Source organism: Mytilus californianus, unplaced genomic scaffold (genome assembly GCF_021869535.1).
Source record: "Mytilus californianus isolate M0D057914Y unplaced genomic scaffold, xbMytCali1.0.p SCAF_9, whole genome shotgun sequence".
Taxonomy (NCBI): Eukaryota; Metazoa; Mollusca; class Bivalvia; order Mytilida; family Mytilidae; genus Mytilus; species Mytilus californianus.
In genome coordinates this window covers 29,909,309-30,023,654 of record NW_026262745.1, presented here as the reverse complement: position 1 = coordinate 30,023,654, position 114,346 = coordinate 29,909,309, and the positions used below count along the sequence as shown (strand labels likewise).

Genomic DNA, 114,346 nt, shown 5'->3' with positions numbered 1-114,346 from the left:
TTCCATATGAGAGTTATTTCCCCTTATGCATTTGATATAAGTGATATGCATTTCTATCTTGTAAACCATAAGTGATAGAGACCTAGGATCTTTTGATTTGAGGTCCTTGATCCAAAAATAAGAAAATTAGGTCAAGGTCAGAGGTCAAGGTCATATTTTAAATTTTGATTTTGGCTTATTTTCAATTCTTTTCAAAAACCGTATAAGATATCGACAACATATTTTTACTAAATTGTAAGTTGCGACATGTCGTAACACATAAATTTTGGTTAAAAGGGTAACATTAAATTGGAGTTTTCTCCCCTCGTTTATTAAAAGTTAAACATATAGTGATATAACTCATTAACCATATATAATTAAGACCTATAGTCTTTTGATTTGAAGCCCTTGGTTTATGACCTTGAAATTGAGCTCAAGGTCATAGGTAAAATTGACATTCTAGATTTTGACCTTTGCTGTTACCTCATATGTATACATGATAAAGCCATGGGACTTTTTGCATTACGTGGCAAGCCACTTGACTATGGAAAAGCCAACCGGAAGTGACCTGGTGTAAACCGGAAGTAGCTATTTTTTGTACTTATTTAATGTAAAAGTATATTGAACCATATATTTTTGGAATCAGTATCAAGTAAACTATCAAATAAAACCGGAAGTAACATTTTTCAAACCGGAAGTAACAATTTATCTCCCTTATTTAGAAAAAAATGTATAGAAACCATATATTTTTGGAATCAGTGTACAATAAGCTATCATTTGACGCTGGATATGATATTTCAAACTGAATTTTCATAGTTCTATATCAAAATTGATCTTTATGGGTGGAAAGACCTTCAATTGTTCTCTGAACAATTGGTTTTTAATTATTATTATTTTCTTCCGCCAAATTTTATTCTTGCGTAACATTTTTGTTTCGCAATATGTCGCTAAGATATTTCTTATATAGTATCATACAGTTTATGCGCTTTTTATTTTCACCCATTCTATGCCGAACAATTTTCTTTGTAAGAGTTATATCCCCAAACACTGTTTTCCTTGTGACTACATCTACTCCGTAACGGCAAAAAAAAGCGACAAATTTATTTCATAAAATTGCTCCTTATATCCTTCGCATGATTTGTCCTATTTTAACCGAAGCCATACGAACACTCCATATGAGAGTTATTTCCCCTTATGCATTTGATATAAGTGATATGCATTTCTATCTTGTAAACCATAAGTGATAGAGACCTAGGATCTTTTGATTTGAGGTCCTTGGTCCAAAAAAAAGAAAATAAGGTCAAGGTCAGAGGTCAAGGTCATATTTTAAATTAAGATTTTGGCTTATTTTCAATTCTTTTCAAAAACCGTATAAGATATCGACAACATATTTTTACTAAATTGTAAGTTGCGACATGTCGTAACACATAAATTTTGGTTGAAAGGGTACGCTAACATTAAATTGGAGTTTTCTCCCCTCTTATATTAAAAATTAGGCATATAGTGATATAACTCATTAACCATATATAATTTAGACCTATGGTCTTTTGATTTGAAGCCCTTGGTTTATGATCTTGAAATTGAGCTGAAGGTCATAGGTAAATTTGACGTTCTAGATATTGACCTTTGCTTTTACCTCATATGTATACATGATAAAGCCATGGGACTTTTTGCATTACGTTGCAAGCCACTTGACCATGGAAAAGCCAACCGGAAGTGACCATGTGTAAACCGGAAGTAGCTATTTTTTTGTACTTATTTAATGTAAAAGTATATTAAACCATATATTTTTGGAATCAGTATCAAGTAAACTATAAAAAAACCCAGAAGTGACATTGTTCAAACCAGAAGTAACAATTTATCTCCCTTATTTAGAAAAAAAATGTATAGAAACCATATATTTCTGGAATCAGTGTACAATAAGCTATCATTTGACGCTGGATATGATATTTTAAACCAAATTTTAATAGTTCTATATCAAAATAGATCTTAATGGGTGGAAAGACCTTCAATTGTTCTCTGAACAATTGGTTTTTAAATAGGTCTTTCCACTTTTCTGTGGAAAGACCTATTGTATTTGTTCTGATTATTATTATTATTATTATTATTATTATTTTTTTCTTCCGCCTAATTTTGTTCTCGCGTAAAATTTTTGTTTCGCAAGATGTCGCTTAGATAATTCTTATATAGTATCATACAGTTTATGCGCTTTTTATTTTCACCCATTCTAAGCCGAACAATTTTCTTTGTAGGACTTATCTCCCTGAACACTGTTTTCCTTGTTATTGCATCTCCTTCGTAACAAATAAAGATATCAACAAAATTCTTTTTCTAAATTATTTGTTACATCCTCAGGAATTTTTGCCTAATTTGGATCGAAGCGATCCAGTGAGATCTTAAAGGAGTTATCTGCCTTTACCAAATTAATTTGTCGTTATGTTTTTGTAACACGTAAACCGTAAGCCGTATAAAAAAAATTTGACCAAAATGTTAGTCGCGACATGATATAACTGGAAAGTTTTTGTCAAAATGGTACGCGTCATTGTTTTAGGGGTTCCATGCCACTGAAATAGCAAAATGAACAAAATGAACTTATTATAGCCTCAAACTTTGCAGCTATCATGATGTATACATGCATCTTATCTTAATTTATCAACCAAGGTCCACCATCCTCCATCTCATCCCCCCCCCCCCCCCATTTTTTTTTTCTTCTACTTTGAGGAATCCCATTTCGCCTTGAAGTTCAGTCCTGTACATTTTACTGTAAAAATGCAATCCTTCTGATGTACAAACTTCTTAAATAGAAAGTAATTCCTGCAAAAAATCGGCTCCAATTCATGTTCCCGTTAGACGCGGTCCGCTTGTTTGAGAAATAAAATTCAATGACGTAGAAAAATCCTAAATATTGCTGAAATCCTACAATCAAATTTTTTAATCATGCATTAAAATACAAAACTGTGCTCCCGTAAACATGTGAACGTAAGATGCATGCATGATCCGTCATCAATGACCTGTAAATAATAAAACCAATAGTGGTCATGTTTGTCCGATCAGTACACATGTGCTCTGTTCAACGGTCTCCCCTGAAAAGAAATTAATATTCTAACTCCAGACATATATATTCGAGCGTCACGTGACTTCAAAACATCATCACGCGCGCGGACCTAAAATTAGAATAAAACATTCGAGATCCATATCCAAATATGGAAAGTGAAACTTCCAAGACAAAATGTTACTCAATTTTTTTCTTCCTACAAGTTGAAACAAAATGTACACACACCACATAAAAGAAACCATGAAGTATTAGTTCTCGTAGTAAATAGAGAAAATTAGAAAAAAAAGAAGATATTAGGATTTTTATTTATTAGGAAATCCTGAAGCTGTCCGTTTGGGAGTGCGGGATATACAAATACGCAGCCTCGTCAGAATATGAACGTCAAGTCCGATGCCTCGCATAGAGAGAGTGTCATGCAAACTTTCAATCGATGAATCAATCAATCAATCAATCAATCGACCAACCAACCAACCAACCAACCAACCAATCATGTTTCGGAGGGGAAAGACCGTTTAACAATTGATTTATATTTATTATTATTTTTTTCTTCCGCCTAATTTTGTTCTCACGTAAAATTTTTGTTTTGCAAGATGTCGCTTAGATATTTCTTATATAATATCATACAGTTTATGCGCTTTTTATTTTCACCCATTCTAAGCCGAACAATTTTCTTTGTAGGAGTTATCTCCCAGAACACTGTTTTCCTTGTGACTGCATCTCCTCCATAACCGTAAAAGAAAGCGACAAATTTATTTTACAAAATTACTCGTTATATCCTCAGGATGTTTTGTCCAATTTTGACCGAAGCGATACGTAAACTCCATATGAGAGTTATTTCCCCTTCTGTATTTGACATAAGGGATATATATAGATTCTACCACTGCATCGAGTGTGATACGATATTTATCCACTCGAGACAGTTAAATTTTCAAATTTAAAACGCGAGGCTCGCCGAGCGTTTTAAATATTTAAAATTTAACTGTCGAGAGTGGATAAATATCGTATTACACAAGATTTGGTGGTGGAATCTGTTTCTCTAATGATTTTCAAACAATACGCAGGCAAATTTATTCCTTCTTTTCGAATGATCTGCAAAAAGATGTGTTCTTTCTATGTGACGTCATCAGGCATGGTCGCCTTTTTTCATGCCGTCACAATAGGAAATTCAGAGGAAAGCAAGAAAATTCGACGTCATAATCGGATTTTAACCAATGAAGAACTGAGATCAAACGAACCACACGTTGATTAATTTTTTTTATACAATGGGTGCAGAAAGGGATAAATTGACGAAGAATTAGAGAAATAAATATATAGCATGAATGGTAAGTGATAGAGACCTAAGGTATATTGGTTTGAGTTCCTTGGTTCATTTAAATGAAATTGAGGCCAAGGTCAAAGGTCAAGGTCATATTCTAAATTTTGACTTGTCCTTGTTATTTGATCTCCTCTGTCACTTTTAAAGATACAAATTAAAGAACAAGTGCAAAATGTTTGCCTAATTGTGATTAAGATATGATACATTTGATCTGAAACAATCCAATGACATCTAATAGGAGTTATTGTCCCTGAAATGATTCAATTTAAGGTTAATTGATTATTACTCCAACTTGGTGTATGATAAAGCCATAGGGTCTTTTGCAAACTGTTGGTTGACATATGACCTTGAAAAATGTCAACCGGAAGTGACCTTGAGTGAACCGGAAGTGGTATTTTTTGCACTTATTTCATGGAAAAGTACCTAGAACCATATATTTTTTGAATGATCATAGGTTTAACTATCTTTTGAGACTGGAAGTGACATTTTATAAACCGGAAGTAGCATATTATCTTCCTTATTTCAGGCATAAGTATATACAAACTATATATTTGGGAATCAGTGTGAATAAAGCTATCATATGAGACCGGAAGTGACATTTTCTAAACCGGAAGTTGGCAATTATCTCCCTTATTTCAGGCAAAAGTATATAGAAACCATTTATTTATTAAATCAGTATGAAGAAATCTATACTTTGACGCTATTAATTACTTTGAGTAAACCAGAAGTAGCTTCCTATCAATTATTTAGAAAATTGATGAGGAAAGACCTTCAATTGTTCTTTGAACAATTGGTTTTTAATTTTACTTATTTTCATTAAATCACAAAGTGCTTACAATTTTTTCTGCATATCATTTTGTTTTTTGTGAATTATTTTGTACATAAATCAGGCTGTTAGTTTTCTTGTTTGAATTGACTACATTTGTAAGTGTGTGGCCGTTAAAAGCTTACTATGTTTTGCTCATAGTTGAAGACTACAGGACCTATAGTTGCTAACTTTTTGGTCTCTGGTGGAGAGTTATCTCATTGGCAATCTTATTTTAATAAAGCTGTAAAATGTACCTCTAAATGTTGATTTATAATGGATTACCATTGGACTAACATATAGCCACGAATGTACAAGTAATGACAGACCTATAACCAAAGGAAAATTTGTGGTCAATATTAGTAAAACAAAACAAATTTACATATTGGATTTTTATATATTCTTGGAAAACTACTGATGTACAACATATTTTTTCTGCATTTTTAAGGCAAAACTTTCCAAACCATGTAAATATCTTTACAATCCTTAATTTTCATGTCCTGCATGAATAGCTCAGTCTTTTCAGGTAGTGGTTCTTCTAACTCTATAATAATTGATTTCATCTTGGTTGTGTCCCTTGACCAAGAAACTTTCTGTTTAGATCACCCAATATAAAGCTGAATTGTTTTAATCTTTCCTGTGGCATATCTGCATACATATCTATCTCCTCTTCTGAAATTAAATATATAGTTTATAATTTGTTTCAATGAGATATTTGCAATGTTTCTATGTTTAGTATGTAAGATTTTGCAATGGCAAAGGTTTAATGGAAACAGACTATAACAGCTTAACATGTGTAAAAATACAAAAGATATTTATGATGAAATATTTTAATAAATCTTAAACACAGAGATCAAATCAACAATTAATCTGAAAATTGATCAGTTCAAACTGACGAATATGTTTTCTTTTGTTGCCAGCTAACAAACAGTTTTAACACAAGACATTGAAGAAAATCACATTTGTGTTCACTGAATGAATTAAGAGTTACCTCCACTTAGAAGTCATGAAATAGAAATAACTAAAATCTTTAGCATCAAGTTGTAACTATAAGTGTTATAGCAGTTGTTTTTTTACTTGCATATGATTTTAGCATTGAATTCATATGTGACATTATTGTTTTTATAAAAAAAAAATGAACGAAGACTTTTTTGTGTCATTATTAACTATTTGTAAATGTATTTTCATCACTAGAAGTAAAACATATGTTCATCTAAATTAAGCAATGAATGATTGGCTTTTCAAGGAGACATTTATAGTTCCCATTGAATAAACTCCACAATAGCTATTGTATTTATTCCATGGGAAAGTTCAATTTGCAAACAATTAAATAGACTGGCAAAGACCAAGTGGTTTTGGGGAAAGATTTTATTTCTTTCACAATAATGTTGAAAAATGTTTTATATTCCAATCCATGTGCATGGTAAATATGAAAAAAAAAATGAATACATTTAATAAAAATGTGATGGAGAAAATTTTAATTGTTTTACAAATGAATTGAGATAGTATTAAATGAGGAAACTTATTTTTATGTTCAAAATAAACGTTATTTGAAAATTTAACTCAGTATTTTGCACTTTGTTTTTTATTTTCATTTCAAATTTTCTTTTCTTTATACAATAGGGTTAAATTATGTTTATTTTTCTTTGAGGAGACTTCAAAGTATACTTTTGGCTTCAACATGGTCGAATTTGACCAACAATGTTGAAAGGTTTGGCAGGCGACCTGACATCTCATTTACATGAACCTGTGACCTTTAAAAATATCAAAAACCGAGAATCAGATCAGTTTAGAAATGCATAGTTTGCTTTGACCTGGTGACCTGAGGCAATTTTTAAACATGCCATTGTGACCTAAGGTGATCTACTGGAGTTAATCTTGATATTGAATCAATAAGGTTCAACTCATCAGAGTTAAAAATACACTGAACAACAAGAATGCTACTGGAACTGACCTTAGTTTTTGACATTACCAAGTTTGACTTTCATTTATCTTACCTTCTTCATTTTCAATTTTATCCTCTTCATCTTCTGATTCTTCTTTTATCAATTTATTTGTATCTAATAATTGACTTCTTGGTTTATTTGGGGCACCTTTGGGTCGTCCACGTTTCTTTTTAGGGGGTTCATCAGAAGGGGGTTGTTCTTCTGTCTTCACTGGTGTAGTAGTTGAAGGCTGTGACTGTAATTATAGCAATTAATAGTTTGTCATATTTCTGTAATAGTCTACAAGTTGTTCATTGTTGAAGGCCAGACAGTGACCTATAGTTGTTACCTTCTATGTCATTTGGTATCTGGTGGTCTCATTGGCAATCATACCACATCTTATTTTTTATACAAGAACCTGTTGGTATAATTCAAAATGATGCTCATGTCTGATAATTAGACTGATGCTAAGAGTTTGGTTTCTGTTATTTGGCATTTAAAAATATGTAGTAATGTTATAATCATGGCATTCAATTTTGTGCTTAAGTTGCAAATGTGCCAAAACAAACTTTTCCATATATCTTTGAGGGGTGTGAAGGTGACCTTTTGCATGGCAAAAATTCTGTTCTGAAAACAAACATAATATTTTCTGACAGTGCCAAATTTCCTGCCCATAATTTTGGTCAATTCACTTCCCAGAACCTATGCAACCAAATGAACATGTTTGTTTTCAAATTAATGTATTTATAAAAATACTACTGAACAAATTTGTAAGGGGTTCCACGGAACCTTGTGTCTCGCCTATGATTGCTGTTGTCAGTGAAAAAGTTTAATGTTGACTTAAAAAGTGAGTCCAAATTCAAACGCTTAAATGCTAATTCTTGGTCTTGAAGATTAGCTTCTGTCCAAGTTTCATAACAATCCATGAAGGCTTACAAATGTATCATGTCAAAAAAATTTAATCCTGGACGGCTGTAAATGTTAGCTAAAAAACTAAGTCCATCTATCAGAAAAATTCTGAAAATGAAAAAAATATATTTTCAAAAGTTTTCTTCAGACATTATCTCTTAATCATAAAAAAGCTTCTGCCAAAGTTTAATAAAATTCTATAACGTTTGACAAAGTAATTGATGTAAAACAAACTGTAACTCCAGGCTGTATCTACTTGTTTAATATTGAAAAAAAACTAAGTCCATTTATCAGTTAAATACGAAAAAATAAAATTAATATATTTTCAAAATTTTGCACTGAATACTGTATTCTGGTCATAACTAAGGTACTGTCCTAATTTCCAAAATTTCTATGCAGGTTTGACAAAGTTATTGATGACTGAATAACTTTAACCTCGAGACTACTTGTCTACTTGTTAACTGTAAAAAAAAACTAAGTCCATTTATCAGTAAAATACGGAAAAATGAAAAATCAATATTTTCAAAATTTTGCTTTTGATATTGTCTTTTGATCATATACAAGCTTCTGTCCAAATTTCCTAAAATTCTATGTAGATTTGACAAAGTTATATAAATGACTGAAAAACCTTTAACCTCAGACTATATCTGAATGTTAACTGTCAAAAAAAGTCCATTTATCAGTAAAATACGGGAAAATGAAAATGAATATTAACGAAATTTTGCTCTGGATACTGTATTTTGGTCATAAACAAGCTTCTGTCAAAAATTTCCTAAAATTCCATGAAGGTTTGACAAAGTTATTGATCATTAAAAAAAACTTTAAGCACAGACTGAACCTAAATGTTGACAACACTGATGCCAATGCCAGAATCTAGGATCAGAGGCTCAACAAAGAGCAGGAATTATATGCATTTAAAATCATTACCTTCTTCCTAGGTCTTTTAACAGAATTTTCTAGTAAAAGGGGATTGAAATAATCTGGTCTTTCTCTTCTTGTTCTCTCTGTTCTTCTGATCTTTACACTACTACTATCTTCATCTGAATAAATATATTATACAATTGTTGCTAAGTACATGTAACATATAGATACAGAAAGATCTGTCCTTCTGATCTTTACACTACTACCATCTTCATCTGAATACAGGTGCTAAAATATAGTGTTTCTGTATATACCCTGGTATAGATATGATAGATACTAGATTAGTTGTATTGGCCCCGAGGTTCAAAGAGTTGAGTGCCAATACAGCTGATCAAGAATCTATACCAGAGCCAACACAAAAGTACCTAGTTCATAACACTTTTATCAATTAATTCTAATTTTTGATTAAACAAATAAACTTACTGTAAAGCAGTTACATGTACAAACAAGAATGTGTCCATAGTACACGGATGCACCACTCGCACTATCATTTTCTATGTTCAGTGGACTGTGAAATTTGGGTCAAAACTCTAATTTGGCAAAAAATTAGAAAGATCATATCATAGAGAACATGTGTACTAAGTTTCAAGTTGATTGGACTTTAACTTCATCAAAAACTAAACTTGACTAAAAACTTTAACCTGAAGAGGGACAGACAGATGGAACCCAGTGTCTCGCCTTCTTTTGCTGTTAATCGCAGGCTCAACAAAAATGAGGAAAAAAATTAATAAAAATATTCCTCTCTATACTATCTTTTGATTGTAAGTAGCTTCTGTCCAAGTTTGGTAAAAATCCAGGATAGTTTTATGAATCTAATAAATGTTTTAAAAACTTAAACTGCAGACTGTATGTAATGTTAACTGGAAGAAAAACTAAGTCCATTTATAAGTAAAATACTGAAAAAAATGGAACAAAATTTTAACAAAATTTCCTTCTAGATACTAGCTTTTAATCATAAACAAGCTTCTTTCCAAGTTTGGTAGAAATCCAGGATAGTTTAAGAAAGTTATTAAAATTTCAAAAACTTTAACCACAGAGTGAATGTAATGTTAACTGGCAGAAAAACTAAGTCCATTTATAAGTAAAATACGGAAAAAATTGAATTTTTTTTTTACAAAATTTACTTCTGGATACTATCTTATGATCATAAACAATCTTCTTTCCAAGTTTGGTAGAAATCCAGGATAGTTTAAGAAAGTTATTAAAATTTCAAAAACTTTAACCACAGAGTGAATATTTGTGGACGCCACCGACGACGACAACAATGACGACGGAATGTAGGATCGCTATGTCTCGCTTTTTCGACAAAAGTTGAATGCTCGACAAAAATCATATTTGAACTTATCTCTTTCATATCATGATGCATTTTTTTGTCAATATTGATGTTATTTCTGATTTCTCGTCCAAGTTCTTAATCTATTTATAATATTGTTATAATTTTTTATTTTTCTTCGAAAGTTCCTACTAAATATTTCTTTTGAATGTATAATGAGGGCTATTCCATTAAAATGTATGTGGGAGGGTAGGAAGGGAAGTCTAATTATTGAATGTGGGTCATGGGTCTTTTTTTAGTATACATTTATTACCATTATGCAAAATTATCTAATAATGGTTCTTGGTTGTAGGGATATTTTGAAAGTCCGTTCCTACCCTCCCACATATATTTTAATGGAATAGCCCTCAGACTACAACTATTATGGTTGAAGTGGTAAGTTTTATTTCAGATGTACTGGTTTATCCCACATTACAAACCTAAAAAAATCAATTGCAAGACAAAACATTTCCGTTGTTTTGGTTTTTTTTTTATTTGTTTGTGTAAGTATATTTTGTATTCCTTGAGTTATATATGATACCTTCAGTTTTGACACTTGGTGTTGAGTTTGCTCTGCTTTTAGTTATGAACTTATGACCACAACCACATGTTTTACATGCCACAGGAATCTACAATACAAACACATTCAAATATATAAAAGTTTATAATTTTATTGAAGCATCAATGCAAGATAAAAACTTTATAATTTTATTGAAGAATCCAGATGCAAACAATGATATTTTCTAATTTTTAATGTAGAGCAAACATAGCCTTTGTAGATCTCACCAATAAGAACTTCCCAGTTTAATGTGTGTTTCAAAAGATATTGTAAACAGAAAAAGTTATCCTAGGGCTACTTTTTAGTCAAAGATTCCCTTGCAGTAGAAAATCAACAATTGTGAGTCAATTAACTGTATCCTGAAACTAATTTAAGATTGGAAGCTTGAAAAACAAAATACATGAAGAAATAACCAATGTATATATAAAAACACTGTAATTACACTTATTCTGTGGTTATTAACTTGTGTCAATCCATAAATTAATATCGGCCAAATTCGATACATGCATCTCAAAGATTATATGTATATTTTTAAAGACAATTCATGAATGCTAGTCTTTCGTAACCTGGTCGATTCATAACTAGGTCTATTCGTAACTGAGACGTTTCGTACCTGGTGTAATTATATATGGTTATAAAGTGTGTCTCTATTAGTTTTGTCTTAATCAAACAGTTAGACAATATATAAAATTAATTCACTAGTTTTGTCTCTGGAAGTGTATATCTCTTAGAAATGTCTATATATTGAAGCCAGAATAAATTTCTTGTGTTTTGTTCATATAATACAGGAAATAATATAAATAAAGTCATTTATTTATGATGGTTCTGCATACTTAATATATTTTTTATTTAAAAATGATCAAAGTGTGCATCAAATAATAACAATATTGTAAATACTAATAATTTTAAACTTTAAATTATTTAATTCTTGGCTAATTGGTGATTACGCCAGGTGTTGAACTTTAATGGTTTTATGCCAGCTATTGACAGGTGATTATAAGTAATTAGGTGTCTTGAAAGTGATTAAGTAGAGGATTAAAAATAACACACAACTTGAAAAAAATAATTATTTTCTACTTTTTTTTTCACTTTGACATGCAATTGCATAACCCTCCTCCTTTTTAGGGCTTGGGACTGGCATTGGTGGAGTTAATTTTTCTTTTGTAAATCGTCTTCCTTTAGAACATTACCTTACTCAATTTTTTTCTTTCTTTCAGATACATCACTATGTTGTCCTTTGTTATATATATATCAATAAGTCTTTTTATAGTTTTTAATCGAAATATTTAAATTATTCAACATTTCTTCCATAACCTACAACTCATATCATGATATATTGTTACAAGGTTACAAAACGTCTCAGTTACAAAACTTCCTAGTTAGTTACGAATCGACTAGGTACGAAATGACCAGATTACGAAACGAACTGCACCCCAATTCATAAAACAGTCGGGATGGGATATTGGACACTTTTGAAGTGGAGGATTATGTGAGTTTGAATTCGTATGACTTGCAGTGGTATATTTTGTGTACAAGTTGACAATGATACAAATTTAGTGGTACAAGTTGACATGGTACCCGTTTACAATGGTATGAGTTCACTTGCTTCCACAAAAAGAACTTGAAGTTGGTCTATCCCAATTAGAAGATTATCACTGAGACTACTATTATAAGTTATATGGTTTGCTTCTGACCACCTACGGATCCAGAGGGTTAGTAAAATTCATAGGGGTAGAAGTCGAAGGCCAAATCTATGGATTTTACTAACCTACATTTGATCCATAGGGGTCAGTAGTGAACCGTATATCGAAATTTGTCTTTTCCTGCTAAGTTATGTATAAAAATCTATGAAAAACAATCATATTAATCAACGAAGTCACCATTATTAGAAGATGTGATGTCATGATACCCATATGAAATCTACTGACCCCCTACTGATCTTTAAGGGGTCACCACGTGACAGCGTTAAACCAGTTATGTCACTAATTTACCGGAGGTGTGATAAAAAATGATTATATCCAGCTCTACATACAAAACAACGTTATTCTATCACAACTGACATCACCACAAGTCACAGGTACGATGCGAAATCGTGAGTGACCAATTTCTGTGATATACATATAGTATACATGTAGTAGAGGCCATTAGTCTTCTCGTTTGAATTGTTTTACATTTATGATTTCGGGGCTTTTTATAGCTGACTATGCGGTATGGGCTTTGCTCATTGTTGAAGGCCGTACAGTGACCTGTAGCTGTTAATTTCTGTGTCATTAGGTCTCTTGTGGAGAGTTGTCTCATTGGCAATCATACCACATCTTCTTTTTTTTAATATTAGATTAGGATTAGTATCTTCTTTTTCTTTATTTACTGAAAAATATCAACTGGTTGATGATTACTTTCTGGCACATGCTTGGTTTATCAGGATAGTTAATTACAAATTTATTTTTCTAATTTCATATTAATTTTTCAATTTTTATATTTGTAAGTATCCCACAATTATTTATGGTTTTAGACTGCTTGTTCGTTGTTGGATGTTGAAAAAAAAAGTAGAAAATGTAAGTGTTTTCAAAAATTTAAAGAATTTTGATATTCCACCTGTTTTTCACAAATGGGACATGTTTTTACAATAGCTTGTCTGTCTAAACTTTTCCTTCTAAAATTTCCTCGAACCATTGTTTTGACCGGAAGACACGGAAGATCAACAAAATTATTCTGTATCGGAACGGAAGTGTAATATATCTCGGAATTACTAGTCTTCCATATACTGCCCACATTCAACATGATGAATATTCTGGCAAGTTGCGCATGATTAAAATCAGGTTAGAAACAAATTGTTCTGTTGATTTAGTTTGAGGTTTTGGTCACTTTAGACTTGAATATCTCAAGAGATTTTGCTGTGGCGATATCAGGTGGTAGTTTAATGAGGGTGGTAAGAGTTATTTTCGTGCAACGTGATCGCCGTTTTTTATTTCACGTTCAACGTGTGTTTGGTTTTTTATTTGACGTTCAGTCGTGCAAGACAGGTGCCTCGTTCAACGTGTTCTGCTTATTTAATTTTACGTGCATCGTGATTTTCAAATGCTTATTTTGCGTGCTCGGTATTTTTCAAATAAAATTCAAACACTTGGCAGGGATCGTCAAGAAACTGTTGAAAATGGATTCAATTTTGTTTTTTTTAATAAAGCGGGAAGGCCTTTGGTGTCGTTCCTTATCGATTTTGGAGCTTCTAAGATATATGAACTGGTTTGGCCTAACTTATTGTTCATTAAGTATCAAGAGAGGCTAACAGTAAGGATTGAGAATTTCATGGAAAGTATTTTTTTTCGATTTTCCTAAAAACCTGTGTATATCATGTGTTTGAGTAAAGAAACAATTCTCTGTGTTTGAAAATTTGAAGAAAAAAAATAATTTTATAAAAAAATACATATCATTGTTGCCATGGAAATGGCTTGGATTGAATCTGCAAAAATCAAATATATATGGTTATTTCAATGCATAATATAACTAAAAAAAAGTCAGTGGTGTGTAGACATGAACATTAATTCCTTGTACCATATAAGTTCTTGTACAAGTAACATAAAAAAAGTCAACAAAAAAAAGTTTGGTTACCATGGCAACACCATAATACCGTATATACTTGACAAATTGTCATTTTTGGTAGAAATTGGTCTTTTTAAAAACTGTATTGCAAAAGTAACTACATCACACTGACATTTTTGACAAATTTGTAACGGGCCATACATATTTATTTTTGTCGTATTCTTTCGATTTGATTCAGTTTGCGATAAGTTCAAAATCGTTGTACCATATGCTACTATAGTCCTCTGGTATGAATATGTTGATGGATTGTTGTATTGCCATATATGTCTCTAGTTCAAGATTGTTATGTTAGAAAACATAAAAAAATAAAAAGGACTAATGAGACCTGCATGGTATGAATTACTAGGGAAAGCTGTAGGATTAGGGATATATTACAATCAACTTGTGCTTCTGTTCGTCAATCCAACAAATATTTCCGTTAGATTTTTCTAAGAAACAACTTTACATAATGACTTCATATTAAGTTCAAATCTGATATGTTTTAACTTGTGAACACTTTTCAGATTTCCTAGATACATGCTTCCTCAGTGCCGATTCTTTGAATTTTTTGGTAAAATGAAAAGAATGACTTTAAATAGGATGACATCTTAACAGTGACGAGCTTTAACGTGTTTGCACTTTCCATCATCTGTCAGTTCAAACTTTCTATTTCTGATACTTTAAACCACGAGTCGTGGTAGGCATGGATAACATGACAACGTGTTTATTCTTGTTAAGAAAGACAATGAAATAGATCAAGAATACACCGTTTCGTGTCTGCGGGATATTTACATTTTAAAAGTTAAGAAGATCGTTATATACTTTTTTAAAAGCCGTAAACCATTTATATTAGAAATGTGTATACTAAATCGGGAATATCAAGTAAAACAGAAAGTTTATATATACAAGAAGACAGTGACTAAGTCACAAAAGGTTCACATCAAAGTCTTTATTTTTCGTGCAACGTTCATGACAGAAATTATTTCACGTTCAACGTGAAATTATGTCTTATTTCACGTTTTTTCCGTGCAAGCACCCCCCTTTACCACCCTCTTTAATTGTTCCAATCCTTGACGGTGTTTACGAAGAAGGACCATTTCCTACAGTCTTTGGTGGCTGGCTGTAATAGGTAAGTATGGTGTCCTGTCCAGTTAGAGCTTCTTGTTGGTTTTTGCAGATATTTACTCTTGTGTATGGCTACAAGGTCGTTTGTTATTTTGTTACACATGATGAGTCGAGCCTTCTTTTCGTCTTGTTTGTAAGCATTAATTCCATCCTAATTCAGTTATCATGTTGCTGACACTTGATCTATTTCTATGTCTGCTGGTTACATATCTTGCAGCTCGTCTTTGTACCTTTTTAATTTTAACTATGTGGTTTTGCTTGTGTGGGTCCCATACTGTCGTGGCGTATTCCATTTGCGGTCTTTCTGATATTTTATAGGCATGCTCTTTGATGGATTTGAAATAATGTGGAGGTTTCGATGTAAAAAACCAAGGCTTTGGGTGGCTTTTCTTGTGATGTTGCTAATGTGTTCTCCCAAATCTAGATCATTTGCAATGGTGCAGCCTAGGTATTTAGTTGATGTTTCATGCTCCAGAGTATGGCCGTGGAGTTTGTAGTCCCACTTGATTGGCTTTTTCTTTTAATTGTGACCGTGAGGACGCTGCATTTTTCAGGATGGAACTCAATTTTCCAAAGTTTTTCCCATTTTGCCAGTTTGTCCAGGTCTTCTTGGAGTTTATGGCAGTCGGTGTCTGAGGAAATGGTCAATTATACCAAAGTATCGTCCGCAAACAGTCTCACTGTGGAGTGTAGGCCTTCTGGTAGGTCGTTAATGTAAAAAAGAAAGAGACTGGGTCCTAATACTGATCCTTGTTGTACTCCAGATTCTACTTTGTATTCACCTTGTCAGATGTTTAGCCTTCAACAACTACTACTTGGGTTCTGTTGGTGAGAAATTCCTTTATCCATTTGTATGTTTTACTTCGAATGCCATAATGGTGTGGTTTATGGAGGAGTAAACTGTGGGACACCTAGTTTGTGATTTATGCAAATTATTGGCTAGAAAACAGGCTCTATGTTGAATCTAAAAATATCAATGTAACAAAAAAAAATTTAAATGAAACTGACTGAATATTCTACAAATAATAAATGTTTAGGAATTTTATAATTCGTTAAAATCGGACAAAAGATCTGAGTTCTCTAATCAGTAGTCTAGATTGAGGAATTTACAGTACAAAAACAACGGCAGCCAGGTTTCAAAACTTATATAACTATGTTTATGTGTTCTGGGTTAATTTTCGAACAACATAATTTTCCTTTCATACGGTCTAAACGGATGAATACCACAACTGATTATTAAACTTTGATTTAACCAGTTAATTGTTTTTTTTTAACTGGATACGCTATATCCCTCACATGTATTTGTTGCAAACTTTTAGAACACTTGATAGTTAAACACATAATGAAACATGCATGCAGATAATCTCAAGGCAACATCTTATATCCCCTACAGCATTGAGTTCGCAGAGGTCGATCCTGTGAAACACAACTACTTGAATTTATAGATGATGTCTCACTTAACATGGAAAACGGTAAACAAACAGATATTTTGGTCATGGATTTCTCAAAAGCATTTGATAAATTTTCTCATTAACAAACTTCACCATTACGGGATACAGGGGAATTCATTTTTCTGGATACAAAATTTCTTTAGCAATCGCAAGTAGGCAGTAGTTTTAGAGGGGGAAATCTGAGTATGTAACAGTCGAGTCAGGGGTTCCACAGGAGTCAGTTCTTGGACCAAATCTTTTCCTGTACTACATAAACGATATTCCAACTGGTCTAACATCTACAGTGCGTTTATTTACAGATGACACCATAGTTTATTTGGCAATAAAATCAATTTCTGATCCATCCACATTTACAAAAAGATCTTGACAAATTGGCATCATGGGAAATTACATGGAAAATGGCATTCCACCCAGATAAGTGCAATGTTATTTCAGTCACCAGAAATTAAAAAAAAACAATTACATTTAACTACACATTACCTTAGCCGTATTTGACACAACTTTTTTGGAATTTTGGATCCTCAATGCACTTCAATGAGCGTCACTGATGAGTCTTATGTAGACGAAACGCGCGTATGGCGTACTAAATTATAATCCTGGTACCTTTGATAACTATTTACACAATCACTCTCTAGAACATGTAACAATAGCAAAATATCTGGGGGTAACCATCAGCTCAAACCTTAAATGGGATGTACACATTAACAATATATGCAAGAAAGCTATTAGCACCCTAGGCTTTCTAAGGAGGAACCTGAATATTAGCTCAACATCCATTAAAGAGCAAGCATACACGTCCCTAGTAAGACCATCACTAGAGTATGCTTGCACTGTTTGGGATCCAAATGTACAACAAGACATAGATAGCATTGAAAAAATTCAAAGGAGGACTGCCCGTTTTGTAATAAGCAAATACAGAAACACCTCAAGCGTTGGTAAAATGTTACAACAACTTGAATGGCGCAGCCTCTCTGTCAGAAAATGTTTACGATTGGAAATAAAATTTGTTTCATTCCATTGCAATCTGGTTAAAAGTCTAAGCTTTACTTACATGACAAAGCTATAAGCTAAGTTAAAAGTCTAAGCTTTACTTACATGACAAAGCTATAAGCTAAGTTAAAAGTCTAAGCTTTATTTACATGACAAAACTATAAGCTAAGTTAAAAGTCTAAGCTTTACTTACATAACAAAGCTATAAGCTAAGTTAAAAGTCTAAGCTTTACTTACAAGACAAAGCTATAAGCTAAGTTAAAAGTCTAAGCTTTACTTACATGACAAAGCTATAAGCTAAGTTAAAAGTCTAAGCTTAATTACATGACAAAGCTATAAGCTAAGCTTGCACTAACACACATGATCTGTATTTTAATCAGAGTGATTGCACTGTGATATAATTGATGCTTTTCATCTTTTCGCTTATGCCTCATGTTATATTTGGAAATCAATTTTTTAAGAACCATGAAAAAAAAGTACTAGATGATTCATATCCCCGCCGCCTGATTTAACAGATTAGGTGTTGTCCTTATTTTGTATTAGGATTCCCGTGAAAAAATAATCATAAAGACATATGATAAGAGGTGCAAAATGCCGCTCTGTAAGATTATTTCCGTTGAAATCAAATTTCCTTTGGAGGAGTTGGTAAATTGCGTAACCCTGGTGTGGTTTAAGGTGGTACCCAACACCTTGACTACTATTAATTTGGCTCGTTTAAATTTCATAAAATTTCGACAAAATGTTTTCTTTGACCCTTTGACAAAAATATAAAAATTTCAAAAAATTTGAACCAACCACTTTATCAGAAAAATTTCATTGGTTATATAGCAGTTTGACAAACACTAATTTTGATCATTGAGAAGCTTAATATTTCCATTATAATACAACGTTATTAAAACGTTTAGCTGATTTTTACAGAGTTATCTCCCTGTAGTGTTAGGTACCACCTTAAGGAAGAAATACGAAACTAAAACAAACATTTAGAGTTTAAATAAAAAGTACGCAATGAAAGATTAATTTGTGAAAGTTCTATTGAAATCCAATCATTGTTTTAAGGGAGCTACTTACTCAAAATGTCTACCTATTGTGGTTAAAGTACGATTTGCTGGAATTTCAAAAATTAATCAAATCAAAACTTAAAATACTAAGCTCTCAGTGACATAATGCAAGAAATATTCATATTGAAAAGCAGTCATTAATCAGTTGTGACTTTTATCGATAAATGACATGCCGATGACTGTGCATATATGACTTATATATTTAATAACAAACTGCATGTCAATAAGATACAATACTATATAATTAGGCAGTTAATGATCACTAATAGTGAAACAAACTAAAGAGGATGCTGAAAAGGAGTGTTAACTGAAATGCAATGTTTTTGTTTTAGTTAAATAAACCCAATTTCTTTCAATTTCAAATGTTGCTTTGCATGAAAGAAGCGGCACATATATTGACGTGTGGTAAGGATATTTTTCTTTTCTTGAGTCTATTGGTATCTTTTTAGTTTTTATAGTGTTGTTGGGTTGGTGTTACTGTCTACCCGATATTCCATTTTATTGTATCATTTAAGTTAAGATCCATCAAATGCACAAATTCGTTACATCAAATTTAGATTTGTGCTTCAGATTCGAATTTAATCCGTATAGTATGATAAATCAAAAAGTCATACTTAAAATTTACAAATTAAAAATGTGAACAAGTATGTATTTCATAAGTACTAAATTGGAAAAAGGAAGAAAACACAAAACGTACATGTTAGGCTTATAATGTACATAAGAAGCTATTTAACTCAAAATATGAAATAACATTAAACATATTGACTGTCAAAGGTCGTCTTTTCCTGAGGGAGTTGCAACCTTAGTTTTCTAGTAAAAATTCATATATACTGTATATTTATTTGCTTAAAGAGAGGAGAAGGATACCAAAGGGACATTCAAACTCATAAGTCGAAAATAAACTGACAACGCCATGGCTAAAAAAGAAACAGACAAACAGATAAACAATAGTACACAAAATAACATAGAAAACCAAAGACTGAGCAACATGAACCCCACCAAAAACTGGGGGCGATCTCAGATGCCTCGGAAGGGTAAGCAGATCATGCTCCACATGTGGCACCCGTCGTGATACTCATGCAAGTACAAACCCGGTGATATGTCTTATTCGGTAGGTCACATTCGGGGGAAGGGGACGAGATTGTAGTTAGGACAGTTGGAACATATCCGTCGTCATCTGTGAAACAGATATTCCAACTATCAACTAACAAAACTGTGCGTAATGAATTAAAACTAGATAAACATATTTAGTGCTAGGAATTTGTACTGTCGGAGACTAACAGGGCACTAGCAGTTTGCCAAGAGGTAGTTAATAAAATCAGAACGTATATATAGCGTTTTGTTAAAATATACTTTTTCACTTTTTTGGTCTTTTGGAAAATGTTGTTTGTGCTGTATTTAGACCCCTCTACCAAGAAATTTGTTTTGCATGCACATGTATAAAAATTGCGGTTTTTATCCAACGCAATCATAGGTTTGAACGTTGTTTTCAATTTAGACTTGTTTATATTTTTTCGTTTGGGCTTGTATTATATTTGCCTTCGGGTTTATATGATCCGTTCATCCTATTTCGACTCTTTCAAAATTCAAGAGTCTATCCTAAATTGAGGTAAATTATATGGCCTTCCAAATACCGTTTCGATTCCTAACATCACTGAAGAGACATTAATTGTCGAAATCCGGATATGGTGTACAAATTTTTGCACCTCATATTTGCGATATACCATCTTTTCCGCAAGTTTATTGTTTTCTGTTTGGTAATAAATTATTATAAGATCCATTTTGTTACATCTGGTGATCCGTTTATTTGGCAATCGCCAATGGCAGTCAGCAGGGTTAAAGAACATCAGTTGTTCAACCTGCTAGTCAAAGCGTTTTGTTAAAATATACTTTTTCACTTTTTTGGTCTTTTGGAAAATGTTGTTTGTGCTGTATTTAGACCCCTCTACCAAGAAATTTGTTTTGCATGCACACGTATAAAAATTGCGGTTTTTATCCAACGCAATCATAGGTTTGAACGTTGTTTTCAATTTAGACTTGTTTGTATTATATATATATATATATATATCAGAGGCGGAGTTTAGGGTGGGGAACATGCGGGGGCGCTCCCCTTATGGAGCTACATATTTGATTAATGCAAAACATTTTTAAAAACCAACTCTCACTCATAAAGTTGTTCTGTTGGTGCCCGAAAACAAATCCTGGATCCGCATCTGTATTCCGCAAACTTGCAGATTAAACATTGTTGTGCTGATATTTAGAGTAGTCATGAATACAATATGTGTTTTCAGCCATGTATCACCTTCACTGGTGATCCAGTACATGGATCTATCGTAAAGTTGTCACACGTCTAAACAAGTGACAACTCTATGGAAAATCCATCTATTGGATCACCAGTGAAGGTGATACACGGCTGAAAACACATATTATATTCATAATGACTCTAAATAACACTACAACAATGTTATATCCGCAAATTTGCAGAAGCAATTTTTTGTTCTTCCCTCGCCGGGATTCGAACTCATGCTATTGAGATATCGAGACAACACCGCCTGCACTGTGTCCAGCGCTCTAGACCACTCGGCCACCTAGACTGAACTATATATTTATATATATATTTACGCTGCGCTGAGGGAAGAACAAAAATTTGCTAACACAAATTTGAAGATCTAACATCGTTGGGTTAAATTTGAGACGAATAATACATATATTTATAGATATATCTTTTGCTGAGTTCGATGCATATCAGTATATTAGCCCAGTGAGTTACCAAGAGACAAAACTACAAACTTCAACTTTGTAAAAGAAATAATCACGTACCGGGTCTATTTTCACAAAAGCTTTTAACCATTACTTACATTCACAGTATCGCAGCATCATGTTTCAAACATCGATTTGGTCAGCCTCCTAACTGCAATTTTGACAGCAGGTTTTGGCATTTTTTATATATTTAAAAAAAAAATGAATAAATAGAACATTCCAAACTACATCCAAAATTTTGTTGGCAGTATAACACTCGAGAAAATTTTCGAGCAGAAACTTATCACTTTTAGATACAATTGAAACTAGTTGATCTAATCATTGGTTCCGGAAGTTCTTCCATACAAAATTTCTGTTGAAAAACATATAATTGCAAGAATTTGCTAAAATTATCTTTAACGCAAATGTACAACACAAGATCACTCTTTATGCAAAATTGTTTAAAAATCGCAAAAGTAAATCAGTTAGACTCTTCAATAACACTAGTACTCTGACCTTGACCTTCTGAATGAATCAAATACAAGAGAAATGTGTTGTATACCTACTTGAGTTCAGCCTATATCACAATGTAGGTAATACATCGTGGTTTTTCTGTAAACATTTATTACTAAGCGGGTGATATATACTGTAGACCCGACAGTTCCACAGCAGCAGTAGTAATTTTAAACGAGTACAGAATTAACTTGACCAGGAATGATCAAAGCCGCTTTACGGCGATTTACATATGTTTCCATCGAAGGGGAGTTTAAAAAGTGATCCAAAAGAAATATTTATATATTCATATATCACCTATATCCACATTCCTAAACATTTTAATAAATATATCATCATAAGAAATTAATGATTAATGTTCGTCATTGTCTATTTTAATATGTACAAACAGTTGATGAACATATATATTTTATATTTATTGTATTCAAGTTAAGGCAAAATACAATATCATATCATATTTATCAAATAACTTTCTTTTCACAATTTCGTTTATGTATTGTTTGCATAAGTCACGAGTAATTCAAAAATAGTATTTAAGTTCAATGCGCACGACCACGCATGATTAAAAGGAAAGAAATGACTTTCCACCATAACACCTGTAAAGACCTTAAGCTGTCTTAAGAAAATATTAATTACTTATCCCCGCCCAAAAGTTGAGGCATTCAACTAGGTTACTCACGTCTTATCTATGTACTTAAAGTATTATTACTATTATAAAAACGAAATTTCGCCCATGATTAACATAATCGTAAGGCTACCTCTGATCTTCATTAATATCCAAATCGATCAAATATTTCCTTTTCCAAATCCATTCACTTTTTTTCCGATTGTAAACACGAACGTATCGTATTACCATATAACCACAATAAAACTACCTGTGAAAAGTTGAAAATAATATACGATATATACGATATTGATAAAACGAAGGACAGTGGTGAAGTTTGAACAGAGTTATCGAATACTAAAATAGTATTATATATATGTTGACTAAAGATTAGAAAAGTGGGTCTGAAGAGGACATATCCGTGAAGTCGTTATAATCACAACGATGCCTAGCTTTCAGTACACAGTATATGTAAAGACTGGGGACAAAAAATTCGCTGGCACCGATGCTAATGTATATATCATTCTCTATGACAGTGGAGGGAATAAGACACAAGAGTTCCATCTGGATAAATTCTTCCGTGATGATTTTGAAAGAGGTCAATTAGATGATTTTCCTCTGGAAGATAACGTGGACTTGAATAATATTTCAGAGTTAGAACTGTGGCGAGACGATTATGGTTTTGGTGACGAATGGTATGTGGATTATATTCAAGTGCATAAAAATGAAGACATCTACTCGTTTCCAATGTTCAAATGGATAAAAGCTCACCATCACTATTTGATACCACATTTAGACACATCATTACCACAGTTTCATGCACACCAAGAACAAAGAGAGTTAGAACTTCTAGAGAAACAAACTTACTATCAGCTATGTCAGAAAGTGTCTGGCTGTTCAATGCAGGTAAGAAAACATTTCTTCCTTCAACACTTTATTTTTTTCTTTATTTTTTCTTTCTTTCTAACTAGCGTACTTATTTTATATGTTTTAGTATGTTAACTGGGACATATCAAAATACATTCTTATAATTAATATCATTGTTACGCTTTTCATGTTTGATTTGTCGCTACGTTAAATCAAATGTGCCCATAGAATATTAAATACATGTCATATGCATTCCAAATTACAATCATATTGTAATATGTATTACCTGTAATACGACTTCCTAAAAAGAATTCAAAGCAATTCTATGGTGTTTTTAAATGTGAAAGATATACATCTGAATGAATAATAAAATATACGTAAAACTAAAATGGAACTCAGTATATTACTATTCAAAATAAAGTTATTTTTTCTGTTAGATTTAATGCCCCTGAACTTGTCAACGAAAATATCCATTTACCTTTTTGTATTTATAGATAAGCCACGCATATAAGGGTACGTTAAACGATAGTCAGTGGGAACAATAAGTAAACACTAGCTGGTTGGATTATAAACCCTTTGTCCTTTATTAGTATTAAGTTACCAGTTTGCAAATAATCGTAGATACAGTTAAAGATTTACGATATAAACCCAGGTCAATTAAAGGATTATTAAGTTGTGAGACAAGGCAATGAATACAATGATCGTCCAGCCAAAATGTAAATCGATACGTATACATACTATACATACTTGGAAATAAGAATGCACTCTACAACATATGTGCTTTCAAGTTGAAAAAAATTAGTATCGGGTATCTCTAGGTTTTATAAATACTATAGTATCCAAGGACCCAGTATGAACGAGAAGCCTGTCTTGCAATGTTTTGCTGTTCAAGGCTGTCTTCTGTTAGTTTATTTGTTATTTTCCCTTCAGTTGACATATTTAATGCGTTCCGATATAATTACAATGACGGCCTTAAAACACAATTTAACATTTCTGTATCTCCTTCAAGCCCGAAGTAAAGCATTAAACTGTAAACTTAAACAATGTACACAAATGAAGTAAAACGCTACAATTATCAATTGAAAGTATATCAATCAATTTATGTTAAATTATTCATAACCTGTGCTAAGAATACCGGAAACTTGGGAAAGGAAAACAATTAACCATCTTTCTATACTATCCTCTCGTTTAGTACTGTAAATGTATTTAGGTCAATAGTTAATATCCGCATATAGGGTTAACAATGAAAATAAAGCTTGTTTTCCCACAGAAATCACAATTTTCTACAGAAGCAAAAATGTTTGCTTTTCCTTGAATGTATCACGTAAAACTATTGGTATTTCCTGTGTTAAATTAGTGGTATAGTAAAGCCAAGTTACTCACAACGAATTTCCTGCGTCTGAAGTGCTCTCCTGGATTACAATAAAATCATAAAAGGGATATATTTATGTTAAAATAAATGAAGAAGAAAAAAAATCACTTTACGCTTTTCTGGATTTTCCTTCGTCAGGCCAAAGCCAATGATTTGAAAGCCAAAGATGTATAGAAACACGTGAAGAGTTATATGGCCAAAAGGGACTAAAATAGGAGCCAAGTCAAACTAAGGTCAACTTTACCAGACGGAGTTGAGGATTTCAAAAAGCATAACACAAAAAGCTGTAGTTCAAAAACTGCAGAATGTGAACGTTTCGTGCATCCTAGAGAACTCTTTCAAACCATGGATGTATTATAGATAAAAAATACTTTCATGCTAAAACATTTCACTGACACTTGTTCTGTTTATCCTTTTAAACACACACAATGGCGGATATGACACGATATACAGTCGCTTTGGCAGCAAACTATGGGCGATTTAAACCACTTTACTATTCGTTCCAGGCAGGGGCTGTTCTAAAACAAAGTTTATGTTTTTTTTCTGATTTCATATGACTCGACAGTCCTGTTACATGTACTTAATTTTGATTTCAAATTGCTGCATGCTTTAACTGAAAATTGCATGATTAGTTTGGTTTTTGTTGTTTTGATAGACACACTGGGCATTAAGTGGAAAGTTATGATCATTCTGTTTTCTTATACTTGTTTTGTTGCCATTCATTTTTAAATCTTGTTACGAACAAAATAATCACTGTGGTCATTTTTTTACCTTCTCAATTAATTATTGACTATATACATGCATTTTTCTAGTCGTACGTACAAATTTTGTATCGCCCACTCTCGTCTACTGACAGGTAGAGAGGCGTGTTAATACGATAAGATATCTTATTCTTTTATTTAAAGTTTAAATCAATTACAATGAAGGACGAGTTTTAAAGATATTTGAAAATTAATTACAGTGTCAAGTAATGAATGATTCATAGATCATTCCATAAAGTATGTGTACGAAACATTAGTTAAATCTTGCTGTATAAAGTTGTTTCGTGTTTAGGCGATTGGCTTTTCTCCATACAAGGTCGCCAACGATGACAATATTTACTATGTTTACCTATAGAAGTTATAAGTTATAATATGAATAACAGCATTTGCTTTGGGTTTTGTCAAGAGCATGTATAGGTTTTACATCATGAATTAATACACCCTTCTTTTCCATTTCTTCCAGTCATTGTTTTCTTCAAAATTTAGTTATATTTTCTTTCCTATGCTGTTTTGATCTACTTTATGTATATCGTTATATTTTGTGGATATGACATCACTGCTGAATGTATGCAGAAATCAATTGTTATCAACTTATTACTTGTTCGTTATTTATTTGTCATCATTCACACATTTCATTTCATTGACAAATGCATAACTGTACCTGTGTCACAGATTACTATATATACGTGCATATATATAATCCGCCTGTCTTAGTCACATCATAACCTCATTTTCTTATATGTTACGCGCTTTTCCTTTCGGAGCACACGTGTTCACCCGCAATTTTTGTAGGGGGTGAGCTGTCCAATATTGTTCTGTGGGTTGCTGTTTCTCTGTTTTTGTAGGCGGGGGGAGGGGAGGGGGGGGGGGGGTCGGTTAGCTGTCCAATATTGTTCTGTAGGCTGCTGTTTCTCTATTTTTGTAGGGGAGTGAGCTATCCAATATTGTTCTGTGGGTTGCTTTTTCTGTTTTTGTAAGGGAGTGAGCTGTCAAATATTGTTCCGTGGGCTGCTATTTCTCTGTTTTTGTAGGGGAGTGAACTGTCCGAAATTGTTCTGTGGGTTTCTGTTTCTCTGTTTTTGTAGGGAGTGAGCTGTCCAATATTGTTCTGTTGGTTGCTGTTTCTCTGTTTTTGTAGGCGGGGGGGGGGGGGGGGGGGGGGGGGGGGGTCGGTTAGCTGTCCAATATTGTTCTGTAGGCTGCTGTTTCTCTATTTTTGTAGTGGTGAGCTATCCAATATTGTTCTGTGGGTTGCTTTTTCTGTTTTTGTAAGGGAGTGAGCTGTCAAATATTGTTCCGTGGGCTGCTATTTCTCTATTTTTGTAGGGGAGTGAACTGTCCGAAATTGTTCTGTGGGTTTCTGTTTCTCTGTTTTTGTAGGGAGTGAGCTGTCCAATATTGTTCTGTTGGTTGCTGTTTCTCTGTTTTTGTAGGGAGTGAGCTGTCCGACATTGTTCTGTGGGTTGCTGTTTCTCTATTTTAGTACGGAAGTTAGCTGTCCAATATTGTTCTGCGAGTTGCTGTTTCTCTGTTTTTGTAGGGGAATGAGCTGTCCGACATTGTTCTGTCAGTTGCTGTTTCTCTATTTTAGTACGGAAGTGAGCTGTCCAATATTGTTCTGTGAGTTGCTGTTTCTCTGTTTTTGTAGGGAGTGAGCTGTCCAATATTGTTCTGTTGGTTGCTGTTTCTCTGTTTTTGTAGGGAGTGAGCTGTCCAATATTGTTCTGTTGGTTGCTGTTTCTCTGTTTTTGTAGGGAATGAGCTGTCCAATATTGTTCTGTGAGTTTCTGTTTCTCTGTTTTTGTAGGGAGTGGGCTGTCCAATATTGTTCTGTGAGTTGCTGTTTCTCTATTTTAGTACGGAAGTGAGCTGTCCAATATTGTTCTGTGAGTTGCTGTTTCTCTGTTTTTGTAGGGAGTTAGCTGTCCAATATTGTTCTGTGGGTTGCTGTTTCTCTGTTTTTGTAGGGGAATGAGCTGTCCAATATTGTTCTGTTGATTGCTTTTTCTCTGTTCGTCTGTTTTGTTTTTACTGGGACTATTAGATTGTAAAAGTCCCAGGTGTTTATTATGGGGATGTCTTGCTTTCAACATCTAATGGTGTTTGATTGCACCTCAAATAACCAAGCCTTCTAATTTAGAATTACAGATTTGTTAAAATGTCGACAGGTTAAGTTTGCCTATTCTTCCCGAGAGATTAGTAGAGAGCATGTTCTAAGGTGATGTTTTCATTGTTTTTATCATGCGGTCATTCTCCCAAATTATTCCCTGAACTTTCTCTACTTATTCTACTCATTGGTGATATATTTCACCTTTCCTATAGTACTTAATATGCTCTCATATTTACCACTGAATTTTAACTTATTAACACCGTACCAAGTGTACTTGAATGGCAACAAATAAAAATGTATAGTATGCATCAATAAAACGATCACCCAACGGTACAAAAACCAGAAGACATTGAGAAGAAAAAAACAAGACGGCCTTCAAAAATAGACAGCTATGTATACAATATGCCAAGCTTTAAATAACCAAACCCAAATGCTAACAAATAACAACAGTAAACCATTCAGAGATGAAAAAAGATAACCACTGCCGAGGTTCCTGGCTTCGGTCATGCATATTAACATGGTAGGGCTTCATTTGCTTTTGACAACCATCCTCCCCTTTTCAACTTCTTCTTCTACCATGATCACCTTTAAACATCACAGGAGGATTACTTACAACAAGACATAGGCATAGTCTTGGTTTGTGGATCGAACAATACGATTCAAATACGTAATGACAATTAAAACAGAATAAAATTATTGACTCTACAATAAAGTTACACTATAGATAACGAAATACCATTCAGAATACAATAATAAACAATTATACTGTATCAAGGGATAGTACTCGTAGCTATACAGAAATCGCTCAAAATACTTAACTTCAGGATCTATAATAGCTTACTATACGGTATTGGTTTTTCGAATTGTTGTACGGTTACCTACATGCAGTTGCTTAAATATACGTACGTCATTCGGTCTCTGTTGTCTCTGGTAATTCTACCACATATCATATTTCAACCATACCCTCAAATGTAAGAATTTATGACGGAATTTACTTCGTCTCTGATATTCAATTTGATCATTGGAGCATTTTGTTTAAGGGAACAACTTAAATTGACTAATTTATTGTTTGTATTACAGAATGTTTCTGTTGTGTACGCCATGATTCAGAAAAGAACAATGATAATTATGTATTAGTTAGTACCGTAATTATACGAAATTACGTTAGACTTAAATTAGCTAAACAGTTACCCCTTTGTCAAAATATATACTTCATTTACTTCCGTATGAAGTAAATTCTAAGTGTATTCGGATGTTTTGTACGTTACAAGGCCATCGTTATATCATCCACGTTAAATAATAACAAGTTCTTCTTTTGCATATTCCCAGAATTTGTTTATAAGTCAGCTTGAAAATACCCCTTTTCAGAAGCTGGAGAGGATTTTAGATTGTCGTTTAGGATTAAGTTTTTAACACTACCACTAGATGTTTCCAATGTAAATCTATGTTGATGATATCTTTATATGTAAACTCAAGGGCGTACTTGTTACTTATAAACTGGTTTCTGTTTCTGGTAGATATAATAAATATCAATAAGAAGATGTGGTACGAGTGCCAATGAGACAACTCTCCATCCAAGTCACAATGTATAAAAAGTTAACAATTGTATGTCAAAGTATGGCCTTCAAAACAACCTATATTTGTTTTTCCAAACTGGTAACTTATTGGAAACCGAAACTGGTTTTACATTTGTTTCTTGAAAAATGAAACCAGTTCTACGGGCTAAACTTACCAGGTCTCCTCGTATGATTTTAACAGTTTAACAAACCTTTATCAAAACGTAGACTGAATATTCTTTGAAGATCTAGTTTGTTTTATCATAAAAACAGTTTAAGGTTATTTCAAGTTCAAGCGATATTACTCCTCGGTTTTGTTCATAGTAATAAAGGCCGCTTATCATTTGTTACTTCGTCGGTACTCCTAGCTGTAGAAAAAGTATTTTAAAAAATGGAAATTTGTAACATATAAAAATCATAAATCTAACTTTCAAACGATATCTTGCACAACATTACACAAACAAAAAAATACGATTTCAATTATTAGGGTCCAGTCATTTATTTTAACTTATAAATACTATAGTTTTTCGTGATTTTCATTGCAACCCTACCGCCGATTATGTAAGTTGATTTGATTGCATCGTCTAACCGTTTTACCCGACGTTGACTGCTTTTCTACGGAATAGATTTTTTTGTTTACTTAACGTGTTCATTGCCATACTATGACAATCTTATAGTAGAAACTCTGTCGACATTTCCACAAGTCTATTGCAAGTTGATAAACAAATGGAAAACTTTGAGTAACCAAACTGAAGGACACATAATATCTTTTAGTCTTTAACCTGATAGGTTATTGGAAAAAAAATAATGTTCGGGTTTATTATTTCTATGTAAGCTGTTATACACATTCTGTTACTATGATACACATTCTGTTACTATGATACATATTCTGTTACTATGATACATATTCTGTTACAATGATACATATTCTGTTAATGTGAGTATGCAGAAACTCGCATATTTTGTATCTTGCTCATCCTTTGATGCGTTTGTATCTAATTTCTTTCATTAGATACGCACCACGAAAGTTTTCTTGGATTATGTCATTTGCTTCCAAGTATCAATTTGGTTTTTATTTTAAAATAATTTCACATTGTTATTACAGGTCTTTGAATGATATCAATGCGGTTTTGGTTTGCTCATTGCTGAAGGCTGTTTGGTGACCTGCAGTTGTTCACACCGCTCTCGCTTGATCTTTGGTTGTTAGATGTCTCTTTCATGTCAGCATTTCTCATGTCCTTATTCTGTATTTTCATGGTTTTGGAATCCTTTCCTAGTTGACAAAATGTCTCATTAATCAATTTAAACTTGAACGAACAGAAAAATAATACCGGTAAATAACTTAAGACTCAATTTTAACGGAAAATTTAAAATGTGAAATGTCATTTTAAGTGCGTCCTGAAGTTCTTATAAGAGAATCATCCGTTTAGATACTTTAATCTGAAGAAGTTTTGAAGTGGATGAGGACGTTCCGTACATTTATATCATATCCGCGATAATATTATAGTTCACAAGTTTGGTACGCATATATCTACATGTACAGATGATATTTATATGAAACTTTTGAAAAGAAAAGTAAAAAAAGCATATATTATATCTCGAACATCTTTTTTTCAACATAGCAAGATCTATATACATTTTCGTTTAATGAAGTGGACATTGCTACAGTTATTACATACAATATAGCCAACACGACATCTCCAGTTGTCTTTTAATTATCAAACAAAAATTATGTTCCTCCTCGTCTGTAATTTAAGTTTGATTCAATAATCTAATTGGATATTTCTCGGGGATATACATCATGCGTTTTGCAGGAATTGTTACAGACCTTCTGTAATTCAATCTGCCCCTTTTCTATTCGTTCATTGTGTATAGTGCATCGTTCCGTGTATTTCCGTGCAACGTTCGCTTATCGTGCGTTCATCCTTAGCAATCATTTAGTGAATGTGCATTCTAGATTCTGTTCCAAAAGACTATAGTCTTTAAGAGTCTATTGCAACCTCTTACTATAGGAAAGACTATCTATTATCTACTATCTGTTATTCCTAGTCTCACTTCTGATAATATTAATGATTTTAAATTTATCCTAACTGGATTCAACTGGCACAAAATAAGGTGGAAGAATTTTTAATTTTTTTATAATCAGACGGAATAGTTGAGAAACTGCTTTGAAATTGTAGTTCCAACAGCCCGACTTGTGTTTCAAGTTAGAAATCTTTCCCATCTATTGTAAAGAGTTGTTTTATATGTGACCATTACCACATCAGTTAAAGTTTTTCAGTGTTCCAGTGACTGATAAGTGCATAGTTGGAAGGTTGTCGCTATCCTCATAGTATTATTCATGAAGCAATTCTGCAATTTTCAATAGATTCATGAAGCAAAATATGTTTAGATAACCGGGATTCTTTGTGGTCAAAAGGGATATAAAGGGATACTAATTACTTGCCAATTTCCTCTTTATTTGTTTCAACATCTATATTTTGTCAAATCCTAATTAGTTAAACAGATTTTATTTGAAAGAATAGCAAAAGGGATTGAACACAAGTTATGACAATTACTGGAATTTAGAAATTTGATACAAAATTGCAAACTTTAATACATTTTTTGTAAAATTTTACATAAAGGACGTCTCAAACCAAAAATGAATTAAATTGTATCCGAGAGACAATGTACAACTTACTAAACTTCTAATAGCATTTTTTTAGGTTTTCCTTAAAAGTTGTCGGTGCCATATAGTTTTAACCTTGTCCGTCATTCCGTCATTCCGCAACAAACCATTATACGGACTTTTTTTTTAAACTCCTTCAGATGTTGGGTATCGTTCCGACACATCTAGTTTTTTTTTTTTTTAAAGTTTCAGTTATATATGTAAACAAGTCTGTGGGAAAACATGTTTTTCTGTTCTATTAAACTTTTGTGTTGCATATAATGTTAAGGATAATTGAATTATTTAGATTTTTCTAATTGCATAAAATTCATAAAATTGCAACTTTTATTAAATGAAACAAACAATATTTCAAGAGAAGCAACTTTCCTACTGACATGTTTTTATTGTAGATTTTTCATGGTCACATTTATTAAATTAATATAAAAATAATATTTAAAGAGAAAAAAATCCCTTATTACATGTTGTTTAAATTGTTAAAAAAAACACAGAGGTTTAATTTGTTTATTTAACATTTTTATTTAAATTCACATTTCGACTTAGTTCAATTCCCATCTCGCCTTAGTATTTTTTTTACCTTTTTTACCTGGAATTCACAGCTAAGACGAAATGGGAACACACCGTTTATAATTATGTGATGTATTGTTGACATATAGAGCTGTAGTAAAATTAATATTGAAAGACTATTTGAAAACGGCCCTCGTGTGAAATAAATCAGGAGAAATTTACCCTGGCACTTGTTTTTTTAACCTCTTTAATATGCGATAAATCTTTTCTCTGCTGAAAGATATCTTATTGGTGACCTGGAAAGACTGCTATACAATGTCACACGACAGGCAATGAAATCAATTCAAAAATATTTTGTCGAAAAATGAAGCATAAATTCCATTTCAATTTAAGCAAATAACAATTATGTACTTATAACAACTTGATGAAAAATAAACCGACTAAGGACGGACAAATATCAAAAATAAAGAAATTGAATGAATAATCAGACAGCAAGTGTACAAACAAACACTATATAGTAGGTCATGAAAGGGGAGACAACACTTTAAAAGCCAAATTTGCCCTATATATGTAAACAGGAAAACATATTTTCATAGATAGTAAATGAGTAAGCAGGTAAATTTTATTTAAAGTCGGTATAAATGAAAACACGAATTTGGCTCTGATGAGCCCTTTAACCGACTATTAGTGATATTATTAACTAGACAATATAATAAAGATTGATCAAAATTTGACTAATATATTCTATGTCAGACAACATACTTTTCTGTGTCAATAGCGTGTCGATCATGTAATTCTATCTGTTTTATGTTTTCTTTAAATTCTAACAGTGTACGAGATATTTTTATACATCGTGCCTCAGTTGTCAATGGCGAAATACTATATAGATATTCTTTAATCCTATTAGACATTTGCGGAAACTGTTATACACCTACGATTATGATTACAATTACACTTTCAGGTAGCATTTAAATTTTGAGTCGTTTCAAAATGTAAATATAAACCGTCGGTTCAAAACAAAGACTAACTCCTATGATGTTTTTCTATAGTTGAACAACGGGATTTCAACGAAATATCGGTAAAAAATGGCTTCTTAGCAGCCTGAGGTGAAATCTCGGGCCAATTTAAAGATAACCCGGACCACTTTTAAAGACAGCTCGGACCAGTTTGAAATACAACTCAGACCAGTTTAAAACACTTGTCATGCCAGTGGCTCTTCGTGGTTTTTACGTTTAATATGATTTTTGTTTGTTTTTGTCTAGATTTTTTTCTTCTCAGTTTCCCCTATCTGACCATCTTAGCTTGCTGTGACAACTTGTCAGTTTGATGCATTCCAATAAGTTCTGTTACTATAAATTGTTTTATGACGGTCTAACGAGATCAATTAGAAATGTAAAAAAACAAATATCTTACAATGCAATGAAAATATAAAGCAGATATATATTCGTCTTTACATATACGGGCCCGTGTTGCAATATGTGATCCTAGAAATCTTTCAAGATGGTTGAAATGCCATTTACCGTCAGTCGCCAAATGGCAATTTTCGACTATCGTTAGCGTCAACTTGATTCAGTTTATATTGTGGTTTGTCACATTATCCTCATTTGTCAGAGTTCACAAGAATTTCGTTTAAATATTCTTAAAGCATTCAAGTTGTCTTTTAAAGTACACGGATGTCTATGAACCCAATTTTAGATTTTTGCAAGTCAAACAATTTTTTTAAACGATCATTTTTTCTTATATTTCTTTAGAAATAAAATAGTTATATGTTATAAAATAAAATTGTATTACATAATTCTTAACTTACATGCTCTTTGCTTGTATAGATATTTGAATGCACACGAATATCAATTGGATCCGAATCTTAATCAAACACATGACACATCATTTATAACGAGATATTTTCATATTTCATTAGGAATAAATTATAAGCTGATACTAAAAACAATCGCCAACGTGATATTTACTACATGTATCGTTAACGTTAAAAACAGTAGAAAAATATCGTGTATATTATTTTGCAAGATTTAAACGTTATTTTAAAAAAATCACACACTATTTAAGTTGTTTAGGGAGCAGTGGCGAATACAAAATTGTAATCGTATAAAAGACGAACGACTCCCAATTACAATATACCACCCACTTTTGTAAAGCGAGTGGAACTATTAATAGGGAAAATGAATAAATCAAAAGTGTATTTCGTGCAATTATTCTATTTCCCCCGTTATGAAGAACCCAGATTAACCATCATGGTAGCTTTACCTGCCCTGATGCAGACTCCACCAGATGTTATGGTTCCGTGACATTTCATTCGTCGTCTGATTCTAACCCTGGAAGTCCTATTTGACCACCGACGGCCAATCTGTTACAATCAGGGAAATATTATAGGTAATGATGTACACTTTTGGAATGGGAGAGATGTGTTCACTTGTTTTGCAAGCAAATGATATTCCTTTTACAGGTGAAACTCCTGAAACGTTACTTCAAATTGTAGCCGATGTTAATGATCTCTTCAGACAGAGAACCGGTCGGGATCATAAGCTTTGCCCGGGCAAAATAATTCTTCTTTTATGTTATGGTTACAATCGAACCCGTATTCTGAAATAGTTGACGTTAGTGTTTCGACTACCAAAGACGAAACAAATACATGTATACCTATTTCAAGAAACATATAACCGTCTTATTTATTGGCCTTCTTTGGATGATTGGCAGAACTTGTAAGGTGAGTGGCCAAAACTTCCGTTTGCAGTAGGGCTATCGACTGAAAGTTTGTGGCCGATAACGGAACCACAGGAACAGTATTTCTCAGGACACAGACATTGTCACTGCGTTCACGCTCAAGTTCTAATATTGAACGAAGATAGGATATGGTATATTGAGTGCGGATTCCTTTGGCATCAGCAATATATGTTGATGAGAAATATAGGACAAGAATTACCTTTCCTGGCTGAGCTGTTTTTGCTAGGCGACAAAATATATCCAACAGATATCCAGTATTGACACCTTACATAAGACAAACCTAGAATATGCAGAAGAAGTGTAGAAAATTAAATAGACATATTACACACTATAGAGTAGAAGTTGACCACGCCATCGGAGAATTAAAAAAAAACCACAAAGTTATGGAGACTTTGTGCCGATTCACATCTGTTGTGACCATGAGTTTCTGCATTTGTGTGTCGTCGAAAAGACTTTTTTACATGATAAAACAAAATATCATTTCATTTTACTATGTATCTCATTGGGTTTATTTTTTATTATTTTGAGAGGACCCCTTGTTTTTCGTCAACCGTAATCGTAAGTCTAAATGTAATCCTAGGTATAGACCTAGTTTCCGCAAATATCTATTATTAAATAATGATCGTCTACAATCTATACATTAGTTTTCCAATTTTCTTTTCTGTTGTTGAACGTAGCAATAATGAGAATGAGCAAACCCTAACTCACTGAAGAAATTCTTCTCCATGATTTTAATCCGTTGACATATACAAAAGGACGGAAGGACCTTTTCCGGGACGTCGGGATTGGGCCTTTACTTTCGCGGAAATTCGGGGTCTACACTTAACAGAATTCGGAAATTAATAATTAGACTTTTGGGATTCAGTGTTTATTTTCCCGATAAATTAGGATCACACTCCCTCCTATCCCCTTCTATATACACTCATAGCACAATGCAATATATCCATACCAATATTCATATATATGAAATATATATAAGAATATGCTAAAATATTCATTTTATACCCAAAAAAAAGAGATGCTTTAAAATCTGTTTATTTATAAAATAAAAAAGCTTCTTCGTCTTTAACTTTTGTTGTATAAGTAACATTTATTGACTAATAAACTCCACCATAAGGGGAAGCATGACTTAAATCAGTCTTTCGTTAATGGACATTAATCAAACACGGAAAAGTATGGTAAAAGTTAAAAATCGCTTGTTTAGTTGTACTTTGAGTTCTTTAAAGAGCTTATGTCAGATTTAAAAAATATATAAATATTATATGCACAACACCCTTAACTATATATAAAATGTCAAGTAGGTTGACCGTATTACCAGTCGAGGATATTACGTGCATTTTTACATGTTATTTGACAAATACACATATGTTGTCTGACCTATGACCATGTAAAATAAATGTAGAAAAATGATAAAAATTAATGCCAAATTTGAATATATGTACCAAGTTAGCCCTGAAAATGGTATACTGTCATAAGTTCAACAATAATTTATATAGAAAGATAGAAAATCCTTGGTTTCAGTTTCTTTTAAATTTTGTTTCTTTTTTTAATATGCTCTAATAAAATATTTTACATGTATAACCTTTAAAACAAAATCAAAACCCTCCGCAGTCATGTGTATGTGCCTGTTCTAAGTCAGGAACCTCGTTTATGAGTGGCTGTCTTCGAATGGGTACCTACGGAAGCCCATTTAGGACCTCCTAAAAATATATATTTGAATTCGAAATCACGAATTTAAATCGTTATCACGAATTGAAGAATTCGTTGTAACAGATTAAATTCGTGATAACGAATTTTCAGAATTAGTTATAACAGTTTTTGTAATTCGTAATTACGAATTAAATTCGATATCACATTTTTTTGTAATTCGAGATAACGGATTAAAATCGTAATAACGAGTTTATAAATATTGATAACGAATTGTATTAATGGTTATAACGGATTAAATTCGTTATCACGAATTCGTAGACATAGTTATCACAGTTTTTTTTTTGTAATTCGTGATAACGGATTAAAATCGTAATAATGAATTTTATAAATAGTTATAACGGATGAAATTCGTTATCACGAATTCGTAGAAATAGTTATAACGAATTTAATCTGTTATCACGAATTATACAATTTGTTATAACGATTTGAAACCGTTAACACGAACTACAAATATCTGTGATGATGAATTTAATCAGTAATCACGAATTAAAAAAAGACTGTGATAACAAATTACACAAATTCGTGAGAACGAATTTAATACGTTATAACTAATTATAAAATTCGTTATCACTTTTTTAATCCGTTATCACGAATTACAAAAACTGTTATAACTAATTTCATAAATTCGTGATAACGAATTTAATCTGTGATAACGAATTCTACAATTCGTGATATCGAATTCAAATTATATTTTTGGGAGGTCCTAAATGGGCTTCCGTAGGTACCAGTGTATTTGGTTTTGTTCATTGGCATTTAATTCAGAGTTAGCTGTAGCTGGAAAAAAATGAGGAAAGGCCAATTCTATATGAATCTATTTCTAAAAAGGAAAAAAATATAGGTTCTCTTTAAATTTTTCAGTGTGATGTGTACTTTGATGTTGTAATACCATTGGCAATACGTTGTATTTCAAAACAACTTACCAAAATATAAGTGCTTTACGGTAGCTCAAAACTGCATGCAATTTTAAAACTAGATTTTACCTTTCAAGTATCATACCACAAAATGAAAAAAAGAAGTACACTCTTAACCTAAAAACCTAAATCAAAATGTTATCGGAAGTAAGTGTATTTCACATATTTTGAATGTAAAAACTTGTCAAATTTGAATATTGTCAGGTATCACTTAAAATTTTATCCAACAGCAATGTAAAGCACTGCATTACATTTTATTTTTATGGATATATGCAAAATTGTATCATATCTATATATATGAGTCAAAGAAGGTGTGGGATACATCATATCATAAACTAACGTATATTATTAATCTAGGTGTGCTCAGGTGTCTACTGACAATACCTCTATATCATGATTCCAGAAAAATGTGCAGGTTGCCTCGACATTGCACTGCACTCTTATGATATCATATTTAGCTTTCATTTTAGTTTAAATTTGATATTAATGTTCTATGCACGGTTTGCAGGATTGTAAAATATGAATACAACGATATTTCCTCCTCTTATCTACATACTAATTTATTCGTTGTTTCATGGCTTCTTTTCCGACTGATACTAGTTTTAATGAAGATGATTCATTTCCTCTATGGTTATATGGAATCAAAAGCTTTTCTGTATTAACAAAATAACTTTACGTTGTTGCATCGCTCATTTGTTTCTACAGATAAATGTGATTATCTATTTGATTTCCTCCTTGGTTTTTTCAAACCGAGGCTTTGAGTACCTTACGTCATAGTATGTAATAGTAGAATAAAATAATACTACTTACATTAAAAAAATATAGCCCTTTCCTTATGTGAATGTATGGCAATGGATATCGTCTTAATCAAATGCATCAGGGACAGGGAGTCTTTTGGAGACTTAATATAAAATAAGAAGATGTGGTATGATTATCGATGAGACAACCCTCCGCCAGAGACCAAATGACGACGAAGTTAGCAAAGTCTATAAATCACATTACTATTTTCATCAATGAGCAAAACCCATACCGCTTAAACCATGCATGCTTATCTCACGCAAGCAAAGGGATCATATGCAGGGATTTTCTTAACTCGAATATTGTCAATTGCATTTGATACACAGTACTTTCAAATGTATAATTAACTGGCTTTCCCAGTTCTCCGGTAATATTTATTGCTGCTTCTCAGATGACATGCATATCTAAACTTCTCTTAATATGATAAAAATAAACTAATCATAGATACCAGGATTAAAATTTTGTACGCCAGACGCGTGTTTCGTCTTCAAAAGACTCATCAGTGACGCTCGAATCAATAAAGTTTAAAAGCCAAAAAGATGTTTGGATATGAAGAAAAAACTCAAATGTCTGCATACCTCTTTTAACATGTTTTAATCATCAATATTACAATTTAACTACAGGAAGTAGTACTTAACTATTTAAATCATATTTGCAACGTGTAATGTGGTTGTTAAATATTATGTCTTTTCTTGAATAAAATCACAATCACTTGAGCAGACAAATTTCAAAGTTTACAATGTAAAGCAAATATCACACCTGTAATATAAAATCTATACACTTTTAAATAAGCATTAAATCACCGATAATTTAAATTTATGAAATACATTTCTTTGGACCATCTTAGGTATTGGATTGAATTATTCTTTTCGTATTTTGAGGTAAAACGAAACGAATCAATTTATTTTCTCATGCAAATAAATTGTAATTTCGAATTTTCAATACTTTTAAAAAGGCATAATTTTAGAAAAGGAAATAACAGAGACTATTGAAAATCGACCACCAACATCGTATTCTTGAAATGGCAAAGAAAAGGGGACTTCTAGGATAAATACGTCTTCTGCCTACGTTTCCTTTCCGACTTCTGATCGGCATATAAACACGGGGAGGAGTTAAACTAGTTTGTGCCTTCAAGCTCAACGACCCCTTTTATTAATCTCGACAGTGTAACTACAAAAAGGTACACGGAAAAACGAGCAGTTAAGAAATTATTTAACACCGGTATTAAATGAATAAATACACACAGTTATAGAAAGTATACGTAATTGGACGAAACATCAGATTTCGATGAAATGCTGTATGCATTTAAAACTCGTTGAACTGCATCTGAATAATGAAAGAATGATATGTATAGTATTTATAATTGCAGAGATACAATCAATTCAAATTTGAAATCAACGCTTTATAAATTTTATGTGTTCCAAGTGCTTTTCTGTTAACTTTTAATATTATTTGATACACTATTTTTACGATTGTTGTACATGTAAGTGTGGAGAAATCACATCTTCTTTAATCAAAAAGACGATTATCAAATGTTTATACTTGAGTTTTCTTTCATGAAATACAATACTTAAGACACTAAGCACAACAACGTATTTCTTCTCTTTTTAGATGCATAAAAATATACACTGTACGAATATTGGTTTTGTCCTGTAATTTAAAACTTACGCTTGCGTCCCTATCGTTGGATTTATTTTTGAATAAAATTGACATGACTTACTGAAACGCAGACCAATTAAACTGTGACGTTAACAGCAATTATTAAAGAATTGAATGCTTCTTTTTGTAAATTCTAAAAATGTGCGCACGGTCAACGCTTTTACAACCCTATAAAATTACTAAATAAAAAGAAGCATTCAATACTTATAATTACATTTTTTGCTAGGATCATGAAAACACGATTTCTATCAAGTTTTTCTTTTATTTACCTGTGCATTTTATTGTGGAAGCTCGTGTCATCATGAATGTTACATTTCATTTTGAATTGAAGGTTAATTTCAGAATGACGCGAGATTACTGTTAACCAATCAAAATAACGTATCATAATGAAACATACATGTAATGTAATTATTGTATTATAACCATTCGCTCGAAACAGAAGCTTATACTAAACATTTATCGCTTCGTAATATCTGTACACCAGTATTTGTATAGTGGAATAGTCGATTGCAGGATAAATGTTCATATTCCATAAAACTCCAGTTGAAACTTTTGATAACTTAAAATTGCCTGTTTTGTTTTATTCATACGGACATAAAGCTTTGAAAATATGGAAGAACAGTTTCTTGTTAATTAATAAGGTTTAGGGGATTTGTTCGAGTACACAGAAAAAACATGGACTGTTCAGAAAATGGGAAGCATTCGTTATAAATACAAATCACAAGGATAAATTATGGGAAGAAATAAATAAGAAGCCCCAAAACATTATTTGGTATTGTATTGACCTTTCTATAAGATGTGACCTTTTTACTTGTAGAAAAGTTCTTTCAAAATTGATCCGTTGATATATTGATTTTCCAAGTATCTCGCATTCATCAAAGTTCTTTGTAAAAATAATGAGATGAGGTATGATTGCCAATGAGACACATATCCACCAAATTTGTTTGCCTATACCATCTCCCCTTGCTGTAGAGGTCTAGATTTTTATTGAACAGCAGTAAACGGGTTACTATGAAATAGTAGTATAACAACTGCAAAGAAAATTTATGTTTGTTTAATAATTGATGTGTTTTTGTTATTGGTGTTACAAAATTAATGTAAAAAAACAACACTGATTTATCAATCCCTTTCCAACCGACTTTAACAGTTTATTCTTATGTTGTGTGTGTTACATCACTGCCCTAGTCATCAGGTAAAGTGGAGAATTGAACGCTCGTAAACATGTTTAACCCCATCACGTTCCATGTTTGCGCCTGTCCCAAGTCAAGAGCCTGTAACACATTGTTTTTTGGTTGCTCTCTGTCATATTAGTTTCACACTTTTTCATGTCGGAGCCATTTATATCTTACCATACTGTGTGGATTTTGCTCATTGTTGAAGGCCTTACGATGACTTGTAATTGTTTACATTCTCGTCCGTTGGTCTTCGATGTATAATTGTCACATTGGCAATCATACCACACACTCTACTGTCGTACAGACGATTGGCGGGTTCTGAGTTTGTCATGACCAACGAAGGTATATAGTCGGGCTTAATGGATGGAGAACCAATATGAAAGTATTTAAATAAAAAAGAAAAACGTCATGTTTTCCTCCATTTGTAGCAAAAAATGTTACAACAGAATTAGTGTATCACATTCTAAAACAAACATCCAAAGTATCCACTCTATTTTTTTGAACTACAAAAAACGGTCGGATCTACCGTAAAAAAAAACAAAAGGTAAAGCTATGTTCCATTATGTCTTTCCCCCAACTTTATTCATCACTATTTTAACAAATGTTTGTTTCTACTTTTCCACAAAATGACCGTCTTGAAAGCCTTTATAATAAGCCTTGAATTGCATGTTTCAAGATTTTGTATAAGTCTAGCTATTAGAATCGAAGTGAATATTATCCATGCAAGCATCGAGTCTTTTATATTTCATCATAAGTAGGGCTGACGGCCAGATTTGTTTTAAAGCAAATTATGGTACCGATGAGAAAATACGCAATATATAAATATATGACTGCTCTGAATATTTTCTTGAATATAACCAGAGTGTTTGCGCAAAGCGTCTTTACTATCAAAGCGGTTATTACTAGAGACGATGAATCTTTGCATCCAACAATTGAACAAATTAATTCAATAAAATACAAAGACACTTTTCTGTCGTTTAATTAAGACGAGAAGACCCAAACTAACTAACAAGATGCTAGTTACCCTCCAGCTCTTCCAACACTTTACAGCAATTTTCCATCAGCAATGTTTGCTCTGTGTTTGTTGTCTCCCTTTTCATATATATCTTTTAATAAGTTTTGGTTTTTGGTTATACACCAATCAATCAAAAATATCATAATCAATTACAACGGGTAATCCAATCCGAAAACGCGGAGGGACTCGAATTCCGAGGAGTAATTAATAAACAATGTTTAACGGTGGTTAAGTAAAATATAGATCCGATTCCCACATAGGAATTATGCTCCGTGGGAGTTGGATCCAGATTTTACTGTGCTCCGTGGGAAATGGATCCATTTTTACTATGCTCCGTGGGAATCGGATCCAGATTTTACTAAATAACCATCGTAACACATTATTCATTTATAATTGCTCCTCGTGATTTGGAACCCTCCGCGGATTTCGGATCTTGATACCCGGTGTGCATTTGTATAATTGTAGTTGTTCATATTATTGTTATTCTTTTGGGTGTCGTAATGTCGTAATTGTATTGTCATTTGTTGAGAAGAAGACATAGTTAGATAGCAAATGTCAATAGTAATATTTAGAAATTTGATATCTGCATTCTTCGTTGTTCACATTATATAATAGAGTTTTTTTTACACTCTTTCGTGAGCTATGTATTCGGTTGGTGATAAGCTTAACCATACAGGTATACATGTCGAAAATGGATATGTTTGTATAGAGAAATTATAGATTTATTGCAAGGGTAGTTATATTTAAATACAAGCACTTACTATTTAGATTCATAAAGCTATTACAACAAGTTTACCTGGATAAAGTAAGAAATTCCCGTGGATACATTTTTGTCCTAAGATAGAGAATTTGAAGTGACAATGGAACTGTCTAAAAGTTATAATTATAAAATTCAAGTCAAAACCGGTGATAAGAAAGGAGCAGGTACTGATGCAAATGTGCGAATAATTTTCCATGGAAAGGACGGATACAAATCGGAACCCAAAACTCTGGATGAGTTCTTTAGGAACGATTTTGAAGCAGGAAATATCGATTCATTTATAGTTAGCCTGGAGCAAAATTTCGATAAAATTGATGCTATAGAACTGTGGCAGGATGGTACTGGTCTTTTTGCTGCATGGTATGTTGACTGGATTGAGGTTACCATTGAGGAAACTGGAGATATTTTTATTTTCCCCGTATTTCGTTGGATAAAAGAAAACTATCATTATAGGATTCGACATCTGGATACTTGTCTTCCAAAAAATGATCCTTATCACAAGCAGAGGGAAATGGAACTTGAGGAAAAGAGGGAGATGTACAAACTGGTTGTAAAAGTCCAAGGTGCTCCGATCCAGGTAGAAAAAAATAAGTTAAATATAGAGTATCTCTTTATCTTTGTATTAAGTGAACTCCCATAGGCATATAAAATTAAATAATGATCAAATCGAAGAATTTTCTAGAATCCAGGGGCAACAATTTCATCAGAACCTAATTTTCTGCTTCGTTCTACGCTATTTTCAAGTGGTTCGATGTTTTACTAATATACGTACAATATATGATATCTTGTATCACGGGTTTTAAAGATCACAGAAAGTATGCCCACTTGGATTACACTTTTTCTTATTTGGTTTTAGCTAACTTTGTTTCAACACGCAATAGAGAATATATCATATAATAATTTAACACATTGGTATCTTATTTTTATTCCTTTATTTATTTTGACCCGTTTCGTTATCATTTAAAAGCATTTTTTTCCCAATTTACCAAGTTTCGCTCGCCCACTGTTAGCCCGGTGTTTTAGCATCGGTATAGTTTGAATGATATATTTTGACAAATTTCTAGCTCATTAATCATCTAATTGTACCATGTTATCTTACATAAGACGGGTTTGTCTGTTATCTTTTTTAACGTCTTAAATTATTCCGGAAGCACACGTGTATCGCACATTGAAATCGTTATCACAGGTCTGTACAGTCATAAGATATGATAATAAAATTTGAAACAAGACTTATGGTATACCTTTGTAACAAATTCTGTTTTAATGTCAAACCTTATTGTTTCTGTTAAAAATCTTTATAGACTCGGTACCATATGACGTATACCCAAATTCTCCTTTTATTCATATACATCAATCTGCATATTGTACCTGTACCAAGTCGGGCGATCTGGACCGTGTGTTGAACCATTGTATGTCATATTGTACCTGTACCAAGTCAGGCGATCTGGACCGTGTGTTAAACCGTTGACTGTCATATTGTACCTGTACCAATTCAGGCGATCTGGACCGCGTGTTAAACCGTTGTATGTCATATTGTACCTGTACCAAGTCAGGCGATCTGGACCGTGTATTAAACCGTTGTATGTCATATTGTACCTGTACCAAGTCAGGCGATCTGGACCGCGTGTTAAACCGTTGTATGTCATATTGTACCTGTACCAAGTCAGGCGATCTGGATCGCGTGTTAAACCGTTGTATGTCATATTGTACCTGAACCAAGTCAGGCGATCTGGACCGTGTGTTAAACCGTTGTATGTCATATTGTACCTGTACCAAGTCAGGCGATCTGAACCGTGTATTGAACCGTTGTATGCCATATTGTACCTGTACCAAATCAGGTGATCTGGACCGTCTGTTAAACCGTTGTGTCATATTTTACCTGTACCAAGTCAGGCGATCTGGACCGCGTGTTAAACCGTTGTATGTCATATTGTACCTGAACTAAGTCAGGCGATCTGAACCGTGTGTTAAACCGTTGTATGTCATATTGTACCTGTACCAAGTCAGGCGATCTGAACCGTGTATTGAACCGTTGTATGTCAAATTGTACCTGTACCAAATCAGGTGATCTGGACTGTGTGGTATACCGTTGGTGATTGTCTTTGTTTGTATGAGTCATATTTCGGAGGAGTTGATTGGTTGGTGTGGTCTGTTGTATTATAGTTTTGGCATGCGCAGTTCCTGTAATCCCATTTATTGTATTAGTTAAATAGGAAACGCATACTTTTCCGGAGAAGCCGAATCGACGTATAATTTGGTTGAGGTGTTCTTGTTACAACTGTTTCCGTTTTCTGTGATGCATTTTGCGATATTTTATGTTTTATTCCGTTTAGAATTTTCCCTGGAGTTCGGTATTTTTGTTATTTTACTTTTTAATGGCTATATTGTTTTCGCAGATTATGATATTTATCTCCTGTTTTGAAACACTGTATTTCATTTTAAACTTTCACATTTAGTCATGTTCAATGGATTGATAATTTATATGAGTTAATTTTGTAATGTTTTAGGGTAAACATAAAGAGACATCTTTTAATTCACTATTGTATGCTGCTTTTGGATCGTTTTTAGATATCATATAATTTGAACAAAAGTAACACGACAAATATCACTTGTTTATCAGGCTGGCTCTGTAGTCTCTAACTCAGCACCCAAGTTTATCCTCGGATGTGGTTGAGGTTCTTTCTGATCTTTAGTTTCCTTGTACTGTTGTTTGTCTTCTTATCTATTTCTCTCTGGTCACATTATTCGCCTTTCCTTCGATATATGATTTTGAATTCCTCCTTGATATCTTTTACTTTTTTCGCCCATGATTAACCATAGTATAAAATGTACAGAAACCCTCGAAACAATATGAACACTTGTTTGCACGGTATATAATTCTTCTGTATATAGGGAAAGTATTAACAACCATCTATTGCTTAATAGCTAAGCATCCATATAAAACTCCAAATAAAACATTATTGTTGATGAAGTCCATTTTTAGTACCCGGAGTAGATGATTTTTGTCTATTAAAACATATAGTTGTCTGACGATTGGTGTTTCCAGACTTAAAACATTCATTTTTGTTTCATTCTATAATGTTTCTTCTGTTCGTAGCCTTCTGTCATCCTTCATTTGAACCATTACAAAGTGTTCTGCTGGACACTGTTATTCTGTACATGGGAAGGAACGAGAATGACATCTTCTGTTCGTAGCCTTCTGTCATCCTTCATTTGAACCATTACAACGTGTTCTGCTGGACACTGTTATTCCGTACATGGGAAGGAATGGGAATGGCATCTTCTGTACGTAGTCTTCTGTCATCCTTCATTTGAACCATTACAAAGTGTTCTGCTGGACACTGTTATTCTGTACATGGGAAGGAACGGGAATGACATCTTCTGTTCGTAGTCTTCTGTCATCCTTCATTTGAACCATTACAAAGTGTTCTGCTGGACACTGTTATTCTGTACATGGGAAGGAACGGGAATGGCATCTTCTGTTCGTAGCCTTCTGTCATCCTTCATTTGAACCATTACAAAGTGTTCTGCTGGACACTGTTATTCCGTACATGGGAAGGAACGGGAATGACATCTTCTGTTCGTAGCCTTCTGTCATCCTTCATTTGAACCATTACAACGTGTTCTGCTGGACACTGTTATTCTGTACATGGGAAGGAATGGGAATGACATCTTCTGTTCGTCCTATAGTCAAACCTTGACTGTAATATCATTATGGGGCTATCTAATTTTCGGTTAGATCTATTGCTGTCAGTATTTCACAATTTACTGACCATGCTTGTAGAAAGTATGACTTAGGTAAAAAGCATCTACTTAGTCCCTATAAAATATAAAAAAAAAACACATAGAATTACAATGCACTATTTTGTAAATGATTTATTTAAACCGAAGTTTTGTCAGGAAACCTTTTCACAAAACGTTGAATTGAAAATTCGTCATTGTAAAAATAAGGAGATGTGAAATGATTGCCACCATGGTCCAAATGACGTGGATGTAAGCAATCATTTTGTTTATTTTCTTTTGTTTCCTATTCTGACATCGGACTCGGACTTCTTTTAAACTGAGTTTTACTGTGCGTACTGTTGTGCGTTTGTTTTTTCTACATTTGCTAGAAGTATAGGGGAGGGTTGAGATCTCAAAAAACATGTTTAACCCCGCCGCATTTTTGCGCCTGTCCCAAGTCAGGAGCCTCTGGCCTTTGTTAGTCTTGTATCATTTTTAATTTTAGTTTCTTGTGTATAATTTGGAGTTTAGTATGACGTCCATTATCACTGAACTAGTATACATATTTGTTTAGGGGCCAGCTGAAGGACGTCTCCGGGTGCGGGAGTTTCTCGCTGCATTGAAGACCCATTGGTGGCCTTCGGCTGTTGTCTGCTCTATGGTCGGGTTGTTGTCTCTTTTACACACTCCCAATTTCCATTTTCAATTTTATTAACTATTGGCCACCGTACGACTGTCAACAATGAGCAGACCTCATAACGTATAGTCAGTTATAAAAGGCCCCGACATGACAAAATGTGAAACATTTCGAACGAAAATCCAACTATTTGTGTTTAGGATTCTAGATGAATTTGTGGGCAAATCAGTGCAAATAATTAACAGGCATAGGCTGCATTATCTGAGAAACATAAAGATAACTTTGCAATATCGTTTTAAAATAATTAAAACAGGTAACATTTTCAGACGTATGTAACACTGTAAGGATGTGTGTTTAGTTTCAATCGTGTTATGTATATATTATAAAGTATTTTACAATAACAATTGGATAATTGGTCGAATTAAGTGCACGCACAGGTTTAGATACAAGCAGCGAACCGTATTTATAATCTGCAGAACTATTTAATCACAGAGATGCTTCCTCCATTAAACTCTAATTTGATGCTAACGACTGTTGAAAGCTGAGTTGTCTAAAAGTTTAACTCGTGTGTGAATGAAAAATGGGCATACTTTCTTACGTTGTTCTTATGTGAAGGAGATTTGGGCAGAATTTCTTACATTGTTCTTGTGTGAATAAGAATTGGACAGAGTTTCCTACATTGTTCTTATGTGAATTAGAAATGGGCAGAATTTCTTACATTATTCTTGTCAAAACTGGCGACAAAAAATTATCAGGGACCGATTCAAATGTAAGCATCATTCTTCATGGATATTTAGACATTAAAACAGAAGAATTTGCCCTGGATAATTTTTTCAGAAATGATTTTGAAGCAGGAACAATAGATTCGTTTTCCATAGAATCAGATGTAAATATTCCACAAATCGAACGCATAGAACTTTGGCGAGACACTTTAGGAGTTTCAAGTTCCTGGTATGTAGACTGGATAGAAGTGAAAAACCAGACCACAGCGGAATCCAGTATATTTCCTGTTTTTCGATGGATTAAGGAGAATTTCCATTACTGTATTCAACATTTGGACACCTCTCTCTCCCAATATGATAAATACCCAAATCAGAGATATATGGAATTGTCCGAGAAAAGAAATGCGTACCAGTTGAGGGTCAAAGTTGAAAATGGTCCAGCACAGGTACATTATTAATTGTTCGGTTTGATGAATAATTTTACAAACTTACAAACTTATTATGTCGAACCAATGCAACAGGTTGCGATAAATATAGGTATAAATCCTATGTTAGATAAATACTAATTTGACCCAAATCATGTACAGTCCACACATGTTGGTGGGATTATTTACAATACTCAAGGAAAATTATTTGTATCCAATTTTAGAAAATTTCAAAAAATAAAAACATGGTACAGTTTTTGTTCAAATAACAAGTTAGCGTTAAATATGTATGGAAATGTTTGCTTTCAGATTATGATCTAACATTAAATCATTATGTCAAATCTGTCTATCAGTTAATAATATCTATTTGTAAACTAATCGCTGTAATATATGCTTTTTGAACGCATAAAGACATCAGGAATATTGAATACAAAAAGATCGTCATATTAATATGAGTAGAAGATACTTAATATGTGTATACTTTTAGTTTAATAATTTTAAAGGGTTAAAGGTATGCACACCTTTATAGATAACAGAGCGATGATTAGGTGGGTGTTCGTCTTCTCTTAAGTGAAAGGGGAAGCAATTTCTAATTTGCTCCCACATTGACTATTAGGAAGGGCATAAAAGATTTTTATAATATCGTTTATTTACCAATATTTGTTTACGTTTAATCTATATTGCTGCTGTCCATTTGACCTTAATTTTTTTTTGCACGCAGAATTTGTTTTGGCTTTTCGCTTAGCATATATTGGTAAGAACAAAGACTGTTCGTCTCGAAGTCATAATAGTGTGTCCGGCAAGAGTGACATGTATTCTTTTGGGTTGTTACCACCTGAGCTAGCACGTTAAGAATCCGGCTCATTGTATCAGTTTCATATTTATATCACATTACCATGTTTTCGTCCTTTTCTGGATGTAATATTTGCCACTAAGTTTATTTATAACGCTTTAAATTCACTTTGGTCTTGTCATTTTTACTATAATTCTTACGATTCCGTATGGTTTGTGTCGCCCATATCTATGAGTTTATTTTCAATCTTTTGCGAAGCATTTTTTCGCCTTTGGTTTGCCTTTCGCCCTCTTCAATGTCATTTCGATTTCTCGTATTACACAGCTGGTTTATAGTAAAACGGCTTACTGTAGTAAAATGGCTTACTGTACATAAAACACTACAATAATATTATCGGTGAAATGATCTGTGAAAAAGAAGTTAAAAAAAGAAAGTTTATTAAATTGAGTCTTTGAACACCCACCGTAAAGTCATTTAAAGTTTCCGTTTAAATCAAATATCAAAATTTTCGAATAAGAAACTGAACTAAATAATGCTCACTTGAACTACACAATTACCTGTGATACCTGTTGATATGTGCATTCTTAAGATGTGATATGGATAAATATAAACATAGATAGGGACTCAAAATCAAATAATCACAAATTATACATTTTTTATGCACAATCAGTTATCCGATACTTCGTCACAACGTTTCTGTTTATATATATTGACCTCGCTAGGAAGCTTCTATTTTAGACTGTAACTTTCAGCATGGGTGATTGTGTATCGAGCTTTGAAAACGCCAATTTTACAATATATGTCAAAACTGGCGACAGGTTAAATTCTGGAACAGATGCTAATGTTCGAATAATTCTTCAAGATTACAGTGAAAATAAAACTGAGGAATTTGTATTGGATAAGTTCTTTCGTAATGACTTCGAAAAAGGAAATATAGATGCATTTCCAATTAAAAAGCCGAGTCATTTTGGGAATGAAATAGCTGAAGTAGAATTTTGGCGTGACAATGCTGGTCTCGCCAGTGACTGGTATGTGGATAAGATTTCTATAGAAAATATGAAAACCCATGACACGTACGTGTTCCCCGTTTACCGATGGATTAAAGCGGATTATCACTATATCATAAGACACATGGATACATCATTACCCCAGTTAGATCCTCACCCAGAACAAAGACAAATGGAATTAAATGACAAAAGAAAAACTTACCAAATTATTCAGAAAATCAAAAGTGGTCCTGCCCAGGTAGGAAAATGATTTTTATATACAAATGTATTTAAATATGTCTGACATTCCATTTTCCCGTTCAGTAAAAAATTAGCCTTTCGACTGCCGAATTTTTCTTCTTTATTTTTGTTCGTAAGTAATAAACAAAATAATATGTTTGTGTATAAGTAATCCTCTTTCGTAAACGGGTTAGACAACTTACTGAATAACAAGTCAATTTATCTGAGGTAATGCCAATGACCGAGTACAACTATTTTAAGTTTGTCTGCAAAGATAAAATGTTTCAAACAGACGGGCACAAAACGTAGTTAGATTTTTTTTGGTTCTGATAAATTCATTAGAAAAAACCTTAATTTTATTGTCATTTCAACTGATATCATATTATTGTTGAATATATAGAAAAACCACTTTTCATTTAATCATGGTAGTTGAAATGTTTGCTAACAAATGATAACACTTCTACATATTAAATGATTTTGCAAACTCAAGTTCGTAAAAAATACAATTGTAAAACATTCCAGTAAAACCTTTTAACAATAATATGAAGTTCTACCTATGTGAAATTAATCTAATGGTGCAATTTGAAGTAAGTCATTCAACAGCGAGTCAATAAAGTCAAACTTTACGCTAGTTAACACCTACCACTATACTGGCTGTGCGTTGACAAAATTAATGCTAATAGATATAAACTGGCCAATTAATATTGGTCAATCAAAAATATTAAAAATGAGCAAGACGGTCAAATCAATATATCTGTTGAAAACAACGTTCAAACCTATGATTGCGTTGGATAAAAACCGCAATTTTTATACATGTGCATGTAAAACAAATTTCTTGATAGAGGGGTCTAAATACAGCACAAACAACAATTTCCAAAAGACCAAAAAAAGTGAAAAAGTCTATTTTAACAAAACGCATTTGACTAACAGGTCGAACAACTGATGTTCTTAAACCCTGCCGACTGCCATTAGCGATTGCCAAATAAATTGATCACCAGATCTAACGAAATGGATCTTAATACTAATTTAATACCAAACAGAAAACAATAAACTTATGGAAAAGATGGTATATCACAAACATGAGGTGCAAAAATTTGTACACCATATCCGGATTTCGACAATTAATGTCTCTTCAGTGATGTTAGGGATCGAAACGGTATTTGGAAGGCCATATAATTTACCTGAATTTAGGATAGACTCTCGAGTTTTAAAGAGTCGAAATAGGATGAACGGATCATATAAACCCGAAGAAAAATATAATACAAGCCAAAACAAAAAAAAATATATAAAAGTATAAATGGAAAACAACGTTCAAACCTATGATTGCGTTGGATAAAAACCGCAATTTTTATACATGTGCATGTAAAACAAATTTCTTGATAGAGGGGTCTAAATACAGCACAAACAACAATTTCCAAAAGACCAAAAAAAGTGAAAAAGTCTATTTTAACAAAACGCATTTGACTAACAGGTCGAACAACTGATGTTCTTAAACCCTGCCGACTGCCATTGGCGATTGTCAAATAAATTGATCACCAGATCTAACGAAATGGATCTTAATATTAATTTAATACCAAACAGAAAACAATAAACTTGTGGAAAAGATGGTATACCACAAACATGAGGTGCAAAAATTTGTACACCATATCCGGATTTCGACAATTAATGTCTCTTCAGTGATTTTAGGGATCGAAACGGTATTTGGAAGGCCATATAATTTACCTAAATTTAGGATAGACTCTTGAATTTTAAAGAGTCGAAATAGGATGAACGGATCATATAAACCCGAAGGAAAATATAATACAAGCCCAAACGAAAAAATATATAAAAGTCTAAATTTATATATATATATATATGTTGTATGGCAAAAAGTGAATGCATGAACGAATGAAGGAATGAAAGAATGAATGAAAGGTAGATGAAAAAATGTTGTTCTGAAAGTTTATTTATTAATTTTATGTGCTTTGAAATATAAGCTCTTTCACAAAGTAACAATAATGCCTTACATGTACTAACATTATAAACAAACCATAATGGTTAAATCTAATTTATAGTTTTAACGACACATTTTTTTATGTGAAGTAGATCTCTTGTGTAGTTGTCAAAGGAGAGTAAGTTAGAATTTGTAAACTTGAACTACATTTCTTACCTTTCTTATTATTTATAAGTCAAGAAATTATACATTTAAAATTAATTTAAACTGTGATATTTTTCATAAACATAGATGAATTTGGCTATTCTCTTTAGGTTCCTTTTGTTCATATAGTTCCTAAGGTGTCTACATTTTTTATAAAAAAACATTCCTGGCGTTCAAATGTTAAGGTTTGAACGTTCTAGATGAAGGTAAATCCAGAAAAGCACTTCGGACACAATAAATTTATAAATATATTTATTCCATATTGATAGAAGTTTAAAAGTAGGTTTTTCTATAAAAATTGGATTTTGAATAAAACAGCATATTCACCTGAGGAAAATGTATATTCACCGCGCAAAACGTCGCGTGCTTTAACGTGTATATTTATGGTAAAATCGTTCGATGTACAGTTGGTTTTTGGTAAATACATTTTCTCTCTCGGAATGTGGAATAGAATGATGCCTTGAAAATGGAACAAAGCTCCCCACTTAAAGTCAAGCTCAAGGTGGCCGGCCCCTACCACCAGTTTAAGCGGAATCCACTTCAAGATGTCGTTAACACAACAGTTGTGCATCGAAGAACACAAATCCGGGGTTTTATCATTTAACGGATAAAGTTCCTAACAAATACTGTCATATTTGCACGACAATCCCTTTGTAAGACTCTTTTAACAATACTTAATTAAAAGTGTTCATCTAAGAAATGGTTGTGACTGCAAATCAACAAGATTGAATTATACCTCAAATTATCACAAAGAAAAACAAATTCTAGTAAAGACGTAATAATAAACAAGATCTCAAGTTTTCAAACAGAATTGATATGCTTTTTAAAGTTACCTACGGTATGATATATTTGTTTATTTCCAGGTCAAAGAAATCCCAAGTGATGAACAGTTCTCATTTGAATACAAAGTATGTATTTTCTTATTTTTTTTACATTTGTATTTGTTTTACGTCTTTGCTTTATACGTAAAAACTTGTCAGACTTAAAAAGAATATAGTATGTAAAAACTTACAAATTTCGAATACTTTTGAAAGATTAATTGTTGTTTGCTTAAAGTCCAGTGGCAAACATTTCATGCATACTCAGGATGGGAACACATAATCAGTCCATCCATTGTGTAGGATTAGCAAAGTGGGTCAACCGGGACGAAGAGAAGGAAATTTGGACTCCCAACGTAAAAGAAGGGTATGCTGAATAGAGGCAGAAATTTTGACTAGCTTCAAGCCACATATAGGCACTCAAAGAGTTTTGCAAGGGTTCTTTAATGTAAAGAAAGCATGACACTCTACCTGCTTGATGCATTGGATCTCACGTCTCTATTCCGACCGGGCATATCAGTGTATTGATACATTCCACACACTCAGAAAGACATATATTTACTGCCGGATAGAAGAGGTCTAAGTGACACATGTCTGTACCCCAGTGACCCCTTTGGATTCAAAAACGTTTGTGAATAAAATGGTGAAAGATGCTTAAATGATGAATTAGATTAAAAGAAGATGATGTTAACGGTGCTTAAGATACGGCAGTTATTTTCGGAATACAAGGACGGTTATTTCTTTACTTTCAGTATACAATGCATTTCCAAAAAGTCATTTCGTGATATAAATTATTGCAGCAGTTCAAGAACATGACTTTTTTTTATTGTCAAAATTAAACAAGTGGGTTGACACTATATAAACATGTATGTATAGATGAGTCTTCTCATATCCGAGGGGCGTAAGCCCCGAATATATGAGACGACTACATCTGATTTACATAGAAGTAATAAATAAATATTTTATATTTTCTTTTGCATGGTCTTAAAAGAGCAGTTGGTTTTGATAAAACATGAATATTGTCATTATCTCAAATTTTCCAGATGTATTAACACTTTCAGAAGATGTTTTGTAGTTGTAGTTGTAGTTGTAGAAATGAAATCTTAATTTTGCCCCTTTTTCTGTCATCAAACAGATACTTTAATCACTGCTATTGTATGGCAATATGAATCGCTGTACTATCTTGTCTTATTCTGGTTTAATTGCCAAAATCTGAACTTTTTGCTCATAAGTGATAACACTTCTATGTAAATTTTAAATATCTTTTTCCTATCTAGTGGAATATCGCAAAGAGGAAAATGCAAATGATAGCAACCAGTAAGCTTCACATGTTGCTGAATGGTGCTAACTGGGAAAGTCTATTTGATCTCACGAATGTCTACTCTGATGCGTTTGGTATACCAGAGGTAAGATGTGATTAAGTGATTACAGATACTATACTGCCAACCAGCAATTACTGAGTTTATAATGTGTGATAATTTTGAGTATATCTGAGCAATAATATGCAAATTTGGTGAAACCTAATATATCTACTCTGACTTGCAAGAGTGACAGATGACTAAAACAATGAGCAATTAAACATGTATACCACTTCATTTTATTTTTATGGGTAAACAATAATCTCCCACCATCCAGGTCCTTCATTCAATCTCATAAAATACCTGGAATAAATTTTATTTTCAATGAAAAAAGTACTGTGTGCATACACAAAGCATACATTTGTACTGTATGCATGAACAAAGGTTACAAAGCATGCATTTGAGTTAAGCCATTTCAATTGATATTTTATAGTGTGTCTTTCTATGTTATGTTACACTATTGTTTCATGTAGGGTGAAGGTTGGCGCATATTAAAACGTTTAAAACCGCTGCATTTGTTTGCACCTGTCCTAAGTCAGGAACCTGATGTTCAGTGGTTGTCGTTTGTTGATGTTGTTCATAAGTGTTTCTCGTTTCTCTTTTTTTATATAGATTAGACAGTTGGTTTTCCTGTTTGAATGGTTTTACACTAGTCATTTTTGGGGCCCTTTATAGCTTGCTGTTCGGTGTGAGCCAAGGCTCCGTGTTGAAGGCCGTACTTTAACCTATAATGGTTTACTTTTACAAATTGTGAATTGGATGGAAAGTTGTATCATTGGCACTCATACCTCATCTTCTTATATCTATTTTCTCTTATCCTTTATCGATACACCATCTTAATTCAACGAGCATTTAGTGCCATTCAAGTGGTCTGCTTTTCTATTGTTTTACTAACCGAATGTATTCTTCGGGTCTTTTTTGGCTATGCAAAGTCTTCTTAAACGTGGGATCACAGGACAATGATTCACCCCAAGATTATCCGTTTGGCATATTTCTTGACTAAAAATACAATATGATGGTATCGCGGTGATAAAAATATTCTAGGTACAGGCAGTCACATAGAATTTTTCTGTTTTTATTACTCAGAAATCCTTATGTTATATTTCTTTTACTGATAAGGGTGACCATCTTACACTTTCCCAACCATTAATGATTTAAAGGTTTAAAAAATATTTTGCACTATCAGTAAAATTTATAAATCAGGTATTGCATAATTTTTTCACATTAGAAATGAATTGATAATGAATACGTGTAATACCATATTTTGATAAATCATTTATGTACGGATTGTATTTTATACGTACTGTATTATTTATCGCTCTTTCGGTAACACTTGGCGTGAGATTGCAGACCGATCATACTATTAAATATCAATACCACACTCCCCGGACGCTTTCTATAGAAGATTTAATTGTCTGGTGGAAGGTCTTTATTGTATTAAAATAACATAAATGTCCATTCATACTGTCCGGGCGGTAATTAATTTAATCATGTCCAGTAATGTTTGCTGGCTTATTTAGTTATGGGGGGATTAGCAATAGTTTCGAATTACAAATGATAGATTTATTCCTTATAACTTTCACAAAATGATATGTTCGCACAATTAGGAGCTGTGTAATACGATTGGTTTATTATTTGACACCTGTTTACTCTAAAATGTGTATTTATTACTAAAGATATGATAAATATAATCAAATCTATAATTATTTCTTCAGCGCATCTTTTCGTTCCCTGAACTTGATTTTTTCATTGTTTTCGTATTAGAAGTTTTTATGTAAGCTTATTCTCCCTTAAAAACTGAACGCGTTCTTTCTAAAAATAATAAAATATGGCTACAACTTCACTTATTAGTACAAGTGAACACGATTCTAATATAAACATTAATCTAAATATATAACAAAACTTGTTTTGAATCCCATGTAAATGCCAGGGTACTTCAGTCTACCTATCTTGGTCAGTTCGAAAGAAATAGCTTTAAAATTGTACTAAAATTGACCAAACAAATAGCTTGGACCCTTGCCCAACCCTTGCTTCACTTTGTTAGATTCTCAGGCTTCAACAATCATGCCTATTCCAAGTTAAAATCAGGAGCCTGTATTACAGTGGTTGTCGTTGATTGCTGTCTGTCATATAGTGGTTGTCGTTGATTGCTCTCTGTCATACAGTGGTTGTCGTTGGTTGCTGTCTGTCATACAGTGGTTGTCGTTGGTTGCTGTCTGTCAGAAGCATGTAATACAGTGGTTGTCGTTGGTTGCTGTCTGTAATACAATGGTTGTCGTTGGTTGCTGTCTGTCATACAGTGGTTGTCGTTGGTTGCTGTCTGTCAGAAGCCTGTAATACAGTGGTTGTCGTTGGTTGCTGTCTGTAATACAGTGGTTGTCGTTGGTTCCTGTCTGTCATACAGTGGTTGTCGTTGGTTGTTGTCTGTCATATCTGTGTTTCGTTTAGTGTTTTGTCATACATCTTATTGGTTTCCTTGTTTCAATTGTTTCACAGTTTGTCATGTAGGGGTCTTTAATAGCTGATTATAATGGTGGCCGTACCGTGACCTGAAGTTGCTTAACTCCACCTCTTGTTGTCTCATTGGCAGTACCACATCACCTTATTTTTTATAATTTGACACATTATCGTAATTACACAAGTCACTATAATAAAGAGTCATATAACTTTGACATTTGAAACTTAAAAAATTTAAATGACAATGAATTGCCTTACAGAGATTAAGTGAATGATTAAAACGTACAAATTTCCATTTTAAAAGTCAAAACGACAATTAATTGTGTACACAATGTTAATAATTCATACTAAATGTGTAATGTCGTAATATGTTTGATGCCATGGGCACCCATGGGACTATTTCCCCATTTCATTATTCCGATATTGATTCAATATTGCAAATTTTACATGTTTTGAAAGACAATAGACATCGTTCCTTGACAAAATTAGGGTTATGGTCTTTTGGTAACGTTAGTATGGTGGTATAAACAAAAATGACGGAACTTTTACATTTTTTCCCTTTATATTGTGCTATATGTACAAATTAGGGGCCAGCTGAAGGACGCCTCCGGGTGCGGGAATTTCTCGCTGCATTGAAGACCTGTTGGTGACCTTCTGCTGTTGTCTGTTCTATGGTCGGGTTGTTGTCTCTTTGACACATTCCCCATTTCCATTCTCAATTTTAAACATAAGTTTAATTTATTATCTAAAACTTTATTGATAAACATATATCCTAATCTAATCATTATATTTTTTGGTAAGATTAATTGATTATTGAGACTTTTTTTATCAAATCCAAGACACAAATCGAATATTGACTTATAGACCCATTGGGTCGGGTGTATACATATGTATATATTATGTTAAAGTATGTTAATTGACACATTATTGTAATTACACAAGTCACTATAATAAATAATCTACTTACTTACTTACTTACATAAGAATAAATATACGTCGCTGAGCTTGTTTTCAAGCTATATATTTTGAACATTTTACACATTTTGTAGGGATTATACAGACAAAAAAAGCCTTATTATGTAAAAGTAAAAAATCGAATTACATGATTTGCAACACGACGGGTGCCACATGTGGAGCAGATTCTGCTTACCCTTCCGGAAAACCTGGAATCACCCTCGGTTTTTGGTGGGGTTCGTGTTGCTCAGTCTTTAGTTTTGTGTTTTGTGTATTGTTGTTTGTCTTTTCGTCGTTTTTCGTTTGCCATGGCATTGTCAGTTGGTTTACGACTTATTGAGTTTGAATGTCCCTTTTGATATCTCTCGCCTCTTTTGAAGTAAACTTCCAGATGATGACTCTTTTAAAATGCTTTCAGAGCATAAAAATAAAGTTGGTCACCGTTCTCTTTTCTTGCTATTTAACAAATTAGAAAATTATTGTATATTCCTTTATAAAACAAAAATTATCTGCATTAACTTAAAAGACAGGTTTAATATTTTTGATTCAATGCACAATTTATGTTTTTGTAAAAAATAGTTTGTATGATTTTAATATAGACAAAATCACATATTTGTTCTCTCATTTTAAATGAAATGTATCACAAATGAAATGTATTCCTGCATCAAAATTTGCTTATTTTACTATAACATCGGAACGATCAATTGCTCTTATTTGCGATCCAAGATTGCGAGAGCTATCAAAATGTCAGTTTTTAACCAGCACATGCATACATTTATAATTAGGTAAAACATTAGAAAAATACCTATGATAGTTGTTAGAACCTCGAAGTACACATGCACATGTGTCTGTGGTGCAGTGAATATTGTAAGACCATTTAAAATTGTCCCGTTGTGACACAAATTTAGGGTTCTTTGACCATAGCTCTTTGTCATCTCCAAATAGTTCATCGTATTTTATCTAATGCACATAACTTCATATCCATTCCTTCCCAATGTATAACTTTATCTTTTCCAAGGTCTGATATGGGAGAAAGATTGTTTAATATTATTTGTAATTACAAGTCTCAATAATAACAAATATTTGATTATTTTGTTTCTATTTTCAGGGTGTAAACAAATGGAGTAACGATATCTACTTTGGTTCACAGAGAATATCCAGCATGAACCACTCACTAATCAAACTATGCACGGCTATGCCACAAAAGTAAGTCTGTCTACTTTGATTCGAAGAGAATATCTAGAACGAATCACTAGCTGATGAAACCATTTACGACTATGCCGAAAAAGCAACTTTGTCTACTTTAATACACAGAGAATATATAGCATGAACCGATACGGATATGCAGGACAAGTATGTAATACGTCTATCAAACCACGATGACTGTTCAGTCTGTATTGCGACAATAGTAATTGACCAATTGCAAGGCAGAACATAATAAAACTGATATTTTTCAACACATTTTCCAAGACATAAGAAGAAGTTAAACATTTAGATTTTGAAGAGATATTCTTTTCATAGGGCAAAAGCGTGAACCGAAATTTATTCATGTCGAAAACCCGAAAGTTATTTTCTTTTCTTGCATTGGTTAATGGTTATATGTCTGGCACTGAACCTTTATTTTACCACTTTTTTTGTTTACAGAATGAACATTACAGAGGATGAACTAAAACCATTTCTAGAAGGATGGAGCATCCCACAAGTCATCCAAGCTAATCGGCTTTTCATTATAGATCTGGAAGTTATAAAAGATATCCCTGTGAGAAGTCCGGAACTTATTGTAAGTTCTAATTTTCTCTAAGCTAAAAGAACGTGTTGGTTTGTCCGACGTTTTTAATTATGACATAGCACCTCTGCTTCATCGTCATGTTCTTTCAATCTTTTTATACTACTGTATTATTTACCAAATTGCATCGAATTGACCAAAATAGTTCTTGTCCTAAGAAATAAATTGAAATAATTATTATCAAGATTTTTTTAGAGAACATTTTAAATTCAAGATTAAACTGCATCTAACATTTGTATAGAGTTAGACAAAAATATAAAGTTTATATTTTTTTTCAGTTGACATGTCCAATAGCATTATTCTTCTTGAATGGAAAAAAGCAACTTGTACCAATAGCGATTCAGCTGTTCCAAGAGAAAAGAGAAGACAACCCTGTAAATATTCCATTCCATGATGAGAAAAGAGAGATATTTTGTTTCTTTATCAGGTTTCATGACGTAGAATAATGATGAAAGTAATGTTTTTTACAACATACTTCTCTCATAAAACAAATTAAATATTTTCAAATATAAGAAAATTTACGCAATAAAAATATGCAAATGTTGAAGGACAGAAGAAAAAAAACAAAGTAGAGACGAGAGAAAAAAAGTTTTCATCAAAATATTAACAGACGTAAAAAAGTATTAACAAAAATACCGAACTCCAAGTTAAATTAAAAGGGTGAAAGTCCATAAGACTGACCAAATCAAATGATAGACTATATCAACCAACGGAACGAATGGGAAACAACTGTCATATTTTTGACTTGGTGCAGGCATTTTCCGAAGAAATTTGCGGGTTAAACCTGATTTGATAGCTAGCTGAGCCTCCTACTTGTATGCTACTGTAACAGCACGTTTCAGAGTAAAGCATGGACGCAAACACGCAAACTTCTGGTAACAACTTTATTTGCTTACATAGCTTTCTAAAACAGGGTATATAGGTTTTTTTCGTTCTATATGTGTGTGTTGGCTAGTTCCTATCCAATTTTAATGACCACAGATATGTTCCACAATCCTATCCTTCGTTCCTTGTATATAAAATATGAGGTCTATCACTGGAATGTAACCGATCATTAGCAATTATATATGATTAACCATGCCACTAGTGGAACAAGGACTTTGCGAGGTTTGTGTTGGTAAATATGTTTCTTTCTGTGTAGTATTATGTGGATTTTTTGTTTTAATTGAGGACTTTTTCTCTTTGCCATGGTTTTTCTGTCTTTTTCGACTGAGTTTTTCTCTTTGCCATGGTTTGTCTGTCTTTTTCGACTGATTTTTTCTCTTTGCTATGGTTTTTCTGTCTTTTTCGACGGATTTTTTTATCATCTTTTAGAAGAAAGTTTGGTGTAATTGAGATTTTTTTATGCCTGACTGCAAGATGATCACATATCAATTGAATGTATAAACTATCAAAATTATAGAACAACATAATGAAATGATGTCGATTTTACGGTGAAGATCACTAAGTAAACTAATTTTGCTCTGAAACGGCCATTTTGATCTGAACAGCTCTTTAAAGACTGAACAATAAATTGTTAAGTAATTTTCAGTCATTCATTCAATTTTGAGATTTATCCAATACGGTAAATTCAGTACTGTTCTGACAGTTCGCTTGTAGTCAATTAAGACCTGTTCAGTCTATGTCCAGAAAATTGACTGAAAGACTAAACATGGCTGAATTATTTATTGTTAGAACTTTTCAGATAATGTTGAGATCATAATGACCGTTTAAGACTAAAATTCATTCACTAGTGGTTTATGGTAGGGTTTCAGAATTAACTTAACGTTAAAAGATGTGTTTTAATGACGTGAAATTTTTGAAAATATTGTTAAAGTTCAAATAAAAAGCTCGACTCGGTCCTGCATTGTTTCGTACAGTTTCAGGTACAAGATAAATATAGTTTGATGTACAGTAGTTGGGTCACACGCTTCATCTTCATGTTTTTATATGTTTGTTTGAATATTTTAGTCATTTGTGTTGTATGTCTGTGATGTGTGTTTGTACAGTTTTGGCTGCTTGGTCCCAATTATTGTCACATTGACCTATTGTGTCTGTTTGGGTTACTTACAAAATTTTGTTAATATAACGGAACTATAAACAACTGTCATACAAATGGGAGGTTTAGCTAGCTTTAAAACGAGGTTCAAACCACCATACAGAAAATACCTGTACCAAGTCAGGAATATGGCAGTTGTTTTTCATTTGTTCCGTTGAATGATATCGTTTGATTTTGTCATTTTATATGGACTTCCCCTTTTTGAATTTGCCTTGGGAGCTCGGTAATTTTGTTATACTTTTTTTTCATCCCAGAACACACAATTAATTTGATATTGACAATAAAGTAATCCAAAGTTAATATGACTTCGATTTTATTGTTGAGTGATATGATTAAGTTTTGATCAAGGTTAATACTAGTTTGAACTGAAGAATATGAGAAGATGAGATTACAGTGTAGACATGAAAACTTCACTAAAAAAATACGTATATCAGATTTAAGTATAAATTAAACAATTATGATAGAAGCATTATAACTATATCAGAAATTTATAGAAATAAAAAATCCAATTATAAAGGATTTTGCTAGTATAAATAATGGCAGTATTTTGTGTTATTTACAGGTGTTTATACCAACAGACCCACCACACACGTGGTTAATGGCAAAGATGTGGTACAACTTAGGCGATGCTTCTTACCATCAGTCACTGACTCATTTAGGTAGGTATATAATACTGTTAAACATTCCCATACAAACATATTACAAAGTCAAATTTTTTTGTCATTCTTCTTTTTAAATTGAGTAAAAATGCAAAGCTTTTCCCCCTCTAAATCTACAGATATGTATCCCCTTTTGTTATATTAGTTTATTTTTCCAGTAGTGCGCCGACATACAACACTTCACCATCCTTATTAATCCACAACGAAAACATCGTATAGCTTGCACCACATGTGATCTTTTAAACATGATGAATATTTATGAGGATCATTTCATTTCATAATGGAGATATTACTGACAAATATGTAGATGATTCTTCTCAAAATTGAACATTATGGTACTATAGATTAATTGATTTCTCTTGGTATTTGCTTCATTATGCACGATAATTGCAAGTTTACATCTGCTTATCATTAATTTCTTTACTACGGAGAGTTGACAAATTTTTGACTTTTTGCTTAAATTTTTACTCCATAGTATTTTCTGTTTTGTTAAAATTAACTTTAAATTTGATAAATCAACATATTGAAGGCCGTACTTTGACCTATAATGGTTTACTTTTACAAATTGTGACTTGGATGGAGAGTTGTCTCATTGGCACTCATACCACATCTTCTTATATCTATATATTTTTATATAAAAAAGATGCATCCTACTGATTTAATTGCCCAAGGCGTGTTTTGTTGGATTAACTTTTTCATATCTGAGGTCAATTTTGCCTTAGATAGTTACAGAAACGTGAGTTAATCGAGACTAAGTTTGAGGGATTTAAAATTAATAGTAAGTGTTAGAACATTTAAACGATAAGGCAAAACGGAACGGATTAAATGATTCATTGTTAAATTTATTCGAGTGTGTAAGGAGTGACGGCATTGTAATAAATCGTGTCTGTTTACGATTTTAACATTGACTCCTTAATCTTCCCATAAATACCCTTGTTGTCACATGAACAAAAACACTTGTACACAATTTATAAGACAAAAACATTCGCACAGTCATGTACATATGTAGTCCTGTCGATATTAATATATACTTATATTTTGGCATTGCACAAGGTCATGCTTTTCTTAGTCTGTTTATCATGTCTTTACACTACATCCAGATTGATACTTTAGTCATGGAGAACCGTATTAATTTATTAGTTATTATTGGCTTTGAAGTAGCTTTCAGTAATTGCGAGTACTCTTAGATCGGTACTTTGTGTCTTTTGTCTTTATGTTAGTTGTGGTCTTTTTTTCGTGCCAATCTGATGACTCAAGCCATTTCCTAGTGATTTTTACAGTTTATGCTTATGTTGGGCTGTTAAATCATTGTCCCTGGCCGCTCACAAACATGCTCAACCACGCCTCATTTCTATATATGCCTCTCCAAAGTCAGGAACCTGTAATTCAGTGACACATAGTTGCTTACATCCACGTCATTTGGACTTTGTTTGATAGTTGTCTCATTGGCAATCATATCCCATCTCCTTATGTTTTATAACTTTAATAGCACTTACCCGTGGAGAGAGAAACAGAAAAGTGTTTTATAATATTCTTTCGCTTATCTTGTGTTAAAAGTCAGATTTATATTGCAATCATAGCATGTTGATTCTATGTAAATCATTGATTAATGCTATCATATTGCTTGTACTCTAACATGGCTTATTTGGAGATTACCTAAAACCGGATGACATGCCATGTAAGCATTTCTGTGGTCAATACGGGTAAGATAAATATCAGTCTTACCAATTAAAAATTACTCTTCTATGTGCTTTTAATTACGTTTTGCATACTATGTTTCAAATTTATGCAGTAAACAGGAATCAAATTAAACTGAAGCGAACTAGCCTTAGCTTTTATAAACGTATAATTTTACAAAGTCACCACTTTTGCACCCAAATCATTTAGTATTATTTTCCTTGTCGATGTGGTGTTGTTATAACTATAGTATCCTAATTCTTAATAATGATATTGCCTTTAATTGTTGTCAAAGACCAGTGTTTGCATCCAGTCATATTCAGTCATATTTACTTATGGCAATCATATAAGTAGTGGTTGTCGATGCAAAGTCACATTTTAGCAAGGAGCATTATTGCTAGTTTTTGTCAATTAAGTAAAAAGCCTTAATAGTGCTTAAAGATGTCTCGCTTTGTTGATTGTCTTTTTACGATTTTCTGTCTTCACTAGTTCTTTTTAATTGATTTACAGCATGCAGATGCTCGTGATTTCTTGCTGATCATGTGTTGTCAGATTTGGCACATTTATTTACGTTTTCTCACTATCTATATTCAAGTCAACATTATTGTGTATGCGGTTGATACCTTAACTAGTCACTAGATTAATACTGCAAGTGACATGCATTTATACTATCGTTTACCACATACCTGTTTTATTAAAAATACACAGCCAGTGTTTCTGGACAAGTGCAGTTATAATCAATGCAAACATTATGAAACTATAACTTGTACAATCAAATCTTTTTTGTTTCCTTTTTAGCTTGTTAATATCGTAACTTTGTTTCAGCGTTCACTCATTTACTTATGGAAGGAGTGTGTGTGGTATCACATAGACAACTGTCTCAGTCTCATCCCATCTTCAAACTTTTAGCGCCACACTTTCTGTACTTGATAGCAATCAACTCGTAAGTATAATATACTACCATGTATAAAAAGGCACCTCGATGGCCTAGTGGTCTAAGTAGTCAAAAGAAAAACAGTAGTTCATCTACATTATCACTAAACTGTTAACACGTTTCAGGTGCGTTCGACTCCAATCTTAATTGACTAGGATTGTCAGTTTTCCTGCCGAAGGTCGATAGTTCGCTTTTCCGGGCACTCCCGCTTCCTCCCCAAATAAAAACTGACCGCCATGACATAGCCAATCGTGCTTACCACCAATCAATCATACTATCATTATTATGAGCCTTTATACAATATGATGCTTGTATCAAAATATAATATTTTCCACATTTTAATAAAAAGGGTAGTTAAGTTTCAAAAATTACAACTTGCGCAGTTTTGGACCATTTTATTTTCGGTGTGTAAATTCTTGTGTGCAATGATTTATCTTCGTCTAATGAGAGGCCATGGTTTTAGCTTTGAGTAATGAGAGGCAATGATTTTAGCTTTGAGCAATGCGAGGCAATGGTTTAAGCTTTGAGGAATGAGAGGCAATGGTTTTAGCCTTGACCAATGAGAGGCAATGGTTTTAGTTTGAGAAGTGAGAGGCTATGGTTTATCTTTGAGCAATGAGAGGCAATGGTTTTAGCCTTGACCAATGAGATGCAATGGTTTTAGCTTTGAGCGATGAGAGGCAATGGTTTTAGTTTGAGAAATGAGAGGTAATGGTTTTAGTTTGAGTAATGATCGACAATGGTTTTAGCCTTGATCAATGAGGGGCAATGGTTTTAGTTTCACATGTTCGTATATAAAAAGTAAAATCACAAAAATACTGAACTCCGAGGAAAATTCAAAAAGATAGTCCCTAATCAAATGGCAAAATCAAAAGCTCAATCACATCAAACGAATGGATAACAACTGTCATATTCCTGACTTGGTACAGGTATTTTCTTATGTAGAAAATGGTGGATTGAACCTGGTTTTATAGCTAGCTAAACCTCTCACTTGTATGACAGTCGCATCAAATTCCATTATATTGACAACGATGCGTGAACAAAACAAACAGACTCAATAGGTAAAAATGTCAAAATAGGGGTACAGCAGTCAACATTGTGTTATCATCTTAATCACTATAAAAACAAACAAATGTAACAAAGAAGCACAAAAAGGCATGCATCAAATTTAACAACCTCATTTTGCTTTTTTATTATACGATTTTATTTATATATCTAAAATCCACCTATAAAGGATGGGAAGACTTTAAGTACTGGGACCGAATCCTTACCCTGACAGACATAAATCATAAATGGTAAATGAAATACAATGATAAAAACTAACTTTTCTTGAACAAATCGATATAATAATTAAGGTATTGACGGAAACCCTTCATAATTCTAAACTTCTAAAGGGATTTGTTTCAGTCTATAAAGAACATATTTCAGCATCATATTTCAAATTAAAACAACACTGATTAAATATTCCCCTCTTTTCTGCGTTTGTAAAACACATGTGATGTCCTTTCAGTTGTTTCATGTACAAGAATTCATACACGTTTTTAAAACTAGACAATATGCATTACATTTAAAGTATATACACAGAACATTTCAATAATTTGACAAAGTTCATACTTTAAAAAAACCCAGTTCCAAATAAAATACACACCTTTGGTATATGCGCAAATATGCCAAAAAGCAAGAAATGTTGTATTAACAAATAAGAGAATATAAACTGACAAACGGTAGAACATTTATGAGTTCTGAATTATTATATCGAGGAATAAAAATAAATACTATTTAAATCTAATTTCAGGAGAGGATTGGATTTGTTGGTTGCTCCGAATGGATGGGTTGACAAAACAATGACAATAGGAATCACAGGGATGTTTTCCTTAATTGCTAGAGGGTACGTATACCTTTCAAATATTTTCAATTATGAAAAAAGAAGAACGGACTAGAAATGATTTTTCTTATCGCTTAATGTTATGAAAGATTCTATTTTAATTTTTAATGTAAAGTTACAGATTTCCCTGCATTATACTATGGCGATGCATCTGTATAGTTGTCCGCCATTTCACACCAGTTTTATTGGGTAAACACAATCATGATAAGTGATTTGTTTTTAACGTTGTCTACATCGTATAAAAACAAAACCATAAAAAATGATTTGCCATAGAATGTTAGCATGGTGTGGCGATGCCTAAACCATTTGATTCTGATTTTGATTTAAGTGGAAATTTGCCTGACACCTCTTTGAACACAATGTAATTTTACAAATTTCACTGTTTTATATCTATTACCATTAATTTCTTGTGCCTGATTAAATTCAAACTATTTGCATTCTGCACTTTACCCTTTTGCGAAAATTTTTAAACGAACATTGTTCTAGATAACTCTTCAATATAAAAAATTTTTTAAACGAACATTGTTCTAGATAACTCTTCAATATAATGTAGATCGTGCGCTTTCTTTATGTTTCAAAATTTAGTGTACACCTGATCTCTACTGACCCAAAGAGCTACAAATAACAGAAACAGTCATGTCTGTATCATACCTATATATGTTCTAAATTGTAGATGCCAGAGGTCGTTGTAACACAACTTATTATGGTAGAAACAGTGATTTTAGTTTCCAAGTCGTGAATATTTCTTAGTACTTGACTTGGTTTTATCTCAAACATGTTATGTACTTTTTATTAGTATGCCCCTTTTAACATAGATGATTTTTGTTTCATCTACCTGTTATTGGTCGCTTTCTACCCGTCTTGAAAATGGAGATAATCTGACAATTGCTTTATTTAGGATGATATGTGTTAAACTTATTAGAATCAATTTCATGCACAGTTAAAGTATCGAGTTCTTTTTTTGTATTTTTCACTATTATAGTCAATCTTTTAATTCCAATTTATTATCATGATAGATATATATTGTTTTAGAATAAAAATTTGGAAAATGGATACACATGGGACATTGCCTGAAGATCTAAAGAGGAGAGGGGTAGGTCAACAACTGATTTAAAACTCTATATATATAGATTCTACCACTGCATCGAGTGTGATACGATATTTATCCACTCGAGACAGTTAAATTTTCAAATTTAAAACGCGAGGCTCGCCGAGCGTTTTAAATATTTAAAATTTAACTGTCGAGATTTGGTGGTGGAATCTGTTTCTCTAATGATTTTCAAGCAATACGCAGGCAAATTTGTTCCTTCTTTCGAATGATCTGCAAAAAGATGTGTTCTTTCTATGTTCTTTCTATGTGACGTCATCAGGCATGGCCGCCTTTTTTCATGCCGTCACAATAGGAAATTCAGAGGAAAGCAAGAAAATTCGACGTCATAATCGGATTTTAACCAACGAAGAACTGAGATCAAACGAACCACACGTTGATTAAATTTTTTTTATACAATGGGTGCAGAAAGGGATAAATTGACGAAGAATTAGAGAAACAGATATATAAAACAGGAGTGATTATAATTGATCGTTTTTTTTTTTATATTTTATAAGTTTTCCCTCAATTTGAATACAAGCAATAATATAATTATAGATATATCGAGCACATGCAATATTTGTTGCTGTATGTGCAAATCATTTTTTGTGAAGTAACACACATCTTAGTAAAACGATTTTCATGATTAAAAGGTGAAAACAGAGAGGCCAAATATACCAAACGGATATTCAAACTCATTATACGAAGATAAACTGACAATGCCATGGCAAAACAACGAAAAACGATTAAAAGATAACCAACAGTATACAAAAACACGACATAAAAAACCAAAGACTGAGAACAACGAACCCCACCAAAAACCTGGGGTGATCTCAGATGCTCCAAAAGTGTAAGCAGATCCTGATCTACAGGTGGCACCCGTCTTGTTGCTCATGTTAGTACAAAGCCGGTGATAAGTCTAATTCGGTAGGTCACAATTGGAGGAAAAGTGTATGTGATTGTGGTTACTACATGTGGAACATATCTGTAGTCATCTGTGAAACAGTTATTCCATGACGGTCAACCAACTCGTGATGGCGTCCGTAAAATATTCGAAGGTATGATTTTAACTTCACCACTTGGAAGTCTTGGTTTGATAGCTTCCTTTAAAGCAGCAACCCTATTTCAAATAAATCATGATAGGAACTACAATTAGCTCTGGAATGTCGAACCAACTGGGAGATATATATACTCCATATGCAGGCGCTGCTGACAGCGGCTCTTTTCACAAAAAATCTTAAGAGTAAAAATACTCGTAAGTCATTCACATTTCAGTATAACTTACGATCAATTTTAATCGTAAGATTTTTTGTCAAAAGAGTCGCAATGGATATAGAAATGGTAAGTTCACAATTGGAAAGCTGAACGACATACGATACCAAAGTTACAATATTTAATTATCAACAGAAGCAGAACAGACAAAACCATGATGAAAAAAGAAAAAAACAAACAAACGTCCTCAAAACGAAGACCCTTTAAGAGGGAGAATCAGTTAACTTGGCATCCTTTGTTTAGTGTTCTTTAAGTAAAAGTTCAATGGTACGCCGTATCCAGTGATAAGTCATAATCGAGGAATGAAGGACGCTGGTAACAAATTAAACGTATCCGTGTTTATCTTTGACATAGGTAGTCCGTTATCGCCAAAACATTAAGACAGTCAGTGTAGAACGATCGGAGAGATGACTCAAATCTCACCATAATCTTTAGTTCAGTAGCTTTCTTGCATACCACGACCATCTATCTAGGAAATGCTGACAGGAAACAAAATATCTAGGATATCCAAAAAATGGAGTTATATACTCCATATACAGGCCATGCCGGATCTTACAACGAGTATGGCATATAATAAATAAAAACTTTATTCAAATGCAATACAGCTTTGGCCATGACGTTGTCAGTTTGTTTTCGATCTATGAGTTTGACTGTCCCTCTGGTATCTTTCGTCCCTCTTTTATAGACTTTATATGATTGTTATAAACATTTAATGCATCAGTTTCATACTAATGACAATCATTGTCCAATACACAAATATGGAAAATGACAACAATTAGCATATGACAAATCAGGTACAAAAACTACACATTACGGATTTTTTTGATATTCAACAAAAAATTACCTAAATTATTTAGTTCTGTCACATTGTGAACCGATAAGAACTGTATAATTTTAAAAGTTTATAGATTTTGCCAATAATATTTTTAATGTATTGTTTTTCTAACATCATTATACCTGTTACATTCTAGAATAAAATGGTATTCATCTTCAGAGTTCAGAGATATTTTTTTAAAGAAGTTATTTTTATTTTGTAATTTTAAGCTTAATTCGATTTAAAGAAACCACCATATTTTTTATCTGCTCTTTTGTTTTGGAATCAGCATTTTTATAGGGACTCTCAGATAAACATAATATGTTACCAAGCGTTATTTTGTTAATGTTGGTTTAATGCGTATCTCATTTTTAAATCTTTAACAAAACGTTGATTTGCTATAGCATGGTCAGTCAATGTAATGTTGAAAGAATGGTTAATATTTTTTATTTCATTTCAGTTATTGAATACAAACATACTTCCAGGATATCATTTTCGGGACGATGCATTGCTGTTGTATCAAGCCATCAAAAATTATGTCTCAAAATATGTCAAGTTATATTATGGTAGGTTTTGCTGTTGTTTCAAGCCATCAAAAATTATGTCTCAAAATATATCAAGTTATATTATGGTAGGTTTTCCTTCATTGATATAATACCAAAATAGCAGACTTAAGGGACAAACGAAATAACCGACCTGCAATGTATTTGTTTAAAAAAAATATATTAAGATGGATTTTACCGAAAAAATCATTGCATTTCAGCAACAACTTACACATCATGTGCTCTTCGGGAATCAGGATTTGATTCTATAATAATGGAATATCAAACGAGTTAATCCAATTTCGTGAAAGTGTACCGATGAGCAATCTTGTGGAGAAGAAATGATTCCGATATACATGTTACTTAAAAATGCAATTATATTTAGGTTTATAATCAAGCTTCGTTGAATATACACTTAATATTTAGTTACTTAATTTATATGGTACAAATGCTACACGAAACATGAACAGGATTATCAGCATTTCGTCATTGATTATCATTTGCAGTGTACCAGTACAACCTCCTCTGAAGCAGAATATATGTGAAGAATTATGTTGAGAAAACTCGAGTTACTAAATCTATTGATAATATGTGTTGTACAGCATTTGTTTTCTGCTTTAGTAAAGTTCCGTCAGTAAACAAAAATATAAATCGATAGGATTATGTATATTTTTTATAAAACCAAGCTCAACCCACCATTTTTTCTTAAAATGTCCTGTACCAAGTCAAGAATATGGCAGTTTTTATCATATAGTCCGTTTCTATATATGTTGGCGTTTGTTTTTGTAGCAGTTCAGTGTTTATGTTGTTCCATTGTTTTCCTCTTATAGTTGATGTGTTTCCCTCGGTTTTGGTTTGTGACCCGGATTTGTTTCAATTAAATCGATTTATGACTATTGATTAGCGGTATACTACTGTTGCCTTTATCTATATATAAATGATACATTTATGTCATTATTGCTTTCAGACAAGCCTGAGAAGATATTTGATGACTGGGAAATAATGAGCTGGGGTAATGAACTGACAAAGGCTAGAGAGAAAGGAGGATGTGGAATATTAGTAAATATCATATTTAAAATTTCACAATACTAGTATTAAAATGGAAAACAGAACATTGTATATAAGTTCATAACATAAAACCCTTCAAACAATAAAAAATAAAGAACACCTCTCCAACTGCTATTTAGTATCTCAAAGTCACAAAGAGGCTTTCAACACGTAGCCAAAACTTACCACGCTCTAAATGTTCAAGACAGATCTAGCACCGGTTTTAGTGGAATTATTTGTTAGATGTCAATCATTATATATCTGTATATTGATGTTTAGGGTAATACCAACAAATTTATTTAATATATTGGGCAAAGAAATCTAATAAATACTTTCGTAAATTTCTCGACAACCTCACCTCAGAATTAAAGAAACAAAATAAACATTTAGAAACGGTTGGAGAACATCAAGATATGTTTTAGATGATAAGGCAGGAAATAATGTATGAATAGGGTAAAATTATTCGGGTAGATTGTTAATTTTAATAGAAAAACAGGCAGCAGTCTTTAAGTAACACACATAAAAAATCCATCTAAAGCATAGGTACATCGTAGGTGGTAAAGTATGAGCATGACCCTCCAAAGCGTGAAAAATTTGTAAGGTTTTCACACAAGAGAGACTTGATTTGTTCAAAATACTAAGGTTGTTCTACCCCAGGAATAGATTTGGTAAAACCTTTAAGAACTTTAGTACCTCAATGCTCTTCAACTTCGACCTTTTTGGCCTTTCAATTTTTTGATTCGAGCGTCACTGATGAGTCTTTTGTAGACTTATAGCGCGTCTGGCGTACAAAATCATAAGCCTGGTATCTTTGATTAGTTTTATTTACTATGATAATATAATTTAAAGTAATCACCTCATTACTCCTTATATGAAATTTACAGAATTGTTATTAATATAAAACATAAAGTGATTGTTTGTTAATTGATGCATCTATTGAGAATGTATATGAATGTTCAATATTAGATTGTGGTTATGGATTTATTAGTAAAAACAGTTTTCTTAGTAAAACATAAAAATAACGTAGTATCAGATGCATTCTGTGTTCTATTTCTTTTAACTACTGTTTTTGTCATTATCATTTCTTTAACATAATATAATGTGGTAGTCAACTGTCATGTCATGTTTAAATTCCAATATATGTCCACAAAAAAACACATGATACCGATTAATGCAGCGAAGTTCATGTATCTCTTTGAATTTTAAACAATACTGTATAAATTTCGTGTGTGCAAAGCGGTTTTCTGGCTGTATTTTCATCATGAACGATCAAACCTCAACGTTTTAAGGGCAGGGATGTATTAATACGTTGATTATTGAGAAAATTAAAGAATGGTAATGGGGACAGTCGAACATGTTCAAAAATAGAATTGATAATGGAAAATGGGAATGTGTCAAAGAGACAACAACCCGTCCAAAGAGCAGAAAACAGCCCAAGGACACCAATGGGTCTTCAACGCATTACCTCTAGCTAATGGGGAATAAACAAACACACAGCAATACGCACAGTAAAACTCAGTTTAAAAGTAGTCCGAGTCCGATGTTAGATTAGGTAACAGAAGAAACTAAGCAAAATGACAATGGTCAACATAAATTAACAAAGGACTACAAGTAGCTAGCAGTTACTGTCGTGCCAGATCCAGACCTAAATTTATCTGATCGAAAGATTATGTCTTCATAATAATATGAAAATCAACCACAATCCCTCCCGTTAGGGGTTTAGTATCATGCCCACATAAATAATACGAGAAAAACATAACCCGTACCATGCCAACAACTGGTTTCAGAATAACTGTATTATTTTCGATGCAAAGACCCTATGAGTGAATCAATTTTAATTCCAAAAAATGCCATCTTTGATGACTTGACAACAGTATCGTAACTATATCCCTTCTGAATAAGTCTGTTTAAAGGTTTGGTTAGGATTTGCTGTGAATGACGACATTTTTGTGCTTTGTAAAGAATATTACCATAAATAAAAGATGGGATGTGAAATACCTGAACGTAAGATGTCTGCACGTTGATCTATATTTGCGATTGATGTCCTTGTACCGATGATAAAATTTAGTAAAAGTTTTGACAAGTTTGTGATATCGAACCTCTAGTGTAATAATTTTTCAGTAATACAAAAAGTCTTGTTCCATTACAGGGTGTTCCGAACAACGGAAAATTTGAAACAGTAGAAGACCTTACAATAACCTTGACATCCATTATTTATACATGCAGTGTTGGACATGCATCGACAAATTTTCCGCAATATGATGAATATGCTTTCCCGCCGAATTATCCGGCATGCTTAAAAGGAACGCCACCAAAAGACAAAGTAAGTTATTTTATAGCACTATTTTTATTTGATACAAGCTGCAAAAATCATCAATTTTGTAACGGATATTTTTTGTCGTTATAAAATTTTCGGACCAATAAAAACTCCCAGAAACAAGGTTTGTCTGAAAAAATATGCCATAACCTACTAAAATAATTGCCGGAGATTGCCCAGTACTGATAACACGTGTATCAGGTTTACCCAGTTATTAAACTTGAATGAAGATATGAATACGCGCATGCTTATAAAAGGAATTTAAATGTTCTTGTAATGTTAGTGTATTTAATGTTCCAATTTATCTTTTTTATTCAGTTACTAGTATTCCAATATCATAACGTAACGGTCGAACATTTCAAGTTGCCACTGGACGTTAAGCAACCAACAATCAATCAATCAATCAATCGAACATTTTAAAAGATAATGGAAACAGAAAATGTCAGTAAAAGTAATGGCCATGTCTTGTCATCAGACTGTAGGGCATACTTGTTTACACATATGTATCATTACTAACACATATAGCACGCAATGATATATCTTGCAGAGTCCATTGACAGAACATGACATTTTGATAGCATTGCCAGATAAACCAACAACTCTTGATATCATGACAGTTACTAAAATTCTCAGTGATAGAGGAACCAATAGTATTGGAGATTTCGAAGTGCAGTATATATTTGATCCACCTGCTAAAAAGATAGTTAATGAGTAAGTTAACAAGTTATAACTTTTTATTAGTAAAATTTGATCCCTATCCATATGAAGCTTTAAATATTTCAAGAGTATAAAATTACATACAATATTGAATGCAGTTATGTATATTAGATTTGTACTTTTTTACTGCATTTTCTGGAATATTTAGCCCAATACAGACCCGTCGTGAAACAATTTCTTTCAGTCGAGTTTTCAAAATCTCCGACTTGTGTTTAGCTAGTATCCAAAGCCAACAAGTCATAGATTGATGTCAAGTATTTAAACTGTCTGTGCTAGAGAAACCTTTCTATTTATACGGATAGGAAACGGTTTATATTAACGCGCTTGTTGGTGCAATAAGTATTTGAAAACATTATGCAAATAAATCTATTAAATTTAGTTAAAACAAAGAAGAAGAAAATACCAAGGGAACAGTCAAAAATTACAAATAGAAACACAACAGACAAAACCACGACAAAAGAGAATAAGGACGAAAAGACAGCAATCTACAGAACAATACACAAAAAAACTAAAGACCGACCAAGCCGAACGCCACCGAAAGACCAGGGATGATCTTAGGTGCTAAGAAGGGTAAGCAGACACCGCTCTGTCCCTATTGCTCATGGCATAACAAGGGTACAAGTCGCATTCGACGATTTCATAATCGTAGAAATGAAGAGGGACTGCGATTACGACAATAAGAACACATCCATGATCTACTGTGACACAGGTATTCCATAAAGGTAAAAAAAAATCGTGATAGCGTTGTAAAACTTTCGACGGAATGACTTTAACTTAACTATTAGGAACTCTTGGTGCAGTAGCTTCCTTGTAGTAACTGTCTATAGAGGACATTATGATAGGAAATACAATATCTTGAATATTGTATCTCAGAAAGCTGAAATTGTCTAGATCTCTTTAAAAGTTGTTGTTCTCAGCCGACTCTCATTGTCAATTTCTAGATGGAGGTCAGGATGTGAGTAAAACTTTATTGTATCTGTAGTTTCCTTTATTTCAAGTTCGATGGGTCAGATTCGTTCAATATAGTCACCACACTTTGCATTATTTTGTGAGAGGAAATCATATATATATAGCTGAACGTGAGGCAAGAAAATAAAAAGCTTGATTCGTTTCATTCTTCTTAAGAAGCTCTAGTATGAAGTCTGTCTCATATGAATTATACAACTCGTCGAAAAGAAGAGAATCACAGTTGGTTTTCTCATGAATGATGATTGTCTTTCTAAAAACGCGTTTCAAAAGTAACAAATATACTGTTATTAAAAAACAAATAGGCACCTTGATGGTGTCAGTTTCAGAAAAAAAAATATTTGAATCAGAATGTTTCGTTTGCAAAGTATGATTTATTTCTTCCCAGGTTATTATCAGTTTTTCTAGGTTCATGAGTGTTGAGTGTTCTTTATGTATCCGCTTCTTTTTTTCATAATACAATATATTTGTCCCTACGTTGACCATTCATAAAACAATATATTTTTCCCTACGTTGACCATTTATAAAACAATATATTTGTCCCTACGTTGACCATTATTTTAACACACAGCTAGACCAATTCGTTTAATGTGTCTAGTTTAGATTGAGGAATGAGTGTCTCTTTTATGCCCCACCTACGAGAGTAGTTGGGGCATTACGTTTTCTGGTCTGTGCGTCCGTTCGTCCGTCCGTCCGTCTGTCCCGCTTCAGGTTAAAGTTTTTGGTCAAGATAGTTTTTGATGAAGTTGAAGTCCAATCAACTTGGAAACTTAGTACACATGTTCCTTATGATATGGTCTTTCTAATTTTAATACCAAGTTAGAGTTTTGACCCCTATTTCACGGTCCACTGAACATGGAAAAATGATAGTGCGAGTCGGACATCCGTGTACTATGGACACATTCTTGTTTTGTATCTTTCGCCTCTTTTTTCTTTCTTTCATTAAAGAAGATATTTGTCCCTATATTGACCATCATTTTTACACACAGCTAGACCAATTTGTTTAATGTGTCTAGTTTAGATTGAGGAATGAGTGTCTTTTTTTTGTATCTTTCGCCTCTTTTTTCTTTCATAAAACAAGATATTTGTCCCTATATTGACCATTCATAAAACAAAATATTTGTCCCTATATTGACCATTCCTTTTTCAAAACACAGCTAGACCAATTCTTTTAATGTGTTTAGTTTAGAATGAGGAAACTTTGAAATAACTCACTTAATCATGTCTAGTTTAGATGAGGAAAACTGAATAAATCAGTGAATTATTTCAAAGTGATGCATGTTTTTGTTTTATTTTAAATTGTTAAATCAGATGTTCTTATAAGAAAAACTGTATTTTAAGTACGTAATGCTTGCAGCAGAAGGTTATCAAAATTCAATGTATGAAACATAAGAAAGTTATAGCAGTCGAATATTTTTTTTTCAGATTCAGAGAAGAATTAAAAGATATTAGTAAAACAATCAAAGAAAGGAACAAAAAGAGAGAACCACCTTACATCTGGCTTGACCCTGACTTTGTGCCTAATTCGATTAGTATTTGATATGATATCACATTTTACCATCATTGTTTTGTGCCATTTTGAACTTTTTTTCCAGTCAAAAGTATAAAATGTGTAAAATATTTTGTGTTTTTGTATATGCCTACCCAAACTATTGAAAAAGATTGACAATTAACGTTAAAATCTAATGTTTTCGATAACAATGCTTTTAACCAGATTCCATGTGATCATGTGACGTTCTATGGTTAAACATAAGAAAGATATATAAGACGATGGTTTTTTTTAAAAAAAAAGCTCAGAATATATGTATTTCAATAGAAAACGTATCCGAAATTGAATTTATAAACACTGAATAACTTATAAAAGTTCAAGAGTAAGTACGATTGAATGACATGAGAAGACAAATCTAAAATAAGATATAGACCATCTTATTTTTAGAGGCATCATTTAGAAAGATCTTCTAGTATTTTCACTTCACATGCTTGCTACTGTATAAGCATAATTAACAGAATTTCCTTGTTCATTTCAATAACAGTAGTAGAGCACGAAATTGTGTTGCTGGTCATTTTTGCTGTTCACAGTTTCTAAGTATCTATAATTATAGTTTTCGAGATTAAATGGATAGCATATTTAATTCTGAATAAAATAATAAAATGAAAAAGAAACTTATAAACTTTGTGTGTCCGAAGTGCTCTTTTGGTCAAAGGGGTAATTGACAATTTTGGCCATGTAGACTTATTCTAATATTTAATTCTGCTGAACATTTTTTATATTTACAACTTCAATCTTTCTATTATAGTTTCTACTAAAACTGTTAAACAATGTTAAAATTGTTTATCAAGGGCAATAACTGCTATATGGGTCAATTGACAATATCCATCATGTGACTTATCTTGTTGAACATTTTCTCCATTTAAAATTTTCCTCTATCAAATATAGTTCTTGCAAATAACGGAACGACCATTTAACTTCAATGGGGGAAAAGGGGGGGGGGGGGGGGGGTTATGGTTTTTTCCTAAAAAAATATTCTGATCCCCAATTTGATGAAAAAAAATATTGTGGTCAAGCAGATGACAAAAAAAAAATTCTAGTTCCAGATTTTCCCCATACCTTAAGTTTAATGGTTGCTCCATAACGCAAAACCCTGTTTCAGTGGTTTGGTCTATTTCTCAGACACTATAAGCAATAAGTCAACTATATTTGGCGTATGGAATGATTTTTAAGGGGTACATGTCCGACTGACAGATTTCATCCGACCTTGACCTCAATTTCATGGTTCATTGAACAATTTTGTTTCAGTGGTTTGGTCTATTTCTCAGATACTATAAGCAATAGGTCAATTATGTTTGGCGTATGGAATGATTTTAAGGGGAACATGTCCGACTGACAGATTTTATCCGACCTTGACCCCAATTTCATGGTTCATTGAACAATGTTTAGTTTTTGTGGTTTGGTCTATTTCTCAGATACTATAAGTAAAAGGTCAACTATATTTGGTGTATGGAAGGATTGTAAGGGGTATATGTCTGACTGACAGATTCATCTGACCTTGACCTCAATGTCATGGTTCATTGAGCAATGTAGTTTTTGTGGTTTGGTCTATTTATCAGATACTATTATCAATAGGGCTGCTATATTTGGTGTATGGAATGATTGTCAGATGTACATGTCTGTCTGCCAGGTTTCATCTGACCACGACCTCATTTTCATGGTTCGTTGGACAAATTTTAGTTTTTGTGGTTTGGTCTTTTTCGCAGATGTTATAAGCAATAGGTCAATTATATCTAGTGAATGGAATAATTGTGAGGTTTACATATCTGTGTTGCAGGGTTCATATGACCTTGACTTCATTTTCGTTGTGCATTGGTCAATTATAAATTTTGTGATTTTGTCAGTTTAATAGATACTATTAATAATAGGTCAACTATATTTGATGTATGGAATGATTGTAAGGTGTACATGTCTGTCAGGCAGGGTTCATATGAACTTGACCTCATTTTCATGGTTCATTGGTCAATGTTAAGTTAATATGATACTTGTAGTAAAACCTTCATATTACAGATATCAATTCAATGATAAGTAAAACAGGCGAGACATTTCAGCGTTTGCACTCTTGTACCCATTAGAATATTATCTCTCTGTATTAAAGTGTCCGCAAAAAATGTAAAAATGGGTAAAATTAATTGACGATTTTGATCATTTGATATATTTGTAGATCTTATTTGCTGAACATTTTACTATTTAAGGATTTTTCTCTACCATAGATTCCGGCCTTCAACAATTAGCAAAACCCATACCGCATAGCAAGGCCCCGATGTGTTAAAAGTAAAACAATTCAAACGAGAAAACTAAGTTTGATTTACAAAATACATTGTGAAAACTATTATAAGTTTAATTTACAAAATACATTGTCTTAACAAATAGGAAAATTAACACCATACTTCTATAATGGCACTTGGACCAAATAGACGTACATGAATTGATGCCATAGCGATCAATCCAATAAAAATTGAAAGAACTATCCCAACAATATGGTGGCTGTGAAGCATACATAAGGTGCTGAGTGGCGTCGTAATATGCTGTGGTACAGTTCAATGGGCTGATAACACTTTTAATGCAGTGTTGCGCTTCATCAACCAATCTAAAATAATCAATTCAAGTTAATTAGAAAGTGTAAGCTTTACTGCAAAAAATGCGAAGATATTCACATGTGTTACCATGGTCTGGTGTAGTATCTATCTACTGCTACTGTATATGTTTTTATAAAAAAAACCCGGAGAAAACGGATATTCTGCTGATTCATTTACATTAGTTACCTTATAAGTATCACAAAAACAGCACAACCGACTAGTATCATCTCAACTACCCCCGAATCGTAAATTAATATATGTCCTTCGTCGTAGTTTGAACGGCGCTAGGTTAAAATTTCTTGGTTTGTATATAGAACATGGATTGATGAGTTTAGAACATTGTTAGACTGCTGTCGTCTCTTATTCGTTACATTTAAAACATGCATTATGTGGTCATGCCCTTTCTCTGATATAACAATTCCTAAGTAATACAAATCACGGTAACATGGTCATCAAAACACGTGATAAAATGTAAAATTAGATGGATTAAATATATCGTATTGCTAAAATGTAAGAAAGGAATGGGACACAAGTAATCCCAACTTACAAAGGTCCTTGTTTAACAATAAAAATTCACTAATTAACGTGTCGGTAATAATTACATTTCAAATAATATCATGTGCAAAACAATACAGCTATAGGAACTGAACCTGAACATCTCAATTTAGAATCTGTACTAATATCATACTCAAATGTTAATACAGTATATTGTTTCGCCATTAAAAACAATAGCAGGTTTTTCAGTTATTCAAGAGTTTGAATAGACCAGATATTCATTTAGGGGTGGGGGGGGGGGGGGGGGGGGGGTGGGGATAAAAATTCACTTCCCATTGTTTAGACCTGTTATATATGTCTGGATTTCAGAAAATTTCAATTATACTAATGTTGCTAGAAGAATAAAATAGTGACGTAACGTCAGCAAATAATCGCAATAAAGTGATCCAGACTCAATCGGTAAATGAACAGGTCTGACGAAAGATGATCAATGACGACAAAAACACAGAGTAGATGCAGTGACACATGGTACATCAGTTGTTCTTCGACAATCCCTGGTGGAACAGGTTTTCGTTAGTCAGTAGCAAACCCTGTATATGAAGTCAGTATAATGGTATATATTTTTTTGTAAAATGTAACATACTTACCCACAATACGTTGTCCAATTTCCCGAGTCAACAGATTTGACTGCTATTTGAGTCAAAATGTCCATCCGAAAACAATACTCTCTGATAATCGTATGAATATCCATGTAAAATTCTCCAAAACATTGGTTAGTACCATCCATAATTACTGAAACGGAATGTCATGTTAATTGCCAATGATAAGCGATCAAAAACATTTAAAAATATTGACCATCAATTTGCTTCGTTTATATTTTTTGTTTACATGTGTGTTTTCTTTGCATTATTTGTGTTTTATCATTAGTTTGAAACTTTGAATAATATATATCTTTGTAGGAAGTTGACTTCGAAAATATCAATATGCAAGTTTAAAAAAGATTAGGTATGTCGTTGGTTGTGTACTGATTGATTATGTAGTCTGGAAGAACATGATTTATTTATTTATTACGGATTATTGGCTTTGAACTAACTTTCAGTAACTGAGCGTATTCTTAGATCGACACTCTGTGTCTTTAATCTTTATGCAAGTTGTTTTTGTGTGTGTTATATACATTCATTCATTCATTCATGCCTCATAATCTCATTAAGAAAAAAATCACATACCTAATTAAATAAGCATTTAAAAAGTCAGAATGTGAATATATATGTTCAAACTCTTTTAAGTCATTTAGTAACAAACACAAGAAATATGAACATGCTTTGATATGAAAACTGCACTTAAATTTTTACTAGATAACATTTTTGTTCGCTATGGAGATTCCGTATATCGCCAAGTTATCGGAATTCCAATGGGGACTAATTGTGCAACACTTATTAGGGACATGTTTCTGTATTGTTACGAATCACAATGCATGTCTAAAACCATCAAAGACCCAAAGAAACAACATGCGATATAAAATGTTGATGACAATTTTAGATACTTGGATGGTAGTTTGGACTTCAGTATGTACACAAAGAGATTTATCTTGTTGAACTTACTTCCAATAAAGCTAATACTAACAATCAACACTACCCTTTCCTGGATCTTGATATCTACATCTCTTACGTTAAGCTTAATACTAAAATTTACGATAAAAGAGATGATGTTTCCTTGGCACCATGGTGCTTAAGTAAATTTTTTATTATAGTGACATGTGTAAAGTAACATAAATATATATATGTCAGGGACAAACTATTATTCAACGTACAAAATACACCCGGCGCAATGGTCACCTTTTACTTTCAATTCAATATAAATGTTTCAATATCACGTGTTCATTGTCAGTTTAAATTCGAGAGAAAGATAATCATAATTTAAGAAATATCGTTTGTAAAAGTTCGGGAATGGTTCTTCTAAAGTTTATGAACAAGTTAAGAATGTTAACTAGAGTAGACCTTTTGTTTTCTACGGAAAAGTGACACTGCTAAGTATTTAGCTATTTTTTGGGGGTGGTTCACCATTAGAAATGTTAATTGTCCCTAGTTATATAGCTGCATAAAGTCAGGCAACAGTAGTATCTCGTTAAAACAGTTTGTCTGATATTATTATAAAATACAGTTTATAAGAAAATGTAGTTCACTTTCAACATTCTGTGAAATACAAAATCGACATAGTCTATCTTCTACTGAGTCCCCAATATATCTACCAGTCTTAATTCTGATTGGTTATTTCCCGCACCTAAACTGGGCTAGCACAGATCGCTCGTTCTTCATAAGATTTAGTTTTACATAGTGTTCTAATTCACAGTTTGTTTTAAAGTTTAAGTAGGATCGTAGCTTTGGCTTATTTATCAAGGACTCTCTCAATATGCCACAATAAAAAGTTCGTACAATTTGTCCAAAAGATTTTAAATCCACCATTGTTCTACTTTCGTAACACTGTGACATATTATTATATAAGTTCAGTGAAAATATCTTTAATATCACTACACCATTTGTTTGTGCAACGTTCGTGATCCATGTTGGACACCACTTCCGTTGATCGATCGTCTTCAAAAATTGATAGCATATTCCAATAGCAAAAGATATTGACCCTATGCCGAAACTGACTTGGTATCCACCCAGTATCCCCATATAGTGCTAAAATGGGTTCAAATCTGTGTACGCCTAAGTAATATCGAATTGCTTTGTTCTGTACATTATCTAATGCTTGGAACTTCCTATTTCCCCATATTCCAGATGAATAGTCAAGAATAGGGGTAACACCTGAATTAAAAAGTTTTTCATAAGATTGAAACTCAAAATCCTTTAAACTATGGACTTTTGAGATGATTTTACCTAAGGCTTATATATGGTGTATATATATCTCAACTTGTTCGATTTGCTCGTGAATGTAACGACGTATTTGATTTTAACGAAAAAAATCTCTGCACTACTAAAACATAATACACCATGCATGGTTTTCGATATCACACACTTTTGAAAACTTTTATTAAATTGTATAATCGTAACAAGGACATCGTTCGTAAATATAAGTCAATGTGCAGACATCTTATACGTTCAGGTATTTCACATTCCATCTTTTATAGTAATATTCTATACAAATCACAAAAATGTCGTCATTCGCCCCAAAAGCTAACCAAACCTTTACACAGTTAAGTTCACAAGGGATGTAGTTATAGGTTACAAGAGCGCAATTATTTGTTTACATTTTACCGGCAAGTTTTTACCCCAAGATGGTACTCAGAATAGAATCCTATACGGCTTCTGATTGGATGATACAGGAATGGAATTACATTTAATCGAAAGCTTATTCAATTAGGTTTAAAAATTGCAGAAAATCATATTCACATTTTACGAAGTATAGAAAATATCCTCCATTTCTGCACGTCGGAGCCAATAAAAATATGCCTTTTTCATTAAGCGAAAAAAATAGACGATCTTTTTCAACTGCATTTTAAGTCAATTTCTGCCGCATGACCCTATATATTTTTTTGGTTGTACTGCAACACTGGCTTTTCTAGTAACAGGAACTGCAATCCGTTTTTCCCTAGTTTGTGTAGTCTTCGAGAAAAAAAATACGGAACACCAGTGGTACCCTATGGAAAATGCATTACGAATAATTGCGCTCTTGTAACCTATAGAAAAAAGACATTTTTTTTTAATAAGGCTTTGAAAAATGTAAAAAATAGTCATTTTGCTCGGACAAAATGTGAAACAGCGAGAAATGGGGTCAAATGGACTTTTCATCAACGTGAATTCAAGCTATAGTCTGTTTCCTATTTGTGTTGATTTCCATATCTAAATCTCGGGTGGGCTCGAATGTCGACAAAGTATGAAGAGAATAGAACGGTTTTGTGATATCTACTGTTTTTATGGGGAAAAGCATGTGTATATCTTGAATTTGAAGATTTATTTTGGTTTTTAACCATAATGATCGTGACTCAGTTGCTATTCTAGCAAAAAGCTAATTTGGTGAAAATTGACCAAAAGGGTCCCTAAATAAACACCAACGATTTAGTTAAATTGCAAAGTAGAAAAATTAATCTTGGCATTGAATATTGTAGTCCAAGAATAGTTTCTCTTGCCAAAGTAGTAATATTATCATATTTTCAAAATTTGGAAAAACTATAGTCTGTTTCAAAAACGTGTTTTTTCAAGAAATGGTTTCATTTAAAGCCATTCTTCAAAATTCGATGTAGCTTTTCCATATCAGAACGGTTTTGACGACAATATGATCAGTGCTGGATGACCTTTGAAAAATAAGGCCAGTAAATAAACTTTATCTTCATGTCTTTTTGAACAGTACCGTATTTGGTGAAAAAATCAGTTCAAATTTTTGGCCCGATCGGCGGGCAAAAACTAATTCTCAAAATTCAGAGAGTGATCAGATAATGTTTTGAAGACGTGATTTTATCTAGATAGACGCTAGCGCTTCATTTAGCGCGGGCGCTTAATTTTCGGATTTTTTTTTTCATTACTGTATAGGTTACAAGAGCGCAATTATTTGTTTACATTTTACCGGCAAGTTTTTACCCCAAGATGGTACTCAGAATAGAATCCTATACGGCTTCTGATTGGATGATACAGGAATGGAATTACATTTAATCGAAAGCTTATTCAATTAGGTTTAAAAATTGCAGAAAATCATATTCACATTTTACGAAGTATAGAAAATATCCTCCATTTCTGCACGTCGGAGCCAATAAAAATATGCCTTTTTCATTAAGCGAAAAAAATAGACGATCTTTTTCAACTGCATTTTAAGTCAATTTCTGCCGCATGACCCTATATATTTTTTTGGTTGTACTGCAACACTGGCTTTTCTAGTAACAGGAACTGCAATCCGTTTTTCCCTAGTTTGTGTAGTCTTCGAGAAAAAAAATACGGAACACCAGTGGTACCCTATGGAAAATGCATTACGAATAATTGCGCTCTTGTAACCTATAGAAAAAAGACATTTTTTTTTAATAAGGCTTTGAAAAATGTTAAAAATAGTCATTTTGCTCGGAAAAAATGTGAAACAGCGAGAAATGGGGTCAAATGGACTTTTCATCAACGTGAATTCAAGCTATAGTCTGTTTCCTATTTGTGTTGATTTCCATATCTAAATCTCGGGTGGGCTCGAATGTCGACAAAGTATGAAGAGAATAGAACGGTTTTGTGATATCTACTGTTTTTATGGGGAAAAGCATGTGTATATCTTGAATTTGAAGATTTATTTTGGTTTTTAACCATAATGATCGTGACTCAGTTGCTATTCTAGCAAAAAGCTAATTTGGTGAAAATTGACCAAAAGGGTCCCTAAATAAACACCAACGATTTAGTTAAATTGCAAAGTAGAAAAATTAATCTTGGCATTGAATATTGTAGTCCAAGAATAGTTTCTCTTGCCAAAGTAGTAATATTATCATATTTTCAAAATTTGGAAAAACTATAGTCTGTTTCAAAAACGTGTTTTTTCAAGAAATGGTTTCATTTAAAGCCATTCTTCAAAATTCGATGTAGCTTTTCCATATCAGAACGGTTTTGACGACAATATGATCAGTGCTGGATGACCTTTGAAAAATAAGGCCAGTAAATAAACTTTATCTTCATGTCTTTTTGAACAGTACCGTATTTGGTGAAAAAATCAGTTCAAATTTTTGGCCCGATCGGCGGGCAAAAACTAATTCTCAAAATTCAGAGAGTGATCAGATAATGTTTTGAAGACGTGATTTTATCTAGATAGACGCTAGCGCTTCATTTAGCGCGGGCGCTTAATTTTCGGATTTTTTTTTTCATTACCGTATAGGTTACAAGAGCGCAATTATTTGTTTACATTTTACCGGCAAGTTTTTACCCCAAGATGGTACTCAGAATAGAATCCTATACGGCTTCTGATTGGATGATACAGGAATGGAATTACATTTAATCGAAAGCTTATTCAATTAGGTTTAAAAATTGCAGAAAATCATATTCACATTTTACGAAGTATAGAAAATATCCTCCATTTCTGCACGTCGGAGCCAATAAAAATATGCCTTTTTCATTAAGCGAAAAAAATAGACGATCTTTTTCAACTGCATTTTAAGTCAATTTCTGCCGCATGACCCTATATATTTTTTTGGTTGTACTGCAACACTGGCTTTTCTAGTAACAGGAACTGCAATCCGTTTTTCCCTAGTTTGTGTAGTCTTCGAGAAAAAAAATACGGAACACCAGTGGTACCCTATGGAAAATGCATTACGAATAATTGCGCTCTTGTAACCTATAGAAAAAAGACATTTTTTTTTAATAAGGCTTTGAAAAATGTTAAAAATAGTCATTTTGCTCGGAAAAAATGTGAAAAAGCGAGAAATGGGGTCAAATGGACTTTTCATCAACGTGAATTCAAGCTATAGTCTGTTTCCTATTTGTGTTGATTTCCATATCTAAATCTAGGGTGGGCTCGAATGTCGACAAAGTATGAAGAGAATAGAACGGTTTTGTGATATCTACTGTTTTTATGGGGAAAAGCATGTGTATATCTTGAATTTGAAGATTTATTTTGGTTTTTAACCATAATGATCGTGACTCAGTTGCTATTCTAGCAAAAAGCTAATTTGGTGAAAATTGACCAAAAGGGTCCCTAAACAAACACCAACGATTTAGTTAAATTGCAAAGTAGAAAAATTAATCTTGGCATTGAATATTGTAGTCCAAGAATAGTTTCTCTTGCCAAAGTAGTAATATTATCATATTTTCAAAATTTGGAAAAACTATAGTCTGTTTCAAAAACGTGTTTTTTCAAGAAATGGTTTCATTTAAAGCCATTCTTCAAAATTCGATGTAGCTTTTCCATATCAGAACGGTTTTGACGACAATATGATCAGTGCTGGATGACCTTTGAAAAATAAGGCCAGTAAATAAACTTTATCTTCATGTCTTTTTGAACAGTACCGTATTTGGTGAAAAAATCAGTTCAAATTTTTGGCCCGATCGGCGGGCAAAAACTAATTCTCAAAATTCAGAGAGTGATCAGATAATGTTTTGAAGACGTGATTTTATCTAGATAGACGCTAGCGCTTCATTTAGCGCGGGCGCTTAATTTTCGGATTTTTTTTTTCATTACCGTATAGGTTACAAGAGCGCAATTATTTGTTTACATTTTACCGGCAAGTTTTTACCCCAAGATGGTACTCAGAATAGAATCCTATACGGCTTCTGATTGGATGATACAGGAATGGAATTACATTTAATCGAAAGCTTATTCAATTAGGTTTAAAAATTGCAGAAAATCATATTCACATTTTACGAAGTATAGAAAATATCCTCCATTTCTGCACATCGGAGCCAATAAAAATATGCCTTTTTCATTAAGAGAAAAAAATAGACGATCTTTTTCAACTGCATTTTAAGTCAATTTCTGCCGCATGACCCTATATATTTTTTTGGTTGTACTGCAACACTGGCTTTTCTAGTAACAGGAACTGCAATCCGTTTTTCCCTAGTTTGTGTAGTCTTCGAGAAAAAAAATACGGAACACCAGTGGTACCCTATGGAAAATGCATTACGAATAATTGCGCTCTTGTAACCTATAGAAAAAAGACATTTTTTTTTAATAAGGCTTTGAAAAATGTTAAAAATAGTCATTTTGCTCGGAAAAAATGTGAAACAGCGAGAAATGGGGTCAAATGGACTTTTCATCAACGTGAATTCAAGCTATAGTCTGTTTCCTATTTGTGTTGATTTCCATATCTAAATCTCGGGTGGGCTCGAATGTCGACAAAGTATGAAGAGAATAGAACGGTTTTGTGATATCTACTGTTTTTATGGGGAAAAGCATGTGTATATCTTGAATTTGAAGATTTATTTTGGTTTTTAACCATAATGATCGTGACTCAGTTGCTATTCTAGCAAAAAGCTAATTTGGTGAAAATTGACCAAAAGGGTCCCTAAATAAACACCAACGATTTAGTTAAATTGCAAAGTAGAAAAATTAATCTTGGCATTGAATATTGTAGTCCAAGAATAGTTTCTCTTGCCAAAGTAGTAATATTATCATATTTTCAAAATTTGGAAAAACTATAGTCTGTTTCAAAAACGTGTTTTTTCAAGAAATGGTTTCATTTAAAGCCATTCTTCAAAATTCGATGTAGCTTTTCCATATCAGAACGGTTTTGACGACAATATGATCAGTGCTGGATGACCTTTGAAAAATAAGGCCAGTAAATAAACTTTATCTTCATGTCTTTTTGAACAGTACCGTATTTGGTGAAAAAATCAGTTCAAATTTTTGGCCCGATCGGCGGGCAAAAACTAATTCTCAAAATTCAGAGAGTGATCAGATAATGTTTTGAAGACGTGATTTTATCTAGATAGACGCTAGCGCTTCATTTAGCGCGGGCGCTTAATTTTCGGATTTTTTTTTTCATTACTGTATAGGTTACAAGAGCGCAATTATTTGTTTACATTTTACCGGCAAGTTTTTACCCCAAGATGGTACTCAGAATAGAATCCTATACGGCTTCTGATTGGATGATACAGGAATGGAATTACATTTAATCGAAAGCTTATTCAATTAGGTTTAAAAATTGCAGAAAATCATATTCACATTTTACGAAGTATAGAAAATATCCTCCATTTCTGCACGTCGGAGCCAATAAAAATATGCCTTTTTCATTAAGCGAAAAAAATAGACGATCTTTTTCAACTGCATTTTAAGTCAATTTCTGCCGCATGACCCTATATATTTTTTTGGTTGTACTGCAACACTGGCTTTTCTAGTAACAGGAACTGCAATCCGTTTTTCCCTAGTTTGTGTAGTCTTCGAGAAAAAAAATACGGAACACCAGTGGTACCCTATGGAAAATGCATTACGAATAATTGCGCTCTTGTAACCTATAGAAAAAAGACATTTTTTTTTAATAAGGCTTTGAAAAATGTTAAAAATAGTCATTTTGCTCGGAAAAAATGTGAAACAGCGAGAAATGGGGTCAAATGGACTTTTCATCAACGTGAATTCAAGCTATAGTCTGTTTCCTATTTGTGTTGATTTCCATATCTAAATCTCGGGTGGGCTCGAATGTCGACAAAGTATGAAGAGAATAGAACGGTTTTGTGATATCTACTGTTTTTATGGGGAAAAGCATGTGTATATCTTGAATTTGAAGATTTATTTTGGTTTTTAACCATAATGATCGTGACTCAGTTGCTATTCTAGCAAAAAGCTAATTTGGTGAAAATTGACCAAAAGGGTCCCTAAATAAACACCAACGATTTAGTTAAATTGCAAAGTAGAAAAATTAATCTTGGCATTGAATATTGTAGTCCAAGAATAGTTTCTCTTGCCAAAGTAGTAATATTATCATATTTTCAAAATTTGGAAAAACTATAGTCTGTTTCAAAAACGTGTTTTTTCAAGAAATGGTTTCATTTAAAGCCATTCTTCAAAATTCGATGTAGCTTTTCCATATCAGAACGGTTTTGACGACAATATGATCAGTGCTGGATGACCTTTGAAAAATAAAGCCAGTAAATAAACTTTATCTTCATGTCTTTTTGAACAGTACCGTATTTGGTGAAAAAATCAGTTCAAATTTTTGGCCCGATCGGCGGGCAAAAACTAATTTTCAAAATTCAGAGAGTGATCAGATAATGTTTTGAAGACGTGATTTTATCTAGATAGACGCTAGCGCTTCATTTAGCGCGGGCGCTTAATTTTCGGATTTTTTTTTCATTACCGTATAGGTTACAAGAGCGCAATTATTTGTTTACATTTTACCGGCAAGTTTTTACCCCAAGATGGTACTCAGAATAGAATCCTATACGGCTTCTGATTGGATGATACAGGAATGGAATTACATTTAATCGAAAGCTTATTCAATTAGGTTTAAAAATTGCAGAAAATCATATTCACATTTTACGAAGTATAGAAAATATCCTCCATTTCTGCACGTCGGAGCCAATAAAAATATGCCTTTTTCATTAAGCGAAAAAAATAGACGATCTTTTTCAACTGCATTTTAAGTCAATTTCTGCCGCATGACCCTATATATTTTTTTGGTTGTACTGCAACACTGGCTTTTCTAGTAACAGGAACTGCAATCCGTTTTTCCCTAGTTTGTGTAGTCTTCGAGAAAAAAAATACGGAACACCAGTGGTACCCTATGGAAAATGCATTACGAATAATTGCGCTCTTGTAACCTATAGAAAAAAGACATTTTTTTTTAATAAGGCTTTGAAAAATGTTAAAAATAGTCATTTTGCTCGGAAAAAATGTGAAACAGCGAGAAATGGGGTCAAATGGACTTTTCATCAACGTGAATTCAAGCTATAGTCTGTTTCCTATTTGTGTTGATTTCCATATCTAAATCTCGGGTGGGCTCGAATGTCGACAAAGTATGAAGAGAATAGAACGGTTTTGTGATATCTACTGTTTTTATGGGGAAAAGCATGTGTATATCTTGAATTTGAAGATTTATTTTGGTTTTTAACCATAATGATCGTGACTCAGTTGCTATTCTAGCAAAAAGCTAATTTGGTGAAAATTGACCAAAAGGGTCCCTAAATAAACACCAACGATTTAGTTAAATTGCAAAGTAGAAAAATTAATCTTGGCATTGAATATTGTAGTCCAAGAATAGTTTCTCTTGCCAAAGTAGTAATATTATCATATTTTCAAAATTTGGAAAAACTATAGTCTGTTTCAAAAACGTGTTTTTTCAAGAAATGGTTTCATTTAAAGCCATTCTTCAAAATTCGATGTAGCTTTTCCATATCAGAACGGTTTTGACGACAATATGATCAGTGCTGGATGACCTTTGAAAAATAAGGCCAGTAAATAAACTTTATCTTCATGTCTTTTTGAACAGTACCGTATTTGGTGAAAAAATCAGTTCAAATTTTTGGCCCGATCGGCGGGCAAAAACTAATTCTCAAAATTCAGAGAGTGATCAGATAATGTTTTGAAGACGTGATTTTATCTAGATAGACGCTAGCGCTTCATTTAGCGCGGGCGCTTAATTTTCGGATTTTTTTTTTCATTACCGTATAGGTTACAAGAGCGCAATTATTTGTTTACATTTTACCGGCAAGTTTTTACCCCAAGATGGTACTCAGAATAGAATCCTATACGGCTTCTGATTGGATGATACAGGAATGGAATTACATTTAATCGAAAGCTTATTCAATTAGGTTTAAAAATTGCAGAAAATCATATTCACATTTTACGAAGTATAGAAAATATCCTCCATTTCTGCACATCGGAGCCAATAAAAATATGCCTTTTTCATTAAGAGAAAAAAATAGACGATCTTTTTCAACTGCATTTTAAGTCAATTTCTGCCGCATGACCCTATATATTTTTTTGGTTGTACTGCAACACTGGCTTTTCTAGTAACAGGAACTGCAATCCGTTTTTCCCTAGTTTGTGTAGTCTTCGAGAAAAAAAATACGGAACACCAGTGGTACCCTATGGAAAATGCATTACGAATAATTGCGCTCTTGTAACCTATAGAAAAAAGACATTTTTTTTTAATAAGGCTTTGAAAAATGTTAAAAATAGTCATTTTGCTCGGAAAAAATGTGAAACAGCGAGAAATGGGGTCAAATGGACTTTTCATCAACGTGAATTCAAGCTATAGTCTGTTTCCTATTTGTGTTGATTTCCATATCTAAATCTCGGGTGGGCTCGAATGTCGACAAAGTATGAAGAGAATAGAACGGTTTTGTGATATCTACTGTTTTTATGGGGAAAAGCATGTGTATATCTTGAATTTGAAGATTTATTTTGGTTTTTAACCATAATGATCGTGACTCAGTTGCTATTCTAGCAAAAAGCTAATTTGGTGAAAATTGACCAAAAGGGTCCCTAAATAAACACCAACGATTTAGTTAAATTGCAAAGTAGAAAAATTAATCTTGGCATTGAATATTGTAGTCCAAGAATAGTTTCTCTTGCCAAAGTAGTAATATTATCATATTTTCAAAATTTGGAAAAACTATAGTCTGTTTCAAAAACGTGTTTTTTCAAGAAATGGTTTCATTTAAAGCCATTCTTCAAAATTCGATGTAGCTTTTCCATATCAGAACGGTTTTGACGACAATATGATCAGTGCTGGATGACCTTTGAAAAATAAGGCCAGTAAATAAACTTTATCTTCATGTCTTTTTGAACAGTACCGTATTTGGTGAAAAAATCAGTTCAAATTTTTGGCCCGATCGGCGGGCAAAAACTAATTTTCAAAATTCAGAGAGTGATCAGATAATGTTTTGAAGACGTGATTTTATCTAGATAGACGCTAGCGCTTCATTTAGCGCGGGCGCTTAATTTTCGGATTTTTTTTTCATTACCGTATAGGTTACAAGAGCGCAATTATTTGTTTACATTTTACCGGCAAGTTTTTACCCCAAGATGGTACTCAGAATAGAATCCTATACGGCTTCTGATTGGATGATACAGGAATGGAATTACATTTAATCGAAAGCTTATTCAATTAGGTTTAAAAATTGCAGAAAATCATATTCACATTTTACGAAGTATAGAAAATATCCTCCATTTCTGCACGTCGGAGCCAATAAAAATATGCCTTTTTTATTAAGCGAAAAAAATAGACGATCTTTTTCAACTGCATTTTAAGTCAATTTCTGCCGCATGACCCTATATATTTTTTTGGTTGTACTGCAACACTGGCTTTTCTAGTAACAGGAACTGCAATCCGTTTTTCCCTAGTTTGTGTAGTCTTCGAGAAAAAAAATACGGAACACCAGTGGTACCCTATGGAAAATGCATTACGAATAATTGCGCTCTTGTAACCTATAGAAAAAAGACATTTTTTTTTAATAAGGCTTTGAAAAATGTTAAAAATAGTCATTTTGCTCGGAAAAAATGTGAAACAGCGAGAAATGGGGTCAAATGGACTTTTCATCAACGTGAATTCAAGCTATAGTCTGTTTCCTATTTGTGTTGATTTCCATATCTAAATCTCGGGTGGGCTCGAATGTCGACAAAGTATGAAGAGAATAGAACGGTTTTGTGATATCTACTGTTTTTATGGGGAAAAGCATGTGTATATCTTGAATTTGAAGATTTATTTTGGTTTTTAACCACAATGATCGTGACTCAGTTGCTATTCTAGCAAAAAGCTAATTTGGTGAAAATTGACCAAAAGGGTCCCTAAATAAACACCAACGATTTAGTTAAATTGCAAAGTAGAAAAATTAATCTTGGCATTGAATATTGTAGTCCAAGAATAGTTTCTCTTGCCAAAGTAGTAATATTATCATATTTTCAAAATTTGGAAAAACTATAGTCTGTTTCAAAAACGTGTTTTTTCAAGAAATGGTTTCATTTAAAGCCATTCTTCAAAATTCGATGTAGCTTTTCCATATCAGAACGGTTTTGACGACAATATGATCAGTGCTGGATGACCTTTGAAAAATAAGGCCAGTAAATAAACTTTATCTTCATGTCTTTTTGAACAGTACCGTATTTGGTGAAAAAATCAGTTCAAATTTTTGGCCCGATCGGCGGGCAAAAACTAATTTTCAAAATTCAGAGAGTGATCAGATAATGTTTTGAAGACGTGATTTTATCTAGATAGACGCTAGCGCTTCATTTAGCGCGGGCGCTTAATTTTCGGATTTTTTTTTTCATTACCGTATAGGTTACAAGAGCGCAATTATTTGTTTACATTTTACCGGCAAGTTTTTACCCCAAGATGGTACTCAGAATAGAATCCTATACGGCTTCTGATTGGATGATACAGGAATGGAATTACATTTAATCGAAAGCTTATTCAATTAGGTTTAAAAATTGCAGAAAATCATATTCACATTTTACGAAGTATAGAAAATATCCTCCATTTCTGCACGTCGGAGCCAATAAAAATATGCCTTTTTCATTAAGAGAAAAAAATAGACGATCTTTTTCAACTGCATTTTAAGTCAATTTCTGCCGCATGACCCTATATATTTTTTTGGTTGTACTGCAACACTGGCTTTTCTAGTAACAGGAACTGCAATCCGTTTTTCCCTAGTTTGTGTAGTCTTCGAGAAAAAAAATACGGAACACCAGTGGTACCCTATGGAAAATGCATTACGAATAATTGCGCTCTTGTAACCTATAGAAAAAAGACATTTTTTTTTAATAAGGCTTTGAAAAATGTTAAAAATAGTCATTTTGCTCGGAAAAAATGTGAAACAGCGAGAAATGGGGTCAAATGGACTTTTCATCAACGTGAATTCAAGCTATAGTCTGTTTCCTATTTGTGTTGATTTCCATATCTAAATCTCGGGTGGGCTCGAATGTCGACAAAGTATGAAGAGAATAGAACGGTTTTGTGATATCTACTGTTTTTATGGGGAAAAGCATGTGTATATCTTGAATTTGAAGATTTATTTTGGTTTTTAACCATAATGATCGTGACTCAGTTGCTATTCTAGCAAAAAGCTAATTTGGTGAAAATTGACCAAAAGGGTCCCTAAACAAACACCAACGATTTAGTTAAATTGCAAAGTAGAAAAATTAATCTTGGCATTGAATATTGTAGTCCAAGAATAGTTTCTCTTGCCAAAGTAGTAATATTATCATATTTTCAAAATTTGGAAAAACTATAGTCTGTTTCAAAAACGTGTTTTTTCAAGAAATGGTTTCATTTAAAGCCATTCTTCAAAATTCGATGTAGCTTTTCCATATCAGAACGGTTTTGACGACAATATGATCAGTGCTGGATGACCTTTGAAAAATAAGGCCAGTAAATAAACTTTATCTTCATGTCTTTTTGAACAGTACCGTATTTGGTGAAAAAATCAGTTCAAATTTTTGGCCCGATCGGCGGGCAAAAACTAATTCTCAAAATTCAGAGAGTGATCAGATAATGTTTTGAAGACGTGATTTTATCTAGATAGACGCTAGCGCTTCATTTAGCGCGGGCGCTTAATTTTCGGATTTTTTTTTTCATTACCGTATAGGTTACAAGAGCGCAATTATTTGTTTACATTTTACCGGCAAGTTTTTACCCCAAGATGGTACTCAGAATAGAATCCTATACGGCTTCTGATTGGATGATACAGGAATGGAATTACATTTAATCGAAAGCTTATTCAATTAGGTTTAAAAATTGCAGAAAATCATATTCACATTTTACGAAGTATAGAAAATATCCTCCATTTCTGCACGTCGGAGCCAATAAAAATATGCCTTTTTCATTAAGCGAAAAAAATAGACGATCTTTTTCAACTGCATTTTAAGTCAATTTCTGCCGCATGACCCTATATATTTTTTTGGTTGTACTGCAACACTGGCTTTTCTAGTAACAGGAACTGCAATCCGTTTTTCCCTAGTTTGTGTAGTCTTCGAGAAAAAAAATACGGAACACCAGTGGTACCCTATGGAAAATGCATTACGAATAATTGCGCTCTTGTAACCTATAGAAAAAAGACATTTTTTTTTAATAAGGCTTTGAAAAATGTTAAAAATAGTCATTTTGCTCGGAAAAAATGTGAAACAGCGAGAAATGGGGTCAAATGGACTTTTCATCAACGTGAATTCAAGCTATAGTCTGTTTCCTATTTGTGTTGATTTCCATATCTAAATCTCGGGTGGGCTCGAATGTCGACAAAGTATGAAGAGAATAGAACGGTTTTGTGATATCTACTGTTTTTATGGGGAAAAGCATGTGTATATCTTGAATTTGAAGATTTATTTTGGTTTTTAACCATAATGATCGTGACTCAGTTGCTATTCTAGCAAAAAGCTAATTTGGTGAAAATTGACCAAAAGGGTCCCTAAACAAACACCAACGATTTAGTTAAATTGCAAAGTAGAAAAATTAATCTTGGCATTGAATATTGTAGTCCAAGAATAGTTTCTCTTGCCAAAGTAGTAATATTATCATATTTTCAAAATTTGGAAAAACTATAGTCTGTTTCAAAAACGTGTTTTTTCAAGAAATGGTTTCATTTAAAGCCATTCTTCAAAATTCGATGTAGCTTTTCCATATCAGAACGGTTTTGACGACAATATGATCAGTGCTGGATGACCTTTGAAAAATAAGGCCAGTAAATAAACTTTATCTTCATGTCTTTTTGAACAGTACCGTATTTGGTGAAAAAATCAGTTCAAATTTTTGGCCCGATCGGCGGGCAAAAACTAATTCTCAAAATTCAGAGAGTGATCAGATAATGTTTTGAAGACGTGATTTTATCTAGATAGACGCTAGCGCTTCATTTAGCGCGGGCGCTTAATTTTCGGATTTTTTTTTTCATTACCGTATAGGTTACAAGAGCGCAATTATTTGTTTACATTTTACCGGCAAGTTTTTACCCCAAGATGGTACTCAGAATAGAATCCTATACGGCTTCTGATTGGATGATACAGGAATGGAATTACATTTAATCGAAAGCTTATTCAATTAGGTTTAAAAATTGCAGAAAATCATATTCACATTTTACGAAGTATAGAAAATATCCTCCATTTCTGCACGTCGGAGCCAATAAAAATATGCCTTTTTCATTAAGCGAAAAAAATAGACGATCTTTTTCAACTGCATTTTAAGTCAATTTCTGCCGCATGACCCTATATATTTTTTTGGTTGTACTGCAACACTGGCTTTTCTAGTAACAGGAACTGCAATCCGTTTTTCCCTAGTTTGTGTAGTCTTCGAGAAAAAAAATACGGAACACCAGTGGTACCCTATGGAAAATGCATTACGAATAATTGCGCTCTTGTAACCTATAGAAAAAAGACATTTTTTTTTAATAAGGCTTTGAAAAATGTTAAAAATAGTCATTTTGCTCGGAAAAAATGTGAAAAAGCGAGAAATGGGGTCAAATGGACTTTTCATCAACGTGAATTCAAGCTATAGTCTGTTTCCTATTTGTGTTGATTTCCATATCTAAATCTAGGGTGGGCTCGAATGTCGACAAAGTATGAAGAGAATAGAACGGTTTTGTGATATCTACTGTTTTTATGGGGAAAAGCATGTGTATATCTTGAATTTGAAGATTTATTTTGGTTTTTAACCATAATGATCGTGACTCAGTTGCTATTCTAGCAAAAAGCTAATTTGGTGAAAATTGACCAAAAGGGTCCCTAAACAAACACCAACGATTTAGTTAAATTGCAAAGTAGAAAAATTAATCTTGGCATTGAATATTGTAGTCCAAGAATAGTTTCTCTTGCCAAAGTAGTAATATTATCATATTTTCAAAATTTGGAAAAACTATAGTCTGTTTCAAAAACGTGTTTTTTCAAGAAATGGTTTCATTTAAAGCCATTCTTCAAAATTCGATGTAGCTTTTCCATATCAGAACGGTTTTGACGACAATATGATCAGTGCTGGATGACCTTTGAAAAATAAGGCCAGTAAATAAACTTTATCTTCATGTCTTTTTGAACAGTACCGTATTTGGTGAAAAAATCAGTTCAAATTTTTGGCCCGATCGGCGGGCAAAAACTAATTCTCAAAATTCAGAGAGTGATCAGATAATGTTTTGAAGACGTGATTTTATCTAGATAGACGCTAGCGCTTCATTTAGCGCGGGCGCTTAATTTTCGGATTTTTTTTTTCATTACCGTATAGGTTACAAGAGCGCAATTATTTGTTTACATTTTACCGGCAAGTTTTTACCCCAAGATGGTACTCAGAATAGAATCCTATACGGCTTCTGATTGGATGATACAGGAATGGAATTACATTTAATCGAAAGCTTATTCAATTAGGTTTAAAAATTGCAGAAAATCATATTCACATTTTACGAAGTATAGAAAATATCCTCCATTTCTGCACGTCGGAGCCAATAAAAATATGCCTTTTTCATTAAGCGAAAAAAATAGACGATCTTTTTCAACTGCATTTTAAGTCAATTTCTGCCGCATGACCCTATATATTTTTTTGGTTGTACTGCAACACTGGCTTTTCTAGTAACAGGAACTGCAATCCGTTTTTCCCTAGTTTGTGTAGTCTTCGAGAAAAAAAATACGGAACACCAGTGGTACCCTATGGAAAATGCATTACGAATAATTGCGCTCTTGTAACCTATAGAAAAAAGACATTTTTTTTTAATAAGGCTTTGAAAAATGTTAAAAATAGTCATTTTGCTCGGAAAAAATGTGAAAAAGCGAGAAATGGGGTCAAATGGACTTTTCATCAACGTGAATTCAAGCTATAGTCTGTTTCCTATTTGTGTTGATTTCCATATCTAAATCTAGGGTGGGCTCGAATGTCGACAAAGTATGAAGAGAATAGAACGGTTTTGTGATATCTACTGTTTTTATGGGGAAAAGCATGTGTATATCTTGAATTTGAAGATTTATTTTGGTTTTTAACCATAATGATCGTGACTCAGTTGCTATTCTAGCAAAAAGCTAATTTGGTGAAAATTGACCAAAAGGGTCCCTAAACAAACACCAACGATTTAGTTAAATTGCAAAGTAGAAAAATTAATCTTGGCATTGAATATTGTAGTCCAAGAATAGTTTCTCTTGCCAAAGTAGTAATATTATCATATTTTCAAAATTTGGAAAAACTATAGTCTGTTTCAAAAACGTGTTTTTTCAAGAAATGGTTTCATTTAAAGCCATTCTTCAAAATTCGATGTAGCTTTTCCATATCAGAACGGTTTTGACGACAATATGATCAGTGCTGGATGACCTTTGAAAAATAAGGCCAGTAAATAAACTTTATCTTCATGTCTTTTTGAACAGTACCGTATTTGGTGAAAAAATCAGTTCAAATTTTTGGCCCGATCGGCGGGCAAAAACTAATTCTCAAAATTCAGAGAGTGATCAGATAATGTTTTGAAGACGTGATTTTATCTAGATAGACGCTAGCGCTTCATTTAGCGCGGGCGCTTAATTTTCGGATTTTTTTTTTCATTACCGTATAGGTTACAAGAGCGCAATTATTTGTTTACATTTTACCGGCAAGTTTTTACCCCAAGATGGTACTCAGAATAGAATCCTATACGGCTTCTGATTGGATGATACAGGAATGGAATTACATTTAATCGAAAGCTTATTCAATTAGGTTTAAAAATTGCAGAAAATCATATTCACATTTTACGAAGTATAGAAAATATCCTCCATTTCTGCACGTCGGAGCCAATAAAAATATGCCTTTTTCATTAAGCGAAAAAAATAGACGATCTTTTTCAACTGCATTTTAAGTCAATTTCTGCCGCATGACCCTATATATTTTTTTGGTTGTACTGCAACACTGGCTTTTCTAGTAACAGGAACTGCAATCCGTTTTTCCCTAGTTTGTGTAGTCTTCGAGAAAAAAAATACGGAACACCAGTGGTACCCTATGGAAAATGCATTACGAATAATTGCGCTCTTGTAACCTATAGAAAAAAGACATTTTTTTTTAATAAGGCTTTGAAAAATGTTAAAAATAGTCATTTTGCTCGGAAAAAATGTGAAAAAGCGAGAAATGGGGTCAAATGGACTTTTCATCAACGTGAATTCAAGCTATAGTCTGTTTCCTATTTGTGTTGATTTCCATATCTAAATCTAGGGTGGGCTCGAATGTCGACAAAGTATGAAGAGAATAGAACGGTTTTGTGATATCTACTGTTTTTATGGGGAAAAGCATGTGTATATCTTGAATTTGAAGATTTATTTTGGTTTTTAACCATAATGATCGTGACTCAGTTGCTATTCTAGCAAAAAGCTAATTTGGTGAAAATTGACCAAAAGGGTCCCTAAACAAACACCAACGATTTAGTTAAATTGCAAAGTAGAAAAATTAATCTTGGCATTGAATATTGTAGTCCAAGAATAGTTTCTCTTGCCAAAGTAGTAATATTATCATATTTTCAAAATTTGGAAAAACTATAGTCTGTTTCAAAAACGTGTTTTTTCAAGAAATGGTTTCATTTAAAGCCATTCTTCAAAATTCGATGTAGCTTTTCCATATCAGAACGGTTTTGACGACAATATGATCAGTGCTGGATGACCTTTGAAAAATAAGGCCAGTAAATAAACTTTATCTTCATGTCTTTTTGAACAGTACCGTATTTGGTGAAAAAATCAGTTCAAATTTTTGGCCCGATCGGCGGGCAAAAACTAATTCTCAAAATTCAGAGAGTGATCAGATAATGTTTTGAAGACGTGATTTTATCTAGATAGACGCTAGCGCTTCATTTAGCGCGGGCGCTTAATTTTCGGATTTTTTTTTTCATTACCGTATAGGTTACAAGAGCGCAATTATTTGTTTACATTTTACCGGCAAGTTTTTACCCCAAGATGGTACTCAGAATAGAATCCTATACGGCTTCTGATTGGATGATACAGGAATGGAATTACATTTAATCGAAAGCTTATTCAATTAGGTTTAAAAATTGCAGAAAATCATATTCACATTTTACGAAGTATAGAAAATATCCTCCATTTCTGCACGTCGGAGCCAATAAAAATATGCCTTTTTCATTAAGCGAAAAAAATAGACGATCTTTTTCAACTGCATTTTAAGTCAATTTCTGCCGCATGACCCTATATATTTTTTTGGTTGTACTGCAACACTGGCTTTTCTAGTAACAGGAACTGCAATCCGTTTTTCCCTAGTTTGTGTAGTCTTCGAGAAAAAAAATACGGAACACCAGTGGTACCCTATGGAAAATGCATTACGAATAATTGCGCTCTTGTAACCTATAGAAAAAAGACATTTTTTTTTAATAAGGCTTTGAAAAATGTTAAAAATAGTCATTTTGCTCGGAAAAAATGTGAAAAAGCGAGAAATGGGGTCAAATGGACTTTTCATCAACGTGAATTCAAGCTATAGTCTGTTTCCTATTTGTGTTGATTTCCATATCTAAATCTAGGGTGGGCTCGAATGTCGACAAAGTATGAAGAGAATAGAACGGTTTTGTGATATCTACTGTTTTTATGGGGAAAAGCATGTGTATATCTTGAATTTGAAGATTTATTTTGGTTTTTAACCATAATGATCGTGACTCAGTTGCTATTCTAGCAAAAAGCTAATTTGGTGAAAATTGACCAAAAGGGTCCCTAAACAAACACCAACGATTTAGTTAAATTGCAAAGTAGAAAAATTAATCTTGGCATTGAATATTGTAGTCCAAGAATAGTTTCTCTTGCCAAAGTAGTAATATTATCATATTTTCAAAATTTGGAAAAACTATAGTCTGTTTCAAAAACGTGTTTTTTCAAGAAATGGTTTCATTTAAAGCCATTCTTCAAAATTCGATGTAGCTTTTCCATATCAGAACGGTTTTGACGACAATATGATCAGTGCTGGATGACCTTTGAAAAATAAGGCCAGTAAATAAACTTTATCTTCATGTCTTTTTGAACAGTACCGTATTTGGTGAAAAAATCAGTTCAAATTTTTGGCCCGATCGGCGGGCAAAAACTAATTCTCAAAATTCAGAGAGTGATCAGATAATGTTTTGAAGACGTGATTTTATCTAGATAGACGCTAGCGCTTCATTTAGCGCGGGCGCTTAATTTTCGGATTTTTTTTTTCATTACCGTATAGGTTACAAGAGCGCAATTATTTGTTTACATTTTACCGGCAAGTTTTTACCCCAAGATGGTACTCAGAATAGAATCCTATACGGCTTCTGATTGGATGATACAGGAATGGAATTACATTTAATCGAAAGCTTATTCAATTAGGTTTAAAAATTGCAGAAAATCATATTCACATTTTACGAAGTATAGAAAATATCCTCCATTTCTGCACGTCGGAGCCAATAAAAATATGCCTTTTTCATTAAGCGAAAAAAATAGACGATCTTTTTCAACTGCATTTTAAGTCAATTTCTGCCGCATGACCCTATATATTTTTTTGGTTGTACTGCAACACTGGCTTTTCTAGTAACAGGAACTGCAATCCGTTTTTCCCTAGTTTGTGTAGTCTTCGAGAAAAAAAATACGGAACACCAGTGGTACCCTATGGAAAATGCATTACGAATAATTGCGCTCTTGTAACCTATAGAAAAAAGACATTTTTTTTTAATAAGGCTTTGAAAAATGTTAAAAATAGTCATTTTGCTCGGAAAAAATGTGAAAAAGCGAGAAATGGGGTCAAATGGACTTTTCATCAACGTGAATTCAAGCTATAGTCTGTTTCCTATTTGTGTTGATTTCCATATCTAAATCTAGGGTGGGCTCGAATGTCGACAAAGTATGAAGAGAATAGAACGGTTTTGTGATATCTACTGTTTTTATGGGGAAAAGCATGTGTATATCTTGAATTTGAAGATTTATTTTGGTTTTTAACCATAATGATCGTGACTCAGTTGCTATTCTAGCAAAAAGCTAATTTGGTGAAAATTGACCAAAAGGGTCCCTAAACAAACACCAACGATTTAGTTAAATTGCAAAGTAGAAAAATTAATCTTGGCATTGAATATTGTAGTCCAAGAATAGTTTCTCTTGCCAAAGTAGTAATATTATCATATTTTCAAAATTTGGAAAAACTATAGTCTGTTTCAAAAACGTGTTTTTTCAAGAAATGGTTTCATTTAAAGCCATTCTTCAAAATTCGATGTAGCTTTTCCATATCAGAACGGTTTTGACGACAATATGATCAGTGCTGGATGACCTTTGAAAAATAAGGCCAGTAAATAAACTTTATCTTCATGTCTTTTTGAACAGTACCGTATTTGGTGAAAAAATCAGTTCAAATTTTTGGCCCGATCGGCGGGCAAAAACTATTTATCAAAATTCAGAGAGTGATCAGATAATGTTTTGAAGACGTGATTTTATCTAGATAGACGCTAGCGCTTCATTTAGCGCGGGCGCTTAATTTTCTGATTTTTTTTTCATTACCGTATAGGTTACAAGAGCGCAATTATTTGTTTACATTTTACCGGCAAGTTTTTACCCCAAGGTGGTACTCAGAATAGAATCCTATACGGCTTCTGATTGGATGATACAGGATTGGAATTACATTTAATCGAAAGCTTATTCAATTAGGTTTAAAAATTGCAGAAAATCATATTCACATTTTACGAAGTATAGAAAATATCCTCCATTTCTGCACGTCGGAGCCAATAAAAATATGCCTTTTTCATTAAGCGAAAAAAATAGACGATCTTTTTCAACTGCATTTTAAGTCAATTTCTGCTGCATGACCCTATATATTTTTTTGGTTGTACTGCAACACTGGCTTTTCTAGTAACAGGAACTGCAATCCGTTTTTCCCTAGTTTGTGTAGTCTTCGAGAAAAAAAATACGGAACACCAGTGGTGCCCTATGGAAAATGCATTACGAATAATTGCGCTCTTGTAACCTATAGAAAAAAGACATTTTTTTTTAATAAGGCTTTGAAAAATGTTAAAAATAGTCATTTTGCTCGGAAAAAATATGAAACAGCGAGAAATGGGGTCAAATGGACTTTTCATCAACGTGAATTCAAGCTATAGTCTGTTTCCTATTTGTGTTGATTTCCATATCTAAATCTAGGGTGGGCTCGAATGTCGACAAAGTATGAAGAGAATAGAACGGTTTTGTGATATCTACTGTTTTTATGGGGAAAAGCATGTGTATATCTTGAATTTGAAGATTTATTTTGGTTTTTAACCATAATGATCGTGACTCAGTTGCTATTCTAGCAAAAAGCTAATTTGGTGAAAATTGACCAAAAGGGTCCCTAAACAAACACCAACGATTTAGTTAAATTGCAAAGTAGAAAAATTAATCTTGGCATTGAATATTGTAGTCCAAGAATAGTTTCTCTTGCCAAAGTAGTAATATTATCATATTTTCAAAATTTGGAAAAACTATAGTCTGTTTCAAAAACGTGTTTTTTCAAGAAATGGTTTCATTTAAAGCCATTCTTCAAAATTCGATGTAGCTTTTCCATATCAGAACGGTTTTGACGACAATATGATCAGAGCTGGATGACCTTTGAAAAATAAGGCCAGTAAATAAACTTTATCTTCATGTCTTTTTGAACAGTACCGTATTTGGTGAAAAAATCAGTTCAAATTTTTGGCCCGATCGGCGGGAAAAAACTAATTCTCAAAATTCAGAGAGTGATCAGATAATGTTTTGAAGACGTGATTTTATCTAGATAGACGCTAGCGCTTCATTTAGCGCGGGCGCTTAATTTTCGGATTTTTTTTTTCATTACCGTATAGGTTACAAGAGCGCAATTATTTGTTTACATTTTACCGGCAAGTTTTTACCCCAAGATGGTACTCAGAATAGAATCCTATACGGCTTCTGATTGGATGATACAGGATTGGAATTACATTTAATCGAAAGCTTATCCAATTAGGTTTAAAAATTGCAGAAAATCATATTCACATTTTACGAAGTATAGAAAATATCCTCCATTTCTGCACGTCGGAGCCAATAAAAATATGCCTTTTTCATTAAGCGAAAAAAATAGACGATTTTTTTTAACTGCATTTTAAGTCAATTTCTGCCGCATGACCCTATATATTTTTTTGGTTGTACTGCAACACTGGCTTTTCTAGTAACAGGAACTGCAATCCGTTTTTCCCTAGTTTGTGTAGTCTTCGAGAAAAAAAATACGGAACACCAGTGGTACCCTATGGAAAATGCATTACGAATAATTGCGCTCTTGTAACCTATACGATACTGTTGTCAAGTCATTAAAGATGGCATTTTTTTGTAATTGATATTGATTTACTCATAGGATCTTTACATCGGAAATAAACACATTCATTCTAAAAGCAGTTGTTGGTATGACACGAGTTATGTTCATCTCGTATGATTTATGATGCAGGAAACTAAACCCCTAACGGGAGGGATTGTGGTTGATTTTCATATGATGAAGACATAATATTTCAATAAGTTTAATTGAAGTCTGGAGCTGACATATCAGTAACTGCTAGTATTCCTTTGTTAATTCATGTTTATAATTGACATTTACATCGGACGCGGACCTCTTTTTAAATTGAGTTTTACTGTACGTCTTGCTGTGTGTTTGTTTATTTCACATTGGCAAGAGGTATAGAGGAGGGTTGAGATCTCATAAAACATTGGTGGCCTCGGGCTACTTTCTGCTCTTTGGTCGGGTTGTTGTCCCTGTGACACATACCCCGTTTCCATTCTCTCTTTCATTCATTCGTTCATTCGTTCATTCATTCATTCATTCATTCATTCATCCGTTCATTCATTCATTCATTCATTCATTCATTCATTCATTCATTCATTCATTCATTCATTCATTCGTTCATTTATTCAATTCATTCCATTCATTTCATTCATTCATTCATTCATTCATTCATTCATTCATACATTCATTCATTCGTCCATTTATTCTATTCATTCATTCATTCATTCATTCATTCATTCATTCGTTCATTCGTTCATTCATTCATTCCAGTCATTTCATTCATTCATTCATTCATTCATCCGTTCATTCGTTCATTCATTCATTCATTTATTTATTCATTCATTCATTTATTTATTCATTCATTCATTCATTCGTTCATTTATTCCATTCATTCCATTCATTCATTCATTCATTCATTCGTCCATTTATTCTATTCATTCCATTCATTCCATTCATTCATTCATTCATTCATTCATTCATTTCATTCATTTCATTCATTCCATTCATTTCATTCATTTCATTCATTCCATTCATTCATTCATTCATTCATTCATTCATTCATTCATTCATTTATTTTCCATTCATTCATAAAACCTTTTGGGTTTATATTCAAATACATACCTGCTTCTTTTGCACAACATCCGTTCAGAACCGATTTTACTGAAAGTTCTTCCATTATCAGTGGATTAAACAAACGCTTGTCTTCACATGATGCCATTGCATTCTTGTAACAGTTAAGAAAGGTCTTTTTTGCACTGTTCAAATTTATAAATTGTGGTTAGTCATTCGAGATAAAATACAACAAAAAAATCAAACCAACTAAAAACTAAAGACTGAGGGACACGAGCCCAGCCAAAAACTGAGGACTGTCTGGTAGACACGTAGTTGGCAATCACGTCTTCTTATTATATTAGGAGGGTAAGCACTTCCTGTTACACTAATTGCACCCGTTTTGTTGCTAATTACAAGTATTTGTCCGGTGATAAGTCGTTTTCATGTGTGACAGAGATGATCTCTATTATTCACTATTGCGCTACTCAGAGAATGCTTTGAGGTGAACACAAGTAATGTTTTCGTGGTGGAGTAAAATGAATGCGAAATCAAGCGATCATGGTTGATTTACCTACATGCAAATAGATTTATTACGATTTCGAGATAGACATTTGCCGCCATAACTTTTAATCGGCAATTTCCATGTTGTCTGTATGGACTGCAGTCTGACGTCTAACGTCCAAACAAGTCCTACAAAAAGCCGTCGGATGTCAGAGCAATCTCAGACTACTGTTGCGTATGACTTACAGCTGGACGCTATATCGTTGATAATCTATTACTAACCTTCAGTCATTTTTGTTTTGCAAACTACCATTAAAGTGAAATGAAACCAAATCATTCCATTTGGTATCTTTATGTTAGCTCAATATAATTCATAATAAAAGAATAATGTGTCTGAGGACACGAATGCCCCCTCAAGCTTACTTTTCAAACGAAAATGTGATGGACAGTCACGGGTAACACTTAATGCCCCTTTTGCCTTTCTGCGGGGGCATACAAATATAAAGAACTATGAAAAAACACAAAACTATCAACAGAGGGAAAACGTAAGTACTACTCACGAGCATATTGGATAGTACTGGTCACACAAAGTGATGATGGAATCCGGAGGGGTTATCGGGTGAACATCATATAGACCATAACAATTCAAGATATCGTACAAAAACGACTCACATGTTCCTCTGACAAATGGGATATAGATAGCTAAAATAAAAAGGAAGAAGATGAATTATGTATTAAATGTTTTGGTTTTTTTTTTTTGAAACTTGAAATGTACGCTTTTGTAACAAACTATATGTATGTTATTATAACACAATGTGTAATATTAGCGACAAATTGATAAGATTTAAACGTGTACAATAACTAATAAATAATATCTTAGCTTGTACACTGAGGAGTAAAGAATAAAATTAAAAATGAACTTTTACCTTGTACAATAGATACAACAAATGAATAGACATTTACCATCGATAACAGCCAAAAAGACATTTTAGTTTATATTTTAACCATACCTTTTAAACCAATATATTGAGTCTGAAAGTATACATACGAGAGTGAGTAGAAACGTTGACTTAAGCACATTTTGTTGTGCCTTCATGCAAAAAAATACAATTTATGACATAATAATGAAATAAGTTAAATCAAGCCTTTTTATATGCGCTTTTTACAGTAAAAGATGTTTCAATATATTGGGGGAAAATATAACCTTTTTGATATTACGGAATTATATGAAAACATCTATGTAATGTAATTATTATATTGTACAAAAAATATTCAATTTAGAAAAAAAAAAAAATAATTCCTACCGCGTACATGCACTATCTGTAAAATGTTATCATGTACCCGCAACAAATTGAAATGAAAATTTACCGTGAGCACGCCAAATTCTGTAACATATTACTGTGTAAATGAACAAATAAATAGCGAGTTCACCAAGTAAAAAACCAAACACAACATACACGAAACAAATGATTACATTCTTACCTTTTACAACAACAAATGAATAAAATCTTACTATGTACCGTGTACAACAACATCTAAATAAAATATTACCATGTACACACAACAAATGATTAAAATCATATTCTTTATGGTAAAACATATTACTATACACCAATAAATAAATGAAATCTTACCGTACAAAACAACAAACATAAAACGAAACATTGTTTCTCAACTATAACTTTAAAAATGTGAGAGGTTGATGATCGTTTCACCAGCTATATATTTGGTATCAGGTTGATAATCTGCTAGAGATTATAATAACCTGTGAATTTATCTGAAAACGACTTCTTTTCATTTTTTACAGCACTGGGTCGATACCTCTGCTGGTGGGCTATCAGTCCCCGGGGGTATCACCAGCTCAGTAGTCAGTACTTCGATACTGACATAATTTATAACAAACCTTTCTGAAAATGTCCGTTTATAAATTTTGAAATCATAAAGAAACTAAGTTTCAACTTCCTAAGGCAAAGTTGACCTTTGATGGATTTGGCTATTTTTTAGGTCCTTTTTGGTTATAAAGCTCATCAACTGTTTCAGTTCTTATACATTCTTGGCTTTCAAATATTCGGTTTTGACCGTTCCTGATAAAGGTCAATCCAGAAAAGCGCGTCGGACGTATGGATTTTATAATGTATTGTTTTCATTTTTTTTTTGTGATGTGATTAATACTTTAATAAAGGCACGACTGTGGACATACAGATTGAGCTTCATTTCAGTTAATTGAAAGTTACACTGTACAGTATATGTACGAATGCGACGTCCAAACAAAAAGTCGTTCCGAACTGTCTATTTATACAAGAAAATTTGTATCTTTTATGATCTTATATGATATTTGATTTAACTTTCGGTGTAGTCTCTTTATGAATTTTAAAAGTCCATTCTTTTTTATATTTAAACCTTGGGAACGTGTTAAATCACATGTATTTAAAAAAATATTATAGTATTCTACACAAAATATCCAATATAACTAGAATGAATTTCATAACAGCGTGGACATGGACACATAGTAATTAAATGTTATCGTGTGTATCACTGGCTGTCGACAACAAAGACTTCACGCAATTACAGTATGTCAGGGGCCTCTCAATGGGGATATACATAATTACTATATTTACACATGTCCATTCATAAAATAAAAGTTTTTGCATGAAAGTTTATAGGAATTTGTTTTGAATATTTCTATATACTCACAACAAAAAGTTTCTTTTGACCGAATGAGTATATTCAGAGGTGATATCACCAAGTAATCGGGGAAAAAAGTTATGTTTTTTCTTGCACAAACGTTTTGTGGCTCCTTAAAAAAAAAGGAAAACATTTGTTCGTACGAGTTGATGTAGAGTAACCAACGATCAACTTTATACTAAGATTATTTTTGGGGGTAATAAGTACCCCGGACCTTCATAAAAAATCTTTTCAGTCCTCTGGGCTGCATATTTTGTTGCACGGAACAAATTTGAATTCCCAGCTGAGAACCCAACGATCAGATTTTCGTGACCATTTAAATATTATTCTAACAAAAAATAACTCTTGAAAATATCAAGAAGCATATGAATCCGGTCTTGTGTGCAAAATTTACGTTGATTGGAGTCAAGAGTAGCTTTTGTGGAAACATTGATATTCCTTTTAGTTTGTGTTATACCTGAACATGTATAACAAATGTTACGGGATCTATATTCTTTTACTACAAATTAAGCAGGTAATTTCAATGAATTTGGTCTTACTAAACTATTTTTTTTTTTGTTATTTGAGGACGCATATTTGAGACAATTCTGCATAAATAAACTCATCATAGATACCAGGATTGAAATTTTGTATTTGCGCCTGACGCGCGTTTCGCCTACAAAAGACTCATCAGTGACGCTCGAACCAAAAAAAGTTAAAAAGGCCAAACAAAGTACGAAGTTGAAGAGCATTGAGGACACAAAATACCTAAAAGTTTTGCCAAATACAGCTAAGGTAATCTATTGCTGAGGTAGAAAAGCCTTAGTATTTAAAAAATTCAAAGTTTTGTAAACAGTTAATTTATAATTATGACCATATCAATGATAATTCAGGTCAAAACAGAAGTGCTTACCACTGGGCTGGTGATACCCTCGGGGAATAAAAACTTCACCAGCAGTGGCATCCACCCAGTGTTTGTAAATAAACTCATCAGGATTGAAGTTTTGTATTTGCATCAGAAATAAACGTTTATTTGCAATTTTATTCAAAAGCCTCTTGCACAGCCACCCCCCCCCCCCTATTTTAACTGAATCAGGAATGGTCGTTCCCTTACAATTTGAAATTGTACTCACTTCTTTTTCGGTTTCTGTGTTTCTATGTATATCCATTGATTTAGCCTTTTTTACTTTTTTTATTCGAGCGTCACTAATGAGTCTTTTGTAGAGGAAACACGTGTCTGGCGTACAACATTTAAGCCTGATATCTTTGTTGGGTTTATGTACTCGCGTATCAATATACGTCACCCTAACTTTAAGCACTGTCCTCTTTGTCATAAACCTTCAAACGATGACACCTGATTTGGAAAGAATTCATGTACATTTCTTCGATTATACTAGATTTTAACCCCCTCCCGATATGTTATAGCGATCCCTTATACGAACATTGTATCATTATTATGAGGAATAAAGACTTAAATTGACACTTTACCATGAAGTTTGACGGCCACTACTACACTTTGTTCGACAGAAACGATGTGTATGTACTGGACTCACGAGAGATATGTTATCAGAATAGTCGTTTGACCTGTAAATTCCCCAATTGTCTCCTTTTCAATATCGTGACATTTGATTGAGTCTGGATTCTGCATCATGAATTTATACACCAGATCCCTTATTTCCATGAACCTGTTTCGTTGCTGATTTGATTCATTTTTACAATATGAAAATATTTCAAATGTAAAAAAAAACTAATTTTAAGACATAGTTTATTGTTGTTATTACTTTTATATTTAAAAAGAAATATGATCCAACATTTATATCTTTTACATGACAGTACTAAATTAGATCGAACGATGATCACTTATTGAGATTTAATCGTATTTCATCACACATATCGAGATATCTAATTACCAATATGTGTTGTGAACGATTTTAATTGGAAAAAGTCAATTTTGGTCAGCCAGAAATCCACACGACTGGACAGGTGTTTTTATCTAGAAAGTGTGTTTCTTGGATTCATTTATTTGCCTATTTGTAAAAAAATTCCTTGGGCAGTTCTTCTATAAATTCATAAAAAGATGACTTTTTTAAGTTATGCGTGAATAAAAAACTCTTTATCTTATATTAGAATATAAGTATCGTTTTTATAAAATTTTAATTTGAATATCTTTAAAATACGAAGAAAGAAAACGTTGTTAATTAATCATTTTTATCAGTTCTATTCGTATTAGCTCCAATGTTATAATGTATGATGACATTTTTTGTAATCATGTCTTTTAAGCATATTGAAAACAAAAGAAATATCAGTGGTTAATTGATAATATTTTTTTTCATAAGAAATTTGACCTCCACTGTTTGTTTGACGTTTGACGGTCCGTTCGATAAGGTATATAGCCACCATCGATATTGATAAGTATATGTAAATTTTCTAACCCGTGTAGTTTTAAGTAAAAAAAAAAAAAAAAAAAGCTAACATACATACAGTGTATCTGTGTTCTAACAATCTAAAACACTAACAGCAGAGTAATTATATTAGTAAACCATGCATACACAATGAAACATACAATGTTTTGTAGGGATTTGATTGATTGAACTTAGTTGTATGATCTAGATATAAATACAAAAAGAGCTGCACCATGAGCGCATGATACACCAGTCACCCTTTTAGCATGAAAGTTCCTTAACTCCGCAATGTCATATCAGAAATTTATACAAAAAAAGGGGAGCTTATTTCAATAGATATAAACAAGCCACCAAAGTTCATGAGTTATTGTCCGAAAACCGGAAAATCCCCCCTTTTTATGAATAAAGTCCCAATACTCCAAAAACATTTTTTTTTTTAAATCGAAAGGGAACTTATATAAAAATAAGGATATGTGATATGATTGCCAGTAAGACAACTATCCACCCAAGTTCAAATGAGGTGAATGTAAGCAATTATGTCAATATATGTAAACAATAAACCAAAGCTTCATGAAAATTGTTCAAAACATTTTGGAGTTATAGTCAGAAAACTGGAAAAGCACCCATTTTTTTTATGAATAAAATCTCATTACTCGGAAACGTAAAATCTAAAATTTTAAAAAATCGGAAGGAAGCTTACGTTAATAGAAATAAACAATTCCCCAAAGTTTTATGAAAATTGGTGAAAGCATTTTTGAGTTATTCTCCGAAGTTTTGACGTCGGACGGTATACCATAATACGTCCAGTAAACGGGCGTATAAAAATTGCTAAAGAAACAATTAGCACTTTTGTCAAGAGACGATTTTTTCGGAAGATTTTCCTTGACTTCTGATTTGTGAAGGTCTCTTGGTGTCTTTTGTCTCATTTCATACACCAGTTCCCTTCTTTTTCATACAAATGTTTTGTTGCTGAATAATTTGATTGATTTTTCTTATATCTTATGAGATGTAAACAATAATTTTAACAAAAAAAGTATTACAAAAATAAAGAGCTCCAAGTCAAATTCAAAACGGGGAAGTCAGAGACATATAGTACATTATTATATGTCTCTGAGGAAGTCCATAAAAAAAAAAATTCTAGCGCCGAGAAACGATGTTGAGACGGAGTACATTGTAGTGAGTGTTTAGTATTTAAAGAGAAATATTATCTTACATTCACACCTTTTACATGAAAATACAGAACTGATTTCCGAACGATGATCATTTATTGATATTTAATCGTATTTCATCAGATGTCTGGTATTTTATCACACATATTCAATTCTTTATCAGCTCAATGTTTTTCAACATACAGGTATATATATATCATTTTACTTATAACATGATGAATCTTATATAAAAATGTTTATACAATATTGTTTGAATAATATCTTCTGGATTTAACTAAAAAATACTTGTTTACGATGTTTATTGAATATAAACGGCTTATGATTTTTATATATATATTTTTTGAAAAACTACCCCTTTACATCGGGGACAAACACCGGTCATCCAAACACCAGCGGGGTATTAGTGTTTGCGTCATACAAACTATACAATATAAACAGTGTACGTAAACAAATCACATCATTATGAAATTAAAAGTGTTAATATAATAGTAAAAGTAGGATTTATTCAACCTATGCTAACATTTTAAAACGTAGGTATACAATTGTATGAAAAAATGTTGGCATAGGTTGAATAAAATAAAACACATTAAGTGTTATAACAACAAAAAATAATAAGGGGCCAATCGATTTGTAACCAGTTTAAACTTAGCGTTTATAAGTGTACTCAAAACTATTTTGTTACTTGTTATAGTGAAGATGAAGGCAACTCTATGTGTTGCTGATCTATTTTGTATTAGCATAGATATAATAGACACTATGGTTATTATATCTATGGTATAAGATATTAGGAATTAACGTAATAAAACAATGAAAGTTAAGGATTTTTGTTTATAAACACATACCGTACATATATATATATACCAGTATCATACAATATATGATGAAAATATTTGATGATATATAAGTAGAAGTACTCCAAATTCATGAAAATAATGAA

At 32.8% G+C, this 114,346-nt stretch overlaps 2 protein-coding genes and 1 long non-coding RNA gene across 6 annotated transcripts; 1 reads left to right on the top strand and 2 right to left on the bottom strand.

Moving 5' to 3' along the window:
• Positions 1–5,531: 5,531 nt before the first annotated feature.
• On the bottom strand, positions 5,532–13,477 carry LOC127714652 (UPF0547 protein C16orf87 homolog). The gene is made up of 5 exons (XM_052220718.1): positions 13,376–13,477; positions 10,763–10,850; positions 8,916–9,028; positions 7,152–7,335; positions 5,532–5,826 (listed from the first exon to the last, which is right to left on the bottom strand). The coding sequence occupies exons 1-5, from the start codon at positions 13,451–13,453 to the stop codon at positions 5,714–5,716; spliced, it is 576 nt and encodes a 191-aa protein (XP_052076678.1). The 5' UTR covers positions 13,454–13,477; the 3' UTR covers positions 5,532–5,713.
• Positions 13,478–23,095: 9,618 nt separating this feature from the next.
• Positions 23,096–78,055, top strand: LOC127714648 (polyunsaturated fatty acid 5-lipoxygenase-like). 4 transcript variants are annotated; one of them, XM_052220713.1, is made up of 15 exons: positions 23,096–23,745; positions 53,971–54,015; positions 55,203–55,331; positions 59,803–59,900; positions 60,339–60,474; positions 60,759–60,854; positions 63,081–63,177; positions 65,680–65,797; positions 67,584–67,676; positions 68,706–68,766; positions 71,307–71,412; positions 72,356–72,447; positions 74,585–74,758; positions 75,300–75,463; positions 77,861–78,055. In XM_052220713.1, the coding sequence occupies exons 1-15, from the start codon at positions 23,284–23,286 to the stop codon at positions 77,973–77,975; spliced, it is 1,986 nt and encodes a 661-aa protein (XP_052076673.1). In that variant the 5' UTR covers positions 23,096–23,283; the 3' UTR covers positions 77,976–78,055. The 4 variants fall into 4 exon arrangements, with proteins under 4 accessions (XP_052076673.1, XP_052076671.1, XP_052076672.1 ...); XM_052220711.1 differs by lacking the exon at positions 23,096–23,745 and adding an exon at positions 43,419–44,021; XM_052220712.1 differs by lacking the exon at positions 23,096–23,745 and adding an exon at positions 48,343–48,972.
• A 2,298-nt stretch (positions 78,056–80,353) lies between these two features.
• On the bottom strand, positions 80,354–106,870 carry LOC127714655 (uncharacterized). The gene is made up of 3 exons (XR_007987849.1): positions 106,743–106,870; positions 81,706–81,850; positions 80,354–80,574 (listed from the first exon to the last, which is right to left on the bottom strand). It is a non-coding gene; the product is annotated as an uncharacterized LOC127714655 (long non-coding RNA).
• Positions 106,871–114,346: the final 7,476 nt, after the last annotated feature.

What these genes read in the sequence shown, in the direction of transcription:
- LOC127714652 (XM_052220718.1), bottom strand. Translation starts at nt 13,453, where the DNA reads ATGGTTCGAGGAAATTTTAGAAGGAAAAGTTTAGACAGACAAGCTATT. An exon ending in GTCCCATTTGTGAAAAACAG is followed by an intron (nt 10,851 to 13,375) that starts GTGGAATATCAA and finishes TTTGTATTGTAG; the next exon opens with ATTCCTGTGGCATGTAAAAC. An exon ending in TAAAATTGAAAATGAAGAAG is followed by an intron (nt 5,827 to 7,151) that starts GTAAGATAAATG and finishes ATTTAATTTCAG; the next exon opens with AAGAGGAGATAGATATGTAT.
- LOC127714648 (XM_052220710.1), top strand. Translation starts at nt 50,498, where the DNA reads ATGGGTGATTGTGTATCGAGCTTTGAAAACGCCAATTTTACAATATAT. An exon ending in ATGCGTTTGGTATACCAGAG is followed by an intron (nt 55,332 to 59,802) that starts GTAAGATGTGAT and finishes TTCTATTTTCAG; the next exon opens with GGTGTAAACAAATGGAGTAA. An exon ending in GCTAAAAAGATAGTTAATGA is followed by an intron (nt 75,464 to 77,860) that starts GTAAGTTAACAA and finishes TTTTTTTTTCAG; the next exon opens with ATTCAGAGAAGAATTAAAAG.